A 140,136-nucleotide genomic window follows, 5' to 3' on the forward strand; every position below is an offset into this window, starting at 1 on the left:
TAGTAATATGATACATCCAACAGCCATCATCAACAGGGACGAAAAAATGAACAAAGGAAAAGCCAAAATTGCCCCGCGGCTCGTGATAAGCTCGGTGGCGTCGTCGTTCATCGTCCCATACCTGAGAATCTAGCCTGTGATAGGTACAATTCCAATCACTCACAAGTTAGGGTCTCAGGGAACGGGCCAGATTAGCAGCTGCCCCCCACCAAAAAGAAAATCAAATAAAAGAATAAAAGTCTGCAAAAATATACGTATAATAATAAAAATACGTCATAATCCGTGATAATACTTTTTTTTTTTCTTTTCGGGGGCAAGTGAAGGTAGGAAGAAAAAAAGCGGAAATTTTATTATCGAAATTTCAGTGACCCAGTCACGTAATATTCCTTTTTTTTTTTTTAACGAGAATGGGCGGGTATAGACGAAAATGTTTCATGTAGGAAGGAACCAGATGATTTGATTATTACACAGACAGTCAGACAAAAAAAAAGTTTTTCGGGAGCGGCTATACGCTGAGTAGACATAGAGGGATATATATATGTATATATAAATATATAAAAAATAAAGGAGGAAAAGAAGAAGAAAGGGGGAATACAAGATGGCGTCTGAGAGACGCCCCGAAAAACCCCCAGCGCGGCATCGATCGGGTCGCCGTCGCTGTGCGCTCGTTCAGACTCTCTTTTCTCATCGGGAGGAGACACAAGAGACGTCCATCCCCTCCAGCCTATACCCACCGCCACCACCACCACCACTACCACCCTAAAAGCCATTCCGCCCCTCCTCGGCTGGACTCCCGACAACATTGGAAGAGCAGCAGCAGCACAGCTGTCTGGTGTGCCCTTACGTGCGTTTGGTGCATCGCCGAGTATATATACACACACAGACAACCATCATCCAGCAGAGAGTTACTTCTTCCTTTCTTCTTCTTCATTTTGAACGAACGACGCCAGCGACATCCGGCGGATCAATTCTAAAACAATTATGAATATTTAATAATCATTATTAATTTATGTACCTTAGTAAATCATAACGAAGAAAAATTTCATTTAAAAAAAGGAGAAGATGAAGAGTCCCGCGAGGAAAGTTAGCAAGTTGTACAGTTCCACCGGGGCGCGCGCCATTTGTCCTCTGTCCAAAAAACGGAACCGAACGGAAAAACCAAAAAAATTTTGATTTCGTCCGGTTGATTTCCATATTTTTCGAGAGTCTATCCGGCAACGCGGCTGTGTAATACCGAACCATACAACCTACTACCTCAACCCGCAAGATCCATTCTTGGCATACTAATCACGTTTCATCGGTTTTTGATTCGACTAGATATAATAATAATAATGTCGGCGAAATCTAATCATGATTGGGGAAAACTGATGGCGTCGATCAGCTTGGACCCTTAGAATCGTACTTGTGATGTCATCAATTATGAATTTGGGGTGAATTCACACACAAGTTCGGATCTACGGGTTCGAGCGAGTCAACGTGAGTTGAAATGAATTTGCAGTTATCATAATTTAAAAAAAAAAAGAAAGAAAAAGAGACAAAAGAGAAACGGGAGGGAAGGCAGAGAGAAGGTGTCGGTTGCTATGGGGAGGGAAGCCTTGGTGCAGTCGACGGGGATAGAAAACCGCCCAGCCAATTGGGGTCGATGGCTATGCGCCCTCGTCCAATGGGAAGCGTTTGCCAATTTTTTCTCCTCCTCCATCCCGCTAGCGGTGATTGGTTCCCTCATTTTGGCCCACACACACACACACACCGCCACCACCACCACCACCACTAAAATATAAAGGAATTCGAAATGAGGTTAAGACGGAAATAAACTCTCCCAAACACACACACACACACACACACACAAGAGTCTCGGTGGTTATGTGCCATGCGCCTGCTCCACTTCTTCTACCCCTCTTTCTGCCACCCGTCCACCCTTTTGGAACACATTTTTAACTGCACTCAACTCGCCTAGAAAATCACCCAAAAAAATGTTGAATTGTCATCAGCACCTGAGTAATCTCGCTCCCCGACGACTGGAAATTTTACCCTTTCGTTATGGCCGCTGCCGTGACTTTCCCCCCTCCCCTGTCGCCCATCACAGCCGAGAGAAAGAAAAATGGATACGTAATCAGACAAAAGACCATCAGACAGCAGCCAGCAGCAAAGCCTACACACACAAAAAACTTTTTCTTTTTTTCCCATGTCTGATTGAGATTTTACATAGAGAAAAAGACTCGCCGGGTATACGCCCAAGCCTCTCTCTCTCTATCACGTCGGGTTCGGCAACAGTCGCTGTCTATAGGAAACAAAACAAAAAAAAAAGCCAAGTGGTTACGTCAGATGAGGGTGATGCAATTAAAAAAGATTTCCTTTTTGAATCAAGAAAAATCCCTCCCCCCTCTGCGTCTCCTAGTGAACTCCCCCCCCCCTCCTTTTTCCTCTTGACTAAAAAGAAAAAAAAATCGATGGAAGCATTTTCACTTGGTTGCCGAACCCTTGGCCAGAGTGCATTGGCCTCGTTGTTGTGTGTGTGTGTGTGTTGTATAAATCGATGCTGTCTGGGCCGCTCTCTGCGGCAGGTTTTCCAGTGGGTGGTGGGGTGATGGTGGTGGGTGGGCGGAGTCGGGCGGTGGCGACGGCGGCGGCGGCGGCGGGATTCAGGGTATAGTAACCCCGCCGAAAGCGCTTCGTATATACCAAGTCTGGCTGACTGTCTGGCTTTTTTTCTCTCTGCTCTGCTCTTTTCTTCAAGCAAAGAGCTCTCTGTGTGTGTGTGTTATATTCCTTTCTCCCTTCTTTTCATCCACTTCTTCTTCTGCTTCTGGATTATCATTTCTCTCTCCTTTCTTTCTTCTTTTACACGGCTAACCTCCTCCTCCCGCGGCAACTACTCCGGCTAGTGGCTCACGCTTTACACACACACACACACAGACACACTCAGACATGGGGAGACTCACGTCACGCTCTACGGATCAACTTCTATTCTTAGTTTTTTCTCGACTAGCCAGGTCGCCGCGCTATATAGTATAGTATACCCTCCTCCGGCTACACGGGGAAAATATATACACACACACAGACATACACACCAACGGGAAAAAAAACTAAAAAACTATTGAACGCCCCTTTTTATTCCGGCTAGTGACCGAGTCTTCTATTATCTAGTTGAAGCTTGAGTCTAACATTTTCCAACGATTATATTAGAAATGTGATGAGGAAAAATTGTTGGATGAAATTGATGAGGCGGATCGCTAGATGGCTGCTACTATTATTACGAAAATTCGCAAACAAGTCGCATCGGTCGCTAGATGGCCTGGTTTACTTTGGGCCAAACTGTCTGCCGCTAGATGGCAGCCTTGACAAAGGAGGGTTGCAGGGGTGGGCTAAATGAAGAGAAGGGGGAGAGCAAATAGGGGAGGAGGTCGGCTTTTTTGACATCGTCATCATCATCATCAGTTAGGGGTTGAATACCTGATGCACAGTTATGCCAATCATGAATGAGGAGGAAGAGAGGGGGTGGGTGGGTATTCACAAGGGTGGGCGCAGGTGTTTGTGCGTGGCCATTTAGGCGGTGGGGGGAAAAAATAAAAGAGGGGTGCTGATGGGTGTCAAACTACATGATGTGTCAACATTGCTTGGGCCTACCTCGATTTTTTCGAATTATTTTTCAACGAAAATGTTGAACCCTCTAAGAAAGATCAGATTTCACGTGATGGTGATTCTCCCCACAACGACAGGGTTTCTTTCTTTCTTTCTCGATTCGAAAATTCCATCGTAACATTTGACGCCATTGTGACAATCCCCTTCTCGACTTGAATCAAAAAAAGGGGGTGAATCAAAAAGATTTCTCCTGCTAAGAACAAAAGATGAAAGAGGAGCTTTACAATATGAAGGACTTTTTTTCCATCTTACAACCCTTTGGCTACGAAACTCTCCACTAAAACTCCAGTACTCCACCCTTTTGATTTGATTTTTCAAAAACATAAAAATAAAATTATGTCCTTGTGTGTTAATTTTGAGTTGACGAGCCTGAATTGAAGAAGAAGGGAGAGAGAAAAATAAAAATTAAATTTAAAAACAATTTCGATCAATTCACTTCTTTGGGAAGGAGGGTGGAGCTCACGGGTTGGAACAAAGGAGAATTCCGACAGTGACGTCACGACGAGGTCAAGTCTGGTTCTGTCTGACTCTCCCCGTCCCTGGGATAAAATAAAATAACACACAGACACACACACCTCCCGACGGCCCTCCCCCAACCATTAAACCTTCTTCTTCGATCGATTTCTCTTTAAATTTTTCTTCAACTTAAAAATTTTGTGTTTCTGGCGACATTTTTTCTTTCTTTCTTTCTTGGTCGGCGGCTCAACGGGAGAAAAAACGGCGGCGGTTTCCAAACCGGAAAGAAACCAATCCCGGGACTTTTTTTTTTCTTTTTCTTTTAATACACACCGACACACATTTTGTATGTTCTCTCTTTCTCTCTCTCACTAGGATAATTTTTCCATCAAAAATTGTTTTTTAATTTTACCTACATCATTTTCTTCTGATGGAGTTGGCACACACACACTCAAATATCACGGCCGCCATTTTTGTTTGTTTCATTTTTTTTCTTTCTTTTTTCGCTAGGAAAATTATTATCCACATCATCTTGATGGAAATCTGTTTTTTTCTCTTTCTTTTGTTAAAGTTATTCACATACACACACATTCACGGAGCACACAGAGACACACACACACACACAAATCACGTATCCACACCGGCGTGACTGGTCGGTCAGGAGGGTGGAAGAGGGAGGCTCTTTTTTTTCCCGAATGGAAACGCCAAAAGAGAGAATGAAATAAACGAAAAGAATAATCGAGAGAAAATAAGAAGCCATTGAACGACGACGTCACTTTATGATTTTCGGTTCGGGACAAGTCAAAAATAAAAAAAAAAAAGAAGAAAAAAAAATGGCGAAAAAGAATGGGGAACACGTCACTTGTCGGACTGTCCATGTGTGAACGAATTTTTCGAAAAAATGAAATAAATTCCCGAAAGGAGAAACGAATCAATAAAAAAGAAAACTGGGCTCCTAAAAACATTACACGCACGAAAAAAAGAAAAAGAGTCCCGGAATTTTAAAAAAAAAGAAATCCAGACAGACAGACGGACGGAAAGAGAAGAGAAGGAGAAAAATGTTGACGTGTTACACATGCGGCGTCTGTTGAGCAACTGGCGGGGAGAGCCGGCTCCTGGGCTCCTCGGCTCCCCTCCTTTTTTTATTTTTTCGGTCGGGAGTCGGGAGGTGGTGTCGGCATGCTTCGCCACCTAGCGACGGGTCTCGGCCCGACGAGACAGCCAAAGGGGGGCGGAGTTTCGATTGCCGGCGTGGTGACAACCAATCCCTAAGTACTGGGCAAACTCGCACACACAAAGAAGGTGGGGGAGGAATCGTGGTGGGTGAGGGGGTTCCAGTTCCACACAGACAGAAAGAAGGTGGAGGGGGGGGGGAGGGGAGGCAACCTGACGTCACCCCTTTCAAAACGAACGGGCTCTTTTTTTTTTCTCCCCCCTTTTCCCCCCGCCAATCCTAGTGCCACCTAGCGGTGGAATTATTGACTCGCAGATTTTATTTTCAAAAAAATGAAACCAACAGCTTCTTCCAGTTTTCCCGACGGCTAACCCCGTAAGACGTTTTCTTTTCCTCATAGGAAACAAGGGGTTGGTTGGTGGCGGGGGGATATAGCATTCACATTTTATTCTCTTTTGCCAGCTGCGGCTCGTTTTGCAACCGCCATCGTCGCCATTTTGGAAAGAAAAAAGTGTCTGGGCCGTGTAACGGAATCCACTTCAATTTTCCCCCAACATTATTATCATTTTTTTTAAACCGTAAAAAACGAAATACGGTCGGCCTTAATAACCAGGTAGACAGTTGATGATGGGAAGTCTTACCTAGGCCTTTTATTATATTTTACGGTGTTGCACGACCTTGAGGGTTTACCAACCTGACGCCGTTCTAGGTTTTCTCTCTAGCAGACAGCCACCAAATGGCGTGTAGACTACTGGGCCTAAACAATCTTAGAACCGAATAAACTTTTTATTTATTTCCCCCCTTCCCACATCCAGAAGCAATTATTCTGATGCATTATTTCTTTAGGCCTATGGAAAGCCAATCGGCATCCCATTGGTTGCGACCGATTTTCTGGGGTTCGCCAATTTCTTTCCACCAATCAGCAGAGGGACCCGGCATGAGAGGCCTAAGTCGAAAGAAAGGGGAACCCAAGGGGGGGTTGGAGGGGTGATGGGAGGAGTTGATTGACAGAAAACCTGTGCGCCTATGCCATCCTCCACAGGTGAGCTTGTGTCATGTAGCGTGCAACCGCATGACGTAATATTTCGATTTTATATAGGAACATCGACTAGTAAAAATTATTCGAAATTTCTAACCGGTTGCGTCATATATTGAATTGTGTATATAATATGCCTGTGCAATATTTAGGCTGCAGCAAACGTCTAGAATCAGTGAATTGCCAATTTCCTGTGCTTTGAAACCTGAATATCACGACGCCATGCCTTTTTTTTTCCATTTTATCTGATTCATTCATTATACAGTTGAATTCAGTTACATCATCGAACGTGGATAATAAACTGGAAATATTTTTCGTTCGGAATAAATTAAACATATACACACGCGTATAATCTTTTTCGCTCCGTTTTTTCACGTTTTTTAACAAATATTTTCGCTCGATTGAGACAAGAAATCTTGGAAAAAATATTTCCGTCAAATACCTGGCAATGTCGATGCAATCATGGAGGCCGGATGCCAAAGCTCTGGGCTATGGATAAAAATTCACACAAACCACACAACAATGGCAGCAGCAGCAGCAGCACTTGCTTCTAATAAAAATGAACCAAAGGTGATGTGTGTTTCAACTCAACCAAAAATACAAAAATCAAGGAATCCGAATGCGCAACAGGAAAAAACGAGACGACATTTCCAACTGAAGAGAAGACAGTGACTATTAAAGCTGTAGCGAAGCATTCGCCAAAATTAACATTCGCGGGAGAGAGAGAGAGAGAGAGAGAGGCGGTAAGCAGTATACGTCATCAAATGCCCGAGCATAAGAGAGGACTGTACCGGCCATCGCGATTGGTCCGTTTAAACATTTTTCGCGCATCCTACCGCCGCCTGGTGGAGGGATTCTTTCGGATTTCAACGGTCGTGTTTTTTTTCTTCTTCTTCTTTTTTTTTCCTTTTTATGTATTCCAGTTTTATACATCCATCGGATTTTCGGCCATATTGTGTCTAACCGTCTTCTACACATGCAAAGAGAACCGGGTACCTTGTTTTTTTGTGCAGTTATATTATAGAAACCCGTGTTTTTTTTCGAGCGAAAGGGGGGAGTATGCAAATCGAGCTCGAACGGCGCCCTCTATTGAGAAAGGAAGTGTTGCTTTTTTTTGGCCTGGGATATGTTGGCGGTTGAGGGGGAAAATCAGCAGCAAACAAGATGGATGACTTGTTTTTTTGCACGCTTTTAATAAGGAGACAGAAAAAGACGATGAAGGGAAGAAGAAAAAAATGAACAGCCCAGTCAGCAGCAGCAGCAGCACACCGCCGTATCAACAATAGTAGATGCGACTGATTCAAACGCTCCGTGAGAACAGACCGTTGCGATTGTATGTTGGATATTATACGATAGTTGATGAAAAAATACAATTATTCAACACTTCTTGACTCGATCTCTCTCTCCGATTCTCGTCTCATGATATTCAAAGATTTTTTAATCAAAGCGACAAGCCGTGAAATTGTTCCTGAAGTCCAGCATCCACAAGCTAATTTTCAACTTTCATATTGCACAATGTCATTTAAATATACAAACCTGATTAGGCTACGTACAAAAAAAACATGGCCTAATTTGAGGTTATTGTCACTTTTGAAAATCATGTCATATTTTCCATTGACCTCGCACTACTAAAGTGGCTTAACAAAAGGGTCACTGCTGGTCAGGTAAAATTTATTAAATCACTTTAGTTCGTTCTCTATTTTATTTTATTTTATTTTTTAATGTTCTGGTTATTCAAATGAACTAGACTTCTAATCGAGCTTCTAATTAAACGTCTGATAGTTTACTGTAGACTATTAATAACGAGGATACTTTTAAAAAATGTTCAATTTTAATATAATTAGTAGGAATAACTGAAGGTATTGTAGGCCTAGATTAAATTAGATAATAAAATGCACAACAAAAAATAAATAAAAACTTGGTTAAATTTTAATATTTGGATTATTTTTCGACAAATTTTGTGGCCGTCATCAGGTGAAGAAAATTTAATTTGCAGCAGATTTATTTACGCGATTTAAAAATCTTGGATCGCATGATTTACTAGCAGCACATGAGCCAACTAACATTTATAAACTAATACCTATAATGGCTATAATGGCTGTGTTTTGCAAATAATTGTCGAATTCCGTGAAATTGGATTGAAACCCTATTTCCTAATATTGCTTTTAAATTAAAAAATATTTTTACAACATCAAATGTTTAAATACAAATTTTTTAACATCACAATTATTTTCAGAAACACAAATCAATAAGGCGGGATGTCAATCAGGAGAGTTTAATATTAAAGGATTCGTTATACTAGGCCTAATTTTGCTCATGGAAGGATAGGCCTAAGCATAAATAAAATTTACATATACGCTATACTAATTTATTTATTTATTTGTTATATATTTACTTAATTTTATCTTGGAATATTTTGTAGCTCTTCAATGTAAGAAGAAATCACAACTAATAAGCAACTTTACGTTTGTAGTTACTGACTTGTTGACCAAAATTCCGACGAAATGCACTAGCTGCTCATAATGAATGAAAAGTTAAACTTAATCTTGTGCCAAACTTTGCAACTATAGCTGGCTTACGATATTTTTGCACTTTTGGATTTCTAAAATGTTCAACTGTTCAAAATTCAGATTTCCGCCGCTCCCGTACAAAAAATTCCCTCATAAATCATGTCTCACAACGTCAAATATCCACATGCGAAATTCTTTTAGTATCCTGGACAGCAAAGTTTAAATTGAAACCGTGAATTTAAGAAATTCTTCGATTTTTATGTGAAATTATTGGTGGATGATGCAGTGAATTTAGACTTGACAAGACTCGCGATTTTAGCTTCAACTGTACCTAGGCTTGGTACTTGAATTTCTCTTGGATACCAGATAGAATCTGTTTCATGCATTTGCCTAATTTAACAAAAAATATTATCTAAAAATGATTTAAACTTGAAGTCACTCGGATCCATTTATCTCTTAAGTTCACAAACTTCGAACGAGACTGCTCCCTGCTGGATGTCCAAAGAAAGCCTAATGTTCCTGTGTGTCTCCGCCCATAAGACTAAAACGAAATAAAAATGGCATTTTCGAAGAAAAAAAAATGCATAATCAATCATGTCTGATGAAAGATTACACGAACCGAAGAAATGAAGATTTTCAGGATGCAACTCGCAAGATTTTTCTTTGCAAAGTACACGAACACATTTTAAATTGTAACAAATCAGAACAAAGAAACAAATCACCAGAATGAACTTTTCGCATGAAAGAATAAAAAAAGAATAAATGTTTAGTCATGTATTCTTGACTATCCTAAGAGATTTACAATCTTTTAGGTAATCATTTCTGCGCATTGCCGATTGATGACAGGGGGCCTACATCATGCCATGCTTTAAAATGCTAAGCCCAAAAGTAGGGCTTAGCAAAAATAAAATATTACACCCAACTAATTGGCAATACATCATCTCCGTAACAATGCGACGGAAAATCTTCAAAATTCGCAAAAGTCGGCAGTGGATTTCCTATTCGTATAGTTTATCAAGAGTCTTACATGAAATAATATCATCGATCAATTTAAGTTAACGATTTAAAAATCTTCACATGCAAAAAAAAAAAATAATAATAATTAAATAAAATAAATTGTGCAAACTCATGGGAAAACTTTTAAATTTAAATTGAGAATGTAAGCGGATGTTAAAAACTTTTTGCGCAGTATTTTTCTTTTGGCACTGACAGATGACTAATATAAAAGTTGACCGCTTAACCTGTATTATAAAAAATGTCAAATGGGTTGCACAAAACAAATATAATAAATTTATGAAATATTTTTTTCTTTACTGCGCATGAAAAATTTGAAATTGTGTAGCAACAGAATTGCAAATACCCTGGGGTCATTTATATCCATGAACAATCGAATTTTTGGCATATATGTGTAGGCCTATAACAATTTTCTTTAATTTATGTGAAAGGACTCAGCCGCACGCCTAATTCACCGAGGCGTTTTTTCCACTGAAGAGTCAAGATTTCGACTGCACTGGCTCCCTATCCACTACAGGATTCTCTTTAAGGTCCTACTTCTTGTCTTCGACTGTCTGCAAGGAACTGCACCAGTCTACCTACAAGAATGCGTTGCTCTCCACGTACCCGGCCGTGCAGGTTTACGCGCGGAGGCGAGGAGTCTTCGTGTGGTGGCCTCCACTAGAACTCGGGGGAAGAAGAACGCTCCACCAAAGCCAGCCTACCAAAAGCGGTCGTTTATCTCTTATGCACCGCACTACTGGAACGAACTTCCACCAGCTATCCGGTCAACTTCTAGTCGCCAAGATTTTAAGAAACTCCTTAAGACACACTTTTTTACCTTGTCATACCCTTTTTTAACTGCCCGTCACTAAAGCACAGCTCACTTTTAAACCGTCATTTGAACGTATTGTTATTATATGAGAAAGTGCGGTATATAAATGTTAATATACATACATACATACATATACATTTAAAAACTAATCAATGATTTTTTGCGAGCAAATAATTAAATCAAATCAATTTTAGAGGGTCAAAGTATAGTATTTCGGTTTAAATCATTGACACCTAGGGTACAGGGAATGTCGAGGGTATAAAGTTGTCGAAATATTTCGAAATTCAGAATCAACAGAAAATTCCGAGAAATCAAATAAACACGTTTTATAAATGAAATAAAGAGAGTAACAAATTTAAATATATTGACTATTCCAGTGCATCTGAAATCGTAAAAGACACACAGCTGCAGGAACATGCGGCTGCTGTATTTATATTTAGATATGTGCATAAGTGCTGGGCTTGTTTCATCATCGGTGGTGTGGCAAATGATGGTCACGTCAGCCAGCACATTTGCTGTTTGAAATCTTCATCAAATAAAAGATACGTACCCTACGAGACGTTAGGCTTTTACATTATTATGCTACTTCGTGATTCGTTTCAAGTCTTCCAACTGCTCCATAACAGAGAAAACCACTTTATATTTAAAGGAAACACATGCAGTTGCAAATTTTCTGATACCACTCCACGTGAAATTGCCTACCCACGGAATGGGTGCCGATTATTCGCACTATCAACACCAGTTAGTCGAGTAGAGAATAACGACAATATTATTTAGATTACTTATTACTCGTGAAGGGGGAAATAGCTGAGGTTCAACGAAATGGGGCAAAAGATTTATTCGAATAGATGCTACTGCGTTATTTCATTGAATTTCTAATTGCGCCTTCAATATAGGTTTACTTATCTATTTTTCTGTACACCATCTGCTGGCCTATACTTTATAGGTCATCATATCACTAATTTATCAAAAATCTAGTTTCTAGGGTATCATCCATACGAAAGTACCGTAAAGAGAAGGGGAAAATGTTAAGTGGATTTCATAGGCTTATCATTTTTTAAAAATATGATAGCCTAAATAATAATCAGAATAATACGACTGCGTAAGCCTGTCGGCTGAATACATTTTTTTATTTATACGTGAATTTCAATGTATAATGTTCAAAGTAATTATATGTATGCAAGGGAAGGAACGATAAGCGGCAAAAGATAACCACCAAAACCAAAGGATCTAGCCCAGCAGAGCCAACCGAAAAATTCGTGTAGCATTAACTGAAATATAATCAGTCATATATAGTATCTGATGAACAATAAAAATTTATGAAAGATCTAAAAAACTATTAAATAATAAAAGCAATTCGGCTCGCTGAATTAACCTTTTCCTCTCAATTTCTTGATCAAACTAAAAAGAACAAAATAATCCGCTTTTAACTTAAGTAAGAAAGCTTTCAACATAATCTAAAAATTGTACAGCCAAAAAAAAATTTCAAATGGGAGGGCAAAGGAAAAGGTGAAAGCTGGCGACCAACCACCATGTCAAAATCAGTCCGGCACTGGTGGAAAAGGGCCGGCGGTATTTTATTATTCACAGCGTGAATGAGATGCTGCATAGATAATGATAAAAGACACACACACACATCTGAAGCTATCGCAAGTGAAAACCATTGATCCAACCTCGTTAAGGTACAACCAAAAAAAAAATAAAAGTTGTCGCACGTGGAGTACTGCACTTTGAAACCGAACCGAACCTTTGCCCGCATTAGCGACAGGTTTCACCCGCCACGTTATTATTTGTTAAACAAAAAAAAAAGAATCAAACTTGTTAATTTTTTGTTCCGACGGTGGAAATAATTCAAGAGGAACGAATGCGATTGGCCGGAGCCAAAATGTAGGCCCAGAAAAATGAGAAACAGGAGATAAGGACCCAAGGGTATAGGCGGAGATTCGCACAGGGCTGCGATTGGTCGAGAAGGTGGTAGGCCTATGGTAAGTCCCGCCTCTAATTGGGTGACGTCACCCAGACGGTATTAGAAGAAGAAGAAGAAGAAGCTACTGCACAGCACACACACACAACACACGCACCCAGGGGGAAATGCAATAGGTGACGTGAGTGTGCGGCTCTCTCTGGTGGCGGGACTGATTTAAGAGATGAAGACTTCCAGACGGCCTTGGAGAAAGAAAAAGAAGAAAATGAGAAACAAGGCTCACCAGCGCTCACCCAGACGTCTAGAATAGCCGCACGTTGATGGTGGTTGGGAAACGGAGAAAATCATGCATATATGCTCCTTTGTTGTCGACTCCTCACAAAAAGTGAAAAAGAAGAAGTGGGCACAAGAAGAGAATAACTGTATTTTGTATTTTGTATTTTGTATTCGGGAAAAAAAAGCGACAACACTACTAGAAGGGAAGGAGAAAAACTCTCTGATCACGATATGCAGACGAATCGTGTCTAGACTGGGTTGAAGCGGGATAAGGCAGAAATGGATGAAAAGGGTGAGACGGCCAGAAAATGATAAGTGCGTGTAAGTTAATTACTATTGGGGCGAGAAACTGGCACAGCGGATGCATCATTTAATGGACGTGTACCAATTTTTATTGACAAGGACAAATTCCCTATCCGGCCTATAGCACACGTTCCAACTGATTTTTCTGGACACCTCACAGTCTCACACAGACAGACGTGGAAATGTTTTAGTGCCAGCATTTGGTTGTTGTTGGTTCGGACAAGAAAAAAACATTGTGTTTCCGCTTGGTCAAACTCGACTGATTAAAAAACAACAAAAATGAAAAAAATAAAATAAAATAAAAAAAAGACGTTAGACGAACTAACTCCATTGGACGCACATTAAAAGAATCGCTGGGCGAACAACAATCAAACGATTCATTTTTAGACGGACGTCTACGCCACCTGTTGAGCGCCACAGGGACCACGATCAAGGACACGTTCCCTCTCGTGAACCCATCGCCTTTGTCCCTTGGTTCGTTTTTTGGTTTTTCCCGAAACGAAAATTGAACAATACATTTTAAAGGTAAAAAAAAATAATTGTCAGACTTACAGGTGACGAGAGCGAAGTGAGAATGATCAGCTGATCACACACAAATAGTCGAGTTCAAATGGAGTTAATCGGGATAATTTTTTAATCCAACATCACGCGGCGACAACGAAAAATTCCTGTCTGTCCCCCCTCCTTCCCCCTTTAATTTCGAACGCGTTTCAAATAAAATTTAAAAAATTCACTTTTTAATTGTGTGTTTTTTTGGCTGTTAATCACCCGATCGCCCGATCGCCGACTGTCGCGTTTTGCGATCGCAAACCTTGGCCGCTCGTGTCGTAACTTTTCGTTTTTGTTGTTTTTTGTTTCTTTTTTTTTCCGCCCAGGGAAAAGATTCGGGAGAGAGAAAAAAGGGAGAGAGAGAGTATCTTCCCCCCGGAGAGTCCAAACGTGAGCGCCATCTTACACGCCGACCGATGACCACTTTCGTCTGCTTGGCCTGGCGAGTTGATTCGATTATTTTTGTCCAAAAGAGAGAAAGAAAAAACGAAAAAGAAATAAACTTCTTTTTTGATTATATTGAGAGAGAGAGAGAGAGGGTAGAGCTGGGTGGATGAGGAGATATCCACCCTCTTTATCTTTTTCTTCCGTTTTATGTCGAATGTTTTCGGCGTTTGTTGTGAAGCCGGGAGACCGAAAAACACCAAGAGCCCCAGCCAGCCAGTCAGCCAGCCAGCCAGCAATTTGGCCGCGTATATAGCGTGAGCGTGAGCTGCGCTGCCCCTGTCTGACTGTGGAAATGTAGGACGCGGTTCGGATCAACTCGTGTGTTTTCTTTTCCCGTTTTTCCTTTTTTCTTTTTTCTTTCTTCTTCTTCTTCTTGAGAGTTCGACGAGTTGTGAACCCGCCTCCAGCTCGGGCATATGTAGCCCTTTGTCCCAGTGTATATTTACTGCGTGCATAGCTCTCTCTCTCACTCTGCAGTTGCTTGATATATAAATGAAAAAATACAATATCATAAAATGTATTCTGGGCCAGCCCTTCCGCCCGCCCGCGCCATTCGTCGGCTCTATTTTAAGTTTTAAAAAGAAACAAAAAATATACCCAGCTGGATCAAAATTCCCTTCTGTTATTCGGACGATAAGATTTTTATTTTAATAAAAGAAAAAAGAAAAAACTATTTGTGAAAGAAATTGCATTTCATACGGAGGCTCATCGCGATGGGTCAACAAACGCGTTTAATCCTTTATATATGGGAATAGTTATCAAGTTGACTTTGTAGGATCGATTATTGTGTGTGGACAAAGGGCGACGCGTGTTTATCTCGACCAATCACGAGATAACCAACTATTCTAATCAATCAGTCTGATACCGCTGTAGCGGTCAGGTCAGCTGTACCGGATACAGAAGAAAGAAAGAAAAAAAATGAATAGAGGTGCCACACCTGCGTTACAACCTTTTTGCTTTTATCTCTTGCATCGTGCATGTTTTTAATCTTGATTGTAATTCATTTAATTGGACCTGTCAATTTTCCGCATACAAGGCAACCGGGGGTCGACTTGATTCGATTCAAATTTAATTTGATTTTAATCTTTTGATAATAAAATTACAAGCGTCACGAAAAATCAAAAGGATTAAACAGAGAAACGCTGGGAGAGTGTGTGAGGATAGGCCTTACACGGTGGGGGGAAAGTAGTAGGCCATCAGACAGACACACAACGGGACGGGTCGGCAACCCGCGGATTATGACTCAACAGAACAAGTCAGACCGTGACTATTGTACAGCACGACGCGCCCGATGGTTCGGGTTCTTAAAGAAAACTTTGTTTCTCTCTCTTTTTTATTTTTTCCCCTTCTCTCTCTCTGTCGAAAGCGTCGAAGGTTTTCTATTTCTTTTTTCTTTTTTCTTCTTTCCACTCGAGGACAACCAGACATCGTCTAGACGGCCCCTTTTTTTTCTTTTTTAAATTTGATTTTATTATTTTTCTGCTTTTTCTTTAGTTGCCCAAGACTTTTTTTTTTATAAGGAAAAGGTGACCATTTTGGAATAGACAACAAAATGGGAGGCGATGTTTTTTCAAAGATAATTTTCTTAAATCTAACCGAGTGAACTCGATTGATTTTAATTTGTTTAAAAAAAAAGAACCAAAATTGCGTGTGACCTAGCGGTATATCTAGGTATAGTATAGTATAGTATAGTATATACAAATGGTTGGATAAACTATCCATCACGGTGTTTCCAGCATTTTGATAATGAGACAGCCGAGATGAAATTGAAGAGGTTTTGTGAATAGACAATAAGAGAATCTTGATCCCTCCCGTGGCGTATGGTGGGGGCCTTTTTCTTTTTCTTATTTTTCGCCCAAAAAAAAGAGAGATAGCGTCATAAAATATATTAACATGCATCAGACAGTCAGCGCATATAGTCGAGAGTGTCTAAAGGGAAAATAAGGTCATGGCTGTGAGTCTCGCTGGAGAGAACTGGCTGGCTGCATATGAAGTTCGTTTATCCATCAAGGTGTTAGAATCCGCCCCGACTGCTGACGACCCGCCTACTGGCCTCCGCCGAACGGCTGGAAATAGAACACGGCGGGAGTAGAGTTGCTGTGTGTGTGTGTCTAGTACTACCAGGCGTACCAGCGTTAAATAAAACACGAAACACAAAAATGAGGACTTTACTTTTAGTGGAGCTCGTCATTATGTGGACAAAAGAAGAAGAAGAAGAAAAAAAAAACTGAAATAACAATGTCGTATTTGTTGTACGCTATGATGTACAGGCGTCGACTTTTTGCAGCATGTAAGAGACGACGCCGTGAGCGGCGGGTCTTTGTCGGACGAGCCGACGCTCGTCAACCACCCACCCAATGGGCTGATAATATTCAAAAGGATAGAGAAAAAGAAAGAAAGAAACAAAAAAAAAACGTCAAAGTGCATCTTCTTTCATCGTTAAAAGCATCGGAATAAGAAAATGGGAGGAAAATGGGCAACTGCGATGGATGGCATTCCATTTGGTGGCAAAGTGGAAAAAAAGAGAGAGAATTCCAGATGAGAAAACACACACACACAGCGCATTGAAAGGTACACACGTAAACTCATTTGGGGAAAAAAAAATACTGCCGGCCACACCCCGAACTCTCTTTTGTGCGTGTTGTTGTGTACAAGATAATATACGACACGGTAGAGAGAAGAAACGATCCCTGTAATGCAGCCGCCAATGTGTCCTTTTTTCATCCCGGCAATAGCGAGGAAAATCAAGACCACAACGCCATCTAGCGGCCGGGGAAACAACAACCTGTCAAATGTTTCCAAATTCGAAAAAATAAAATAAAGCGCCTTTTTTGTTTGTTCTTTTCAGTGTAATGATGAAATGATGAAACAACAAATCAAAAAAAATTATTTTCATATTTTTTTTTAGTACTTATGCAACAAAGCTACTGGTTTCTCCATTTTTTAAGATGCGTGGGTCAACTTGAAAGACTCAAAAAAAGTACTGACAGTGGGGGCAAGGGAGTAAAGGGAGAGGCGTTTTGCATATATAATGATTTCTACCGGGGAGGGAGCAGAGAATTGATAATTATGTAACGATGTAACAGAACTGAACACACACACACACAATGCTGATAATTCAATTTCACGATGACTCTTTTGTAAGTTTGATCTCTAGAAGAAAAAAAGAAAATGAGATATTGATTTTGAAAAATGGCATTATTAGGTTTTCTGTTTCAGATAGAGTGAATAAAATTTTTTGTTTTTTTAATAGTAACACGGACTATATGTAGGTAAAATATTACTGGATGAATCACAAACGCAATACTTTTTTTTCTTAAATCTCATAGCTCTTCCCACACAAAAAAAGTTTGAACAATTTTCCTCGAAATTATTATTATTATTTTTGTTTTAAGTCACAAAACTTTTTCAAGAATTTCTCCTCTTTCTTTGACTAGCTCGCAATGATTGAATTCTTCTTCTTATTCTGAACACATTCGAATTAAACTTTTCTTGAAATGATTCGGGGATTGCATCCACCCAGAAAAAAATATGATATTTCTGGTACGGTGAACTATTTTTACCAAATATGCAGCGTTTCTGGCCTAAGCATGTGTACATATCATTAAATGATCAATAAAATTGAAAGAAAATATTGATTCCTAAAAAAACAAAACAAAAAATGTTATATAGTGTGGTGTTAAGTGTGGGATATTAGGTGGGCGGGGATTTATTCTTTCTTTCTTTTTCTTCTCTCTCTCTCTCTTGCGTAGTAAATAACTATAAACGGGCTTCCGTCGACTCCAATTCGTAAAACAATAGGTAGGCCTCTGATGAAACGACCCGCTGGGCGGTCAAGTTCGATATCCTGGAATATTTCAATTGAATTTGTTAATTTTTTAAAAATTTTCGAATTTAAAATGACGCGTCTGAACCTAGAGTCGTTGTATTCGTGCCAATTCGCACTGAATGGATGCCGGCAGGAGGCCGTGTAGTGTCCCGAATAGGCCGATCCCGAATGATTGATGACTCCGTAAAGTTGGTAGCTGCAAGGCGATGGTTTGATGCCTGGACTTGTGTAGGCAGACAAGTCCAGGTCCGTCAGCGGGAAATCGACGCTGGCGTCTAATTTGCGGAATCTCTCGCCGGGACTGAAGCGTTTCAAATCTGCCGGGACAATTGAATAATGAATGAATCAATGCAAATTGATCAAAAATTCAGGCGGGAAAAAAAAGAAAAACTTTGAAAAAGTCGCGGAGAACTTACGGAGCACAAGAATCTGAGGGAACTTGTGAATGGTGAACTTTTTGGTGCACTTGCGCCGAGTTTGACATTTGGAACACGTCTGTAAAATGGTAAAAAAGAAATAGGTGAAGTTGCTCAAGCCCAACAAATGAAAGGCGGGAATCGAAATGTCTAAATGTGTGGTCCTTACGGGCTTTTCATCTCCGTCGAGTATTTCTTCCTTGCCGAAAAGATCGAGGCAGTGCTGCAACTTGACGTTGGATTTGCTGGACGGCGGGATAGGCAGAGAGAGATCCCAAAAGGGATCAAACGTCACGCTGCAGTGACCGCAGACAGTGCACTGTAAAGTTGATTTGAGCTGGCCAACAAACAGGTCCACGATCTTCGAGTCGTCCCTCCTCACGTAACGCTTCCACGATTCCGCGGCCTTCTCCGAATCACTGTCAACACAAACAACCAAACGAACAAAAGAAAAGATGACAACTCGAAAAATTTGAACTTTCTGGCCAGTTCATATGACAAGTCGACAGGCTCCAGGAAAAGAGACCAAATTTAATACCTCAAATCATCTGAAATGTCATGTTCGAGAGGGCGGGGTTTGACGGCAATTCGGTTGACATCTTCGTGCAAACCCTCCAAAAGATATCGGAGAAATTCCTGGGCGTCTTGTTGATTGTAGCCCATGAAACGGGGAGCAAATTTTTGAATCTAAAAACAAAATCAAACATGGAATTTAGCTATATATAATTGGGGAAATCTTTTGACTTATTTGTTATACCTGGCTCTTTAGAGCAGTCGGATTAACAGCGCTGGATGAGTACGAGTCGTCATCGTCATCTTCTTTCTTCCACAATTCGGCTAAAACGATGGCGAATGCTGGGAAATTTCCAATAAAACAAAAAAACCCGGTGAAAACCAGTTGAAAGGAGAAGGAACCCGATCAAAATGCATCATCAGCCAAACGAAATTTAATACCTTTGATGAGAGCTCCGTTCATCGATGACGTGGAAGTGTTGATGTGATTGGCGTACTCGTTCGATATGACGTATTCAAGCACAGAGCGAGTGTTGCTCAGGCACTGCAGCACCGAATTCATAAAACACTGGAAAAACCGAAAAGAAAGAAAGAAAATAAAAAGGGGGAAATCAATACGGCGATTTTAAAATGTCAAACGGGTCTGGTGGCAACTGAAATTTATTCTCGAGTCTGAGCACATACCGTATTGCCAATATTTCTGAGTCCAACCAGTCCTGTACTCTCGTTAGACGTGGTGGTCTTGGCTTGGCTTGAACTGCAGGTGCGTGACCGAGGCGCCGATTTTGGTGACGACGTCTCTGACGTCTGATCGACTGAATCCGAAATCGAGTGCCTCGATCCTCTCGCTCCACTCAACTTTGCTGAGGTAACTGAAGATCGAATGGCCGGAAGATGTCCTCCATCCTGATATTAAAAAAAGAAAGAAAGAAGAAAGAAAAAATCAATAAAACGTGATCAATAAGTTAAAAATAAAAAAAAAAATCCGGGAATCGACCCCAGTGAAATAAAATAGATTTTTTTTTTTTTAGTTTGAACATACTCCTGGTACTTCGGTTACAGGGTAAGTGTACTGGTATTTCCTAAAAAGAGCCAAGAAGCTGCGCGACAGAGTCGTCGGTGAGAGAGGCGTCTCGCGGCGACCGCCGAGAAAATGGTTCAACTTGTTACTGGATTTCACTCGGGACTCCTCATCTCCACTGTGAACCCATTCCAGGGTGGAAGCGTTCAAAATTGTAACCATCGTGACAGTTTTCGCACTTAAACACACACACAGAGAATATAATAAGACGAATAAAAACAAGGAATGTTCAATCAAGAATAGAAGAGTCGATTCACACGTAGATAGATATTTAAATACGTCCAGGCAGAAGCTAAGTTCTTATTACTAGTCGATGGGATCGAGTGGGCGCTCAATTGTTTTTCTCAATCAAAAGACAATTCAGCTGACTGGCAAGAGATCCGAGCAGCCACTGACAGATTTTCGTCTCTCTACAGCTCCTTATTTTTTGAGTTATGGCTGGACTTTTGACTCCCTCCCCCCCCCACCACCACCATTCAGCTCCCAATCCATTTTGTTTCCTCCCTCCCCCCACCATCTTCCTTTCTCCTTTTCCTCGTTCGTGATGCCGCAACCCGATTACCTTGCCCCCCCGTCTAACCGTTCTCTCCCATTGGCGAATGGCCTCGTCCCGTTGGGTTCCCGACAATAGAAGGTCACCTGATCCGAATTCCGCGCACACTTCAAACTCCTTTTCTCAGCGGACTAGGCCACATTTTTTATCTTCTTCTCCATGCCAAAAAAATTGTTTTTCTTCCCCTCGCCCCTACCAGATAGCGTCGGATTGAGACAACTTTGTCTATACTCTATACGGGGTTTAAAACATTTATCTTTGGCTCAAGGTTTTTATTTTTTAAAAGGGCCGCAGGTAAAGATTAAATAAAAAACGAGACGATATCAAAGTCCGGTTTACTCCCGTGACGTGTTGAAGCATCTTCCTTTTTCGACAGTCTAATTTGGAAATTATCAAAAAAATTATCCTGTTTGAAATTGGACAATTTGAATAGAAGAAAGGTCGCAGAGTCGTGTTTTTCCTCTAATACCTCATTCCTTCGCATTGCGCAACGCTCATTATATCTGCACGATCGTGATAGAAAGGCGGGAACTTTTTACAAAAAAAAAAATTCGTTGTTTCTTTTTTATTATTATTATTTCTCGGTTTCTTCATGGTCACGGCGGCTGAAATTGGCCTTAGACATTTTTTTGTTGTAAATTCCGGATGCGTCTTTTCTGAAATAAGTGAGGGGGAACTGTTTAACAGATTTGGAAACAGGCTCGTCTTTTCCATTTTTCTTCAACATTCACTTGTGAAATCTGTCAGATGCCGGAGAATCCGGGCACGCCTCCAATCCCGGAAAATGCCAACGAGGAGGACCATTAAGAACTGATTCAACTTTGTGTCTACGTAGCTGCTCCTGCTGCTGCTGCTGCGGCTGGACGTTCTTACGTATTTTTAGCTGGCCACTTTCAGTGTCTGTGCAAGCCTTTCAAAATAAAAAAGGACGGAGACAGATGTATCTAAATGTATCGCTGGCTGGCCAAGGAAGCAGCTGCCAGCGAGGACACAACACCTCAACTGCGAACGCAAGTAATTCGATCGCCCCAAGATCAATGAGGAAGGAAGTTGAAAAGGAGGGGAGGAAACACAAAAGTTCCTGCGTCTGAATGCGGCCAGGAGGCCTTCACGTTTTTGTTGTGCTCTTCGAATCGGGTCACGACGGATGACGGGCGGGAGTTGGAAAACAAAAATCAAAAAGTCCTTGGGCGCAGTCAAACAAAAAAGTCCAGCGGTTTGGCTGACGCCAGCCAGGGGAAGGCGGTTTTAAATTTAAAATCAAACGTGACCAGCAAGGACGTGGCCGGTAGGAGCCAGTTGACTCTAAAGAAGAAAAAAAAACATTTTCGGCAGCCTATCGACCCACACGTCACGACTAGTCGACAGGAAATCATAATCATAATAACATTGACGAATTCTGACGACATCGATCGAGTGGCCATCTACCGGCTTCATTCGCTCACATTTTTTTAATTTGATGAAAATAAAATGACCTGATTGTCGTCGGACGATGAAGACGAGAGCGTTGATGGCGAAGATGATCGAAGGGCCACATCTTTAGCGATTGCCGGCGCAGTCCTGGGCGCTGGCGAGGCTCGGCTGCTCTCCCCGTTGACGATGCGGTCAGGCGTCGGGCTGTTTTGAATGCGGGCGGACGGAGCAACGGCGGCCAAACGCTGGTTGACTGGAGTGCTTCCTCCGTCACGTTCCACAGATTCGTCGCTATCTGAACCGTAGCCCGTCGTCGTCGTTCTGCTCGATTTCGAGCCGCCAATTGGCGGTGGTTTGCCGGTAAATGACGAAGAAGGCGCCGGCGATGTCCGGCTCCTGTCGGGAGTCACGTGATTGCGATTTTGATCGTAGCGTCGTCGCAAATCAGACACGGTCGGTCTGACATCTTCCTCGGCGTTTTGCTGCTCCTCTTTTTTGTCGTCCAGCGGCTGCGACGAGCGGAGGAAGCGCGACCTGAAAACGGGCGTTTCCCCCACCGATTTCGACGACTGAAAATTGCGAATGCGATCGCCGATTTTGGGTATTTCAGCGTCTCTGTCGGACGAGTATTTGCTGGTCCGTGTCGGCACCGTCGACCCATTAGCCAGGCCGCTGGTCCGTTCCGTTCGATATTTCGACAAAGTCGAGGACGGCACGAAATTGGACGAATAATCTCGCGACCTTTTGACGTTGCCATTCAGGTAATTATTATTGCTGTTGGCCGTGCTGCTGCTGGACAAGTCTCTCGTTTCCGATTGAGTTTCTCGATTGCGCGAAGAGCCGGTGGCGCCATCTTCAGAAGTGGATTTGCGCGTCGAGAAGTAAGTGCGGGCGGGCGACGTCCGTGTCGACGAACTACAAACATAAAAATAAAAAATAAAAAAAAGGAAATTCCAAAAAGGGCCAAATTAAATAGGGGCGACGATATAAATTAGTCGCTAGTCGAGTGGGGTATTTGTACAACTCCATCCTTTTCTTTTGAGTAATAATATTAAAAAAAAGGAACGTCTTGGGGGAGTAGAAGAAGAGCATTTATTCTAATTATATCCCCCAACACCCCCTTCTCTCCCAAGAAGAAGTAGGTCTCTCTAACGAACTCGGGGAGTGAATGTTTGTCCTTTTTAAATTAAGAAAGAGAATGTCGGGACGAAAGTGAAAACGTCCAGGCCAACTACGTATAAGGTCGAGAGAATTTCTCGTTTTTCACTTTAAACCGTCCGGTAATGTGATCTTTGAATTCTCGGAAGGCAGCAACACGTCGTGACCGAGGCTCAGTTTACCTGTACAGCGAAGAACTGGTTCGAGTCGACGATATGGGGGGTCTGGAGGACACGGAATAATCTCTTGTAACCGACACCGAGGGACTGGTGTATTTGTAGCTGCTGGCGACATAACTCGAAGAATAAGGTGAGCGGTCCAAGCTGGACGTCCGCCCGCTGCTGCTGCTGCTGCTGAACGTTGACGATGATCGCGAGTAAGAAGAGCTGCCGCCCCCGCTGCCATAAGATGAGCTGTAGGACGTGTATGATCCTCCGAGTCGCCGGCTCGGTGACGAAGTCGATGATGACGTCAACACTGGCATCTTTTCGATCTATCGAGAAAAATCTGCTGAATTTGGGCAAAAGAGAAAGAGAAAAAGAAAGAAACTGAGTATGCGTGGGAGAGATGTCATTTGGTCGCATTATGGGGAAAAGATCAATAAAGTTCCAATCACAAATCTTGTTCCCAATCTTGTTCCGATCCTTCTTCCTTCAGAGGGGGGGTCCCTCTGTATATGCGCACCTCTCTCGTGCTATACATGGCCAAATAGGACGCCGTGTCCCGGCGAACTAATTATAGAATCCCAATGCCCTCCATATCCAAAAACCAGACAAACGGCCAAAAGGCAACGGGACCCCGTGAGTGATAGGAAAAGCAAAAAGAAGAAACAAAAAAGGAGCAATCAATAAATTGCGATGAAAATCCACGCCCAACAAAAAAGGGCGAAATGGAAAAAGAAGAAAAAGTTGCAACCCATTTTCTGCTTTTTTCTTTCCCTTTAAATATTATATGAACGTTAGGTGCGCAACCACACCCGGACCTTTGGCCGAGGTGAGTCATACACACGCTACTACGTTGCGGCTTCTGGCCGTCCAGGGAGACGGAACATCTTTTGAACGAAACGGTCCTCATCATTACGCAAGTTGTTGTGTGTGTGTATCTCTACTCACAAGAGTGAATATTTTAAATCGAATTAGCCGACTAGTACGAATTTCGGGTGCCCAAAAACAACCCGACGACCTTGACAACTCCATGGTGGGCTGACGAGAAACCGATCAATATAAGGTCTGACACACTAGTAGCCGTTGCCGACTGACGAAAGCACAAACCCAAGAAAACGGTTTTGGCAACTCTTGTGCGTTACACTAAAACTCCCCGACATCCACAGACGTGCAAATGTCGCGGTTAAATACATTTTTAAAAAACCCCTAGCTCTCCCTGATGGCATTATCGCCAAAGAGCAACTGCCCCAACTTGCACTTACTTCAAGAAAACCAAAAGGAGTTGGGATGACGTCAGAACTCGATTTAAACGGTTAAAGTGCTCACAGACGCACTCACTTACACTCACACACACACACAGACACACACACCACACACACACACGTTGCTGCTGTTGTTGTGTCCTTTAACCGTTCACGCCGCGTCCTCCATTGCCGACCTTTTGGTCGGCATTTCGTCGTTTTGCGCCTCGATCGCTTTCACATCGACCAGATCCGGAGACGCGGATAAAGCACACTAACGTGCAGCGTCACAGATTCCTCGAGTGTGTGTGTGTGTGTGTATCGGTTGGTTTTTTTTTCTTCTTTCTTTTCGCTCTCTTTAGGCGGAAGAGAGGGCCGTGTGCGCGCGCGCGCCGAAAGTCGTTTGCTGATGGTATGTGGGTCAACGTCTCTCCACCTCCATTCCATCCAGCCGTACTCTCTCCGCTCGTCCTCCCCGTGGATTGTGCGCCCTGCAACTGTTACAAGGCAGCAAAAGTCAAGAGCCATGAGCCATCTGTCGGTCTGCCGGTTTATTACAGCACGCGGTACAAATGTACTAAATCCATTTCGGGCACAGACTCTTCATCGTCGTCGTCGTCGTCGTCGTCGTCGTCATCCATGGATGATGATGCAATGTTGGATGGCTGACTCAGGAGCTCCACCCACTGGTCCAGCTGGATGTTTGTGTCGAGCGTGGAAAGCGCTTGATCCAGCGACGGCGACGTCAAGATGAGGGCGCCGCGTTTGATGAGTTGTCGCAGTGCCAGCCATAAATCACGCTGCACTTCCGGCGGAGCAAAAAATTCAAACACGTTGTGCATCACCACCACGTCCGCGGATGAAACTAAATGCGGAAATTGGCGAATGTCACCCGTGAAGACTTCAACCCTTGACTGGAAAGGGAAAATGATTAGTTGCGAGCGATTTACTTTATCTAGATGTAACGCACCTGCATGCTGTATTTTTGAACCATAGACAGTGACAGAGCTGCAAGTTGTTGATTGATTTCCACTCCGGTGATCCTGCTGGCGTGTGAGTAGGCGAATGCACCAAACAAGACAGCCCCAAAACGAGAACCGACATCCAAAAGATGTTTTCCTGATAAATCAGGAAGGAGATTCCTGAAGGCATGGGCCAAGTTGTCTCGTGACGCAGAATGAGAAATGAACGCTGTCAAACAATAGGAAACCCAATTATGAAGAAGTCCATTTGGTAACTACAGAAAGTTAAGCCTTACTCAATGGTTTTGTATTCCTTGAACCACACGATGTGCAGTAGTTTTTGGGTAGCTTTCCTTCATCACACAAGGCATCCACTAGCCTATCATCGTAAAGGAAACCATCAACATTTAATGTTGTAGCAGGATGACAGTCTGCATTCTGAATAAAAGGAAACATCTCAATGATAGGAAATATAGCTAAAGATTTATTAACATTGTTCCTTACTTGGCCAGTTTTGGGGAAAATGATGGTTTCTGATGGTAGTTGGGCTTCCATCGGAAGAAGCTGCCTTAGATCAGTAGCAATGTTTTCAAGAAGCTCGTCAGCTTCAACTCCGTTAACAACAATTGCTGTTTCATTGCTGCCTAGGAAATACAAAACAATTTTGGGTATTCAAATTTTTCAGGAGTTATGAAGTGAATAATATTTACCTATATTCAAATTGTTGTCACCAGCAAACCAGTTCTCTTTAACCCAACTCAAAAACCCATTTATTACTGATGGATCCTTCGCTCGATGCAGAATTTCCATGAATTCTTTCTGTGCATCGGGTAATTCCATTTTCCACGTGTTGAAAAACAACTTTTAACTTAATGGCGATATCAATCTAGTAATTTTTCATTTTCCCATGCCTCACCCAATACACGTGTGCCGATACCCGATGTCCCGATTTCTAACATGCAGACGTCTGTCGCATCAGCTCAGCTGATGCCAGTATTTTCCGTCGAAATGTGTAGATAGCGCCTCGGGTGTTCAAAATGTGTAACTTAAATTTAATCAGGACGATCCCCGTTTTTCCGAATTTATTAGTTCCAAGGCAAAGTCCAAAGTGCACGAAAGAAATTGCAACAGCTACTACCTATTATTATTTCACACAAGATCCTTGTATTTGGCTCAATGAACAATGCCGACCATTGTGTAACGCATTAGGACTTTTATCGTATTACCAAATGCTCAAATTATATACTTGCGTTGCAAGCACATTTAGAGTATCAGCGACGGTAGGGTAAACAATAGTTACAAGACTACTAAGATTGCTATCAGCAATGTCAATTATCTAGTGTCAATTATCTAGTGGGCTTGATTCCAGGTATACAGGGAATAATTCCGCGTACCTTATAACTTTTAGAATAGCCTTTCCTTTGAAGCCCGTGTTGATCTTTAAAACTAGCACTATGTCTAGAATAAATAAGGAACTAACTCAACGACCGCAAGTAACGGTTTCAAACTCAGAAGAAGTTCAGAGGGAAAGAAAGTTTGCTAATGTAAGAAAAGTTAGAAACACTGTTATTTTTCGAATAACATAAATCACGAAACTGTTATTACCGTTCATGTCCCAGTGTCCGCTCCACTCGAATTTATAGAATTTAGCATTAGGTTAACTGCGTTCATTCATTTTATGCGCTGTGTAATTCAGTGATTTTCAGCGTTCCAATCGAAAAGAGACTGGGCGGCGGAACCAACTTTCAACTGGTTCTGCTGTAGATCATAATATACCGATTATTATTCCATGTGTGAAAAAATGAAACAGGATGTGACGGTGCATATCGCTGTACTAAATACTCGTCTAAAATGTTGTATACTTTTTAGTCGCACCACGTTTAGTCTAATATATATATATTTATTGAGCCTGTATGCGATTGTGCCGTATCTTTTTTTTTATTGATTTGCATGACTTCATCCAGTAATAAGATGCTGTCAGTGCGGAATATAGGCTAGTTGCTATTGTTGCGGGATCCAATATCCATAGAAATGCGATGGAATAAAATGCACCTATTTGTCTGCTGGACGCTCAAGCCCGTGGTTTTCCTAATGAAACTGGCAATAAGTCTAGAATATGTATGCAGCTAATAGCTACAGAGCCCAGCAAAAGTAACGATAAACTATCTTGCACAGCGGGAATAATGTGTGCACTAGAGGTAGAAGCAGTTTTATTTTTCAACTAGCCGCTAATCAAGAAAGCCGAAGAAAGTACCGGTATCTTCCTCGATCTTCCTTAACTTCCTATTCCAGTTTGGTTTACTCAAATTATTTCTCAGACTAAAGATGGAAAAAAGGCTGCTATCTAAAGTTATTTTTTTTTCTGTGTGTTTCGGTCATATTCTATTCTATCACTATTCTATCCACGACCAGAACGAAGGTTCTAGTATTCGAAAGGTTGCCTAGATGGGGCCCCAAGTGATTGATATTAAACTTATTAATCGGAACGTCCTATGTAGCTGCAATTCACAAGGAATCAGTATTACAATTTAAAAAAAAAAGTGGTTGAATACGGTTGAACAAAAACCATAAAAGTTCTAAGAAAATATTTCTCTATATTCATGACTCTATCATTTGGAATTATAGCAATTTTACCTCTTTTCCTTGATTATTTCGAATTGTAATTATGTTTAATTAATCCCTTTATCTGAAAGAAAACAGTATTTTCTAAAACTTGGAATTAAGTTTCTTGAAGTCATGGATCGTCAACCTTGTTGTAAATTTCATTCATCCGCGTGCCGTGAATTATCCGCATGCATCTTACGCACGTCATGTATCATTTAGTGACAATCACAACTCAAGCTGGAGTCGAACACGGTGCTGTCAAAATCAATTCATATGCATTGATGGATCTCTTTAATCCACGAATGAATCGATGTGCCGTACATTTTTTTCTGAGTTGCTTGGCTTAACTTAAAACAAAAAACAAAAAAATAAATAAATTCTCACCTATACTTTCTAACCTCTCCTTCATCTTTTATGTGATCGCTTACCCTAGCCGCTCAACTAGACGTTCTTCAATTGTGATTTTTAGACCGCACTATGATTAAAATATAAATTTGGAAGCTATACAATAAATTAGTGAATTCTAAAATAAATTTCTGAAATAAGAGAAAGGCTAAAATTGAAAATGGACTATCATTAAGCTGACCGCAACAAGTAGAATTAGGAGCGTTTAGTTTGGTCACCGAAATAGGCTATCTGCCGAATTTTATACAAAGGCATTTCTTCCATCTTTGTCGCAGAATAAAATATCGGATAGGGAGATAGGAATTGCAATTTTTGATACATGATCTCCTTGTAAGAAACGCGCACTTACGTAAAAAATTAAATATACTGAAATAAGCGAAACGAGCGAAACAGAATTTTTTATACTTTGACGTAATGTCACATAGTGGCGGTTATTTTATAATGGTTGTTTTAACTTTTTTCTACTTTTTTGGTTATTTCAGGTTTTTCTTTTTTTTTTGCATACGAACGTTAATGGCAGTTCGTGAAAACCTTGGAATGCCATAAGACAAATAGCGTGGGCTTTTGTGAATCAGAGTCGATAACACATCAATCAAATAGGTAAATGGGCAGTCATTCATTCAAGGTAATGGCGTTGAATTTGGAAGCCAAGGTTAAATTTACGGAATTGAAATATTCGATGAGCCCACGTGGACGTTAACGACACCGATGTACTTAAAATTTTATCGGCCGACCATTTCAGCTGTTGTCGAGTCCACAAGTTACAACTCATCTCGTTAAAAAACATTTACCTCCTCTCCAGGCAACATTCTCTAGCTGAGACCGACTTTCGGACCGGTCCGAAAAGGAAAGCTGAGGGCTAGATCTCTATATCCTTAATACTCTTTTTGTTTGAAAGAGGGGACCTTATTAGGTACGTCATCCGATCAAGCGAGAGTTTGTTCCTGGTCAACTAACACGGTCACGGGCTTTAAGAATTTCTGTTGCTATCGTATGACAAAGTATATTGAACATGAGATTCTCGGAATGACAAGGGCACTTAATGGGTTTATCAATTCTACTACGTTATTGTCTATGTACAAGGTCTCTCGTGCATCAAGCTTAACTAAAGATTCATTTTGAACTGAAACAATAAATTGAGGACACTCTAACAGCGACACGTCCTCGGCTAGCTATAGGCAGGTTGGAAAGTGACGAATTACTCTTGCTGGGCCAGCAGGCTCTTGTAGTCGTCCTTCTGAATACAAAGCATTTGGAGTTTTAACCGTTACGTAGGGTGGAGGTGACCAGTTAAGAAAGAAAAGGAAAACACTATCACCTTGGTCCATCCGCCGTTGCAGATACGGTAAGAGGCCACGACGGCCATGCCGGCCAAACTGAACAACGCCAAGACGATAACGCAAAGGAAAAGTCCGGCGCGCAACCAAAAATGGAGCTCGTCGTCAACAGGCAACGTCGGTTGGATCGCCTCTGTGCGATTGTTTACGGTGAGGTAATACAATTTTCCAGAATCTTTGACTGCGTTGTAGAAGTCCCAATATCCTGCCAGGAAGTACAACACGCTAGACCCTACCACCCCCAAGGACGTGACCAGGTAAGCGTAGCTGCGTAATTAAAACAATAAAACCGTCAAAACCAAACAACAAGTTGATATACTATAATGGCATTATGATGAAAAGGAGAGTAGTGTCCTCTTACTTGATCCATTTCCTGGAACCACTGGCAAAACATCCGAAAATGCCAGCGAGGAAGCCAAAAGATCCAACGGCAAGTGTGAAAATTGTGTTTCCGTTGTGTTGGATGCTCTCGTCCGCGTCGTGATAATTGACCAACAAAAATACCTGCGGGGCATATTAAATGGCGTACAACTACGGTCTGTTGAAAATTTACCGGAAGGGCGTAGGCCCGCAGGTGTTGACAACGCGGCACTATACCATTTTTGTTTTGTATACTACGTACCTGCAGAGTGATGCAACTCAGACCGGAAAAGATCTGGACAGCTGCCCCGTTGGACAGACCGTCAATGTCTTTCTTTTGTGGCCGCGTTTCCACCATATCCGTTAACGCCGCTCGGGTTGTTTGCATGGTCGACACTTGCGTTCAAATAAAATACGAATGCGCAACGAAAACGAGAGGTCCTTTCGGTAGGAAAGGCGCTGGACGACTGAAACACAATGACCCAATCACTACGGCCTAGCCCTCGTTTCTCGATGTGAAAGTTGCTGCTAGTTCTGCTTGTTGCCTTATTCTATCCGCTTTTTGTCGTGGTGCAATCCAGTTGCCACCAGTCTTGGGGGAAAGAACAAAAAAAAAAAAAAAGACACCCGTCATATAATAACGGGCTGCGTGCATACATTAACTGCCCTCGGGGGTGTCTCGTTTATTTCGTGCAGAACACGTTTCCACACTCGTTGCGCCCATTGCCTCATCAAGGACCGCATTTATATTCCAATGACGATTGAATCTAGCGAAAAAGAAATGCGAACGTACGTTACATACTAAATTCAGTACAAGTTGTTTTCACCCAATTCTAGATCTAGGTGGATATTCGATGTATTTGACATCTTTATTACACGGGGGAAAATATTGGCTTGAGCTCAAGAATTTGTTTTTCTTTTGTCTGTGTGCGTATTAAAGGTTATGTGGTAGGTATGGCATCTAAAAACACTGAGGAAACCCAACTCAAGGGGGAAGGGGTTAAATAGAATCAATTTCGACATTAACCTTCAAAATTTTGAACTGTTGATCGCTCAAGGCTTGCCAATCAGGTTGTTTGAGCTTTTGAGATACTTCTACCTGTGTAGACTCGTAGCTCCTTGACGTGGTCTTTAACCAGGTGAAATAGTCCTCGGTCCACTCGAGGCTACGAGGCCAGTCGGCGCGGAGTAGCAAGGCGTTACGGCGAACGTAAAGACGATGCAAGCGTTGACAATTGGCTGAGCTGACCAACAGGATCAATGTCGCAGTTGAAATCCTCTCGCGGATTACCTGTGGGAATTTTTTCTCATTAAAACGATTGACACTGTACATAATTCAATTGATCAAACTATTACCTACTGACAAGATAACAACGTCCATGCAAACACGCACTCATCTAAGGAGTTAGGTAAACCTACAAATACTGTCTGGAATGACTTTTAAAAAACGTGCAATCAAGTTTTTCCATGACATGCTGGGGGTTTAGTAGCACACAATAAATTATGCGTTACAAGCATTCGGTAAAAATAGACAATTAGACATGGAACGAGTTTACCAGTGTGTTAAGATTTGGACATTCCCGAACAAGAGTGATCAAGGACATGTCGATCCGATTCTGGAAGCTGTTGGACGTATGGAATCGAGGAAGCCCCAGGTGACCATAAACTTTCAGTCGATCGCGGTAGAGATCAACGATGGTCAGAATACTTGACATGGACACCTTTTATGGTGACAATATAAATCAATATACTAATCTGTTTTAATTAATAAAAATTTACCTTAGAATAACGGGAATTGTACAATACGGATGATACTGGGGCACGTTCCTGCCAGACAATTTCTCTTTTAGTTTTCCCCATTGATTTCAAGTGGACTCTTATTGCCGGATTCTTTCGATTCAAATCGCTCCAGGCTTTAGGTTCGATGCTGTAGCAAGATTCAGTGTAGGCGTTCTGAATGATGTGTAAGTGTTTCAATTTTGTAGAGCTTATGAGCCAAAGCAAATCGGAGCTTAATGTTTGCGGACTGATTCGGAGAGAATGCAGTCGAAGGAAGGCGCCTGGGTGAAGAAGACGACAAGGAACTTTGGTGCAATTGATAAGTGTCAGTGAATGGAGATTGAGGCATCTAGTGTAACAGACATCGTCCAAGAGATAGAGAGCTTCCGAACTGTCCAACAGCAGATTGGTCAATTCCAAGCTCGTGAGGCCAGGTAGAAAAGACATAAGATTTTTAAGTGCTTGCAAGAGCTGACCACCAGTACCGTAAATGGCGTTTTCCGTCCGAAACGCCATATCACAGTTGAAAGTAAACTTGAGTGTATGGATGTTGTCAAGGGAACCTGGGTACCTTTCACTGAATTGGGAGAGCATATTCATGACCTCAAAGAGATTAAAGAAATTCAACATGGGAGCAAAAATAAGGGTTCGAATATTTTTGGCTGTTTTGTACAAAAATATTTGAGCTCTGTAGTGGTCTAAAGTATATTGCCAGCCTAAATGGTAGTTAAACCGTCTTCTTGATAAAACACTAAAAAGAAATGAATTAATTAAAAAATTTTGTGCACAGTCTATATATTGATTTGTGTTGGTTTACCGATCTTCTAGCACAAAAGTGGACCAGACATATGGCAGATGAAATGCCTGATACCATCTTCTGCACACCAGAGATCCATAATAACGCTTTTCATTACTCAGATATGAAAAGATTCTTTCAATGACCAAATCAGGCAAATCTGCCCAATTGCCCAAACTTTCATCTTCCACATAGTTGTCCTCATTTTCTTCCTCACTTGCAGCTGTTTCATGATCAACATATATACCTTAAGAAAAAGAGAAATAAAATTGTGATTGATTAGTTGATTACTTAGTTTATGATGTTACCTTTGCCGCGATTATCCTGCTTCCAGACTGCACCAACCATAATAGCTGGAGATAGTACTGGGTTGGCTAATTTAGTAATTTACGGATTAATTCGAATTATTTCACCACAAGATAAACCTTGAGTCCTAATTAAAAATATAAATTCAAAAGCTTACAAATAAGATATATTGAAGGGATCAGCCTACGAGTGCAAAAAGTGACTTTATGTTTTGGTGTGTAAACAAATCTTGTTTGTTTTTCTTGTATAAAAGCTCCGTGCCATCTATAAACTTGGGGGGTAACTAAAACTCGGTGGTCGGGGCGGGGAATGGACAACCTGGTTAGTAATTGTACCGCTAGTTGTGCGTCCTTCAGAAGAGTGGTATACGTTGATATACGCGATGACGCAGTAAGAGAAGAGGAGCAGGGGAAACGAAGTTGCGGCACCATTTTTAAAGATCATCAGTGCCTGATATTTATAACTTTGTTTTCCTACAAATTTGATAATTTAATTTATTTTATAGCCGAATTTTTGTTAAAGACAAATATTTTTTTAAGTGATTTTATTGAAAAAAAGGACATTCAATAAATTAAGATGCATTAGATAAATAAAGAAGAGTTGCCAAAAAGAAAAAAAGATGAAGATAATTTTGCAAATTAAACACCTGAAATTAAAAGATAGCTTAGTTGAAGGATTCCTATTCCTACTAATTTATCTTTTTCCTTAATTTGTGTTATTAGGTTTTCCTTACACAGAACAGGAGTTGACTTAAACTCTACCTCCACAACCACGGCCTTTTTCTACACATCCATTGGCAACTCGTCTTCCTCCATTTCCACGGTGACCACCTATTGCAACCAATTAATTTAAAATTACAGAACTTCATTTCTAACCCTTTTTACCTCTACCACCAACAGGAACCAACACCGGCAACTTGGTCTCCACCATCAGCACCAACATGAGCCATTTTTCAAGACGGGCACCAATACCTCTAACACGAGCAGGAGCAGGGACCCTTCCAACACCGGCCACTTGGTCTCCAACATCAGCACCAACATGGATCATTTCAACTTCATCCTGGGCTTCACCAGCAGCACCAAGGCCACCATCAGCAGCAATATTTGCCATTTCAACGGCTACTTGGGCTTCAGCAACCGCATCAAGGCCACCATCAGCAGCAGCACGGGGCATTTCAATATGGGGGTTGGTGTAATTCATTCAAGATAATTCATGCTGCTATGTTGAGTAAAGTCTCCCGGTTGGGTCCCCAGCCATGGCTGGTAATGACACCAATCTGCAGCACCAAAACAATTAGAAAATAATTTCTAGTAAATATTGCATATTATATCTATACATACCCCATCAAACGCTCAAGCGTTTTGAATTACGATGCAGTTAACGATATACTCCCTTGATAGGCTCTTGTTGTAAGCGACAAGAAAGACTATGTGTAAAACTGCTTGCACTTCGCGATGGCAAGCTATTTTAAAGACGAAGTTATCGGCCGTTAAGCTTGTTGAGAAAGCCACTCTAACCCTTACAGTTTGCCTTGATTCTCCAACCATCGACCGAGCTTTACGTATTTCGAACTTAGATAAAACCATTTTTCTAACATTGAATGGCAATTTCAGCTAAAAACATGCAAAACAACCACATACGAATCAAGCAGCACAGACGAAACTAAGTAAAGACGAAACTAGAAGACGATATTTTTCGATCTTTTTTTCATAAAGCCAAAATGGCGATGTTAACGAGAACCGGATTAAATTAATTATTTTCTCTAGTAAATAGAGTAATTAAGTAATTGTTCTTTTATTAAAAAACCTTCCTTTGGTTCCTCTATTCTTTTTTCAATTGCACGATTAGAAATAACATACATTTTTTCGGGTTTCCGACGTACCGGCCCACGTCTTTCCGGCCCTTCCGTTCCGGCCCAATTTTTTTTTACTGATCGGCCGGAATGGGTTCCATTCCGGCCCTATTAAATGTAAACAATTCCGGTCCACTGATATTATTTGTATTAATTGCTTATTTACATTAGACATAGACAATATAAATTTTTTTTGAACGAATATTGTTGTTAAGGGCATAGGTGTAGTAAATGGATATAAAGTCGATTAGGTCGTCGTGGAGTGAATCGACAGAGTCATAATAACCTTGATCGAAATGTTTCCATAGCGCAAATAATGACGACGTGACGGAAAGCGAGTTTTTTTATAGGTTCCTAATTCGTGGTTGTCAAGAAGGAAGCAAGTAAAAGGCACTCGGTCTGCTTCAACCCAGAGGAGTTCAAGCAGTAGATATAGGTTTAGATGGGGTCTTTTCGCCATTCTTTTTAGTCTAGCATGATAGCCCTCGACAGGACTATTAGTTCTAATGGTCACATTGAAAGATGACCACATTTTGGGTTTCCAAATTGAATGCTTGATCCAAAATTTTTCGACATAATTAAAAAGAGCAATCGTAAGAGCTCCTCGGGCTTGAGATTTAAGATTGTTAAAGGAGCTTCTAATGAAACGATGGGGCAATAAATTTAAAGACATTAGTTTCCTACAAAGCCCACGTATTTTAGGGTTGGTCCAATACAATTTAGACAAACCAAGCTTCTGAATCTTCCTGAAAATCGCTTGATAAAAATGGAAGCAACAACCATGAATTTCAATTTAGAGTTTCAAAACAGAGACAGTTATTTCAAAACAGAGACAGTTATTTCAAAACAGAGACAGTTACCAGATTTACTTTGGTAGGAGTGGTAAGGAAACCTCCCACACAAGTATTATTTGAAACAATGGTTTCGACTGGGGATAGGCAATATATATCCCAACATACATCCCCATGATAGCCATTGGGGCCAGCAATTTCCAAAATTTCAAAATGGACATTTGTATTATCAAGACAGATTGTCTTTGCCTTCAAACTCTCTGAAAAAAAAGACAACATTAAAAATATAAATTGTATAGGGGAGATGACATTTTATTTACCTGCAACAGTATTTTCCTGATTTTCTGAGAATTTTCCTTGGATCAAACGGAGAACCAGACTAGACTTGCCCACTTTAGACTCACCAAAAAGCAACAGTTTTAGGAGATAGTCCTTTTTTACACAATTAGTTTGTTCAGCGCCCAACCTAATTGTTAACGTTTCCTGGATCGTCCAGAGCAGTGATGTTCGGCCTGGATAAAGCGATCTTGCTGTAATGCTATCAGCTCATCGGCGGGCTTATGACGGAGGAGGGAGTCCAAACATCCGGCGGCGGCCGATCATGCCTTTCCTTCCGGATGTGACATCACCGACAGCAGAGTGACAACGATGTACTTCTGAATTAAGTCTCTAATTTTGTTTCCGGCAAGAGTAATGATTCCTTTTAGTTCCTGCAGCGTCTCTTCTTCGATGTTCCCATAATCCATCGTCGTTAACAAATTTTTATTTTTTTTTCTTCGGGGAGAAGCGGGAAATATTTGGGAATCGCTCCTATTTGAAATAGTTTTAACGCCATCTTCATGTGCGCTTTAACTTTTGCCTCCATTTTCGTTGCTGCCTTCTCCTCCTCCACGAAAACTGAAATCAGTTTTGGAAATTTATTATTTAAATTAATTAATTAGTTATGTAATTAATTAATTAATTCCTTACCACTTCCATTGGTGCGTACTTCAAGTATGCAAGTATAACATCTAGAATGTTTTTTTGGAGTAATGTCGCATATCAGATTCGGGAAAATTTCTGCCAGTTCAAAGACTACCACTTGTGGATGGTAGTTGCCAATTTTAGATAATCCCTTTGCAATCATTTTTTGGAAATCCACAAAATTTGCTCCCGGTAGGAAACTCCTAAAAATTATTCAAATAAAAAATGATTATTTGAATAATTTGCAAAAAAGAACTTTAGTCTTACCATGTCATATATCCTTTTACACAAAGTTTGTTTATGTAATGTATTTCAAACTATTGATCCTTTCCCCTACATCGCTTTCCCTTTTCAGCAACCTCAGCTTCCCCACCAGTTAATCAATCTATCCAATCTATATCTGACTCTGCCGAGTCAGACCCATCACTCACCTTATTATCACCCATACGTATTCCTATTACCCTCCTGTCAAACCTTTCGGGGTACCTTTTCCCTTCATCCAATTTTCCCCAAGCACCGTGCAATTTGGAGACATCTCCAATTACACCGGCTACGCTACTGGTATATAACCCAGCAGCCACGACATCCTCGCAGTCAGTAGCATCAGTAGTAGCAGAGTAGTAGCATCGACAGCAGCAGCAACAATCGCAGAGCAGAAACCAGCAGCCACCGGAAGCAGAGTCCAGCCGACAGTCCGTTAGCCAGCCAAGCCGCCGGTCGTCGACCACTCCGTGGTCTCCTCCCCTTGCTGTTCGGTAGCAGCTACTCTCCCTCTATATTCTCCCTTGCTATTCTCCCTCTCTATTCTCCCTTACTAATCTCCCTCTCTATTCTCCCTTGCTATTCTCCCTCTCTATTCTCCCTCACTACTCTCCCTTTCCATCCTCCCTCTCTATTCTCCCACTCCATTCTTCCTGTCAGTGAAACGCTTGTGTAAGTGTGTGTATGTGTTCAGTGTCAATAAAAGGTGAAACCCTCTGACATACTCTCTACAGTTTATGAAATGTAATTAAGACGTTGAAATAGGTGAAGTGGCCCCTCCTCACCGTACACGGTCAAAACAGCATGGTATATGCCTTTTTCTTTACGAGAGGTAATTGAAAATGACGTTTTTACGTATTTCGTAAGAAATGCGTAAAGATTCTGTTGATTGAATTTGTCGTCATATTTTCTGTTAATCTCAACCTAACAAAGAAAACAACATTCAAATTAAAACTTATTTCAATAATACAAAATAAATTTATTTAACTTACATTGAGACGAGACTCCACAACCACAATCCGTTTCTTTATGGCGGCGTCTGTTAATGCGGCAGCAGCTACCGGTTCCGTTTTTGCTAATGTGACCATAACTTCAAGAGCCATCTGACGCCAGGATTCCAGTAATTGTTTATTGGCCACCTCTTGCGTACACATCAGCAGCAATGGCTCGATATGTAGTCTAAAGAATTTAGGTGTGTTTTCAGCCAGAACCACGACGTACTTCAGCAAACTTTGATCCTCTTGTTTCTGAATATTTTTAGCAACGATTTGGATCATTCCCGCAGTTAAATCCTGGGAATATGGGAAAATTTAATGTCTGAACATATACAAAAAGACAAAAAAAATTTACCTGAAAATGTTGTTGCACATCAACATCATTTCTATTCTGTAGTATGAAAGCTGAGCATGACTTCACAGCTTGATAGCGTATTAGATGGTTCGACCAGTCAGCCATTGATTGTTCCAAAATCTGTTTGATGACATTTAGGTATCGGGACTGTTGATTTCCAAAGATCCCAGGAAAAGATCCAAACATTTGCAAGGCACTCTCTTTGAATTTAGGGGTGTTATTGATGGCAGACAGAAAGAGAAATTCCAGAAATTCTGGCCAGAGGTTATTTCCTGCATCATCCATCAATTGTCTAGCCATTTCTGTTACTACTTCTCCAATTATCCTCCTGATTCCCTCTTCAATTTCGAATTTCAGTCCGGAAAATTAGCGGAAAATTAGCAGCCGGTACTTGTCTTCCACCATTATATAGCTTTAGTATATAGAGAGTTTAATACTGGTCTTCCTTTGTCCATTTTTATTCCATAATTCATTGGTTTTCATCAAGCCGGCATGTCCGTAAGACACATCGGAAGAATTCTTGATCGGTCGTATCAAACTGTGAATCTTTGGTTTCGCAGATATGAAACTGAAGGAGTACAAGGATTAGTAGTGCGTTCTCGTTCGGGGCGGCCACGTTTAACGACTATTGAAGAAGATATGGCCATTATCGTTGCAAGTAGGTTAATTCGGTTATCTCGTTTTTAATAGCAAAATTAATAATTATTTTTTAAGGTATTGTTAACCCCTTTGATAGAGCGGAAGAAGTGAGAGAAAATGCAGATGTTCCCCAGATTTCTCTCAGCACTTTAAGAGTGTCGGAGAATTCCGACCCATCAAGAATAAGTTTTAATGAATTGTCCTTTGCACCATGAAAAGACGAGTCGAAGCCCAACTGTTTGGTCCAGACAAGTCTGAGCGTGTCAGACCCCTTGGGCTATTGAGCGCATAATGTTTTCCCCTTACCCCTTTTTGCTGAGTTCTGTTCTTGATGTCTGAAGTGTTTGTCAGTAGCTTAATATTCGTGGAGCCAGAAAGGTTGCACAATACAGCTGTCTGAAAGATTTTAAGTTTTCAAGTTAATGTTAGGAAATATCCGACAAAGAGACCGACTGCGTGATGCTGGTATTTATGGTCGGCGTCCAGCAAAGAAAAATAACTTGACTGATGTGCGCAAGGCACAACGCCTACGATTCGCTCGTGAGCACATTCATTACACCAATGAATTTTGGAGAAAAATTATTTGGTCTGACGAAAAAACTTTTTAAACAGACGGCTATCCGCCGCAGTGGGTTCATCACCTGCCTGGTGGTCGCCATGAGCCGAGCAATCTTACTCGTAGTAGGTATAGTACTCGTAAAACCTTAAATGTTTGGGGTTGCGTTACGTATCATGGCCCCGGTGTGATACACAGGATTTATGGTAGGCTAAATATGCACACCTACATGAATATTTTAACTGATCAGTTAGTTCCATTCGCGAGAGAAACTTTCCCACTTCCAGATCACGAAGATCCCAACCAACGTGAGCTTCCTGAAAACCAGCAGCAATTTCTGTTTTTTATGCATAATGGGTAAGATTATGATTACTGTACAGCTGGTTTTTTTCAATGACAAATAGAGATTGCCATTTTTTAAGATGCCTTGCTCATACTGAAATAATTATTCGAGACTGGTTTGCGGGTGAAGCTGCCTATCGTCAATGAATAAAGAAAATTTAGTGGCCGGCTTTTAGCCCCGACTTAAATCCCATTGAAAATTTTTGGTGTTGGATGGTGAACAGAATGAGGACTATTGAAGCTGACACAGAAGAGGAATTGTGGGACTGGGTAAATCAGTGCTGGGATGAAATGGCTGACCAGAGAAATTATTGGGAGAACTTGATTGACTCAATGCCTGAAAGATTGGCCCGTGTTATTGAACTTAATGGAGATATGACCCAATATTAAAATTTGAACTGAATTTGCGCATTATTTTTTTATAACTAAGCTTCCTTGGTTGCATAACGCCCCAAACACACGCGGAAAGGGAGTGGTATTTAAGGTGGAACAATTGAAAGAAGGGGTGAAGATAGGGAAGAATGAAAAGAAAAAGAGAAAAAGGTGAAACATTCTGGAGGGGAGGGTGGACACCGTAGTATCCCTTCCGTCAAATTCAAATAAAAGCAGACAGTACGAGATGCCTGTTAAAGAAATTTTCACGGATGACTATAACAGGATGGACATGTAGTAAAAAAAACTAGCAATTTTCAAAACAATCCCTAACAAGTATTCCGAAAATAAAAAAACTTTTTTAGTAAAGGTTTTAAAAAGAGATAGAGATCAGGAAGGGACGTAAACAAGCCGTATAGATCTTATTGCAATCCATTTGCATGTCTTAGAGCGCGACATTAGTACAGACATAGGCAATCCTATGGACGTCGGGTTAAGATATCTCACTCGGCTGAAAAGATGGGCGACGTACATCCTATAGATAGAGGAGTGTTACCAGGGCCATACTCTTAGTAAAGCCCAACTTTTCTATAAAACCGGATTCATTGAAAAAAGCAAAATCAGTTTTCTTCAGCAATTTACTCGTAAATAAAGTAAACCTCTTACCACAAGATGTGTTTCTTCTTCATTGTTGCTGCTTACGCCATTTTTCATCTTTAGCTGATGCATATACTCCAACAAATAAGTATACAGAATTTCTAGAATAGAATCGTAATTCATCGCAAACTTCTGACATCCCAACTCCAAGTGTAAGAAAACATTTAATATATAGTTCTTTCAACTGAAATTTTTTAATGTATTGATGGTTGATGGCCATTTGACACAAGTGATTTTATTTTTTGAATCTGTCTCTCCTTTTCCACGATAAACCTTTTCTAACTTGAAGTCTAGTTTTTAGATCACCATAATTTTATTATCATTCGTTCTCAAATGTAATAGCATTGAACTACTAATAAAGTAATCTGGCTGTATTTTCACTCCTTTTAGGTAAATATTTTAACGGTTTTAACAGAAAATGGTTTTACAACTTTTGTTGACTTAATAATCAAAAGTGGATTGGAAGAAACTTTTTCTCAACCTGGTGAGATTATTTTTCTCTCTAATTTTCACGCGAGTAAAAAAGGCATTGTCGTTTAAACAGGACCATTCGTCGTATGGGCACCAACAAATGAAGTTTTTTCTGCAATTGATCGTGAAACTTTCAATTCAATTTTGATTGATTCCAGTCTATTGAAAGACATTCTTACTTATCATCTGACATTGTTTGGGCAGCCTTACACTCTTATTTCTGCCATAAAAGATGAGCTAGCCCGACCAACAGTACAGGGTCAGGTAGTTCGCATCAATGTGTACCGTAAAAAAGGATCTTCTTTTGCTTCAAAACGAGTAAATATTGAACTATACAAATATTTGCTGATAAAAGAATTAGTTTTAACATTGTCGTTAACTAGTCTGTAACCGTCAATGGAGCACTAGTGGTTAACACTTTTTCAGCAGGTGAAAGTATTATCTACGTCATCGACAGGGTTCTAAACCCCAAGGATTTGGATTCTAGAAATACAAAAATTAATTATTTGAGAAAAAACCCAGAATTATCGATTTTCTTAAAAATCTACGATACTCTTGGTTTCTCCGAAGACAGTTTTAAATGTAAGAAGGTTAAATAAATTAAATAAGTTTAAGTTAACAAAATGTATTAAGTGACCTGTTATTAGCTCCGATGAAAACTGTGTTTGTTCCAACCAACGCTGCCTTCCAAGCTCTTCCTGCTAGTGAACTTGAAGCGCTGTTCGACAACAAAAAAGCTTTGTTGATTCTATTGAATACGTGTACGGCTTCTGGAACTTTCTATAGTCACGGACTCGTTTCTGGACCACTTCCTGTCTTTTCTGGTGATAACATCGATATGAATATAACTCCTGGTAAATTTACTCTTACATGATTTAAAATTGTTCTTTATCTTAAGTTAAACTTTACTAGAGACGAATAAAGATTAATTTTCAAATTATTATATAGGTGGCATTGCCGTAGAAAATGCGAATATAATAAAGGCTGACATAACAACGTTGGATGCTGTAATTCACATTATTGATGCCGTTATTTCACCCAGAGTAGGAGATTCTACCATTTCAAGTGACATTGAAAATCATTTCTTTATCAAACAGCATACATTTTATTAGTTGCCTTTAACATGCTAAACTTAATGGGTGACTGAAAAAATTGGGTGATTATTATTTTTGTTTAATTTATTGTTATATTGTGAAAAAACTGGTAAATATGAAGGTATGATTCTACCCGTCTTCCGTATTTTTTTAGCTTTATTATTTGTCCCACAATTATATTAACCCAAAAAGTTTTGAATTTATAAAATTGTGATTCAAAACTGGTATGGAAATTTAGGAAAGACGATATGTCACGACGAAAATGCATGTATATTTTTCGGAAAAAAATTCCGTTCTAGGTTTCCATTTCCCCGACAAAATTTGTGTGAGGTCTTTAGTAATTTGGAATAAAAAATTTCTTGTTTATCAGATGCGATTGAAAAATTAATTCCCCAGCTTCTTTCTTTGAAAAAAAACTAAAAAAAGAAAATGGTTTGGACGTCAACTTTTTCCTCGCAACGAAGTTCGTTTGAGCATGAAAAAAGACCTCAATTTTATCACTTGAATGATGTCTGAAAATGACATCCATACGACAACAGTATAATAAGTCGAGTAAAAAAATGGTCACCATTCACGATAAAATAAAGAATATATTTGTTTCGAAGAACTTTTTTATATTATTGATTGGTTACTATATTTGAACACTAAGAAATTTTTTTAGATTAAATATAGAATTTTTTTTTTATGACATGTAAATGATATCATTTTTATATTCCCAGTCATAGATTTGGAACTTATAAATATCTTTTATGAACATTGATGTTTATTTTATGCCATAAAGATATCTATTCAGCGGAACAGTTTAATATACAATTTAAATGTATTTGGAAAAAAATGTCTTTAAAATCATTTTTACATAATTTTTCCCTTTCAAATTTATCCCATATTTATTTTTCAAAAAGTCGAGTTATTATTACTATTCATCCTATCAACACATATTTTGAAATTTCCTCGTTTGTCTTTTCTGTGATCGCAAAATATCATAGTTTTTTATCTGGAAAAATATTAATTACATTGTGCTGCAATAAATATAAATATCCTGTCTATTTCATGTATTTTCTTAAATATGTGAAAGTATGCTAAAATAGTATATGAATTGCAAATGTCAGTTTTGATATTTAGAAAATGATGTCGAATATTATATATCATTTTGACACGTGCTTCGTGAATCTCAATTAAATGTCATAAAAGTGGATGTCAATCTCACATCGTTGAGACATGCAAGGGTGATATCAATTTAATGACATAAATTCTTACATCATTATGATATCAGAAAATAAATATCTTATAATACAACATAAAAAATATATAAAATACTTATCATTTATTACATGTAAAAAAATCATGTCAATTATATGTATCGAAAACGTGACGAATGTTAAAATGACATTGGAATATGTATAGGCTCCCCTTGTTCACCTAGCTCTTTAACGTTCGATAAAAATAACTAATGTAGGGGAGACCGGGGGCTATGTGGGACACGGGGCTAAAATGTACAGGGAAATTTTTATATGTACAATTTGTCATAAAATTACGATTTACATACAGCGTATGTTAAATGATGTTTTATTTATAATACAAAGTTTTTTTTCCTGAATTTTCGATTTTTTGTCGAGTTGTATGGGAAAAAACAAAAAAAAATGGGAATCGGAAAAAAAATTTCCGACGTTTTGTTTTTCATTTTCGTAACATTCTTTTAAATATTTTTATAGAACCCAGATAGCTGTTTGATAGGTTTTTTTTCCTAGTTTAAGATAATATTAATATTTTATAAAAATTGAGTTCCTAAGTATGATATATTTTAGTTTATTTGATGTTGTTTGGGTTCGGGTTAAACGGGACATGGAAAACGGGATAAAACAGGTATTGCCAGATCAACGTTATTTCCAGAAAAACGCCCCCTGGCAACAACAACAAAGGAAAAATTATCAAAAAGACTTTTTTGATAGTATCTCCACTTCTACTTTACAAAATAAATAAAAAGACAGCAGTTCTGAAAGGGAAATGAATTTCCTTTTCAGCAGTGCATTATTTAATAAATATAATTAAGCCGTTGCAGAGAAAATTGATGTTCCATTTTTCCCCCGGCTCTGTTCCGTTTAACCCAAAATTTTTTGTTTTCCGGCATTTTTTCATGTTGGCATTTCATCATATAACTATTGAATGATTCAACGAAAAAAATTAAAAAAATAACCTAATGTTAATAAATGCCAGGGAATCACCCCTATACTTTGATTTTTTCATAATTCTTAGTTTTATTTAAATGGCAGCGAAAAGAAAAAAAAATGTCCCACATAGCCCCGGTCTCCCCTATATGGAATGTAGGTTATCAATCTCTTTACCACACTCTAAAAGTAAAAGTTTTTTATTTTTTATTTTTAGACTCACAAGAGAATTTCAAAATCACTTTTTGCCCAATTCCTCTCGAAATCTTTTTAATTTAATTAACCAGGTTGCAAAACGCAAGGTATTAACTGCCAGGGATATAGCAACACGTTTTGCAACTAAAGTAAAAATTATGCGCACTTGTTTTAGCAAAGTAGACGCACTTTCGTAATTGTGAAATCCCTACTCTTAGTATATCCCTACTTTTCTATAAAACGGGATTCATTTTAAAAAGAAAAATCAGTTTTCTTCAGCAATTTACTCGTAAATAAAGTAAACCTCTTACCACAAGATGTGTTTCTTCGTCATTGTTGCTGCTTACGCCATTTTTTCATCTTTAGCTGATGCATATAATCCAACAAATAAGTATACAGAATTTCTAGAATGGAATCGTAATTCATCGCAAACTTCTGACATCCCAACTCCAAGTGTAAGAAACCATTTAATAAATAGTTCTTTCAACTTAAAATTTTTAATGTATGGATGGTTGATGGCCATTTGACACAAGTGATTTTATTTTTTGAATCTGTCTCTCCTTTTCCACGATAAACCTTTTCTAACTTGAAGTCTAGTTTTTAGATCACCATAATTTTATTATCATTCGTTCTCAAATATAATAGCATTGAACTACTAATAAAGTAATCTGGCTGTATTTTCACTCCTTTTAGGTAAATATTTTAACGGTTTTAACAGAAAATGGTTTTACAACTTTTGTTGACTTAATAATCAAAAGTGGATTGGAAGAAACTTTTTCTCAACCTGGTGAGATTATTTTTCTCTCTAATTTTCACGCGAGTAAAAAAGGCATTGTCGTTTAAACAGGACCATTCGTCGTATGGGCACCAACAAATGAAGTTTTTTCTGCAATTGATCGTGAAACTTTCAATTCAATTTTGATTGATTCCAGTCTATTGAAAGACATTCTTACTTATCATCTGACATTGTTTGGGCAGCCTTACACTCTTATTTCTGCCATAAAAGATGAGCTAGCCCGACCAACAGTACAGGGTCAGGTAGTTCGCATCAATGTGTACCGTAAAAAAGGATCTTCTTTTGCTTCAAAACGAGTAAATATTGAACTATACAAATATTTGCTGATAAAAGAATTAGTTTTAACATTGTCGTTAACTAGTCTGTAACCGTCAATGGAGCACTAGTGGTTAACACTTTTTCAGCAGGTGAAAGTATTATCTACGTCATCGACAGGGTTCTAAACCCCAAGGATTTGGATTCTAGAAATACAAAAATTAATTATTTGAGAAAAAACCCAGAATTATCGATTTTCTTAAAAATCTACGATACTCTTGGTTTCTCCGAAGACAGTTTTAAATGTAAGAAGGTTAAATAAATTAAAAAAAGTTTAAGTTAACAAAATGTATTAAGTGACCTGTTATTAGCTCCGATGAAAACTGTGTTTGTTCCAACCAACGCTGCCTTCCAAGCTCTTCCTGCTAGTGAACTTGAAGCGCTGTTCGACAACAAAAAAGCTTTGAGAGCGTCAAATTTCGGCTTAAGCTTTTCTTATGCGCCGTTGCCTGTTTTACGAAATTGTGTCTTCTGCTATTTTGATTGTGTTCCGCGTTATTTGCAATAGCAGACAACCCAAGCAGTTAAATTTCACATGTGATCTCCATTGTCGACCAAAATGTCTAAGAATTGCAGTTCAAGTAAAAGTAACGAAACTGGGCATCAAATTAATGTAGACAGCAACTCGACGGATGTTGGAAACCGTAAGTGTCTAAAGTAATTGATAAAATGTGCAAATCTAATGAATATCTTTGCAGTTGCTAGAGGATTTGAAAGAACAGTCGTCGTTTCAAATGCATCATCGATTCGTTTCCGATTTCCCATTACAAACCAGGTGGCTATTAATGTAATACCCTGTTTTTTTGCATCATCATTGCTTTATTATGTCAACAGGTGCGTCCAGTGGGTCCAATTCCAAGAAACTCATCATGGCAGTTGATGAATGACCAAGCCATTCGTAACTCTACTACTAACCCCAACATTAACTCAACACTTCTTCTAAATAATTACAAACCTGTAAAGCTAGTGCGTGTTGTTACACCAGGGAACACATTGGTATGGACAATTTCCTTAATATAACATATTTATGTGATTCGGTACTAAGAATAGAACATTTTTTCAGAGGTTAGGACAAACGCCCAACATTAGACTAACGCAAATTAGAGTAACAAACCCCAACGTGCAGCTCAAGCAACCACAACAAAATAAGGTAGGCTAAATTATATGTCAAAAATCAAAAATTTTAAATGTTATAACTTCAGGTGTTTATTTCTTTCGCGTAATCATATGCCTCTGCTGGACCAATTGTTCTTTTCCGAGGGGAAAGTCGTGGCGATCATCGCCCAATCGTCGACATAGATGCCCCAGAAGGAATAGTAAATTATTTAGATAGCGATACTGACAAAACCCATGTGAATGAAAGTGGTCCTTCTACATCAAACAGCAGCGGTAAGACCAACGAAATGTTTCAAAATGAAACTGAAGTGCTTTCAATATTATTTCTATTTTCAGAGTCGTTGAAGGGCAAGACGAAGACAAGAAACAGATGGACAGAACCAGCTACGAAGAAAATGTTGGAAGTTTACGAGGCTTTAAAAAAAACCGGAACTGTCGAAACCTCACAAAAGGATGGCCTTGTGGACTGCGGTATAAACAACTCAAAAATTATTGTTTTTCTTTTTTTTTACATGTTCGAAATATTTTACATTGCGGAACAATTGGCCGACGACGGTTTTTCGTTTTCTGCAGCTCAATGTATGGACTAATTCAGTAAACTTCAAGGGCAATACCGCTCTCGTTTGGACTTCAAGGGGAAAAACCTCGACCCATGGGTACATCATGCTACTTTGCAACGGATTGAAGGAAACAAAGCTGAAAACAGCAGTGCTTTCGTCCGGGAAACTGGGACCAAACGAAAAGAAGAGGCTGATTATCCAACCTCTGATTTAGATGTAAACTTACACTTTCAAATTTCATTTATATTTCGTCTTTTACTTAATTATTTATAAGCAAATCATTCATTTAATGCAGGAAGAAGACGAGTGCGGGTTATCGAACTCAAAGAGACGGAAGACGCAGGTTCCAAAGAAAAATGCTTATTTTTTGAAAGAACTTATTGAGAGGGAGAAGGAAGAAGCTGAAGAAAGAAGAAATAGGTATGAAGAACAAAAGATAAGGGATGATGCTGTTGCCGAACATATGAAGACAATTGCTGAACAAAGTTCAAAGAGAACTGAGCTTCAAAAGTCCTCAACCGAAGCCTTGCGCCTACTTTCCGCTGCCCTTGTTCAGCACTTGACTCAACAGAAACCTGCTTAATTTTTCAATATGAATAATTTTTATTTAATTCCATGTCATGCTGCCATCAGAAATCAAAGTAGAGGAAATCCTGCAGTACAAACCTTTTCTGTCACCCTTTTCAATAAGACCATCAATTAATTTACTTCATTTCTTTCATTTGGCATTGTGATATATCGTAAGAAGTCAAATACACTCTTTGTTAATTTATTCAGACAGGCACGAAATAACCTGCAAGTTCATCTCTTCTAATTTCAGCTTCATTTTCCAATTCAAAACCTCTATGATCATCATCTTCTATATCTTCATCCTCCAGTGGGTGGTCCCTTAGAAATTCGGTCATGTTTACTGGCTCGAAAAATGGTTCATCAAGTACAAAGTTGTGTAAACAGCAGCAGGCAATTATTATATCCGACAGGTACTCTAAATTGTGCACATCGATAACTTTAAGTCTCCTAAGTTTCGACTTGAGAAGAGCAAAGCATCGCTCAACTACTTGGCGGCTACGTCGCTGCATATAGTTGTACACCACCTCAAACTTGATCGAAATTAACAAAAAAATTATTTTGAGAAAAATTCAGATTGCTTTTTTAATATACCTGTTCCAGTGGATGGTCTAGTCGATAAGGAATCATAACACGCGGCAGCAACGTGTAACCTCCATCAGCCAACAGAATGTAGTCTGTGTCGGCAAGCAGCATGTCAACATGTCGCCCGATAAAACTTTTCCTGAATATTCTAGAATCTTGCATTGACGATGGCCAGCCAGTGCTGGCATCCAGTATCCGTCGATTAGCGTCACATACCACTTGAAGGGAAACTCCAGGGAATCCCTTTCTATTAATGTAGCTTGTAACGTACCTTCTTCTTGGGGATTATTAGCTAATCTTACAGTACCCACCAAACTATTAGGTACACCCCCCTATTTTCAGTGCATTCTTATGGCACTACGTGTCCTAGAAAAAATGCAATAACTCTTGAACCGCTTGAGCTAGATTTTTTTCCTTTTGGCCCTGAGTAGATCTAATGATGATCTACATTTTTTCTACACATGAAGTTGTCGTAGGATTAACCCCCACGGTGCTACGGTATCGTTCAGTTTATTAGGTACACCCGTTTTCCCCCCATATGCGCCGTGTTAAATACGGCGTTTTCAAAAATTTACAACAAATACTAAAAGTAAAGCTAAAATGTTTTTCTTGGTGCCAAAAGATGCAGAATTCTTCACTCTATACGAATATAAAAAATTATTTACAATAAAATCAACTCAGAGAACCCTTCCCTATACCCTAAAGTTTTCTACTTCAAAATTTGTACTTTTTACTACACACTTGCACTGTCGCCCCCATAGGTATTAGAAATTTCGACAAATTTTGAAGTGGAAAACTTTGAGGTATAGGGAAGGGTTCTCTGAGTTGATTTTATTGTAAATCATTCTTTATATTCGTATAGAGTGAAGAATTGTGCTTCTTTTGGCACAAAGAAAAACATTTTAGCTTTACTTTTAGTATTTTTTGTAAATTTTTGAAAACGCCGTATTTAACACGGCGCATATGGGGGGAAAAGGGTGTACCTAATAAACTGAACGATACCGTAGCGCCGTGGGGGTTAATCCTACGACAACTTCATGTGTAGAAAAAATGTAGATCATCATTAGATCTACTCAGGGCCAAAAGGAAAAAAATCTAGCCCAAGCGGTTCAAGAGTTATTGCATTTTTTCTAGGACACGTAGTGCCATAAGAATGCACTGAAAATAGGGGGGTGTACCTAATAGTTTGGTGGGTACTGTATATACGTCGCGTCTATTGCACCTATATTTTTTTACAATTTTGGAACTTAACTGAAGCTCATTTAAGACTGTAAATACACAAAGTTGGTAATTACCAAGAGCAAAAGGGAACCTAAACTGCGCAGAAATATTTGCATATTCATTTCTGGCTGGCCATGTGACGAATAGTTCACTGTGTTCCACAATTACACGACAGACTTTTCTCAAAACATGATGGGCACTTCCTGTGTATAACAAAATTTAAAGAATATAACAAATTGGTTACATGTAAAAAAATATGTTTACATGTGATAAAAAAAAAATTTTTACTTTCATGACTTATGTATGTAAGAAAGTTACAAGATTGTATACCTCTACAACGGTATCCGAAACGATGGGCAATCTCACGGAATGTTTCTGGAGTGCTTAGAGACCAAATCGCTAACAGCAGTTTATGCAAAATAGGTTCTCTTCCACTGTAAAATTGCTCCTCAAGATGCTGCCCTATCAAGTCATACAGTTCCTATATATCAAGAAATAGCAATGAAATACTGTCAGTCTAAAATTACTAATTGAAAAATTATACCCGAAATCTCTGTCGATTCATACGAAAGTCCTCTGCAAATTGAACGTCTGCATACCTAAGTACCATGGCAGCAATTCACATAATGCTTCCCTCCGATGCCTTCTTCTTTCTCTCATTTGCACAAACAACCATCTCAATACTGACGATCGACTTCGAGGACTTAGACATTTCAGACATCTGTTGAAAATCACTAAACTTTCTTCCTCGTCATAATCGATGTTTAAAAAAGGTTCCTGAATGCAGGCTGCGGCAAAAACCCCTGTCAATATCCGTATTTCTTCCATTTTTCACAGCTACAAAAAAGGTAAATAACACTTGGACGGCGTCTCACAGTATGTGACAAATTGTCAATTATGCGGAACATATGAATGAACAATTTCTTATAACAGACAACGCCGGATAAGCAAAGCTTAAGCCGAATTTTGACGCACTCTTTGTTGATTCTATTGAATACGTGTACGGCTTCTGGAACTTTCTATAGTCACGGACTCGTTTCTGGACCACTTCCTGTCTTTTCTGGTGATAACATCGATATAAATATAACTCCTGGTAAATTTACTCTTACATGATTTAAAATTGTTCTTTATCTTAAGTTAAACTTTACTAGAGACGAATAAAGATTAATTTTCAAATTATTATATAGGTGGCATTGCCGTAGAAAATGCGAATATAATAAAGGCTGACATAACAACGTTGGATGCTGTAATTCACATTATTGATGCCGTTATTTCACCCAGAGTAGGAGATTCTACCATTTCAAGTGACATTGAAAATCATTTCTTTATCAAACAGCATACATTTTATTAGTTGCCTTTAACATGCTAAACTTAATGGGTGACTGAAAAAATTGGGTGATTATTATTTTTGTTTAATTTATTGTTATATTGTGAAAAAACTGGTAAATATGAAGGTATGATTCTACCCGTCTTCCGTATTTTTTTAGCTTTATTATTTGTCCCACAATTATATTAACCCAAAAAGTTTTGAATTTATAAAATTGTGATTCAAAACTTGTATGGAAATTTTAGGAAAGACGATATGTCACGACGAAAATGCATGTATATTTTTCGGAAAAAAATTCCGTTCTAGGTTTCCATTTCCCCGACAAAATTTGTGTGAGGTCTTTAGTAATTTGGAATAAAAAATTTCTTGTTTATCAGATGCGATTGAAAAATTAATTCCCCAGCTTCTTTCTTTGAAAAAAAACTAAAAAAAGAAAATGGTTTGGACGTCAACTTTTTCCTCGCAACGAAGTTCGTTTGAGCATGAAAAAAGACCTCAATTTTATCACTTGAATGATGTCTGAAAATGACATCCATACGACAACAGTATAATAAGTCGAGTAAAAAAATGGTCACCATTCACGATAAAATAAAGAATATATTTGTTTCGAAGAACTTTTTTATATTATTGATTGGTTACTATATTTGAACACTAAGAAAATTTTTTAGATTAAATATAGAATTTTTTTTTATGACATGTAAATGATATCATTTTTATATTCCCAGTCATAGATTTGGAACTTATAAATATCTTTTATGAACATTGATGTTTATTTTATGCCATAAAGATATCTATTCAGCGGAACAGTTTAATATACAATTTAAATGTATTTGGAAAAAAATGTCTTTAAAATCATTTTTACATAATTTTTCCCTTTCAAATTTATCCCATATTTATTTTTCAAAAAGTCGAGTTATTATTACTATTCATCCTATCAACACATATTTTGAAATTTCCTCGTTTGTCTTTTCTGTGATCGCAAAATATCATAGTTTTTTATCTGGAAAAATATTAATTACATTGTGCTGCAATAAATATAAATATCCTGTCTATTTCATGTATTTTCTTAAATATGTGAAAGTATGCTAAAATAGTATATGAATTGCAAATGTCAGTTTTGATATTTAGAAAATGATGTCGAATATTATATATCATTTTGACATGTGCTTCGTGAATCTCAAATAAATGTCATAAAAGTGGATTTTAATCTCACATCGTTTAGACATGCAAGGGTGATATCAATTTAATGACATAAATTCTTACATCATTATGATATCAGAAAATAAATATCTTATAATACAACATAAAAAATATATCAAATACTTATTATTTATTACATGTAAAAAATCATGTCAATTATGTATCCAAAATGTGACGAATGTTAAAATGACATTGTAATATGAATTAACATCACAATTATATCAAATTATGTGTTGAAAAAGTGACGAATGTCAAAATGACACTGGAATATGAATCTACATAAAAAGGATAACAAATGCTACCTGGGACGGTAAAAAACCATATGTGAAAATTGATTATAAAACATACGGAAACAAAATGAAATGCCTTAGATATCGTTTCAAATGGTGATATCGTTCAAATTAAATTAACTAATCCATGTAGTTTACAAATAAATGTTTTGGAAAATATTTATAACTGTTTCCATATACAGCTTGAATCACGTATAAAACCATCAGTTTGGATAAAACTAGACCAAACAGAAGCATCTCTTAATCATAAGATCAATCATTATTATAAAAATAAAGAGTGTCCATAATTTTATGATTTTTTTCAAAACCTTTAACCCTTGAAGTTTTCCGTAGTAAGATGCATTAGATAAAGAAGAAGAGATGCCGAAAAGAAAAAAAATGAAGATAATTTTGCAAAATAAACACCTGACTTTATATTTTTTCCTTACTTTGTGTTATTAGGTTATTGCAGGACAGGAGTGTTCTTAATGTCTACCTCCACCACGACGTCTTTTTCCTACACGTCCATTGACAACTCTTCCTAGATTTCCACAGTGATCACCTATGGTTAAATTAATTTAAAATTACGAGATTAGAACTTCATTTTCAACCCTATTTTACCTCCACACCACCAGGAGTGGGGACCCTTCCAACACCGGCAACTTGGTCTCCACCATCAGCACCAACATGAGCCATTTTTCAAGACGGGCACCAATACCTGTTACACGAGCAGGAGCAGGGACCCTTCCAACACCGGCAACTTGGTCTCCAACATCAGCACCAACATGTGCCATTTCAACTTCATCCTGGGCTTCACCAGCAGCACCAAGGCCCCCATCAGCACACATGTGAAATTTCAACGGCTACTTGTGCTTCGGCAACCGCATCAAGGCCACCATCAGCAGCAACACGGGGCATTTCAATATGGGAAACTGCAACTTGGGCTAAAGCAGCATTGATTCCTGCAGCAGCACCAAGACCACGATTACCAGCACGGACTCAAGAAACAAGGTCTACGGCGACTCTACCTGAGAGGTTAATAATGGAAGTATTTACATATGAAAACAATTTTAACTTTTTAGAAACCGTGTTGGGGTGGATCATTCAAGATAATTCCTGCTGCTATGTTGAGTAAATATTTTTCGGTTGGATTCCCAGCCATGGCTGGTAATGACACCAATCTGCAGCACCAAAAAAAGTTAGAAAATATATTATAGTAAATATTGCATATTATATCTATACATACCCCATCAAACGCCCAAGCGTTATGAATTACGATGCAGTTAAAGATGTACTCCCTTAATAGGCTCTTTTTGTAGGCGGCACGAAAGATCTGTGTAAAACTTCGCTTCGCGATGGTAAGTTATTTTAAAGACAATTATCGGCCGTCAAGCTTATATAGTGTATTCTTGTGTAATTTGCGATTTAAAATTTCCCTAAATAGTTTGTGTTTCTTGCCAGATCACGTCAACCTCGGGAGTAAATAACTCTCAAACCCGGCTGGTCTGAATCTTCAGACACATCTCGTGGTTCAAACTCCCAACCCGAAGCTGATAGTCAAACCTTCCCTTTTTTAAAAGGTTTTTGTTTATTATGACATCGGAACTCTGACTATATGCTTTACGTAGACTTTGAAGATGTCTGTTAATCCTTTATATGTAACGTAAAAACTTACCGTGTAAGATCTAAAGGTAATTATTTTAACTGAGTCACGATATGCTTTTATCTATCGCAGTCAAATTATTCATAATATACTTATTTTATACAGTTGGCCTATCCTTTGCCTGTCTGATATACACGCAAATGATTCATAGCTAGCCCAGAGGTGTTCAGAATTAGGAATACATTGCTATTATCTCTCTTGTGTTAAAATTTGAGATAGTTGACCACTTCCTGGGTCTCAGCAGGCGCCAACGCTACAGCTCCCGCAATCTCCTCGTCACCACTCACATCAGACTCGCCATCCTATGATAAGTCACTGCCCGACAGTACAGTGCACGAAGAAAAGCCAGAATACTTGGTTTTGCACGAGACGCAAATATTAAACAAACTACACAACAGGTGCTTGTTTTTATGGCAAAATTTGTGTTTTGACGGCAGTCTCAGCGCAGTGCAATCTAAATTGGTGAGAAGGAAGCGAAACATAACCAATAAGACAAATTTCTAATAGTGCACCCTAAACCACTTTTCATCCGAGGCATTATGAAATCTGAAATGGTTTCACTTATCCTTGGGGTAACATGTCCTTAGGGTGAAGCGGAACGATTTGGTTTCATAACTGCGAACCGCTTCAACAATGCCTTACGTTAAGCAAACCGTTAATTGTTAAACATTTAAAACCCTGTCCTATTAGGTGTTAGTCGGAGATTCTTTACCATAGTTCCATTGATTGGCCGACTACAGGAAGTAATGTGGTGGGCTGAAGTCGTCCCCCCCAACCTTCGCCACAGGCCAGCTTTCTTTCACGTTGCCCAAATCATAATTCTCACACAGTTTGAAGCTACATTGCGAATAAAAATCCATACTCGCTGTCTGTAACAACCAACGCTGTCTCTGTATAGCTTTCCGCAGTTCCGTATGTGCCTCCAATATTCACAAGTGTATTGCAAGTAGCGGTGAGGACCAGACGGATATATGGGGAAAATGCTGTTTCCTTTAAAGTTTTCAATGAGCTTTTCAATTAGGTCAACTAAAGTTTAATTTTTGCTCATTGTATTGTTTGATTACATTCCATAAACTTAGCTGTGAAGTTAAAAAAAGTGTTATCTCTACTCTACTCGATGAAACCACAACAAATATTTATCACAAGTTGAATCGTTTTCCATTAGTTTCACATAAGAATACAAGGAATTTCCACTAGAAGGAATCACAAGAGCACGGCAATAAATTTCATTATCAGTTTCAGCCATTTCAACTGTGTTGGGACGAAAAATTCTAGCTAAGTCAGCCTCATCACCTCACAGTACTACAGGTGGGAGGGAGAGTTCGGCGGTTTGATACGTAGGAGATAAAAAAATTAAATCTAATTCAAAAATCACATTATAAAAAAATTTAAATTCCACTGTTTAAAAGGGTTTTGATTATCGAAGGTTTCGAACCTACAGTTTAAGAACCAAAAAATTGGTTCCACAACTCTGTAGGTATGGAACGTTTGATTTTTTTAACGTTTTTCACCACTTCTTATCATTCAGAGGAATTTATAAGTTAATCCCTTTGGTTTTCAAAGGTATTTTATGTATTTCCCTTTTCCCTTTTTTTAAAGTTGAAACCTTATATTATCGAAGGTTTCTGATGTAATGATTTTAAGGTATTTTCTGAATATTTTTTTTAAGTTCAAACCTTCTATTATCTAAGGTTTATGATGGATTGATATTAATGCATTTTCTTTATATTTTTGATTTGTTTTTGTTAAGTTAAAACCTTCCATTATCGAAGGTGTCTGATGGAATTATATTAAGGTATTTTATGTATTTTTTCCCATTTTTAAACAAGTTAAAACCTTAAATTATCGAATGTTAATGATGGAATGATATTAAGTTATGTTCTTTATACTTAAAAAAATGTAAAACCTTCCATTTCCGAACGTTTAAATAATAATTAAATATAGTCCTGTAGCAACCATGCTTGCAGACAACTGTCAATTTTTGTTTGACAGGTGTTACATTATTCCGTTGTTAACATTTCTTCACAACATTTGTCTGTTTATTGTTTAAATTTTACATAGATCCGAAGTTGTCGTCGTCAATGTTTTCAGGAAAAGAAATCTGTGTAGTTCAGAAAACAATTCTACCCCCGTTAGTGTTGAAAAAATGGATCTTGACAACATCATCTTGAAACATGGGGGAAGCATAACTTTCAATCCAGGTAAATAATAGTTAAGGTTTGCTGAGCTGAAATATAAGCTAAATTTTTGTTTATGTTTACAGGAAAAGATACATTCTTTGTCGCGACAGACATTGTTAGTCTGTACACTAAAAGTTATAGCACAAGAATGCAACGCATCCTCTCTTCCTGGATTCACAATTGTGTCACTGCTCAAAGTTGCCTGCCGTTTCAAGAAAAGACTCATTTTTTTTAAATTCCTGATAGTAAGTTTCTACCATCAGCCAAGAAAAGTTCTCCCCGATATCCATTTGCTAGAGGTGTTGTGTTTGCTGTTTCATAATCGTCAGATGAGAGTGAATAAATAAGAATGCCTTTACATAATATTTTTGAATGTTGATGTTTATTGAAAGACTTGGCTATGACACAACATAAAATCTGATCACAAATAACCCGTCACAGTTACACAGGTCTTAGTTACAACAGAAAATTCATTGTTATTTTTTGGTCTTCTGAAGCCTGGATTTTGTAAGGTAAAATGTGTCCATTATTGAGGTTAGTGGGGTCAACAATAAGGAAAAAATTATCGTGCATCACCTTGAAAGATTGTATTTGATAGATACATTTTTTGTTTTAAGTGCTTTATACACAAATAAAAATCTTACAAGATGATACATGATGTTGATTAAGAGGGCACAAGTTTTTTTTATCTCAACATGCTTTTTTTTCAAAAGAAGCACCGATTCATTACTTCGGTAGATACTTGAGTTAATTTTGAAAGAGAACGAGCTATCAACAGTTGGTAATGGAGAAGTTGGTGGGATACACAGAAAACGAACTAGTTCTGCTGAATACGAGAGTCCATTCAACGACATGCATGATCACATTCCAACCACGGTCTAACAGGAGAGGTAGACAAACGCCATAAGAGCTTTTTGGCTCAGTAGGGTGGGAGGGTTCCATGGCATTTCGCTAGGAGCGCCACGAGCAGTGAAGGGCTAATGCAAAAAGAAAACAAGAAAATATATCGTGCACCTCAGCATCGCTCAAGCATCTAAGAATGGCGGGTACAGGATTAATACGAACATGAAAATAGTGTTATACAAAGTTTAAAAAGATTTCGATAGGCTTCAAATCTTGGTTTTATTGAACAGTTGAAAAATTAAAATAGGAATATCACAAATGAAATTGAATACAACATGAATAATACAATTGATATAAAAGTGAACATTGAAATCAGTTTTTTTGGCAGTTATTAAATTGGCATGGTTATAATTTGGACATTTTTCGTGACTGATATCTCTGACTATTTTTTTTAAAATTTCTTGTACCTTTTTCCACTTTGCCTGAAAAGGAAAGCGAATTACGATATACACGTATATCAGACTAGGGACAAGAATGTGTGGAAAAACCCACGACAAAGCACGTTGACACCATTTAAAAATAAACCAGATGCTGACAGAATAATAATTAATAATAAAGGCAAGAAGCCTGACAGCACGGTTGACAATAACTTGAGCGACCAAGCAGCCAAGCTTGCTGACTGCTGAGGTGCACGATATATTTTTTTGGTCTTTTCGCATAAGCCCTTTTCTGCGCGTGGTTCTCCTAGCGGAATGCCATGGAACCCTCCCACCCCAGTGAGCTATTCCAGCTGATGCCAGGGATAGCGCGTTTGTCTACTTCTCCTGTTAGACCGTGTTCCAACCGTAACCTTAAACTTAAACATAGATCCATTAGCCTTTGTCATTTAATGGCTTATCCACTGTTGGTGTCTGTACCAGAGGGTAAAAGGCACATTAATAAAATTATTGGTTTATTTAAGAACATATTTAAAATAGTTATATGTTTTCCTTCAAAACGCATACACCATAAAGGAATTAAAGGGCCAAAACATTTAATATAGCAAGGGTAATGAACCAAGTGGTGCATCTTTGGTATAATTCTTTGATTAAATTGTTTCTTGTAGCTGGTCAAAAGATCGCTAACCAATGAGCCTAGTTTTATTATATTAAAGTTCGAAAAACTATCTTGAAAAACTACTCTAGTTAGCTCTTGCAAATAATTAAAGTATTCCGTCGTTGCCTTATTCTATCCGCTTTTTGTCGTGGTGCAATCCAGTTGCCACCAGTCTTGGGGGAAAGAACAAAAAAAAAAAAAAAGACACCCGTCATATAATAACGGGCTGCGTGCATACATTAACTGCCCTCGGGGGTGTCTCGTTTATTTCGTGCAGAACACGTTTCCACACTCGTTGCGCCCATTGCCTCATCAAGGACCGCATTTATATTCCAATGACGATTGAATCTAGCGAAAAAGAAATGCGAACGTACGTTACATACTAAATTCAGTACAAGTTGTTTTCACCCAATTCTAGATCTAGGTGGATATTCGATGTATTTGACATCTTTATTACACGGGGGAAAATATTGGCTTGAGCTCAAGAATTGTTTTTCTTTTGTCTGTGTGCGTATTAAAGGTTATGTGGTAGGTATGGCATCTAAAAACACTGAGGAAACCCAACTCAAGGGGGAAGGGGTTAAATAGAATCAATTTCGACATTAACCTTCAAAATTTTGAACTGTTGATCGCTCAAGGCTTGCCAATCAGGTTGTTTGAGCTTTTGAGATACTTCTACCTGTGTAGACTCGTAGCTCCTTGACGTGGTCTTTAACCAGGTGAAATAGTCCTCGGTCCACTCGAGGCTACGAGGCCAGTCGGCGCGGAGTAGCAAGGCGTTACGGCGAAGGTAAAGACGATGCAAGCGTTGACAATTGGCTGAGCTGACCAACAGGATCAATGTCGCAGTTGAAATCCTCTCGCGGATTACCTGTGGGAATTTTTTCTCATTAAAACGATTGACACTGTACATAATTCAATTGATCAAACTATTACCTACTGACAAGATAACAACGTCCATGCAAACACGCACTCATCTAAGGAGTTAGGTAAACCTACAAATACTGTCTGGAATGACTTTTAAAAAACGTGCAATCAAGTTTTTCCATGACATGCTGGGGGTTTAGTAGCACACAATAAATTATGCGTTACAAGCATTCGGTAAAAATAGACAATTAGACATGGAACGAGTTTACCAGTGTGTTAAGATTTGGACATTCCCGAACAAGAGTGATCAAGGACATGTCGATCCGATTCTGGAAGCTGTTGGACGTATGGAATCGAGGAAGCCCCAGGTGACCATAAACTTTCAGTCGATCGCGGTAGAGATCAACGATGGTCAGAATACTTGACATGGACACCTTTTATGGTGACAATATAAATCAATATACTAATCTGTTTTAATTAATAAAAATTTACCTTAGAATAACGGGAATTGTACAATACGGATGATACTGGGGCACGTTCCTGCCAGACAATTTCTCTTTTAGTTTTCCCCATTGATTTCAAGTGGACTCTTATTGCCGGATTCTTTCGATTCAAATCGCTCCAGGCTTTAGGTTCGATGCTGTAGCAAGATTCAGTGTAGGCGTTCTGAATGATGTGTAAGTGTTTCAATTTTGTAGAGCTTATGAGCCAAAGCAAATCGGAGCTTAATGTTTGCGGACTGATTCGGAGAGAATGCAGTCGAAGGAAGGCGCCTGGGTGAAGAAGACGACAAGGAACTTTGGTGCAATTGATAAGTGTCAGTGAATGGAGATTGAGGCATCTAGTGTAACAGACATCGTCCAAGAGATAGAGAGCTTCCGAACTGTCCAACAGCAGATTGGTCAATTCCAAGCTCGTGAGGCCAGGTAGAAAAGACATAAGATTTTTAAGTGCTTGCAAGAGCTGACCACCAGTACCGTAAATGGCGTTTTCCGTCCGAAACGCCATATCACAGTTGAAAGTAAACTTGAGTGTATGGATGTTGTCAAGGGAACCTGGGTACCTTTCACTGAATTGGGAGAGCATATTCATGACCTCAAAGAGATTAAAGAAATTCAACATGGGAGCAAAAATAAGGGTTCGAATATTTTTGGCTGTTTTGTACAAAAATATTTGAGCTCTGTAGTGGTCTAAAGTATATTGCCAGCCTAAATGGTAGTTAAACCGTCTTCTTGATAAAACACTAAAAAGAAATGAATTAATTAAAAAATTTTGTGCACAGTCTATATATTGATTTGTGTTGGTTTACCGATCTTCTAGCACAAAAGTGGACCAGACATATGGCAGATGAAATGCCTGATACCATCTTCTGCACACCAGAGATCCATAATAACGCTTTTCATTACTCAGATATGAAAAGATTCTTTCAATGACCAAATCAGGCAAATCTGCCCAATTGCCCAAACTTTCATCTTCCACATAGTTGTCCTCATTTTCTTCCTCACTTGCAGCTGTTTCATGATCAACATATATACCTTAAGAAAAAGAGAAATAAAATTGTGATTGATTAGTTGATTACTTAGTTTATGATGTTACCTTTGCCGCGATTATCCTGCTTCCAGACTGCACCAACCATAATAGCTGGAGATAGTACTGGGTTGGCTAATTTAGTAATTTACGGATTAATTCGAATTATTTCACCACAAGATAAACCTTGAGTCCTAATTAAAAATATAAATTCAAAAGCTTACAAATAAGATATATTGAAGGGATCAGCCTACGAGTGCAAAAAGTGACTTTATGTTTTGGTGTGTAAACAAATCTTGTTTGTTTTTCTTGTATAAAAGCTCCGTGCCATCTATAAACTTGGGGGGTAACTAAAACTCGGTGGTCGGGGCGGGGAATGGACAACCTGGTTAGTAATTGTACCGCTAGTTGTGCGTCCTTCAGAAGAGTGGTATACGTTGATATACGCGATGACGCAGTAAGAGAAGAGGAGCAGGGGAAACGAAGTTGCGGCACCATTTTTAAAGATCATCAGTGCCTGATATTTATAACTTTGTTTTCCTACAAATTTGATAATTTAATTTATTTTATAGCCGAATTTTTGTTAAAGACAAATATTTTTTTAAGTGATTTTATTGAAAAAAAGGACATTCAATAAATTAAGATGCATTAGATAAATAAAGAAGAGTTGCCAAAAAGAAAAAAAGATGAAGATAATTTTGCAAATTAAACACCTGAAATTAAAAGATAGCTTAGTTGAAGGATTCCTATTCCTACTAATTTATCTTTTTCCTTAATTTGTGTTATTAGGTTTTCCTTACACAGAACAGGAGTTGACTTAAACTCTACCTCCACAACCACGGCCTTTTTCTACACATCCATTGGCAACTCGTCTTCCTCCATTTCCACGGTGACCACCTATTGCAACCAATTAATTTAAAATTACAGAACTTCATTTCTAACCCTTTTTACCTCTACCACCAACAGGAACCAACACCGGCAACTTGGTCTCCACCATCAGCACCAACATGAGCCATTTTTCAAGACGGGCACCAATACCTCTAACACGAGCAGGAGCAGGGACCCTTCCAACACCGGCCACTTGGTCTCCAACATCAGCACCAACATGGATCATTTCAACTTCATCCTGGGCTTCACCAGCAGCACCAAGGCCACCATCAGCAGCAATATTTGCCATTTCAACGGCTACTTGGGCTTCAGCAACCGCATCAAGGCCACCATCAGCAGCAGCACGGGGCATTTCAATATGGGGGTTGGTGTAATTCATTCAAGATAATTCATGCTGCTATGTTGAGTAAAGTCTCCCGGTTGGGTCCCCAGCCATGGCTGGTAATGACACCAATCTGCAGCACCAAAACAATTAGAAAATAATTTCTAGTAAATATTGCATATTATATCTATACATACCCCATCAAACGCCCAAGCGTTTTGAATTACGATGCAGTTAACGATATACTCCCTTGATAGGCTCTTGTTGTAAGCGACAAGAAAGACTATGTGTAAAACTGCTTGCACTTCGCGATGGCAAGCTATTTTAAAGACGAAGTTATCGGCCGTTAAGCTTGTTGAGAAAGCCACTCTAACCCTTACAGTTTGCCTTGATTCTCCAACCATCGACCGAGCTTTACGTATTTCGAACTTAGATAAAACCATTTTTCTAACATTGAATGGCAATTTCAGCTAAAAACATGCAAAACAACCACATACGAATCAAGCAGCACAGACGAAACTAAGTAAAGACGAAACTAGAAGACGATATTTTTCGATCTTTTTTTCATAAAGCCAAAATGGCGATGTTAACGAGAACCGGATTAAATTAATTATTTTCTCTAGTAAATAGAGTAATTAAGTAATTGTTCTTTTATTAAAAAACCTTCCTTTGGTTCCTCTATTCTTTTTTCAATTGCACGATTAGAAATAACATACATTTTTTCGGGTTTCCGACGTACCGGCCCACGTCTTTCCGGCCCTTCCGTTCCGGCCCAATTTTTTTTTACTGATCGGCCGGAATGGGTTCCATTCCGGCCCTATTAAATGTAAACAATTCCGGTCCACTGATATTATTTGTATTAATTGCTTATTTACATTAGACATAGACAATATAAATTTTTTTGAACGAATATTGTTGTTAAGGGCATAGGTGTAGTAAATGGATATAAAGTCGATTAGGTCGTCGTGGAGTGAATCGACAGAGTCATAATAACCTTGATCGAAATGTTTCCATAGCGCAAATAATGACGACGTGACGGAAAGCGAGTTTTTTTATAGGTTCCTAATTCGTGGTTGTCAAGAAGGAAGCAAGTAAAAGGCACTCGGTCTGCTTCAACCCAGAGGAGTTCAAGCAGTAGATATAGGTTTAGATGGGGTCTTTTCGCCATTCTTTTTAGTCTAGCATGATAGCCCTCGACAGGACTATTAGTTCTAATGGTCACATTGAAAGATGACCACATTTTGGGTTTCCAAATTGAATGCTTGATCCAAAATTTTTCGACATAATTAAAAAGAGCAATCGTAAGAGCTCCTCGGGCTTGAGATTTAAGATTGTTAAAGGAGCTTCTAATGAAACGATGGGGCAATAAATTTAAAGACATTAGTTTCCTACAAAGCCCACGTATTTTAGGGTTGGTCCAATACAATTTAGACAAACCAAGCTTCTGAATCTTCCTGAAAATCGCTTGATAAAAATGGAAGCAACAACCATGAATTTCAATTTAGAGTTTCAAAACAGAGACAGTTATTTCAAAACAGAGACAGTTATTTCAAAACAGAGACAGTTACCAGATTTACTTTGGTAGGAGTGGTAAGGAAACCTCCCACACAAGTATTCTTTGAAACAATGGTTTCGACTGGGGATAGGCAATATATATCCCAACATACATCCCCATGATAGCCATTGGGGCCAGCAATTTCCAAAATTTCAAAATGGACATTTGTATTATCAAGACTGATTGTCTTTGCCTTCAAACTCTCTGAAAAAAAAGACAACATTAAAAGTATAAATTGTATAGGGGAGATGACATTTTATTTACCTGCAACAGTATTTTCCTGATTTTCTGAGAATTTTCCTTGGATCAAACGGAGAACCAGACTAGACTTGCCCACTTTAGACTCACCAAAAAGCAACAGTTTTAGGAGATAGTCCTTTTTTACACAATTAGTTTGTTCAGCGCCCAACCTAATTGTCAACGTTTCCTGGATCGTCCAGAGCAGTGATGTTCGGCCTGGATAAAGCGATCTTGCTGTAATGCTATCAGCTCATCGGCGGGCTTATGACGGAGGAGGGAGTCCAAACATCCGGCGGCGGCCGATCATGCCTTTCCTTCCGGATGTGACATCACCGACAGCAGAGTGACAACGATGTACTTCTGAATTAAGTCTCTAATTTTGTTTCCGGCAAGAGTAATGATTCCTTTTAGTTCCTGCAGCGTCTCTTCTTCGATGTTCCCATAATCCATCGTCGTTAACAAATTTTTATTTTTTTTTCTTCGGGGAGAAGCGGGAAATATTTGGGAATCGCTCCTATTTGAAATAGTTTTAACGCCATCTTCATGTGCGCTTTAACTTTTGCCTCCATTTTCGTTGCTGCCTTCTCCTCCTCCACGAAAACTGAAATCAGTTTTGGAAATTTATTATTTAAATTAATTAATTAGTTATGTAATTAATTAATTAATTCCTTACCACTTCCATTGGTGCGTACTTCAAGTATGCAAGTATAACATCTAGAATGTTTTTTTGGAGTAATGTCGCATATCAGATTCGGGAAAATTTCTGCCAGTTCAAAGACTACCACTTGTGGATGGTAGTTGCCAATTTTAGATAATCCCTTTGCAATCATTTTTTGGAAATCCACAAAATTTGCTCCCGGTAGGAAACTCCTAAAAATTATTCAAATAAAAAATGATTATTTGAATAATTTGCAAAAAAGAACTTTAGTCTTACCATGTCATATATCCTTTTACACAAAGTTTGTTTATGTAATGTATTTCAAACTATTGATCCTTTCCCCTACATCGCTTTCCCTTTTCAGCAACCTCATCTTCCCCACCAGTTAATCAATCTATCCAATCTATATCTGACTCTGCCGAGTCAGTCCCATCACTCACCTTATTATCACCCATACGTATTCCTATTACCCTCCTGTCAAACCTTTCGGGGTACCTTTTCCCTTCATCCAATTTTCCCCAAGCACCGTGCAATTTGGAGACATCTCCAATTACACCGGCTACGCTACTGGTATATAACCCAGCAGCCACGACATCCTCGCAGTCAGTAGCATCAGTAGTAGCAGAGTAGTAGCATCGACAGCAGCAGCAACAACCGCAGAGCAGAAACCAGCAGCCACCGGAAGCAGAGTCCAGCCGACAGTCCGTTAGCCAGCCAAGCCGCCGGTCGTCGACCACTCCGTGGTCTCCTCCCCTTGCTGTTCGGTAGCAGCTACTCTCCCTCTATATTCTCCCTTGCTATTCTCCCTCTCTATTCTCCCTTACTAATCTCCCTCTCTATTCTCCCTTGCTATTCTCCTTCTCTATTCTCCCTCACTACTCTCCCTTTCCATCCTCCCTCTCTATTCTCCCACTCCATTCTTCCTGTCAGTGAAACGCTTGTGTAAGTGTGTGTATGTGTTCAGTGTCAATAAAAGGTGAAACCCTCTGACATACTCTCTACAGTTTATGAAATGTAATTAAGACGTTGAAATAGGTGAAGTGGCCCCTCCTCACCGTACACGGTCAAAACAGCATGGTATATGCCTTTTTCTTTACGAGAGGTAATTGAAAATGACGTTTTTACGTATTTCGTAAGAAATGCGTAAAGATTCTGTTGATTGAATTTGTCGTCATATTTTCTGTTAATCTCAACCTAACAAAGAAAACAACATTCAAATTAAAACTTATTTCAATAATACAAAATAAATTTATTTAACTTACATTGAGACGAGACTCCACAACCACAATCCGTTTCTTTATGGCGGCGTCTGTTAATGCGGCAGCAGCTACCGGTTCCGTTTTTGCTAATGTGACCATAACTTCAAGAGCCATCTGACGCCAGGATTCCAGTAATTGTTTATTGGCCACCTCTTGCGTACACATCAGCAGCAATGGCTCGATATGTAGTCTAAAGAATTTAGGTGTGTTTTCAACCAGAACCACGACGTACTTCAGCAAACTTTGATCCTCTTGTTTCTGAATACTTTCAGCAACGATTTGGATCATTCCCGCAGTTAAATCTTGGGAATATGGGAAAATTTAATGTCTGAACATATACAAAAAGACAAAAAAAATTTACCTGAAAATGTTGTTGCACATCAACATCATTTCTATTCTGTAGTATGAAAGCTGAGAATGACTTCACAGCTTGATAGCGTATTAGATGGTTCGACCAGTCAGCCATTGATTGTTCCAAAATCTGTTTGATGACATTTAGGTATCGGGACTGTTGATTTCCAAAGATCCCAGGAAAAGATCCAAACATTTGCAAGGCACTCTTTTTGAATTTAGGGGTGTTATTGATGGCAGACAGAAAGAGAAATTCCAGAAATTCTGGCCAGAGGTTATTTCCTGCATCATCCATCAATTGTCTAGCCATTTCTGTTACTACTTCTCCAATTATCCTCCTGATTCCCTCTTCAATTTCGAATTTCAGTCCGGAAAATTAGCGGAAAATTAGCAGCCGGTACTTGTCTTCCACCATTATATAGCTTTAGTATATAGAGAGTTTAATACAGGTCTTCCTTTGTCCATTTTTCGAATCCTACATACAGTGACAAATGTCAATGCACCCTGGCTGCAAAAGAAGTGTAGCATACGCTTATCATGACGAGTTCGCCCGAGGTGAGGCCAACACCAAGGCCAAAACCTTCGGTTCCACACCCTTACCGTACCTCATGATTGCATCCGGCAGGTCGCCAACTGCTTTCCTCGTCGTAGGCACTAAAAAACGTAGAAATGGTTTGTCGAAATGCGGAAGATGTTTGAGCTTACCGGACAGAGTCTGAGAGGTGAACGACAAATGAGGGGGAGGGGGAATCGGAGAGACCCAACAGCTTTCAGCGTGTGCGTTTTTCTGTCAAGGGATATGGAAACTTCAGTTACTGCAATGCGAATGACTGCATCTACAGACAATTACAGACCTACACACTTGACGTTCTAGAAATACAAGATGTCATAAAAAACAAAAAAAACAAACGTAAACAAAAAAGTCTTGGATAATTGACTGCGAATTCTCCAAAACTTTTTGTTCCCAGTCAACACTCTATAATAGATTTAAATGTACTGGAGATCAAAATATTCCAAATGAAAAATGTAATTCTTAGTGGTTGATTTAAAGCATAGGCTATTGTATGAAAGATGCATATATCACAAAATGCAGACATATGCCAAAAGCCTTAGACTGTTTGCTACAGTCAATAATCAGCCGGCCACAACATACAAGACTAGGGGAGTATTCTGTAAGTACCGTGTTCCAGGGGTAGCAAATAGGGGGTAGCTAGTGTCGGGTAGCCAGTGTCGGGTGGCCAGTGTCAGGGTAGCCAGAAGTGTCGGCCGTATGGGTAGCCAGTGTCGGGGTAGCCAGGGTCGACCCCCGGGTAGCCAGTGTCGAAGGTAGCAGGTGTAGTTTTCGCTTGTAACATAACGTGTAAAAAAAAACTCTTACAAATAACGGTCGTTCGGGAGGTTTCATCACAACAGGTGGAAAAGACTGTCTGCCACGATAGTAAGTTCCATATTTTCGATTGATGAAAAATATTTATTACGTAAGTGATTGAAAAGGCGAGAAAAGGAAGAAATTCGTGCTCTTTGTCAGTGTTCATATCATGGAGTGATAATATATAGTGATCTAGGGAAATCGATGATGAAATAGGGCGTCACTGAAGGAAATACAATAATGTGAACATTTCATAATCTACAATATATTCATTGTTTCCTATTACCAAAAAATGTGTCCTACATCACTTTTAACAGAAAATAACTATTTTGAAGGAATGACTATTTTCTGAAGGAATTTTATTCTAACGAGGATTATATATGGTTCTGAATGATGAAAGTTGTCATTTTGAATGAATTTTCTCTATTGAATAGGGTGTTACCAGACACTGTCGTATATTCGAATTATAGTGTGTTTCAAGAACTTTGGCAGTAAATTGCACGCTTCCTGTAAACAAAAAAAATTCCTTTGGCAATGATATACAGTCATCCGTGAAAGTTTCTTGAACAGGCAAATCGTACTGTCTGCTTTTATTTGCTGACGGAAGGGATACTACGGTGTCCACCGTCCCCCCAGAATGTTTCACCTTTTTCTCTTTTTCTTTTCATTCTTCCCTACCTCCACCTCTTCTTTCAATTTTCCCACCTCAAATACCACTCCCTTTTCACGTGTGTTTGGGGGTTTATGCAATTAGGTTATTAAATTTACGATTGCTCTTATTAATCGCATTATAACTTCAGTTCACAATTTTTGATTGAAGATGGCGGAAGAGATTCAATCACCTCGTCTTAGTTTAGTCGACAAAGGCAAATTCATTGGTTTTCATCAAGCCGGCATGTCCGTAAGACACATCGGAAGAATTCTTGATCGGTCGTATCAAACTGTGAATCTTTGGTTTCGCAGATATGAAACTGAAGGAGTACAAGGATTAGTAGTGCGTTCTCGTTCGGGGCGGCCACGTTTAACGACTATTGAAGAAGATATGGCCATTATCGTTGCAAGTAGGTTAATTCGGTTATCTCGTTTTTAATAGCAAAATTAATAATTATTTTTTAAGGTATTGTTAACCCCTTTGATAGAGCGGAAGAAGTGAGAGAAAATGCAGATGTTCCCCAGATTTCTCTCAGCACTTTAAGAGTGTCGGAGAATTCCGACCCATCAAGAATAAGTTTTAATGAATTGTCCTTTGCACCATGAAAAGACGAGTCGAAGCCCAACTGTTTGGTCCAGACAAGTCTGAGCGTGTCAGACCCCTTGGGCTATTGAGCGCATAATGTTTTCCCCTTACCCCTTTTTGCTGAGTTCTGTTCTTGATGTCTGAAGTGTTTGTCAGTAGCTTAATATTCGTGGAGCCAGAAAGGTTGCACAATACAGCTGTCTGAAAGATTTTAAGTTTTCAAGTTAATGTTAGGAAATATCCGACAAAGAGACCGACTGCGTGATGCTGGTATTTATGGTCGGCGTCCAGCAAAGAAAAATAACTTGACTGATGTGCGCAAGGCACAACGCCTACGATTCGCTCGTGAGCACATTCATTACACCAATGAATTTTGGAGAAAAATTATTTGGTCTGACGAAAAAACTTTTTAAACAGACGGCTATCCGCCGCAGTGGGTTCATCACCTGCCTGGTGGTCGCCATGAGCCGAGCAATCTTACTCGTAGTAGGTATAGTACTCGTAAAACCTTAAATGTTTGGGGTTGCGTTACGTATCATGGCCCCGGTGTGATACACAGGATTTATGGTAGGCTAAATATGCACACCTACATGAATATTTTAACTGATCAGTTAGTTCCATTCGCGAGAGAAACTTTCCCACTTCCAGATCACGAAGATCCCAACCAACGTGAGCTTCCTGAAAACCAGCAGCAATTTCTGTTTTTTATGCATAATGGGTAAGATTATGATTACTGTACAGCTGGTTTTTTTCAATGACAAATAGAGATTGCCATTTTTTAAGATGCCTTGCTCATACTGAAATAATTATTCGAGACTGGTTTGCGGGTGAAGCTGCCTATCGTCAATGAATAAAGAAAATTTAGTGGCCGGCTTTTAGCCCCGACTTAAATCCCATTGAAAATTTTTGGTGTTGGATGGTGAACAGAATGAGGACTATTGAAGCTGACACAGAAGAGGAATTGTGGGACTGGGTAAATCAGTGCTGGGATGAAATGGCTGACCAGAGAAATTATTGGGAGAACTTGATTGACTCAATGCCTGAAAGATTGGCCCGTGTTATTGAACTTAATGGAGATATGACCCAATATTAAAATTTGAACTGAATTTGCGCATTATTTTTTTATAACTAAGCTTCCTTGGTTGCATAACGCCCCAAACACACGCGGAAAGGGAGTGGTATTTAAGGTGGAACAATTGAAAGAAGGGGTGAAGATAGGGAAGAATGAAAAGAAAAAGAGAAAAAGGTGAAACATTCTGGAGGGGAGGGTGGACACCGTAGTATCCCTTCCGTCAAATTCAAATAAAAGCAGACAGTACGAGATGCCTGTTAAAGAAATTTTCACGGATGACTATAACAGGATGGACATGTAGTAAAAAAAACTAGCAATTTTCAAAACAATCCCTAACAAGTATTCCGAAAATAAAAAAACTTTTTTAGTAAAGGTTTTAAAAAGAGATAGAGATCAGGAAGGGACGTAAACAAGCAGTATAGATCTTATTGCAATCCATTTGCATGTCTTAGAGCGCGACATTAGTACAGACATAGGCAATCCTATGGACGTCGGGTTAAGATATCTCACTCGGCTGAAAAGATGGGCGACGTACATCCTATAGATAGAGGAGTGCTACCAGGGCCATACTCTTAGTAAAGCCCAACTTTTCTATAAAACCGGATTCATTGAAAAAAGCAAAATCAGTTTTCTTCAGCAATTTACTCGTAAATAAAGTAAACCTCTTACCACAAGATGTGTTTCTTCTTCATTGTTGCTGCTTACGCCATTTTTCATCTTTAGCTGATGCATATACTCCAACAAATAAGTATACAGAATTTCTAGAATAGAATCGTAATTCATCGCAAACTTCTGACATCCCAACTCCAAGTGTAAGAAAACATTTAATATATAGTTCTTTCAACTGAAATTTTTTAATGTATTGATGGTTGATGGCCATTTGACACAAGTGATTTTATTTTTTGAATCTGTCTCTCCTTTTCCACGATAAACCTTTTCTAACTTGAAGTCTAGTTTTTAGATCACCATAATTTTATTATCATTCGTTCTCAAATGTAATAGCATTGAACTACTAATAAAGTAATCTGGCTGTATTTTCACTCCTTTTAGGTAAATATTTTAACGGTTTTAACAGAAAATGGTTTTACAACTTTTGTTGACTTAATAATCAAAAGTGGATTGGAAGAAACTTTTTCTCAACCTCGTGAGATTATTTTTCTCTCTAATTTTCACGCGAGTAAAAAAGGCATTGTCGTTTAAACAGGACCATTCGTCGTATGGGCACCAACAAATGAAGTTTTTTCTGCAATTGATCGTGAAACTTTCAATTCAATTTTGATTGATTCCAGTCTATTGAAAGACATTCTTACTTATCATCTGACATTGTTTGGGCAGCCTTACACTCTTATTTCTGCCATAAAAGATGAGCTAGCCCGACCAACAGTACAGGGTCAGGTAGTTCGCATCAATGTGTACCGTAAAAAAGGATCTTCTTTTGCTTCAAAACGAGTAAATATTGAACTATACAAATATTTGCTGATAAAAGAATTAGTTTTAACATTGTCGTTAACTAGTCTGTAACCGTCAATGGAGCACTAGTGGTTAACACTTTTTCAGCAGGTGAAAGTATTATCTACGTCATCGACAGGGTTCTAAACCCCAAGGATTTGGATTCTAGAAATACAAAAATTAATTATTTGAGAAAAAACCCAGAATTATCGATTTTCTTAAAAATCTACGATACTCTTGGTTTCTCCGAAGACAGTTTTAAATGTAAGAAGGTTAAATAAATTAAATAAGTTTAAGTTAACAAAATGTATTAAGTGACCTGTTATTAGCTCCGATGAAAACTGTGTTTGTTCCAACCAACGCTGCCTTCCAAGCTCTTCCTGCTGGTGAACTTGAAGCGCTGTTCGACAACAAAAAAGCTTTGTTGATTCTATTGAATACGTGTACGGCTTCTGGAACTTTCTATAGTCACGGACTCGTTTCTGGACCACTTCCTGTCTTTTCTGGTGATAACATCGATATAAATATAACTCCTGGTAAATTTACTCTTACATGATTTAAAATTGTTCTTTATCTTAAGTTAAACTTTACTAGAGACGAATAAAGATTAATTTTCAAATTATTATATAGGTGGCATTGCCGTAGAAAATGCGAATATAATAAAGGCTGACATAACAACGTTGGATGCTGTAATTCACATTATTGATGCCGTTATTTCACCCAGAGTAGGAGATTCTACCATTTCAAGTGACATTGAAAATCATTTCTTTATCAAACAGCATACATTTTATTAGTTGCCTTTAACATGCTAAACTTAATGGGTGACTGAAAAAATTGGGTGATTATTATTTTTGTTTAATTTATTGTTATATTGTGAAAAAACTGGTAAATATGAAGGTATGATTCTACCCGTCTTCCGTATTTTTTTAGCTTTATTATTTGTCCCACAATTATATTAACCCAAAAAGTTTTGAATTTATAAAATTGTGATTCAAAACTGGTATGGAAATTTAGGAAAGACGATATGTCACGACGAAAATGCATGTATATTTTTCGGAAAAAAATTCCGTTCTAGGTTTCCATTTCCCCGACAAAATTTGTGTGAGGTCTTTAGTAATTTGGAATAAAAAATTTCTTGTTTATCAGATGCGATTGAAAAATTAATTCCCCAGCTTCTTTCTTTGAAAAAAAACTAAAAAAAAAAAATGGTTTGGACGTCAACTTTTTCCTCGCAACGAAGTTCGTTTGAGCATGAAAAAAGACCTCAATTTTATCACTTGAATGATGTCTGAAAATGACATCCATACGACAACAGTATAATAAGTCGAGTAAAAAAATGGTCACCATTCACGATAAAATAAAGAATATATTTGTTTCGAAGAACTTTTTTATATTATTGATTGGTTACTATATTTGAACACTAAGAAAATTTTTTAGATTAAATATAGAATTTTTTTTTTATGACATGTAAATGATATCATTTTTATATTCCCAGTCATAGATTTGGAACTTATAAATATCTTTTATGAACATTGATGTTTATTTTATGCCATAAAGATATCTATTCAGCGGAACAGTTTAATATACAATTTAAATGTATTTGGAAAAAAATGTCTTTAAAATCATTTTTACATAATTTTTCCCTTTCAAATTTATCCCATATTTATTTTTCAAAAAGTCGAGTTATTATTACTATTCATCCTATCAACACATATTTTGAAATTTCCTCGTTTGTCTTTTCTGTGATCGCAAAATATCATAGTTTTTTATCTGGAAAAATATTAATTACATTGTGCTGCAATAAATATAAATATCCTGTCTATTTCATGTATTTTCTTAAATATGTGAAAGTATGCTAAAATAGTATATGAATTGCAAATGTCAGTTTTGATATTTAGAAAATGATGTCGAATATTATATATCATTTTGACATGTGCTTCGTGAATCTCAAATAAATGTCATAAAAGTGGATTTTAATCTCACATCGTTTAGACATGCAAGGGTGATATCAATTTAATGACATAAATTCTTACATCATTATGATATCAGAAAATAAATATCTTATAATACAACATAAAAAATATATCAAATACTTATTATTTATTACATGTAAAAAAATCATGTCAATTATGTATCCAAAATGTGACGAATGTTAAAATGACATTGTAATATGAATTAACATCACAATTATATCAAATTATGTGTTGAAAAAGTGACGAATGTCAAAATGACACTGGAATATGAATCTACATAAAAAGGATAACAAATGCTACCTGGGACGGTAAAAAACCATATGTGAAAATTGATTATAAAACATACGGAAACAAAATGAAATGCCTTAGATATCGTTTCAAATGGTGATATCGTTCAAATTAAATTAACTAATCCATGTAGTTTACAAATAAATGTTTTGGAAAATATTTATAACTGTTTCCATATACAGCTTGAATCACGTATAAAACCATCAGTTTGGATAAAACTAGACCAAACAGAAGCATCTCTTAATCATAAGATCAATCATTATTATAAAAATAAAGAGTGTCCATAATTTTATGATTTTTTTCAAAACCTTTAACCCTTGAAGTTTTCCGTAGTAAGATGCATTAGATAAAGAAGAAGAGATGCCGAAAAGAAAAAAAATGAAGATAATTTTGCAAAATAAACACCTGACTTTATATTTTTTCCTTACTTTGTGTTATTAGGTTATTGCAGGACAGGAGTGTTCTTAATGTCTACCTCCACCACGACGTCTTTTTCCTACACGTCCATTGACAACTCTTCCTAGATTTCCACAGTGATCACCTATGGTTAAATTAATTTAAAATTACGAGATTAGAACTTCATTTTCAACCCTATTTTACCTCCACACCACCAGGAGTGGGGACCCTTCCAACACCGGCAACTTGGTCTCCACCATCAGCACCAACATGAGCCATTTTTCAAGACGGGCACCAATACCTGTTACACGAGCAGGAGCAGGGACCCTTCCAACACCGGCAACTTGGTCTCCAACATCAGCACCAACATGTGCCATTTCAACTTCATCCTGGGCTTCACCAGCAGCACCAAGGCCCCCATCAGCACACATGTGAAATTTCAACGGCTACTTGTGCTTCGGCAACCGCATCAAGGCCACCATCAGCAGCAACACGGGGCATTTCAATATGGGAAACTGCAACTTGGGCTAAAGCAGCATTGATTCCTGCAGCAGCACCAAGACCACGATTACCAGCACGGACTCAAGAAACAAGGTCTACGGCGACTCTACCTGAGAGGTTAATAATGGAAGTATTTACATATGAAAACAATTTTAACTTTTTAGAAACCGTGTTGGGGTGGATCATTCAAGATAATTCCTGCTGCTATGTTGAGTAAATATTTTTCGGTTGGATTCCCAGCCATGGCTGGTAATGACACCAATCTGCAGCACCAAAAAAAGTTAGAAAATATATTATAGTAAATATTGCATATTATATCTATACATACCCCATCAAACGCCCAAGCGTTATGAATTACGATGCAGTTAAAGATGTACTCCCTTAATAGGCTCTTTTTGTAGGCGGCACGAAAGATCTGTGTAAAACTTCGCTTCGCGATGGTAAGTTATTTTAAAGACAATTATCGGCCGTCAAGCTTATATAGTGTATTCTTGTGTAATTTGCGATTTAAAATTTCCCTAAATAGTTTGTGTTTCTTGCCAGATCACGTCAACCTCGGGAGTAAATAACTCTCAAACCCGGCTGGTCTGAATCTTCAGACACATCTCGTGGTTCAAACTCCCAACCCGAAGCTGATAGTCAAACCTTCCCTTTTTTAAAAGGTTTTTGTTTATTATGACATCGGAACTCTGACTATATGCTTTACGTAGACTTTGAAGATGTCTGTTAATCCTTTATATGTAACGTAAAAACTTACCGTGTAAGATCTAAAGGTAATTATTTTAACTGAGTCACGATATGCTTTTATCTATCGCAGTCAAATTATTCATAATATACTTATTTTATACAGTTGGCCTATCCTTTGCCTGTCTGATATACACGCAAATGATTCATAGCTAGCCCAGAGGTGTTCAGAATTAGGAATACATTGCTATTATCTCTCTTGTGTTAAAATTTGAGATAGTTGACCACTTCCTGGGTCTCAGCAGGCGCCAACGCTACAGCTCCCGCAATCTCCTCGTCACCACTCACATCAGACTCGCCATCCTATGATAAGTCACTGCCCGACAGTACAGTGCACGAAGAAAAGCCAGAATACTTGGTTTTGCACGAGACGCAAATATTAAACAAACTACACAACAGGTGCTTGTTTTTATGGCAAAATTTGTGTTTTGACGGCAGTCTCAGCGCAGTGCAATCTAAATTGGTGAGAAGGAAGCGAAACATAACCAATAAGACAAATTTCTAATAGTGCACCCTAAACCACTTTTCATCCGAGGCATTATGAAATCTGAAATGGTTTCACTTATCCTTGGGGTAACATGTCCTTAGGGTGAAGCGGAACGATTTGGTTTCATAACTGCGAACCGCTTCAACAATGCCTTACGTTAAGCAAACCATTAATTGTTAAACATTTAAAACCCTGTCCTATTAGGTGTTAGTCGGAGATTCTTTACCATAGTTCCATTGATTGGCCGACTACAGGAAGTAATGTGGTGGGCTGAAGTCGTCCCCCCAACCTTCGCCACAGGCCAGCTTTCTTTCACGTTGCCCAAATCATAATTCTCACACAGTTTGAAGCTACATTGCGAATAAAAATCCATACTCGCTGTCTGTAACAACCAACGCTGTCTCTGTATAGCTTTCCGCAGTTCCGTATGTGCCTCCAATATTCACAAGTGTATTGCAAGTAGCGGTGAGGACCAGACGGATATATGGGGAAAATGCTGTTTCCTTTAAAGTTTTCAATGAGCTTTTCAATTAGGTCAACTAAAGTTTAATTTTTGCTCATTGTATTGTTTGATTACATTCCATAAACTTAGCTGTGAAGTTAAAAAAAGTGTTATCTCTACTCTACTCGATGAAACCACAACAAATATTTATCACAAGTTGAATCGTTTTCCATTAGTTTCACATAAGAATACAAGGAATTTCCACTAGAAGGAATCACAAGAGCACGGCAATAAATTTCATTATCAGTTTCAGCCATTTCAACTGTGTTGGGACGAAAAATTCTAGCTAAGTCAGCCTCATCACCTCACAGTACTACAGGTGGGAGGGAGAGTTCGGCGGTTTGATACGTAGGAGATAAAAAAATTAAATCTAATTCAAAAATCACATTATAAAAAAATTTAAATTCCACTGTTTAAAAGGGTTTTGATTATCGAAGGTTTCGAACCTACAGTTTAAGAACCAAAAAATTGGTTCCACAACTCTGTAGGTATGGAACGTTTGATTTTTTTAACGTTTTTCACCACTTCTTATCATTCAGAGGAATTTATAAGTTAATCCCTTTGGTTTTCAAAGGTATTTTATGTATTTCCCTTTTCCCTTTTTTTAAAGTTGAAACCTTATATTATCGAAGGTTTCTGATGTAATGATTTTAAGGTATTTTCTGAATATTTTTTTTAAGTTCAAACCTTCTATTATCTAAGGTTTATGATGGATTGATATTAATGCATTTTCTTTATATTTTTGATTTGTTTTTGTTAAGTTAAAACCTTCCATTATCGAAGGTGTCTGATGGAATTATATTAAGGTATTTTATGTATTTTTTCCCATTTTTAAACAAGTTAAAACCTTAAATTATCGAATGTTAATGATGGAATGATATTAAGTTATGTTCTTTATACTTAAAAAAATGTAAAACCTTCTATTTCCGAACGTTTAAATAATAATTAAATATAGTCCTGTAGCAACCATGCTTGCAGACAACTGTCAATTTTTGTTTGACAGGTGTTACATTATTCCGTTGTTAACATTTCTTCACAACATTTGTCTGTTTATTGTTTAAATTTTACATAGATCCGAAGTTGTCGTCGTCAATGTTTTCAGGAAAAGAAATCTGTGTAGTTCAGAAAACAATTCTACCCCCGTTAGTGTTGAAAAAATGGATCTTGACAACATCATCTTGAAACATGGGGGAAGCATAACTTTCAATCCAGGTAAATAATAGTTAAGGTTTGCTGAGCTGAAATATAAGCTAAATTTTTGTTTATGTTTACAGGAAAAGATACATTCTTGGTCGCGACAGACATTGTTAGTCTGTACACTAAAAGTTATAGCACAAGAATGCAACGCATCCTCTCTTCCTGGATTCACAATTGTGTCACTGCTCAAAGTTGCCTGCCGTTTCAAGAAAAGACTCATTTTTTTTTAATTCCTGATAGTAAGTTTCTACCATCAGCCAAGAAAAGTTCTCCCCGATATCCATTTGCTAGAGGTGTTGTGTTTGCTGTTTCATAATCGTCAGATGAGAGTGAATAAATAAGAATGCCTTTACATAATATTTTTGAATGTTGATGTTTATTGAAAGACTTGGCTATGACACAACATAAAATCTGATCACAAATAACCCGTCACAGTTACACAGGTCTTAGTTACAACAGAAAATTCATTGTTATTTTTTGGTCTTCTGAAGCCTGGATTTTGTAAGGTAAAATGTGTCCATTATTGAGGTTAGTGGGGTCAACAATAAGGAAAAAATTATCGTGCATCACCTTGAAAGATTGTATTTGATAGATACATTTTTTGTTTTAAGTGCTTTATACACAAATAAAAATCTTACAAGATGATACATGATGTTGATTAAGAGGGCACAAGTTTTTTTTATCTCAACATGCTTTTTTTTCAAAAGAAGCACCGATTCATTACTTCGGTAGATACTTGAGTTAATTTTGAAAGAGAACGAGCTATCAACAGTTGGTAATGGAGAAGTTGGTGGGATACACAGAAAACGAACTAGTTCTGCTGAATACGAGAGTCCATTCAACGACATGCATGATCACATTCCAACCACGGTCTAACAGGAGAGGTAGACAAACGCCATAAGAGCTTTTTGGCTCAGTAGGGTGGGAGGGTTCCATGGCATTTCGCTAGGAGCGCCACGAGCAGTGAAGGGCTAATGCAAAAAGAAAACAAGAAAATATATCGTGCACCTCAGCATCGCTCAAGCATCTAAGAATGGCGGGTACAGGATTAATACGAACATGAAAATAGTGTTATACAAAGTTTAAAAAGATTTCGATAGGCTTCAAATCTTGGTTTTATTGAACAGTTGAAAAATTAAAATAGGAATATCACAAATGAAATTGAATACAACATGAATAATACAATTGATATAAAAGTGAACATTGAAATCAGTTTTTTTGGCAGTTATTAAATTGGCATGGTTATAATTTGGACATTTTTCGTGACTGATATCTCTGACTATTTTTTTTTAAATTTCTTGTACCTTTTTCCACTTTGCCTGAAAAGGAAAGCGAATTACGATATACACGTATATCAGACTAGGGACAAGAATGTGTGGAAAAACCCACGACAAAGCACGTTGACACCGTTTAAAAATAAACCAGATGCTGACAGAATAATAATTAATAATAAAGGCAAGAAGCCTGACAGCACGGTTGACAATAACTTGAGCGACCAAGCAGCCAAGCTTGCTGACTGCTGAGGTGCACGATATATTTTTTTGGTCTTTTCGCATAAGCCCTTTTCTGCGCGTGGTTCTCCTAGCGGAATGCCATGGAACCCTCCCACCCCAGTGAGCTATTCCAGCTGATGCCAGGGATAGCGCGTTTGTCTACTTCTCCTGTTAGACCGTGTTCCAACCGTAACCTTAAACTTAAACATAGATCCATTAGCCTTTGTCATTTAATGGCTTATCCACTGTTGGTGTCTGTACCAGAGGGTAAAAGGCACATTAATAAAATTATTGGTTTATTTAAGAACATATTTAAAATAGTTATATGTTTTCCTTCAAAACGCATACACCATAAAGGAATTAAAGGGCCAAAACATTTAATATAGCAAGGGTAATGAACCAAGTGGTGCATCTTTGGTATAATTCTTTGATTAAATTGTTTTTTGTAGCTGGTCAAAAGATCGCTAACCAATGAGCCTAGTTTTATTATATTAAAGTTCGAAAAACTATCTTGAAAAACTACTCTAGTTAGCTCTTGCAAATAATTAAAGTATTCCCACTTTTTTTCATTTACAGGAACTAAATATCCAATCATTAATGGCAAGTTAACAATGAGCAGCCAGCTCTGTGACGAAAATTGCAACAATTTTCTTTGTAAGGTTTTCCAATTTGATTACACTCGGTTTATCTTTGATCTCGGTATGGGCATAATTATAGTTTTGAATTAAATTATTGAGCTTGTCTAACGTTATTAATTTTAACCCGGTGAGATAAAAGCAAAACCTCGCATACAAGTCTGGGGATTACCCCCTCTAACAGATCGTGCATGACGTCAGGTGGTAATCCCCAGATCACATCAAAAACTGTAATTTATTAAAGATCGATGAATGATAAAGACCATAAAGCCATGAATAATTTTTTGAAAGTTCAACGTTTGCCATACCAGCACACTGCTCGTCGTGGTCCTTTTTCTTACGATGAACAAACTGAGTATCTGTAACATTTTTTGAATTTCAGAATCAACTGCTAGCTAGACAAGTTTTGCATTTTCTAAACCACTTTGAAAAACCAGTTTTAAACCCACCTGGTGGGTAGCCAATTGTCAGCAACAACAGCAGACAGCGTTCCAAAAATTGTTCTTTTCTTTCCCTTTACAAGCATTTCTTTGCGAACCTAAAGCTGTTTCAACTCTTAAACTATAGGCCTTAACATAATGTTCAAGCTAAAGAACGAGTTTTCGAAATAGAAAATAGAGTGCAGATAAATAAATTCGAACTTAGTGATAGTAATATTTATAAGGTAGGTTGCCCAGTGAAAAATAAACATAGACCAGTTTGTGGTTATAACTGCCAATGGGGTTGCACATCTGTACTTTATCCATGTATAACATAATCTGAAGTGCTCTCGGCTGACGCTGGAACAATGGCGATGACTTGTAATTAGATCCGTCTTCAAATCTCAATAACACGATACATAGTTATTAAAAAACTTTTTAAAATTCTTATTCAATATGATGCCTGCACAAGCAGCTCTAGCTATGAGGAACAACTGGCTTCTCCATAATTTCAGTGTATATGTCATCAATATTGAGTAACTGTTCGATTTGGTCAATCAAAGAAACGCAGACGTAGCTTTGCTGCCTTGAACTTTGCCTTGGTTGATCTCAATTGATCGATTGACCGATAGTTTTGTGGCGGCAAAAATCTTGAGGAATGCGTTGGAGGGTAATAGTTGTTGGCATAATTAGCCCAAAACTTTTCTTGAAGTACTCGATTTGACTGTACTGTGATTTCAGTCAAGCAAAGAGATCTGGAATCAGTGATAAATGAGAACATTCTTCTTTAGCCAACAGTGATTTTACACGATCCAAGGAAAAGTTTACTGCCTTCTTCACAAGGTGGTCCACAACTGTCATCGATGATGGCATTTCAACTTGGGTTTGTTTGTGTTCAGCCAGCATGTGCATCACATAACGTGCTGCATAATCCTGAATTGATACATTTGGATTTGAGAAAAGTTGCAATATGGTTATTGAGTAAGTTGTGCATTGAAACAATAAAGATAGATTTGTCTCATACCAAAAATTGGAGTTATATTTTCCAGTTTTAAGTCAATCTGATTGCTTAAACTTGCAGTATCTGAATAAGAAACTACGTTCTCTTTCTCAATAGGATTATCAGTAACAAAATTTCGATTTATATTTAAAAAATCTATGAGACCCTGTGAAATTCCATGAGATTGGAGAAGATTCCCCCATCAAAGACAAGAGCTGTTTAAAGTGCATTGTAACAATGCCATCCCCATTTCAATTAGAAAATCCTCAAAGGTAACGTCTTAAGCCTACCCATACTTATACCCAAAGTGATGGTAATAAAAGCAATCATAAACTGCCATACTTTCTTTATGGTTTTCAAATTCTTTTTAAATTTAGGTATACAGAAGCAGAGTAATCAAATCACAAATCAAACATCGATGAATGAAAGTGAACACGAGCTGTGTTATTTCTTCCCTAACGAATATTTCCTAATGAAGGTGAGTAGTATTAGGGTGATTCCTCGCAAACCAATTTTGGTCGAATGGAGATGGGCAGGAGCAGATTGATTCCCTCTCAAACCAAACATTGTCAAATGAAGATGGGCAGGAGCAAGGTGATTCCTGCGCAAACCAAACATTGTCTAACGAAGATAGGCAGTAGCAGAGTGATACTTTCAGAAATGAATCAACGTGAAATGTGCTCATGCTCATGTTAAAGTAAACTTGTGTTTTTTTTACAGTCATGTGTTGTCGTCATTTTTTTTCAGCAACAGAAAGTGAACCTTTGGAATTAACCGAACGAATTCTTGTTGGTGTTGATAAAGAAAAGGATGATGTCATGATGGAGCCTGTTAAAGAGTCCACCAAAAGTAAATTTGCAATTATACACGTGATTTGTTTATTCATGTAATGACGTAATGTTCTTTCACAGGAAAGCACAGTGTGGGAGAGCAAAGCCTTGCAGCAGCTGCCTCTTCTGTCCCTCAAAAGGAATTTATTTACACAAGTTACAAATTACCATGTTATTACGACCAGAATCTTGACTTGAAACTGAAGAATGGACTCCCCTTTAATTTCCTGGATTACAGTTCTCTTGGCAGAGCGTTGGGCAAATCTATATACAACAAAATTCTACTGCAAGCGATCCTAAAATCATTCGTTTTGTTGTTTGCAAAGTTGTATCTGAATTTCCCGACGTGCTGGGAAAAGAGGAAGAGAGCAAAGCTGATTTCCAAGTAAACACCAACTTTCCACTTACATTTATAAATACAAATTTATAAATATAAATTTACATTAATAAAATTTTAAAATTTCTCTCTTTTTTCAATAGCAACTTATATGTCAAAAGGTGTCTTCTTATTTGGCACGCAAACGGCGTGAAATTGGACTTCAAAAGAATACTAAAGGGGGTCGTCCCCCGCTAGTAAAAAATGTAAAAGCTTATGTTCATGGACTTGCACGAAGAACAACCGTAGCTGATGATAATTGTAAGTATTTGCTTTCTTTATGCTGCCATATGTAGTGCATCAGTAGTAATCAGTCTTTTTTTCTGTATTATTATTGGATCTAGTGTCTTACGACGCAAATGTGAAGAAAATGATTGATTTATTCTCTTCGTCTGATGGAGCCATTACACAAGCCATAATTACGTTGTAGAAAGTTACTTTCACTGGTAGGCGTAAACAATTCACTGACTGTGTGCTTTAAACAGTAGTTCAGGAAGTCATGAAAAATGTGTGTCCCCTGCTTCAGTTTCAGCCGTTTGTATGTTGAAAAACAAATTGACACTAAATATATTATCAGTTATTTGAACACTTTGTGCATTTGTTTTTCAGCTTAATGAAGAATTAGAAGGAATCTTGGGTGGAGGAATGCTAAAAAAGATCGCAGATAACTGGACTAATGGCGTACCAAAAATTGTTTCTGTTGCTCAAACTTCCAAGTCCAAGGCTGTCGTAAGCATCCCGAATTTTTACTCAGACTTTCTGACTTTGGTATTTAGCATTTAATTATTATTATTATTGTCAATTTTGTAATATCCTTTTTTAACATTCCAGAACAACAGTCGTGCGCTTCATTAGAGTTGTTCCCTCTCATAATCTAACACGGGAAAAGAAAGAAGAATGCAAATCTGTATTTATTGATTACAGAGAAGTAAGTTGTGGACTTGTGGTGTAATAATCGTTCTCTATGTATTGAATCATAACGTGATTTTTGTTTTCTAGGATTCAGTTGCTATGACGTCAGCAATAGAACAAATTGAAAGGCCGTGTCCCTTTTGGAAATTGTTTTCACGTAGTTGCTGGGAAATCCCCCTTCATCTACGTTGCAAGCTCGACGGAAGCCCTAATTTCTTTGCTGGCGGCTTACTACATCTTTGACTTGGAATGGTGCAAAGATGTCTTGGCAGTGATGTTCCTATTAATTGAATCTGAACTGCTGTTGGAGAGAACAACTTACCAATCAAAATCTTCAAATGCAGTTAACATTTTCAAGAATCTGCTTCACTCTACCTAAATTGAATATCTCTTTAAAAATGCTTAAATACTGTAGGTAACGTAAAGTACTTAAGTTAACTTACGTAATCTTCAGTGTTTTTTATACTAATCCGTTCAAACTCAACGTTTTTCGCTAATATGCGTATAGCACTTTATCTAGCAATCAAGTCATGTTATTTACCAAGTTCAAGTTCATTTAATGTTGTTCAAGTTGATTTATTGTTGTCACTCATAACAGTACTCACTCTATTTTTTGTCACCTACTTTATATCATTTGGCTACCAAATGAGAGTGTACTGTGTCTTATTTAAATGTTGACCAACTTAGAAAAATGACACGTTTTTTTTTATTTGGTAAAATAAATTAACAGCTTGTCATGTAATTCTTTGTTGAAGGCTAGTGTTTGTTGAAGCAGACATACTTGAGTCATTGAGTTAATCTGATCACTGATCAGGAATTATTTCAAATTCCTTGGCAGGAAAGTATCATTTACTTATAATTGTTGGAAATCATTGAAAATTATGTGCCAAATTTGGACGTCGAAACGAGAAACCAGCGAAAGTTATTTGCAGAGAAATATTTAAACTTGCAACATGCAAGTTTCTTGGAGTGATGCTGGGTTTTCAGACGAGCAACGTTTTGTGTAAGTATAGCTCTACTTTTACGATAGTTCTAACTGAATTAATGTTTAATTATTATGTTATTTTTTACAGCTTCAATGCTAGTGGTGTCATTTCACTGTATATACTGTTTCTCATCATGCCAACATACCTAACAGTGTGTGTGTATGGGGATGTTTATCGTTCAAAGGCAAGAATGAATTGAAGGAACTTGAAGGACGTTTGGATACCAGACATTACGTGGAATTATTGCAACAGAATGTCGTTCCCTTCTGCAAGGACAACCCTCTTACTCATGATTACTACCCAGTTCACACCATACAGGCAGTGAGGAAGTTTTTGAAATCCCATGGTGTGGCTGTATTAGAAGATTGGCCGAAAATATCTGGTGATATTATGCCTTTAGAAACGACGTGGCTTCATATTATTGAAAAACTTACTGAATGTAAAATTTTGGCATTCGAAAAGGCTGGCCTATGGTCACAATTGTTTCAATTGTTGAAAAATCTCTCTCTTAATGGCTACTTTGCTCGACTTATTTCTGCTATGCCCAATCGTTCGCAAGATATTATTGACAAAGATGGAGCTTGGACTTGATAGTTATATTTAAAAAGTTCGCGATTCCTCGTTAAGTCTGACGACAATAAATGTTTCTTCAAACTTGGTCCCTATTTCATTGTTTATTTAATAGGATGTATGGCCACCTTTGGCACGTATCACAGCTCTACAGCGATTTTTCATTGAAAAAATGTATTTCTGTAATATTTTCTTCGGAATGCATTCCATTCCAGGTGTTTTGCAACTTAGTCCACATTTCATCTTTAGAAGTACGACTAATTTTTCGGAGTCTGCAGTTGACGTAGTCCCAGATAGATTCTATGGGATTGAGATCCGGACTTTGCGGGGGCCAAATCATCCTCACTACATCTCCTTAAAGAAAACGAGTACCAAATGAATAGTAAATCAAATTCGTTAGAAATTTGAAATAGAGATGGAAAAGGAATAATTTAACTGCCTAACAGAATTTTCTTTCTTCGCAAGATAATTTCTACACAAGTTTGAAGATGATTTGGATCGTTATACTCTTGAAAGCGAATCCTTTGCCAATCCATTCTTCCCTCCAGGAAGGGCAAGACGTACGAGGATTGAATGATAAACTGTTTTGTCCATGATTCCTTCGATTATTTTAAACTGCGTTATGCCATTGGCATAAATGGCTCCTCAAACCATGACGCTTCCTCCACCATGTTTGATGGTGAGAGTTAGACTTTCTCTAATAAAGCGTTAATATTCTATTCTTCGAACGATAAGGTCCGTTGGTTGCTTCCAAAAATCTCAAATTTCGATTCGTCGGTGAATAATACTTGTTTCGACTCCTTCTTAGACCACTTAACGTGCTTCTTAGCGAAGCGCAGCCTTTTTATAATGTTTTTGGCACTCAGTAATAGCTTGCAACAAGCCACACGTCTAATCATTCCCCAAAAGTGAAGGGAACGATTAATTGCAAACTGACTAACAGGAACCTTCCGACCGGAATGGAAATCTTCCATGCAGGAGTGATAAATTTGCGCGCCGATTTCGTATTACGCATAACTTTAAATAACGATGGTCAGACTGGGTGATAACACTTGGCCTTCCACTTCTTGGTAAGCTTTGGTAGGTGTTGAATTTCTTGAACCGCTGAATAGTTGTACATAACTGTAGATAAAGCATGACCAGTTATAACAGCAATTGTGCGCATACTTTTTTAGGGGGCAACTGTCAGTGTAGAGTGTTACTATTCTTGACCGCTCTTCAACAGCGAGTTATTTTTTTAGGCCCATACTACCGATAATGCAATCCACTAGCTAGGACCAGCACAACACGACATTCAGTGAACGACTACTGAATTCTTTTCATTATGTGCAATAGTGCACAATGAAAAATTAAATACACAATTAAATATCGTTAAAAGCGAAAATCATTTGGGTTTGTTTTCGAAAAAGAAGAAAATCGGAAATAAGTTTGAAAATTTCCCGTATCCCCCCCGTAAAACTCAAAACTTTGAACGCGTTTTACGGGCACTTCCCCTTATTTCCACACCCTTAACCCTGTGTTAAAAATGATCAGCGTAATGAGATCTACAACCCTATACCTTTCTTTTTTCGATATTGATATTAGAAAACCTGTCTTGCTAGGGAAGAGCCAATAATTGTCATGTTCGAGGAAGTGTGGTTTGCATGAGGTGCAGAAAACGAAGAAATCAAAGTGCCGAAAAAAAGTGCCGAAAGGGGTGGCATCCCATTTTTAAGACTTCAAGATTGAGGCGGAATAGCATTTTTTTGCTTCCTGTCACGGAAATAGTGCGTGTAATGGCATCGGCGGTACAGTGAAACGACTGGCTAGACTCGCAAGTCTTCAAAAGAGAGCAAACAACCATATTACATCTCCGATGCAGTTGTTCGACTAAGCAAATGAAAATTTAGAAATTAAATGTTTCTCGTTACATCGCAAGAACTGAAGGCCAATGAGGCGGTAATTAATGAAAGAATGCAAAGTGCTATAGCGGTTACTTGCACAAGAAAGTTTCATTGCTACGTCCATATTAATTCATTTCAAGTGAATGCATTACTATTATCGGGTGATGCAGATTTTGCGAACTTTAACGTGTTGCCAAAGCCCCGTGATGAATTTGATTTTTTATAATGCAAGGTTAATGATTACATAGCCTGTATTGAACCAAATGATAAGTATTGGTATGTTACCCAGATTGTTGGTCTCGATGAAGAAAAAAGAGAACTTAGTGTTATTGTTTTGTCCCCCGGTGGAGAATTAGGTTTGGTTCGAGGATATAAACCAACAAAAAATCATTAAGTCATGCCCTTGTCACATGTTCCCATAAAAAACCAGTGTCTGAAACCAACCACTTTAAGAAATCGAATATTTAAGCTTAAAAAAGATGAATATGACCATATTTCTGCCAAATATTCTTGCCAATTAGCAAATTTTGAATAATATATATATTTTTTTAAAGAAGAGTGGTTCTTCTCATAGTAGCTCCCGTGTTGTTGTGCCTTTTCCGCGAGTTGAAGGGTGCAATTCCGCGCGCGGGGAGATAAGACGCAAAAAAGTCATTTAAAAAAAATCGCAGCTCTTAAAACAATAGCGGGTAAAGCTTGATTTTATTTTACTCGTTCATTGCAAACATTTCTATGACTGTTTAAAAAATGGGGGCCATCCGAGCTTCCAGATTTTGTCAAAATGCAACAAAACTTTTAATCATGACATTCCATTTCCTCCTATATTATGCTCTGGACTCTGGTAGCAGTATATAAAAAAAATTTTCCCCATGAATTGAACTGGCAACTTCGGACATTTACATCTATTTCGATTTTCTACTTTCAAATTTACTTAACTTGTGTGTTTAAATCCTAGATGACAGCAGCATGTGATTTTTTTTTCAAATTCCCTGAAAGAAATATCGATATACCTTATAAAATTATAAACTATCTACATCATCACTATTTCTTGTTATTAAGCTCAATTCCTTCAAAAATTTAGCTCATTTATATTAATTAAAAACTACATTGATGATTTAGCTAACAAGAAATTGTCGAATAGTCTGAGTTCTTGTCTTTCAGTGTAGCAAGGTTAAAAATGTGGTGCTGCAACTGTATCAGATTTATCCGTTTTTGCGGGTTTTTTAAGGTCCCTCAAGACTGGCATTTTCTGATGTCTTAATGCCAATATGTCGCTTACGTTAAACTTATTCCGCACATTGTTTTGGGATGAATATGCCGACACTTTGTCAGCAAGACGTAATGACATTAAAAGGCGTTTTCACAGCGGGTTGAAATTTCACATAAGAATTGGGGGGAGTTATTTACTAGATAATTTTAACGGAAGCATTAGTCAATGGAAACAAGGGATTAAATAAATTGGCATAAGGCTAGACAAACTAGAATACAAGTGTGGGCCACAAAGGTGCCATTTTTTGTCATGTTAGTTATTCTAAACCAACCAAAGAACTTTACGTCAAACGTACAGAAAAAAACGTAAGTGTGAACACACCTAAAGGTGCTTTCAAGTGCATTGCAAGTTACAAGTTTTGTAGGTGTTTCGGATTCTTGGCGGGATTTAAAATTTTCTTCGGGGGGAGGGGTGGGACTTGAATTTCACAATATTTATTATTTATCGCATTGATTTTGCAGTTTACAACCCCTGCACAGTGCAGACAGCCCTCTATGTGTCGCTTTACGTCGAAAGTTGTCGACAGTTGACATCAAGATCTATTTCGTCTGCTCAGCTAAAACTTAATGCTGATGTGAGTTTCCATGCCTTATCTCTGTGTTAGAAAGGCGGACAATGACTGGTGGGATCTCGTTTCGAAGTTTTGGCGGGATTAGTTTTTTCTTTGTTGTTTCCGATAGAGGGATTCAACGGGAACCTTTTTTTACTAGCGATTTTTTGTGGAGGTCTCTTCGAGTGTATGAAAAGGCGCAATCTAGGAGTGGTCTTGAGATTTAGGGGAGAGAGGGGGGTATATAGTCAGCTCTACTATGTGAAACAGCAAGTTAAAAAATATTTAATTTAGTTCTAAAATTCTAAAAGTAATACATGATGTTGTTCAGAGGTAGGGGAGACTGGAGTATTCCGGGACACCGGGTCAAGAGGGACAGTGAGGGTAAAAATAGAAAAACATGTTATCTAATCGGGATTGAAGTTTGGTGTGTTTTTGTAAATAACTGTAGGAGTTATTGACAAAATTTAAAAAACGGCTTTTCGATGTAAACATTTTTCGCCGCCATAAAAGGTACGGTAAAAATACAAAAAAATGTATACTATATTTACATGGAAAGAACTTTGTTCATTTCTTTATCGTTTAAAAAAATAGAATTTTAGACCCATTAGTTTAGGAAATATGGACATTTAAAAAAAGAGAGGTTATCGGGAATTTGGGACAGCAAATTTTACTGCAGTTGAGATAGGCAGGGAGCTCCGCCCTCAAATCGGGCGTTGCTAAACTATTTTTTTCATAAAATGTAAATCTCAGTTTACACGATTATTCAGAATTTTTTTTTACAGACATATAGAAATCGATATAGGGAAACATGATTTAGATTTTTTTTAAATTTTTAAAAAAATTTTAGGCTTATAAAGCAAACGTCCCACCCAACCCACCCTAGTGTTCTCACTTACCCCTCAAAATAGGCACCTCCCACAATTTTTTGAAAACTTTAGCCGTCTCCTACGGTTAAAATTAAATAAAAAATATGGGGAGGTACCTTTACATGTTAAATACATAAAAATGTAAACAAAAATAAAATAGGGTGATTAAATTGGGAGATATAGGGGGAAAACGAAAACCGTCCCGGCTTACTCCAGTCTCCCCTATCTGTATTCCCTAAAAAATCATTACTTTTGTGTAGTTAGTTTTTTAGTTAATAAAAAAAGCCCTCTAAAATTCTTTAAAAAAAAACAATTTTTTTTTCATTTTCGCAAAATTTCAAAATTTTTTAAAGAAAAGTGAGAAAGCAAAAGTGTAGACATACTTTTTATCTTTAATCCCCCCAAAAATAAAATTTCTTGCTTCAAAAATGTGTTTTATAAATCAAGTTTTCCCAAAAGTGTTTTTTGAGGGATATTTGGGACGAAAATGTGGGGTAGATTGGGACTAAAGGGGGTCTGTAATGGGCCGAGCTAAGAGATGAGAAAGTTTGCAGAAAAAAATTATTTGCCGCTATGGTTTATAAAAAAGCCGCCGCATACAGGTGGCGTTTCGTTTCACGTTTCGTAAAGAAAACAAACAACCAAACGCCATCTGTATGCGGCGGCATTTTTATGAACCAGAGCAGGAAAAAATTGTTTTTTGCGAACTTTAACAATGAATAACTTAAGAGCTATTAAGTATTTTTAAAAACGAAAATTGAGAAAAACTTTTAAATTTAGGAAAATTGATATCTTAACTAATTTTGTACAAAAGATAAAAATTTTAGGACAACTACATGACTAGATAGATGAGTTTACGGAGGGACTATCCGCCATAAGGTTCCTTGTAAATACCTTTTGGTTATTTTATAAAATTTGAGGCATAGTCCCTCACAGTATATTTAATTACAAAAACATCGTTAAAGCTAGAACATTAAAAATTGGAACCCTGATCAAGAACAAGACGGGGAACATTTATTAGCTGTAAAAAATTATTTTTATTTCTTATCACAATTCTTTTACATTTTCTAATTTTTACATTTTGTTTTCTATTTTTTTATAGTAAAAATTATTATTTCTGAGTAGGGTTTTTACAACAAATATAAATTATAGCAATAACAAAGCTCAAGAAAAAAATTTCGTGTTGCAATTTGTTCCCGGTAACCCACCTTTTTTATATATCTTGACTCCACTACTACTTAAGCTAGAGGACGGGTCACTTCGACAAATCCTATGTCGGCTACAATTTTTTTCGTTACTTTAATGAATCGAGCTTCAAAAATGAGCGAGAGTCTATTAAATTATCCCTATGCGGGAAATATTCAATTCCGGTTATATTTTAATTAGAAATTTACGTAGGTGTTCGTTGGTTGTCGCTGCCTAGCGGTGATTGTCGGTTGACCACTCTGTGATTCTCTGGGTTTTTTTGGTTAGGTATGATTAGGTGCGTCTGCTATCTGTGATTCTCTGGTGATTCTCTGGATTCTGTTTGTTTTCTTTCTAAAAACCATGGAAGAGTTTAGAATTCTTAGCGCTAGGTGGAGACAACCAACGAACACCCTCCCGTCCTCTCAAAATTAAAGCGCAAATATCTTTTAATTTAATATCTTCACAAGAAATGTGCATTGGTGACTTAGAATAGCTTTTTAAATCTCTATCGATTGACCCTTCTTCAAAAATTATGATCAAAAATCCACCCGACAAGCTATAACACGGCGAGATAGGACGAGAGTCCCGTCCTCTAGCTTAAGTAGTCCATGCTCTAATACACGGGCATAGCGACACTAGAACGTATTACCACTAGAACTTGGAGAATCCGACACTAGAACGCGACACTAGAACTGCAACTTTTTTTTAACGCGTCACTAGAACGCAACACTAGAACTTCAAAATTTCAGGGCCCACACTAGAACGACGTCAACATATCCGCTATTTTGTATCTTTACCACTAGATGGTGAATAAGTTTTCATCTCTAGCGCGCGAAGCATAGGTTTATAAGTAAAAGAAAAGAAGAAAAGACAATCGAAAATGAAATAAAAATGAAAAAAAACAGGATGTGGGACAGTTTTTGATATTTCTCCTGTGGGGTCGTTCACATACTACGTAGTAGGCTTAGGGGGGGGGGGGGTCAGACAAATTACTTCAAAATACTACGGGGGGAGGAGGGGAGTCCGGGGATTTGATACGTAGTAGAAACAAATTTTCAAAAATTTTCCAATTTAAAAAAAAAATTTGTTTTTCCTAAGCTGCCAACGCTGTCGTTGTTTATTTTTGGTGAAAGCTCCTCTGAGCCATGAGCCATGAGCTCCTCCTGAGTCCTGAGCAGTCTGTTATGGTATTATTTTTTTTTATTTGCATCGTTAATTTTCAATTGGTCACTGTCAAAAATGATACAAAGAATGCTTACTTTTTTAATACAGAAATAATTGAGTTTCGAAATATTTTTCTAGCCTATATTTTTTAGGGGGGGTCGAGACAACTACTACGTAGTTTCAAGGGGGGGGGGTCAGCCCGAACACTTCAATCCACTACAAGGAGGGGGGGAAGGGGTAAAAATCTGCCAAAATCCCACTACGTAGTATGTGAACGGCCCCTGTAATGTCTGCCAAGGGTTAGCCAATTTAATGCCCAGAGCGCCATAATCGTAATATTTAAAAAAAAGAAAAACCTGTTTTGATAACATCCAACTCTTTGCGCGATTTATGTACCTCGCAAACCTCAGACACGGGAGAAACCTTCAACACCTTCTCCAATAAATTCTGGTGCGGACGAGAGAAAGATTGTCTGCACGTTCTAATATATGGCATCTGTTCTCTGAGGATCGAATAAAGCTGTCGGCACGACGATGGAATTGAGTGGTGATAAAATAGTAGCTAGGGTCTCTCAACAGTCAACAGCAATGCATATCTTCCGTCTGCTCTTCTTCTTCTTCGGCGAAACAAATAGAGAAGAAGGGGGCATATCCAATATATTAACTAACTTTATTCTATCCTGCTATTGAAATGTTCACAGGTGTGTTCTCCCTCGCAGACTCCTTCGCGGAGTTGATTCGATTGCTTTGGCCACTCTACGTCTTGTCTTATATTCTAAATAATAAAAAAAGGGACAGACACATAGCGACACGGACGCGCTTGTACAGCTCCTGTAATTGTTTATCACCCCTATTGTATCAAACGAAGCATCCCGGTTATTGCGGAAGCCCTCCGTTTTCATCCATCTGATGGTTAATTGTTTGTCGTCAATTGTTTTTTCTTCCTGTTAAAGCCAGCAGTTGCCATTGAATTGCTGGATCGGATTTTCCCTTTTACTTTTCATCCTTGTCGTCTCATGTATACTTACTTATATATTATAAGTTTAAGACGATTCGAATCGACTGTCAATTCAATCGAATCAATCATACCGCAGTCTTGAACTTTCGGTAATTTCAAATAAATATTTACGGTGAATGTTCTGCTGTGCCGTTTCAAAATCGAAATTTCAATGTGGACAATATAGTCAAGAATGTGTATTAAACATTTCAATGTAATATTAAAAATGTCGACTCTAGATATTTATTGTTATCCCCCCCCCCATAGTTTGTATAGGCATGTGAATATAAGAAAAAGAAGAGTCAGAGGAGACGGCCAAGTTCCTGATTTGGGTCTAAGCCAATCCACGGTTGATTTTTTCCCCTTTTTGAAAACGATACGACGGAGGGGCTGATGCCGGACGAGTACAGTACCTACCGGCGAAGTTGGTACTGCGTACCAACTTCGCCCGTTTTTACATGGCGTCTTATGGCACTACGCGACTTAAGTTTTTATTTTTTTATTAGCAACCTAGTTGCTGTAGTGTTAAGATTTTTGGGGAGGGGGGTCACTATATAACTGTTAACATGATAAAAAATACGCCCCCTCCCTTTATGTACATTTCCCTACCCCCTGGAACTGGCGCCATGCGTAACCGCTTCGCCGAGCGAAAGTTTGGGCAGTTGCCGTGCTTTTCTTATGGCGCTACCAAAAAAAGGGCCCTGTTTTTAAAAAATCATAAAAAAATAACCGCTATACTTACGCACTTCTAGCTTTTACTAAAAGATGAAGACTAAGTTTATCTACATATTAAGTTATTCAATTAATTTTTTGTTAAAGTGTAGGGGTGTAAAAAAAAGGAAAAAGAAAAAAACGGCAAAATTTTCTCCGAATGATGAGTCTCTCTAGTGGTAGGCATAGCAACTTCTTGTTCAGAGACGAGAAATTTTGCTGTTTTTTTCTTTTTCTTTTTTTTACACCCCTAAACTTTAACAAATATTTGGTTGCGTTCTAGTGACGCGTTAAAAAAAGTTGCAGTTCTAGTGTCGCGTTCTAGTTTCCCGAAGGGACTTAGGGTGAGGCAGTTTGGGGTTGGAGGGAAAAAACTGGAAACGAGTGAAATTCGTTCGCCTGCTAAGCTCAATAGATGGATTTTGAGTTTTCTTAAGGTACGTTTATATTTAACCATAAATGTTACGTATGAAAGACTAATTTTAACGTCGTAGGCATTAAGGCAACTTCTAATTAGATGAATATTACATGATGTCCGAAGTTTTAGACATTTTGTAACTGGAGGTGCTAGATAACCTGCTGGCCTATCCTGCCACACCTCTTTCAACTCTGTTGATAGAGAACAAGGAACTGTTCTTGGTCTGGAATGAGTTGAAGAAATTATTGTGAAAAAAGCTACCTTATAAGTTATAACAGTGTGATCTCTTGAATCGTGAGAAACAACTAAATGTTCAACCAAGTACGAATCTGTATTTTCCCTCCCTATATTTTTCTATTAATTGTCACCATTCTAGTTTGTGTAAAAGAAAATTGATCATGTCATTCATTCTGCTGCTATTTATGCTGAAAACTGGGGTGTCCCTAAACTATGGACTTGGACAGTCCAAAATGGACTACTAAAATATGGACTTCGATCGAAAACTATGGACTTCACCAGATGGCGCTGCCCGTCAAAGTCCATATTTTAGAACTTGAACCGTGAACGCCACTAAACTATGGACTATTCCTGAAAAGTATGGACTTTATTCAAATACAAGTGGAGTTTTTGGTTAAGCAAGCTGTCCGCTAACAGCTGTATAATTATCATTCCTGTAGTTGTATGAAATTCATGTAGTTGTACGAAATTAGGCAAAAATAAACATATTTCCACCCTTTTTTTATTTAGTTAAGCCATTATTTCGTAGCATGTTATTAAGTCTGCTAGCATAAAACGTATTAAATTAAATTACAAAGAAAACTATAAAGAAATAAAAATTTTCTTTTATAAATATAAGATCTAACCTGCTACAACATGCGGACATATAATTTATAACGGGAAAAGTTGGCGAAATTCTGTAAAATGTATGAATATTGTATTCTAAAATATTTAAAAATCTATTATATCTAAATTTCCGTGTTTAATTTGGGAAAGTTCATATTAGCATATTAGCACATATTAGGTGGTAGGCCAATAAGTGCATTTTTTTGCACCAAAATCCATACCTAAATACTGGAAACGCAATAAAGTGAAGTCCATAGTTTTAGGACAAAGTCCATATTTTCGGACAGGCAGCGCCATCTGGTGAAGTCCATAGTTTTCGATCGAAGTCCATATTTTAGTAGTCCATTTTGGACTGTCCAAGTCCATAGTTTAGGGACACCCTGAAAACTGTTAGGGAATCTATGGAAGTTTCACCTCTATGTTAAAAAAACAACATGTTAGAGCCTCAATGAAGTTTTTACCACGGTCTAACAGGAGAGGTAGACTAACGCCATGGCAGCAGACTAATCAAGGGACTTAGAAGGTTCCTTAAAATGCCGCTTGGATCGCGGCGTAGCTTGGCCACCAGCTGTTGTGTGTTGCACAGTCTCCCTCTCCCCCCTCCTTCTATATATTCGGGGAATCCCACCCCAAGCCGCCAGCGGCAATTGGCGGCAATGGCAGCATTGAAGAGTTGTGACCAAGCTACGCCCGCGATCTAAGCGGCATTTTGAGGAAGCTTCTAAGTCCCTTGATTATTCCGGCTGATCAGAGGGATAGGGCGTTAGTCTACCTCTCCTGTTAGACCGTGTTTTTACTTTGAAGTAAAGTTGTCTGTGCTTCCAAGTTCCAACCAGATTGAGACTAAATTGACTTAAGTTCTGAGGTAACAGACTTGAAGGATTTGTAGGAACTGTTACTGCTGCTGTTAGAAATATCCAAAATTCAAGGTAAATTTGCAAACCAATAAGACAAAAACCATTTGCTGGGTCTTTGGAATGGATTCTTTGTGATAGGAGGGTAAAAGTGCGTTGGGATTCAGGACAGCAGTTTATTTATCGCATCGGCGACGAAGACGCTTACGATTTGCGGGTAAGTTCACTTTCAACACATTATTTCTTCATCCTGATTACGTTTTGTTTGTTCCGTTGCCCAGCATCTTTTATCCAGTTAACGTTTGAACTTGTTTCTAATTTGTTTTATTATTTGAGTGTAGTTCTATCAGCACCTTTGTATTTTTCATTTAAGGTTTTGGACAATTCAACCGTCGGGGTAAAACACCCTGGGGTCGAATGTCGAGGGTGTGGCCAGAAAGACATTGCCGGTTTGAGGTGGCAGTGCTTGATTGTCCTACGCCTTCCGATTTGTGTACCTTTTGCTTCGCGAACGGAACACACGATCAACGACACGTCAATTTTATAGGCGCTATCATCACCCGTCATCTGATCCGTATAATTATTTATTTTATTTTTTAATAATATAATAAATTGGTTCTAATTGATGCTCGCGTCACAGAATCGTCGTCCGTTTGAATTCTGACCAGCCAAGGATCCCATTGACAGGAATTTTCTCTGGTGCACTAGTGAGAAGAGGTGCAGATTGGAAATACGGTGACGAGGTGAGTCTGTAATTCTTGTTAGTAAATATTACCATGAAACTAATTCAATCCCGAAACAAAATTTTCTCTCTTTCATTTCAGGATGGATGGAAAGATAAAGAGGCAAACCCACCAATCGGTAAAGTGGTGCCGACACCCACCGGCCGTGAGATGACGTCGGGCAAAGTTTGGGTCCAGTGGCCGTGTGAATTAGATAAATCCTACTCCTACCGTGTGGGTTTGAATGGCAAAATGGACCTAAGAATTGCCAAAGCTGGTATCGGCGGACATTATCAGCCTGACACACTACCCGTTCTCAAGATCTCCAAGTCGAGGGCGGACGAGAAACCAAAAGACGTTGTCGCAGATCCTCCATTCGTCATTGGAGACAGGGTCAAACTTGCAGTTGGATTGAAGCAGCTCAGAGAAATGTCAGTGAACTGCGAATTAGATTGGAACAATGGTGAAATGGAAAAGGTAAAGCACTTAGCTTTTGAAGATGCTATGTGTGTCAATCGTTGGAAGGAACGCGTATAATGTTTAATTCTATATTTCAGGTGGTTGATGATAATGGGACGTTTGAGGAATTGAGAATGGAGACCTCGAGCCAAGTTAAAACCGTAAAGGTGGTATCTTCGAAGAGGAAAAAAATGGTATTAGGCTTCCCGTAAAAGCATTGCGCAGATCAATTCGTGGCTACCAGTTGGCGCCGTGGTACAAGTCATTAACAAATCATATTCAGATGGCATGGACATGGCATACGACGGGGTACGGAACAGTTTTTTTTTTATTTCTATCCAATTTAATTTAAATTAAATAATTTTAAAAAATGAATAGATGGCGGGCGATTTTGGACGCGTTAAGCAAGTAAATCTCAATGGGAAGACGGTGCATATGGAATTCTTTACATCCCATGGAAATGATACAAGAACAATTCCTATTAGTCAACTACATGACAAATTTGTTGATGTGTCGGTGATCGAAAAAGTGGAATCTATTAGAAAATATTTGGCCAAGTTACTGTTGTCGAAGGTGGAAAAAGAATCCGAAGAATCCATCCTCTCCATTCAATTCCTGCTGAAAAATTACCCAGATGTAATCGATTGTCAAAGTCCTTATAATGGAAGAAATTCTACTGCACTAAGCGTCGCCTGCCAGAAAGGAAATGTGGAGATGGTCCAATTGTTGTTGACGCATATAAGGCGTCGTTGGACATAGCCGATCAAGAAGAAGTTGAAAAAACGGATGGCAACAAGCCCATTCACCACGCTGCTTTGGCATGTCGATGTTAGACCTCCCTACTGTATCCCCCAGCTCGTCCCGGATAGTAGCCACCCCGAGATAATGTCCCCCCAGATATGAGTCCCCCCTTGATTGTATCCCCCCCTAAGATGTCCCCCCCATGAAATGTGGAGGGGGGGTTACTATCGTGTGGAAGTCACAATAGTAGCCCCCCCCCCCCCATAGTTCGTTCACGCAAAGGGGGGGGACAGAATCCGAGCCGTAAAGAACACTATCCCCCCCCCAAAAAAAATCGTCTTGTGATTTGTGTTCCACGGCCTAGCCTGCTATAAATAATCATTCGGCGACTTCCCGTTTTTTAACTGTGCCTGCTGCCCCACCTCTACTCCATCACACGCTCTGGACTGTACAAGAAAAGTTAAAGTGATAATTAAAAGGAAATTTTTCCCAAATCGCCTAGTTTTTCATCGATATTTCAGCTGTTTGTTTACAATTGTTCCATGTAAGGAAAAGTAAACATGTTAATGTAAATTGAGGTAGGGTTATACACGTCATGTATTCCAAACTTCATTGCGAATTCAATCCCGATCAGGCGATTGAATGGATCAAGATCCTGGGAGATTGCGACACAATTGAATAGGGACTGGAAGGACATTTGCGCTTTTCGAATAACATTTTCTTTTTTTTTAAATATCACGGTTGGTTTTCTATGTGCTTGGTAGAAAGTGGAGATCGAATGAACAAGTTGGAAATTATATTGGAAGAAAAATTGCGTTGGTTAAAGAATTTCGATCGGAAAGTAAAAAGAAATTGAGAGAAATGATTGTCGATGTCCGCAGCGGTTTCACGGCACCACGGTGCAAAAAAGAAAACATCTCAGACAAAAAACCTTCATTTCTTTATTCTTACACATTATGAAAAAATATATTACGTGTGAGTGGCTGAATTAATTGAACACGCGCCCATGAAAAACATTTTTCAAATTAAAATTTTCAAATTATTTGTCAAAGTGACGCAACGCTGCCTAAAAAGAAAACAGATTTTTCGTTTATCGTTTCTGCTATCGTCTGGCTGAATATTTTGACACGAAATGTTCCTTTTTCCTTGCCATTTTCACGTTGTTCTTTGTGTTGCCATAATTTTTGTTGTGTCGTAAGTCAGTCATATGTGTCAAAAATTCAAACCATTTTGACTAGGATTTTCCTAGCTACATTTGTGTAGGTGCTTACAACCTTCTGGGTAAGCATAATCAAATTTGACATAGAATTCTAGATGGCCATAATCATTCAACATGTTTACTTTCAGAAAGCGGCCACTACTTTGACAGAATCACAGTGATCAGTGGAGGAAATTTTTTTACGTGTTGCAACCAGGTAAGCAGCACCATCAGCTTCCATTAATAATGAATAAAGGTGAACAAGGCAATTTTAACCAAACATTTTATTTTTCGAATAGCAATTTCTAAGTTCATGATCGCAATTTCTAAGTTCATGATCGCAATGGTTACTGGTTTATAATACAAACTTCTGAATTTCATGAGAAAAAATCTTTCATTGGAGAAACACAGGAACAAATTGGGGATTGCTCAAGTGACTGGTAGTTATTCGATTATATGCACCTTACGTCGATGTTGAAATGGAACATTGTCTATTGCGGTGGTGAGCGGTTTCTGGCGACACATCTGCTCTCATGGCCTGCAATTTCATGCTGTAAGCGGCCATCTTCCATTGAAGCCAGCAATTTCTGGATGGCCTGTTGAAGTTCGTCAGGAGTAACTGCAGAAATTCGCGTGTCATAGGGAGATACACTTGCAGTGATAGAACGAAAGGAACCAGGAGTGGCCGATCGTGATGAACTAAAATTTGGACTGACTGTACGCGTGAAGAAACGGAGAGGTGGGGTACGGAATTTTGTTGGTGTTGTGCTCTCAGAGCTGTTTGTATATGAAGGAGTGTTTGAACGTGAAGGAGACGAAGACTTTGAACGTGAACTAAGAGTGTCTGAAGATGCTGTTAAACGACCTTGGCGAAATTTTTTCACAGGAGGCGATTGGTCATACCCCGGACTTTTTGGAGGCGATTGGTCATCCACTGGACTTCCGGCAGGCGATTGCTGATGCACTGGACTCACTGGACTTGTTGGAGGCGATCGGTCATACACCGGACTTCTTGGAGGCCATTGTTCATGCACTGGAGTTCCTGCAGGCGATTGGTCTTGCACTGGACTCACTGGACGTGTTGGAGGCGATTGGTCATACACCGGACTTCTTGGAGGCCATTGTTCATGCACTGGACTTCCTGCAGGCGATTGGTCTTGCACTGGACTCACTGGACGTGTTGGAGGCGATTGGTCATACACCGGACTTCTTGGAGGCCATTGTTCATGCACTGGACTTCCTGCAGGCGATTGGTCTTGCACTGGACTCACTGGAGGTGTTTGGTTTCGTCGTCTATTTCTGGCCATAGCACGACGGAGTCTGTCCAAGTCTCGTGGTGGGCTTAACTCATCAGCATCCAAACGATCCCGCCTTTCAACCCTTGGTTGATTGTGACGTCCACCCGCGGGAAGTCGTTGTCGACGGCGGTTATCACGTTCCTGTACGAAGTCTTCATCATCACTGGTCTCATTCATTCCTTCTCTGTGTTCTCCCTCATCTCTTGCGCCATGTTGCTAATTTATATAAAACACCTTATTTATACATTTCATTTAATAAACAGGTTGATATGAAGCGTACCCTAATTTGAAATGCTGGTCTCGACCGTTCCAGGAAATCCCGCAATGAAATATTTCCCGCTGCAAATTGTCTGGCATTTTCGGCGATCCTCCTATCACGGGATCTTTGTTTCGCAGATGTTTGTCTTCCAACCTGAAGTCCTCTAGCAGCCGCCTGGTAGTCACGCCGTTTCGACTCCTCCTCGTCCTTTAATTCATCTATGAAAATATTTAGATTAAGATGCGAAAGTGTTTGAATTTCTTCAATAACAAAAATGTTACCAACGAAGTCATATGGGTTGAGATGGGCATGAATACATTTTGCGTTAAACCATCGATGCCAAGCTTCGGCCAAGTTACTAGTCCGGTTAGATCTTCCATAGCAGGAAAACCGTTCGGGACCAATCGTTCCCAGCCAATAGCTGGTCCAATAGGCATAGAGTTGATTCATTGCTCGTTGAACCTCCGGGGTCTCTTGCTGCAAACGCCTTCGATGAGTACGTCTGATATTTCTGTTGGATTTTGAAATTAAAGTAATTGCAAAGGATTAAAGAAATGAAAAATTAACAAGTGGTTGTCCGCTCTTTAATGAATAGGAGGGACAAGAGTCAGCACCCCATTAAAAGAATTAAATTAAATTACCTCAAATCCTTCGTAGATCCTGTCTTCTGGAAGGAGAGCGAGACCAATAATCTCTTGTATGATATGGGCTACTACACCGCCCGCCCTATAAAATCTGTTCAACCCCAGTTGCGCTGCTTTTCGAATAATGGCCTGCGCGTAGTGGAACCAGCATCCTCTCGCTTCCACTCCATCGAAAACCTCAGGTACTGATTCCATTAAGGCCAGTTCATAGTCAGAAATGACCTGGTTGATTGTGATGGGTACGTCAGGGAAGCGATCCTCAAACGTCCGTGCAATCAAACGTAGAACGGCCAAGTAAAGGTTTTTTGTTTTCCTCGTCATTAATGCGAATGCAAATGGATAGTACTGCCAAAGGAAGACGAATTAAATTTAATAAAAAGATAATTAGAAATTGTCTATTTACCCTTTGACGACCGTTTACCAGGACCACTACATGGATTGTAAGAAGTTGATAAAATAATGTAGGGACGGTATGAAAAGTTCCATCAAGAATGATTAATGTTGCTTCTCCTAGAAAGCGGAGGAAAAACAGGGACAAAAATACAAGTCCGACACCTGGCACCTCATCTTCATGGTCAGAATAAACAGAGCCATGAAAAAACTGCTCGCCGTTGATCGATCTTCTACAATGGTTAAAAACAAATTATAACTTTAAACACAGAACAATATGCGTAATTGGTTTACGTATAATCTGGACGGTTTTCCATAGAAGCCAACATTTCGTCAACAGAATTTGGAGTTGGGGGTTGCCGAGCTCTCTTAGCTAGCTGGATTCGTTTCTCCACGGCTGCATTACATGCAATTACCGCATCGGGATGTCTCCTGCGGGCTTCCTCCACTATTTGTTTTGGCCCCAATCGCCGAAACTGTGGGTCACCAGCTATTAATTCACATTCCCGCACTGCCAACGCCCTATTTTGTTCTTCCACTTCGTTTTCATGGTTGTGTTCTCCGCGTTGCATGAAGATCCCATCCCGCATATAAATTTTGCAAGGGCAGCCTTGCTTGCGTCTATTACATTCCAGTCGAAGGACATCGCCTCTGTTTAATCACAGTGAAGTTAATAACTAGGTATATTTGATGCAATGCGAAAACTTACCTTTGCTCTTTTTTGTAGAAGAAGAAGCCACATTCGGTGTTGTATCGCACTGTATTTCTCCGCGTGCCAGGGTCCACCGAAACTTGAACCACTCGATGTTCCTCTGCCATCGTCACTCTCAAAAACACAAACGGGAACTAACTATTCACGGCGATGGAAATTAGAACTAGGTGGAATCGTCGCAACTGAAGATCTAAATAAGACAACTCCACTGCACGGAATCCTTTCTCCGACTGAATTTCGTACTGGCCTTGTGGTGCTCCAAAGTCTGTCGTCCCAAAGGGAATTCTATCCTCTCTTGCCCCATCCTACCCTCCTCTTACGCTTCTCTTACCCCTCTCTTACCCCTCATACTTAATTGTATGTTGAACCACTAGCTTTCAAAGAACCAATGACCTTCATAGAAAAGTGATTCCAGAAAATTATCGGATTGTATTTCATCTTGTTACAAATTTTTAGTATAGCATCAATACAACATCATCTCACAAACCGCAACTCAATTGTAGTATTTATGTCTCATTGTCTCCAGTCTCTGTTCTCAGAATTAACAAAATTTTAGTAATCCAAGATAAGAACGCAATTCAGGTGGCGGAATGGTTTCTGCAAAGAAACAATGATGTTACACAGGGAATCGAGATTTTGTCAAATAAGCTCACCTAAAACATGTTGTTGGCCGAATGACGACCTTGGCAATCTCAAACTTTTGATTACCTGGTTGCAACACGTAAAAAAATTTCCTCCACTGATCACTGTGATTCTGTCAAAGTAGTGGCCGCTTTCTGAAAGTAAACATGTTGAATGATTATGGCCATCTAGAATTCTATGTCAAATTTGATTATGCTTACCCAGAAGGTTGTAAGCACCTACACAAATGTAGCTAGGAAAATCCTAGTCAAAATGGTTTGAATTTTTGACACATATGACTGACTTACGACACAACAAAAATTATGGCAACACAAAGAACAACGTGAAAATGGCAAGGAAAAAGGAACATTTCGTGTCAAAATATTCAGCCAGACGATAGCAGAAACGATAAACGAAAAATCTGTTTTCTTTTTAGGCAGCGTTGCGTCACTTTGACAAATAATTTGAAAATTTTAATTTGAAAAATGTTTTTCATGGGCGCGTGTTCAATTAATTCAGCCACTCACACGTAATATATTTGTTCATAATGTGTAAGAATAAAGAAATGAAGGTTTTTTGTCTGAGATGTTTTCTTTTTTGCACCGTGGCGCCGTGAAACCGCTGCGGACATCGACAATCATTTCTCTCAATTTCTTTTTACTTTCCGATCGAAATTCTTTAACCAACGCAATTTTTCTTCCAAGATAATTTCCAACTTGTTCATTCGATCTCCACTTTCTACCAAGCACATAGAAAACCAACCGTGATATTTAAAAAAAAAAGAAAATGTTATTCGAAAAGCGCAAATGTCCTTCCAGTCCCTATTCAATTGTGTCGCAATATCCCAGGATCTTGATCCATTCAATCGCCTGATCGGGATTGAATTCGCAATGAAGTTTGGAATACATGACGTGTATAACCCTACCTCAATTTACATTAACATGTTTACTTTTCCTTACATGGAACAATTGTAAACAAACAGCTGAAATATCGATGAAAAACTAGGCGATTTGGGAAAAATTTCCTTTTAATTATCACTTTAACTTTTCTTGTACAGTCCAGAGCGTGTGATGGAGTAGAGGTGGGGCAGCAGGCACAGTTAAAAAACGGGAAGTCGCCGAATGATTATTTATAGCAGGCTAGGCCGTGGAACACAAATCACAAGACGATTTTTTTTGGGGGGGGGATAGTGTCCTTTACGGCTCGGATTCTGTCCCCCCCTTTGCGTGAACGAACTATGGGGGGGGGGGGGGCTACTATCGTGACTTCCACACGATAGTAACCCCACCTCCACATTTCATGGGGGGGGACATCTTAGGGGGGGATACAATCAAGGGGGGACTCATATCTGGGGGGACATTATCTCGGGGTGGCTACTATCCGGGACGAGCTGGGGGATACAGTAGGGAGGTCTAACATCGCATTACCCGCTGCTTTGAGGTAATGTGTGACGAAATTTTAATTAAAATTAGACTGCGATAGACATTTTTTTGTATTACCAGTATGCAAGATATACTTTTATTTTCCCCATTTTGACACTAAAAAATAGAAATCATCCGAAAGTACTGCTACTGTTGCTGCAAAACGGGGCTTCATCTAACGAAATCAATGGGAATAAAAGAACTCCGCTTCACTTGGCAGCCATTAATGGACACGTCGATTGTGTTCGAATGTTACTGCTAGACTTGGAATGTGATCTAGAACTTGAAGTAATTATTTCAGTTTTTGATCGGACTCATTCTAGTAAATTTAATGATTTTTATCTACAGGATTTTGATAGAAAAACAGACTTCCGACTAGCCGTTGAGTCGTCTGTTCAATCTGTGGAATTGTTTAATTTGTTTCACGCCACGGGCAAGTGGAATAATACTTTTGCGGAGAGATGGTTCCTACACTTGGCCTCAGAAAATAATAATTTTGGTTAAGAAACAACCTTTATACCAATTGGTGCTATCGTAGGTACAACCGATTGTGTTTATGGAAATCTTTTTATTTTAATAACTAAGAGCAATAAAGGTTCTATTGAGTTGTCCGGAAGGAAAGAAATTGGCCCTATATTTTAGTAAACATGACGACGAGGCGCTGCTATATGATGCCTAGTAGCTTTGTTCATAATCAGGTGAGTTTGGTCTCGTATTCTATCAACCAAAGAAAATTATCAAACTCCTTTTGAATAAGAACTTAAAATCGTCATTCAAATGTTTATCGCTAGATCGTCAAATTGTTGGTGTCTGAGGTGGATGAAGACGAAAACGGGAAACCGTGGGCAATTGATACACCAAACAAGGAAGGAAAAACACCGTTGATGAGAGTCGTTGAGAAGTGTAACTACGAACTGATTGAGGTCCTGATCAGAGATGGTGCAAACCTCCAAATCACTGACGATGACGGTGACTCCATTTCATTACGCTGCGCTTTTGTACCGAGGCCTCTCGAATGGCCAAATCAGGAAACTGCCCCAGAAATCTTCAAGGTAAACATTGATCAGCAACGTAGTATGAGTTATCTGTGACAATGATGTATATTTCTAACACTCAATTACGTTTTCATCCCGGTTTACATTTCATTAGCTCTACAATGAATTGAAAAGGAAACATCCTGGCGAGAATCTACCTCCCATCGCTGCCATCATCGACTACCTCGTCATTAACGGAGGAATTCCCCATAATTTGACGTTACCTGAAATTAAAAATCTCATTGGCGACGACTTTCTCTACGAGGAAATAACCGGAGATGCAGCAGCCAACACCAACATAAATGATGACGATTATGTTGACATCGAAGGGTCCGATTCGGAAACAACTGACGTGTCATTCATGGGCGAAATAATGAATAATCAACGCGAGCCTATTAATGACCAACCGACTGCTGAAAGTTCCATCGACAATCCGGTCCCTGGCAATTCGCGGCCCTTTAAAGTAGTAACGTGCACAATTGAAAAAAAAACAGAAAAGAAAAGAAGATGGATCAGCTGAAGAAAACATTTTTTGGATCATAATTGACGAAAATGGAAGAAGATACAGTCAACAAAAAGTTGCGGGAATTTTTCAATGCACAGCCAACGTTGAGTCTTTGACCAAATCAAACGGGTTAAAGAAGTGCAGAGGAACAATTTTCGTGAAAGACCTGAACGTAACACTGGGGGAATTGGAAAAAGACAAAGAAAAGAAATTCACGTTCGAAGTCCGAAATCCGCACGAAGAGCACGTGACCAGCAAGAGAAAACCAAGCGAAATAGAATCGGACACTCCATCAACGAGTAGCAAAAGAAAAAAGAAGACGTCATATTAGAAAAATTAGATTAAGACATCTTGATTTTCTTTACCTCTTAAATGGGGCCTATAACTAACTCCCATTATCTGTTTTTTGTTGTACCTTCTGTGAAAGAAATTCGATGATGACTGAAAGCGACAGAGATGTATGTTATATCTTCTGTCCATCACACAGAAAGAATTGCAAGAAAACATTGAAACAACTCTTGGATTTTTCTAATAATTTTCAATAAGAATAAATATGTTTGGTGGTCTGGTAGATTACCTATTTTGAAATTTTGATTTTGTAAGTGTTAACTCATGAAGTGTGCTGTCTCTCCGAGATTTCAGATTTGCATGACATCTTCTCATGGGAAGGGAGAAGGATTCCTCCTTCCCAAGTCCTTTAGCTTCACTGCAGGTTCCATGTTGGTGTTGATTGACCTACAGAAAACACGAAAATCCAAAAATTGTTTGGTTTCTAAACTTATTTTCTGGTCAGTAATCTGTGACACTAAGACTGTTATAGTCATGTAGACAATGATAGACAGTCAGAGTATAGCCTAGTTGGAACAAAGCTTCTGTGCTGGTTTCAAAAATTCAATCACTTGCTATGACGTCACTAGAAATGCAAATATAGTTTCAAAACGATCGATTTCGATTACAAACAAGTAAACAACTTGCAATCAAAGCAATCAAATCGTTTTGAATAAACGTGCATTCAATATCAACAGCCAAAAACGCGGCTTCGAAAACACCTTTACTACACAACCACATTTTACGAAAAAAAAAGCCCTTCGGGAACCTCTCCAAGGAGCCTCGGCGCATTGGTAGCAGTGTCGAATTCTTAAAATTAATTTTTATTAATTTTTGCCGATTTTTTAAAGAAAAATGCCAGAGAAAAAGGAGAGAACAAAGGGGTCCGACGGTTTTCCCTCTTCTATTCTTCCCTCAGGGCAGGATACGCTCCACGCGACGTGAGAAGAAAAATCAAAATTTATTAAAAAATCGGCAGAAATCAGCGTTTCATTAAAAAATTTGAAACTTTGTCCAAATGTAGACGACTATGTTGTCTACCGTTTGTGCAAGTTTCAAGTAAAAATTGATTAATTTCAATTTTTTATGATTTTTAACTAGCATACACTTAAGCTTGGAAACATATGGCGAGCGCGCCGATGTTTCCAAACTTTATGTCTAGCACTTTGGGGATAAACTTCAATTTACTAAAATCAGAAAAAAATCATGGTGAAAGGAAATTCTTTCCTCACCAAGATGATTTTTTTAAATTTGCTTTGCGATAACTCAAACGTGAGTTATCGCGAAAAAAAGGGAGACACTTTGTGTCATCGGACTTAGAAAATTTTCAAACCGTTTATAGCTCATAGTTCACCCAATTGTCCACCAGGCAGCGCTGATCATAGCCGACCACTGGCTTCAGCCGAGATAGCCGATTCCAACCATAAGTTCCTCCACCATACTAATACACTTCAATCATGGTCTTTACTTGAAAAAAGGGGATTTTCGGGTCATTTGAGGCAACCACGATGTATAATGAGAGGTGGGCGAACCCGAGAGGAAAGAACTGTGCCAACTTTCGGTACTTGTTCTTACTTCTGCCGCTAGGTTCTCTAGTGTTAGTGGCCCTGAAATCTGGCGCCAAGTTTAACCATTGTGGATAAAGCATCTTGGTTAAAGGGAGTTTTAGTTTAGAAACAATAAAATTAAGACCATGCTAGTTTGTAATAACGTAACATCAGTTACAATTTATTGATTTCAATAAAATAAATTTTAAAAAATAAGTAGTGTTGTCGTTATTATTGGTCATTGGTAGAAAATAGTTAAAATTGGGGAATCTAACAAACGTACTCGTCATAGAGGGGAATAGTAATTGGGAGCATGATATACCTGGTCGTTACTTCTTTTCATTTTCTTTCCCCATAAAATGAATTGCCTTTCTTCTTTGGGTGGTTTAAAATTAAATACCTTTGCATATTTTTCTTTTGCTGATTTGTATCCCGTAAAACATCCAACAACGAAACACTTAACCATTTCGCAACACGATTTATCAAAAACACATCACCCTAAGTCAAAGAACGAAATTATAAAATGAAACAATGAAATGGAATCTACTATCAACAATGGCAGACGCTTACTTCTGAGAATTCGCGCCAAATCTCAGGGCCACTAACACTAGAGAACCTAGCGGCAGAAGTGTAAACAATTTCAGAAAGTTGGCACAGTTTTAAGAGGGGGCGCCCTACTGAGTTTGCCCACCTCTCATTATACATCGTGAGGCAACCCTGCAGTGCCTGCACGTCTTTCTGCCATTTCCAAAGTTACAGCACTGAAAATGTTGTGGTTGTGCACTCTTCTTTCTTCTCCTGTGCTCCTGCCTACTGCTTAGTGCCCTAGTCTGAAATTTTCACTGGATTAATTTGTTTTAAAATTAGGTTTTTAGTTTCCCTTCACTGCTGCAACTAGCCTAGGATTCTTTCTATATCTTTAACATAATGGGAATATCCGGGCTTTTACCTTTTTTGAAAAAATCATCTGTAAATTGCCATGTCCGCCAATTCAGAGGCAAAACTGTGGCAATTGATGGTTATTGTTGGCTACATAAAGGAGCTTTTTCATGTGCCGACAAATTAGTGAAAGGAGAAAAAACGGATGCGTAATACGATTTAGATTCATTTAAAATCTTGATTATGCATTGAAAGTATCTGTTTTACAGGTATGTCACTTACTGTATGAAATTTATAAATATGCTTTTGTCACATGACATCAAACCAATCTTAGTTTTTGATGGACAACCATTGCCTTCAAAATTGGGAACAGAATTAAAACGAAGAGAGTATAAACAGTATTAATCTTGTGAAAATAATTTTTTTTAATAAGTTGTATTGTTTTGTTATTCAGAAATCGTGAAAGAAACAAAATTCAAGCCAGAGAATATCTTCGCCTAGGAAACAATTCAAAGGCCAGAGAATGTTTTCAAAAATGTGTTGACGTGACATCTACAATGGCTTTGGAATTAATTAAAGTTTGCAGAGCAAGAAATATTGATTGTATTGTTGCTCCATATGAAGCAGATGCTCAGTTGGCATTTTTAGCAATTCAAGGTAAATTTTGCTTTCTCAACGTTAACAATGCAATTTTCAGTCAACAAATTCTCACCTGCAGGTATAGCCCATTTGATTATCACTGAAGATTCAGACTTGCTAGCATTTGGTTGTCCTCGAATATTGTTCAAAATGGACCAAGCTGGAACTGGTGTACTCATCGAAAAAGATAAACTCTTTCTGTCTCTTGGAGGACAGGCTGAGTTCTTCAATGATGAAAAGTAAAGTATTTGTTAATTAAATAACTTGTTCAACTAAATGTTGATTTTGCTCACTGTAGAATTTTTATTAATTAGATTCAGAAGGATGTGCATTCTATCTGGATGTGATTATTTACCTTCGTTAAAAGGTATCGGATTGGCGAGAGCGTTCAAATTCTTCAGTGGGAGTACAGACAGCGATTTAAATTCAGTACTTTATTTATTTTTTCTCGAACATGTGACAGGTGGTAATAAACTTTTTCTTGTATCAACAGCTCCTTTGCAAAGTCCCTGCCTGCTTGAATATGCCTACTCTCGAAATCACTTTGGAATACCGAGAAAATTTCGTCAAGGCTGAACAGACATTTCTATATCAACTAATATATGAACCGAGGCAACGGAAGCTACTTCCTCTCACTACTTATCCACCAAATTTAGACCCTGAGAGTTTACCGTTTGCTGGACGCTACATGACAGATGACGTCGCTTTCCAACTAGCAATAGGTAAGTGTAATAATTAAATAAATTGTAAGTAAAGATTTGTATAATTATATATTAATTTTAATAGGTAATCTGGATGCCGAAACTCTAGAAAGACTTGACAACTATGATCTGGACATGGTAGTCTCAAAACGAAATCAATGCTTACTCACGAAACACCCTAGCATCTGGTCTAAGAATTTCGTTGCCCAGCAGTATAGTTCATCTTCATCTGAGGTTGTAAGTGCAAAACCCTCCATGACATTTGTGTGCAAGCAAACTACTGCCAAAATAGAATTTAGTATACCAAAAGCAGCCGAACAAGTCGAAGGTATAAGCGACAACGAGCTGGCAAGCCAATATACCAAGAAGGAATCGCCGTCCTCACCTATTTTAACTCGTAAACGTAAACGAACCAATGAAAACATTTCTCCGTCTCAAAGTCAAGCCAGACGTTCGATCGAATCATCTCTTCGAACAGAAGCATCCGTGAATAATGAAAGTGAAAAATGCAATGGTCTTGCATCATTATTGGATCCCTTTGCAGAACCTATTATGACGAAAACGGTTTCCGAGAATGTGACACCTTTGAGGAAAAGCAACCCATTCGTCAAGTTAAAAACTTCGTCAAAAGATGTCAAAACTTCACCACAAACTTCTCCAATTTCTTCCACGTTCAAGACACTCCAAACTTTCAGTCAATTGAGGAAGTTTGATCCCAATGGCCAGGAGATAGTTACAAGTGCCTATTTCCATGCAGAGAACGTCACATCTACTGAAAAACCAAAAAGTAATATTCTTAGTTGTGGCAACCACGTGATGCCAATAAATGTAAGCGAAATCTCTTCCCAGTCGCCGAAACCTTATGCGGGAAAGAAAGACACATGTTCACCCTCTATGGTAATAATTCAAAAACATCTTTTATCCCTTTTAACTTTTAATTTGCAATATTTATTTGTTAACAGAATTCATCAATCAATACCGAGGAATCTGTCACTATCACCAAGAAGATCCCACTCAGTGGGTTTCGAGTTTCCGGGCTTAGTCGACAGAAAAATAAGGACCCTTCAAAAACAATTGTAACAAATGGAATGAGGCAACTTGATTTGCGGAGTATGTTTGCTCCGAAACCGTGATTTGGCGGGCTCGCTACAATCGAGATTTTCCATTCCCAGGAAGAGCATTCTATTTTAATTTAATAAATCGATTTTGTACAGTGCCCATGCAACTCAGTTTACTCGAACGATTTTTTGGTTAATAAATTCATAACTTTCTTTATAATTTAAGTTTACCTATATTCCTAACTATTTATGTAAAAAACAAGTTCTTCACAGTGCATGGGCAGTAAAAAACAACGGAAAGGTGTCAATTCGTTAGTATTCCCATCATAGGGAATATTGGAGAACCTAGTGATCACATGATAAAAATGGTTTTCAACTGTAGGCTACATTTTGAAATCGAGGATATTTTATGTTACCTAACGAAAAAAGTAGTTGAATAGAGAGAATGGCTGGCCGCTTTAAGGAGCCAGAGCTGTTTTATGGCATAAAGCACCAAACCTTCAAGATTATCCAATTCATTTCCAGGACGAACATCGTTTGTAAATTGTTGCTCCAATCGAGGCGATCCAACCACGACAATGCGCAAGTTTTTCATAGCCATGATTTCGTTCAACCAGTGAGCAGGGTCCACGGATAGCTCGTCGTACAATTCGTCATCGTAAATATCCATAATCTACGTATTCATAAATATATATCATCATATGCACCTACAGAACTATATATACTAGAACGTCGTTATACTTACTCTAGCATTTAGCCCTTTGAATTGGTCTTTAAGTTGATTAACCTGCTGCGTTAGCTGGCTGTTGTCGCGTAACCATAGCAATAAAATGTTCTTTCTTGTACTACCAGTAGTTATTACTGAAGATCTGGTTAAATGAATAGCTGGAAACTTTCGATGGTTACGCATTTGAGATCGTCTTCTGATTCCATAGATCAATGCTCCCACAAATCCAGCAACCAAGACAAGGCTAATTATTACAGCAGATAAAATTGTTGTCGAGTGATTCCCAACACTATCTCTGTCAAAGAAATGATCTAATAATTTTTTTTTTTTTCCAATTTTACAGTGATGTTTTGACCTATGTACAATGATTACCCTAAAACTGATCCTCTTGGTAACCACTGCGTATTAGTCGAAGGGGAAGAATGAGCAAGCTCAATCACGTCGCTGTGAACAGTACAGTGGTCCTTGACTTTCCATATATTACCGTAATTGCAGCGCTGTATGATAAAATAGAGTCACATAATGTATCAATGGTTTATTTATTTACAAATTTATTTATTACCTGATCAAGAGGCCTCACGAAAGCGCAATATTTGCCGACCGTTAAATTGTCAAAAATGCATTCTGGTTTCGACTAATTTATTTCTCGATTAGATTTTAAAAATTTCGAAAAGTATAGTGAATACCTGGTTGGCATAACAAACTGAAGAACGCCCAACGGAAATGGATAATGAGGCTGAATCACACTCCGATAATAAAACCTCGTATAAGTTGAAATCGTACTCCACATCAGCCGGAAGAAACTGGACGATAATGCTAGAACTAGACATGACGACAACGATGATTAAATCACCATCAACCCTACAATTTATATTTGTTCTAGGCACAATAGTGACAGTTCTCTATACTCATTCAACTGTTTGGTGCATTATTGGTGTGCTGCAGTGCATTTAATGGTTCCCTTACAATCGTTTGTCGGGTAGTTGGACGATAAGTAAAAACCCGTAAAAACCTTCACTTAATAGTGCCACGACTAGGAGAAAACACCAGAATATGTTTTTTTTTTTAATATTTACTATGTTGGCAAAGGATGGATGATGAATTGTGTAGTCCAGTTTTGAACAGCCATAGGACGGCGTGTGGTTCGTGTGACGAAATAAACGCTAATTGGCTGGAAACTTATTGTGTTGTTGAACCAGGGAACAATCGTCAGTCGATAAAAGCCGCTATAGACGTAGCGCAAACTAACGAGGAAATACTACAAACAATTACGGAAATAAGTAGGCAATAGAAAATGCGAGATTTAAAAGTTATCTTACGTTTTCTGCGGTAATATCATAAGCGGTATGAGATATAAGGTAAGCATCATCTGTACAGGAAATTTTGTCCGTCGAATGGTTCCAATCGGCAAACAAGTATATCTTGTAAGAAGTAAATAATTCGTCGCTATTTTTAATAAGAGAAACATTGACGGTAGCTGTTACTTCGTCATAATCTAAATTAAGTGGACTGACGTTTTTGTTCTTTTCACACACTCGCTGTAAACTTGGAAGTTTTGCTTTAACGGAAGCTATTATGAATAATAACACGTAGCACAAAAATGTCCTGTACATTGCGGAACTACATGATCCCGAAGAGCACTGATTACAACAAACTAAACACAACGACCATTAGCCACACAATGCAATATCGGTAAGAGATGATCTTAAGAATTCCTATCATTATTTTCGATACACTGGCCTCGTTAAGGCTGTCATCAGAAGTTTTAAGAAAAAAAAATCGAGATGCTGCTTGGAATTGGAAGTGAAAACCTTCAGCGACGAACAGGCATCAACAGGCAACCACCGTGTAGCGCTTGCGTAGTTACAAGTAAGGTCCATAGCAAAGCGCTCGTGACTAGCCAATCAAATGAGTTAACTTTTTATTCTTTCCATGAGATTCTACTTTTATTTTAACCGAGGCTTTTTCTTTGTCAAGGGTTTGGATGAAGAGCATGGGCTAGAATAACACGGCCTCAATCCATACAATATTAAGGAAGCACGAACGGTTTAGTTTTGATATTTTTTGGCACGGATTTTTATGCGAATTAAAGAAAAATTTACTGTAATGAATTAATACTAAAATCATGGCAAAAAAGAAATATAAAAAATGAGAAAACAAATTTCTCATATTTTCAAGAAATACAAGGAACAAGCAAACAAGGAAAGAAAAGACTGGCTACCGCTACTTATATCTTTTTGGTGAAGAGAACGGATACAGGTTATGGCGCGCTAATCAATTCTTTTCATCAACGTTTGGTATGCAGTTTGCGTAAGACAACAGCGTAACGCAAGTTACTAAATTATTCATCAAAGGCTCATTAAATCTCACGAAAGTTTTAATGACAGAGGGCAAGCGGCTTCCTCCGTTAAACAATATCCTACATTAAAACTTTTTAAAAATAAATATGAGCATGATAGTAAAATAGTGCATAAGTCAAGTAAAACTATAAACTACAAAGCAAGAAATAAGTGAAATCTAACTCACTCTATTGAAACTTATTATAGGTACATATAACTGGTATGAAGTAAATCTGTGAAATTTTCCTTTTTAGGTAGCTCATATAAGGATGATAGCTGATAATTTCGTTGGCACTATTTTGGTGGGCGCATCGTTTGGGTATTTTCCTGCGGGATCAAGTTGGATAAATATTGGCTGTAGCATTGCCGACTAGATGGACTAGTTCAAGCCTAGAGGATCACATTCCATAAGTGACACAGCCCTCAGGCAATAGGCTCTCGAATGAATACTAGCGCCACCTCCACGACTATAATTGCTTCATTGAGCGTTTATCAATAGTCTTATCCACGAAAGTGACGTTATTGACAGGAAATATGTTCTGGGCCTGTGACACGACGGCCTGTGCGGGCGGGCTGTGTGTGATGTGTGAATAAAAAATACTTCCTTGTACGAACCCTTGCTGTTCGACATTTTTTTTTTACATTTGTTACAATTGTCCGCCCCGCCTTATCTGGCTTTGTCTGACCAACTGACGAAGGTCAGATGACGTCCGATTTTGTCTGACGTCATCTGACCTACGTCAATTGGTCAGACAATATGTAGTAGACATCAACTTAACTCAAATGCTGCGTCGCCGTAATGGCAACAAATAGGAGCCAGTGGCCAGTCAAAAGTTGGTTGAGGGTCGAGTTAAATTTAAATTTAAGCAAGGGCAGAGCTGAGGTCACACGCCAGGAAAGAAATAACGCGTGTTCTAAGTCTAATGTTATAAGGGTATCCAGGTTATCTGCTTCTAGTTGATACAGAGGTGTCGCTGTCGCTGGCTGATTTCTGGCTGATTTCACTGGAAAGCACACACAACCGTCAGAGCGCTCCTAATGGTGTAACGGTATGTAACACTTACGGGTCATTCCGCCGAGTTTCGAATTTTTCCGTCGCAAAAAATTAGATTTGCTTGATTTTTGTATCAAAGGATTTTTTTTTTATCGTGAACGGGAAGCCTTCAATTAAATGTTAAAGTTTTGCGCTTATTCACAAATTTTATGCGCGTTTTTTCATTTAAATTACTGCGCAGGTCATTTAAATTAATTTTAAAATCATGAAATTTTTTACAAATTTGGATACGATCTGAAAGACCAGATTTGATCAGCTGACTATTTAAAAAAAATCTTTGAACTGAGATTGCTACATGAAGACAAAATGTTTTTCAGTTACAAATACATCAATAGAAGGAAAAAAAATTCTATTTTTTATCGTTATTTTTTCATAATTTTAAAAGTATTCGTATTTACGAATACTTTTACACATACACTAGTGTCAATGGAGGTTTCATAAACAATTTTAAAAAAAGTGGGCTTTTGCTTCCGATTTTTGAATACGGAAGCTTTTACACACTTTAAAATTAAATGACTATACTTAGAAATAATTAAAAAAAAAAAAAAAAAAAACGAAAGCTCGTGAAAAATTGGTTTAGAAACTTATATTTAAATGTCTTAGAAAATGAAATGATTGGGACAAAAATGATAAATAAAAAAAAACGCAGGTAAAAAGTCCTCTACGGCAAAATGAAAAAAATCGACTTTTATTTTGTGGTATCTCGGAAACTACCGGTCAAAAATCACTGAAATTTTTGAAAAAATCAGTGACTTACCCGCGTCCAAGAGCTGGCAGATCGGCGTATATTGACCTTATTTTAAATTGTACTTGAAACGATAAAACAAAAATAAGAATAATGAATACGAATATGTGTTGTGAACCGTGTTTTTAGGGGAGTGGCTGGATTCCAGGATAAGAGATAACAGATGAATAAGACGACATAAGGCAACGTAGAGTCAACAACGTAGAATCGTCGTTGGGATGATGAAAGGAAAAGACGGGGGCAGTAAGGGACACGACCGTGAAGGTGACGGTCGAAGAAGGTGAGCGGAGGCAAAAGCGGAAGCTGGAGCAAGTGCAAAGAGAAGAAAAGAAAGGATTGGGATCCGAGGAGAAAGAGGCAGCGGATAACATTTGGTGTCAGAAGTGGGATGGTGGGCCTCAGAACGGCCGAGGGATATCCCGACTTCCCGGTTTGAACATGACGCTGGGGTTTCGTCGACAATTATTGTCAGAGTATTGAATTGAAAAATAGTGATTAATGTTTTTACTTTGTGTGAATACTGATTATTGTACTACATCTAAAGTGGTGAGACAGAGCAAAACTCAGATCTACAAGTGATACTGTTTGACTACCCCACATCAAACATGCTGGACGAGCCAACAATCCCCCACCTTCCTCCAGGACAGTTAACGACGAAAGCGAAAGACTGGCAAAAGATATGTTCGCTCACTTATATTTATTCGAAACGAGGAGGAGTACCAACAGAGTTAGAGGGAGTTTAAGCGTCAATACAACAGCGAAAGCTATAGCCTGTACCATAGATTTGAATACCAGGCTAAACTCATCTAACAAGTGAGCCAGAAGGCACATTTATTATTCATGCGTCTTCAATTATCTATTTACCTTATGGCCTTTATTGCCTATTGTAGTATTTTATTTGTAGAAACGCCACTGTTCTTATTGTAATTTTGTAATGATTTCATTCCTAGAAATGTTGTAGTAATTAAAGAATTTCCATTTGAGAAATTCGCTATTCCATTTTTGTTTTTTCTCACAAATTTTCCACAATTAAGAATTTGGTCCATATTTAATAGGTTTTATGCAGGAATAATTCCAAATTCTTTGTGGACCAATTCTTATTCTTCTATTCTGATGTTTGGGTAAGCTTGAAGGAGGTTGTTGTCAGTATTACGTAACTTACGTTGATTGAATTCCACATCCGCTTGACGTTATATAACGACGATATAACAACGAGGCTCCATTTCACACGGTAGAAAGTTACATCTTGTCCCTCCTTCCAATCTTCGTGTTTTAGTTATGAATTATTTAAATTTGTTCGTTTTCCCTATCTCTATACATAGGGGAGCTGTAAACGACGCGCGCGCCCCCCTCTGGGAGAAGTGTAAGGTGCGATGGCCCCCGTGTTAAAAGATAGGGGAAACGAACAAATTTAAATAATTCATAACTAAAACACGAAGATTGGAAGGAGGGAAATTGTTACAGAGATAAGTAAACATAAAGATGGGCTATCGAATGGCACAAGTCGCGATCAGCTTCGCCGTTCGAGAATGGAGATATTAGCCATTAAAGTTTTTTTCTTTAAATGAAGATTGCGTAACCTTGCTAATGACTAATCAGACTCGGACACAAACCAAAAAATCGCATTTTTTTCTCCTTTTTTTGGTTTTTGTCCGATCTCAATTGCTCTATCCGCCGCCGTTTTATTCACGTTTTAGTGAAAATTCCGCACTACGATTCCGCAAAAAACCGGAAATTTGGAACGACAATTCACGCTCAACCACTGATCCAAAAAATTTGAAAATTTCGCAGTGTTATGTAACCATGACTTACAACACACAGTATTTTTTTAATCAAAATCGGTGAGGTACCGCGACAAAAAAAATTGAAATACCATGGAATGGCCCTTGCGTTTCCATGATGTACATTTGATTGGTAGGCCTATATCATGAGATTTAAATCATTGGAGAAAAGAACGGAAATCAAAATTGGTATATAAAGAAATTTATTGTTTTTTAACTGTACCTGGTGGGTCTGTAAAAACCATTCAGTATGAGGATATTTAACTCTGGTAATAATTTCAATACGTAGTTGATTTTTTTATTTCTCTGAGTTACGCATTAATTGATATGGTCTTTCAGATTCGTGAGAAAATTATGTTTCAATGAATGTAATTATAGATTATCGCTGTTCGGAGTAACTTTCCGAACGCCTGAGATACTGCTGTCATCCAAGTTGCCACCAATCATCTGGCAAATAGTCCCAAACTGTTGCTCAATTGGATGGATGACCTTCTAGTTAGTCCGGATTTGAATCTTGTCTCTTCTAACAAAAGCGTATGCAAAAAACGGTAGAAGAAGTGGTGGGGTATTTGAAGAAGTCAAGCCATCGTACGATTCGTGCGTCAGAAACCTCTGTTTAATTTTGTTAATAGCAATTTTATCTTCCTTGCAGTTCTGGCATCAATTTGACTAGATCTTAAATTTATTGTCGCCATTCAAATAGTTTCGGGGAATAATAAGGCATTTTGTCAGGTAAGCGATTGCTTAGGTGTTCTTTGACACTACTGACATTGTGCAAGATTAACCATTAAATGGTATACGTTCCATGAATATCACTCTACTTTCTCCATTGACGAAGCCTTCCGTTTTCATTGCAGCATGCATTTGAATGGCTGCTGTTACAGTCGACTGGAACCATTCTATATTGCCGCCTTTACGTATTGTTTTTCAATATTGTTAGTTATATAACGTGTTTTCCAGCTCCTAACGGCAGTGAGCAATTCGCCAGTTTGTACTGCAAATAAATTTACGGCGAAATCTCCCGTAACTCGTTTCCCATTTGTATGTAAATTTCGTTCTAGGACGAGCTTATTGCGTGGTGGGCTTGTCTGCATGTTAGATGCCAATTTCCTAACTTTCGTGTGAAATAATAGGCCACAGAAGCCTGGGCATGAAAAAATCATGCAATGGGTAATAATAACTTCTGTCCAGCGAGATTCTTGTGATTTATCGTAATTATTTATTTTGTCCATCAGGAAAACCTCTTCTTTTCCGCCGTTGAACGCGTTTATGACCATACTAGGTTTCCGTATTTTTAGGGGAACGCTTTTCATTTCTTTCTGGAGTTCAGCAACAGCATTAAATTGCCGTCTTAATTCTATTATTATGTGGAAATATATATGATATTAACTTACTTGTTTATTTTTCTTGCCACTTATCGGATATCACATCATATTTCAGACGCAAGTTGGAATTTACCATACACTCCCAAAGGTTTGGGGCCGTGAAGTGATCAAGACAAACATAGGATTTTTGAAAAAGCTCGTAACCATCATTAAAACCGTTTTATCCTTTTTACTACTGCTTCCGAACTCTCGCATCCAAGTGTTAGTAACCATGTTTAAAAGCTGAAACGCACCTATTGGCTGTTGCCGTAAAGTCACGAGCCACTTCTTCCGTTTTATCCGTTTATCCGTTCTTTGGTGGTATAAATTGCAGAGATAAGGAGAGGAGAACGGATCGTATTGCAGCTGCCAGAAGGGATGCCCGTCGAGCAGAAAGAGTGTGGAGAAGTCGTCACTTGGCCGTCGACAAGTCAATTATCTATTTTTTTTGTTCTCTCCCACCTCATTCAGGATGCAAAGACTAATAGCTAACGACAACGAGCTGACTATGGCAATGACCAGCTCTTCAAACGGATGGATGAATGCCTTCTGAATATAACAGATCTGAAATTTCCAAAGCATGATACACCAAGTTTGTATTTCATGTCAAAGATATCTAATGTCAGGACGGTTTTGGATGCTTCAGCTGACACACTACGGGTACCTAAGGAAGGAAATGGGGATATCAACCAAACCTGCATAACTCATTCGGAACTTCTCGCAAGTCTCGGAGAACTATGTTATCTCGATGGTGAAAAAAATGTCCTGCGAAGTCCTGCTCATTGGCTCCAGTTCCTACGTCCCTTCTAAAGATTTCCTTTGACTTACCTGCTTCTCCTCTTGCTTCAATCTTACACTTGTCTCTAACCACTGGTATTTTTCCAGGCGCATTGAAAAAGGCTCATGTATCTCAACTGCTCAAGAAGCCGGAAAACTGACACTATCCTTGTATACTCTAGATCAGCCAGAACTCAGCCGAAATACGTTCGCATTGAAGTTGGAGAAGAAAGCATCAAGCCATCATTATCCATCCGTAACATTGAATTTACCCTCGACTCAAACTTCACTCTGGAGAATCCTGTAAAGAACATCTGCAAGCCCATTTCTATATTCAGAGAATTGGGAGGAATTCATCCTTCTCTCGTTAGCTATTTATATTTATAGTTAGGTTGTAAAGGCCAAATAAAAGGAAATGAAAAATAAAATAAAAATAAAGTCTAATTGTGCAGCAGTCGATTTTTATTAAATATATGCTAAAAGGAAAGAAACTGGGTTTTCCTTCCATAGGTTCCATAAAAAGGGCTGTTGATCGTGAACTGTTGGAGTTAATAGAAGCGAGTAATCGACCGATTGAGGCATTTCCACCCACTCCAACATTTCCAGCCATTCCAGATATTCATGAACCACCTATGATTCCAGTAGGCATGTAAGGGATATCATAATGTAACACAATTCTGTAAAATATTAAGACTACGTTTATTTACAGAGATACGGAAGTAACTAATTATACTTCCGACGCTGTTCCCCCGATAGCATCATCTCTTCCGTTCCTTGTTTACGATATGCCAGGGAATTCATCGGTAACTAACAATTATACTTCTAATAATTCCCTGGAATTGCTAGTCAACCGTGATGAAATTGTGAAAGAACTTGCACTGCTATATGGAAGAAAGTAACTTTCTCTTAGTTGCCTAGGAGAAGTAGCCAAACTTAAAAAAAACATGAGGCACGAAATACCAACCTCTGCAGTTACTATTGTTTTAAAAACAAATAACACTCCTATACGAAGCAAGCATTTCTATCACTTCTCATTGAAAAAAAGGTCTTCCGGCCAAATAAAAAAAAAGATAAATCATGAATCAAGAGTCATAAAAATCCAAATCAACATCGATGGAACTCCTATTTTAAAAACTCCTTGGACTTATGGCCCATTCTAGTTAGAGTAACAAATTCACTTGATGACCTGCCATTAGTTGTCAACCTTTTTTGGGCAAGGGAAAGCCAACAAACCTCGAATATTATCTTAAACCATTTCTAGAAGAACTGATACTTTAAAAACTGAAGGCCTTAAATTTGAAGACATTTGTTATTCAATTGAGGTATCTTCCTACGTGTGTGATGCTCCTGCTAGAGCATTTCTTAAAGTTATCACTGGTCATACTGGATATTTTGGGTGTGAGCGATGCGATCAGAAAGGCGTTAAGGACCTTGTCTATGGTTGCACTACATTTCCCCAATTGACTGATTGTGTTTTTAGAACTGACGCCTCTTTCCGAGCCAAATGACAACGACAACATCATAGAGGTTCAAGCCCATTACTAGATTTGAAAATTGACATGACATTTTGTATTTCTCTGGACTATATGCACCTGGTTCTTCTTGGAGTTTTTAAGCGGCTTCTCACAATTTGGACAGGGCACTGGAGTAAGAAGCATTTTAAGCATAAACTAGAAACGTGGGAAAGAAAAGAAATGGAGAAAAGGCTTCATCGGATTCTTTGATCCTACCCCCAAGAATTCCATCGTTTGATCACATCGTTTTAACACACCAAGACCTTAAAAGCGGTTGCTTGTGAATAATTGCGAGAACTTCTTCTCTATATTGGACCAGAAATTTTTAAAGGGATTTTGTCAGATGAAAAGTACAACCATTTCCTGTCAGAATTCTATTCTCTCCAACGATGTGCAAAACGTTTTCACATGTAGCAAGAAAATGTTTGCATAATTTTGCATTTCAATTTGGGAATATTTACGGAAGTAATCATCTGGTGTTCAATGTGGACTCCCTCACACATTTGGTAGACGATTGCGAGACTCACGGTCTGATTCGTTTTCTGCTTTCACTTTCAAAAATTTTCTTGGGATGTTGAAGTCACTGATAAGATCCCCGAATAAAGTACTGGCACAGATGGTAAGAAGAATTTCAGAACTATAAAACATATCAGAAATGAATCAGACTATTACAACCTCAATATTCAACCCTGAAAATCCTGCGGCCTGTGTAAATACACTGAGAAAACATTTGAAACCCAACACCAGAAAGGACTCGTACTATCTTTGTGAAATTGGGACGGCTGTGAAAATTGTTGGTTTGTCCAATACTCATGTGTCATTCCGATGTTTCACAAATGCAAGAAATCTTTACAAAGGACAATGAATTAAAAAAATATCGACCTATTTCGGTCGGATAGCTTGGAAGCCATAAAAATAACCTGGCAATAAGTGAATTGAAACTTGTTGCTAAATGATCGGTTACACCATGATGAGTAGAGGGTTGCTGCGTCTTACCACCTATTCGTCAAGCATTACCATCAGGTACTACAATATTTTTATTATCTAGTATTGGTCCAAAATAATCTGAGACACAATTTATTTCTGATGAGATCACAATCTAATTGTCTGTATAACGTTGGTTTGTCTGTATAGGACTTGCAATACTCAGTGTTCTGTCGAAAATGTTTTTCATGATTCGAGCGTAGCTAGTAAATTTCATATATTGTTTTGTTTGATCGAAATTCATATTTCGCTCGTGAAAGTCGGACTGACATTGGTTTGTGTCAGGTTGGTGGACCCTCGTGTGCCGCGGGTTTTTGTTTTTGTGGTGAAATTTTCCTATAGTTGGATTCTTCATGTAAAACTGTATAGGGTATTTTTTGTGATGAATGGTTTGTTTGTTAATGTTTAATTTGTGTTTCTTTAGAAATGACGAAGCCGGCTGTCGTTTGTAATTTGTTTTTATGTTATGTATGAGGAATTGGGAGACCCTCGCTACGTTTCAAATAATCTTTTTTTCGTTCATGTTTATAGTTAAATCGATTCGCAATTTCATATTGCAACCCATAGGTTAATTCCCATTGAAATTGATTCCGTTGTAAAAAGAGCATTTTTAAAGAAAGAGTTAGGAAGTTGTACCGCCGTAAAAACAACCTGGGCTGTACGTTCCCCAGTCCTTCGCGTAGCAACATCTAGTGAAATTTAAAATCATAATCTAACCCGCCGTAGTGTTTTGTACTAGCACTCTTAATCTATTTTAATTTTTACCTGTTTTAGCCGTCGCGAGCCTCTAATTATGTGCATTATTGCAATATTGATTAATCTAATTTGAAACTCAAACATTATAGAAAGCGTGGTTGGCCACATTTAAGTTTCAGTAAGCAGTAATTCTAAACATTGAAAAATGGTTGCAATTTTAAACAAAGTTACTAGTTCAGCATCGACAAATTCAGCAGTTGCCAATTTAGTCAAGAACAGAGTAAAACGATATGTATCCCGAGTTAACTATGAAGAACTCTCGTCAAAGTCATCATCCTCGCCAAAAAAGATAGCAAAAAAAGATGCAGCCAGCACAGAAGTTGGAAAACCCGATTTATCGTGCGGTATGTTTTTTGTATTTACTTACTTGAGACGTAAATCTATAACTTTGCATTTATTATCTTTAGTGACATCTCGTAGAAGTAACAGAATTGGAAATATAACCAAAGTGATTTAATCGTATCCAACACAGACAGCAAAGCAAGGATGTATATAATAGATTTCTTATGTCATTTTTTGTCAATGTGTTCCATATTCTAGCATTCTTTTGATTAATATATGTCTTTCTTGTTACTTGTTTTTCCAGCTCAAAAGACCAAACCTTCCCCCGAAGACTAGGGAAGCAGAATCAAAAAGAAGGAAAAAGGCAGGAAAAGGAGAAGGTACAAACGCAACAACAAGATCCAAAATAACACCAAGTACAAGAAGACAAAATTGACGAATCAGAAAAAGACCAAGATGAAGGGTTAGAAAAAAAAGATGAAGAGTCAGAAAAAGAAAAAGTTGACGAGTTAGAAAAAGACAAAGATGAAGAATAAGAAAAAGACCAAGATGAAAAGTCAGAAAAAGACCAAGGATAAGACTACAACGGAGACACAGAAAACATTGAGCAACTTGATGCGGTGCAAAGTTTAAATAGTTCTAAGAAAAATGACAGGGGAGACGATTCCGGTGATTTTATGCGAGTGGATGTCAAAGACGACGAGCTATTGAATTTTGAAACTGTAGAACCAACATTGATGGAACGATGGTTATTGAACCAACTACTGAACAAGACGGAACAGTTGTTCAACGTTTAAGTTGGAAAGAGTTAGCAGGTAGCTATAATAATTTTTTCCTCCCTGTCATTTTTTTAAGTATCATAATCATAAGTATCATGAGAAAGTTGATAGCAGTGCAATGCGGGGGCGTCAATGCTTTCGTCAACACAAATTGCATCGCCCCTCCAACTTTCGTCAAATACGAAATTGATATTGAAGAAGATGAAAATGGTGCTGCATGTTTGCAAATTGCCATAGATGCTGCCGAAGTCCTGGAGAATAATCATTACTTGGAATGTTCAGGATGGTCTTGTGAGGATTGATTGGAAAAATCGAAAAATGGAAAAATTGCTTACATGGTAGGTCACTAACATTAAACATTAATTCCTAATTCAAAATTTCACACAATAGCATGAAAAAACAAACACGGATGAATGTATGTATTAATTAATACATATTTTAAGATAGTTTATTTTTCTTTTTACTTCTCATTTCGACCAGCCATTGTTCTTTAAAGCGAAGATTGTTTAATGAACAACATGGAACTAGGCGTGGCCTTCAATTGATGTAGCTTTTCCGCAGTTCCTAGACGAATATTCTTTGCGTAGTTTATTTTATTGGCTATTGGCTTGGCTTGGCTTTTTTTTGTGCAGTAGTTCATGACTGCGGTATGTTGGCGGACGACGGAGACTCAGAATCAACTTAAAATTTAAAAAAATATATAATCTGAGAGTTTTAGTTACAATCTAGCTTTGCATCGTCAAGACACAATTATGTTTAACAGTTTACCTTGTTCTTCACGAACACTGGCTGCTTCTGTAGCTGCTTTTCTTTTTCATCAAGTAGTTGTTCTGAATAAAAGGTTCACCGAATAAAACGGAAACAGACGTATCATTTTCGAGCGGTTTCTCGTTACCATCGTCTTGTTCGTAGCCAGGTATTCTGTTACTAGAGACCTGAGTTACTTTGTCTGTCCGTTTTGGAACGGCTGCTTGTCCCGTTCTATCAACTGGCTCAACGAGTAAAAGTGGATTGACTTCTTTGGTTCAATGAGAGGGCTGTTATTTTGCTGTTGGCAAGGATGCCGAAGAACATAGTGCTCAGATGTTGGTAGTTTTTCACCCTGTAGCACATGTCGGATTTGTCTGATCCTTGTCTGGATTTTGTACCTTTACTGATTTTTTAATAAGAACTGTTTGTTTCTATTAGATAATAAGAGGTACACTTACAATAAATATAGTGTCAACTCGTCTGTAGAAAAGAAGGCTAGTCCAGTTCGCCCCATAATAGCTGGATCCATTGAGGCATAATTCAATTCCGAATCTTGTTGTATTTTGTATAATCAGACAATACCGAGAAACGTACGGATCCTTTACAGAAGATGTTATGTTGTTGAATAGTAGGATGGGGAATGCTTCAACAACTCATCTTATTTTAGGTGCCAGGGAAGGCAAACCCCAGAAACAAAACACCGTTTCTTGACTTTTTGGCTGACGTGGCCACCAGTATTTTTTTATTTTTCGAATCGTCCACGTATTGGCTCGATTATGCGGGAATAGCGAAGAGGATTTTCATTAAACTGACAGCTGATCGTAGCGTTGGATGACGGTTTTGACCTGCTCATTTTGGACAAACCTTCCAGATGTAGGAGATTTTACGCTAGTCAATCCACCTTATCCAAACCATCACTAGATCTTGAGTCTACCACACATGGAAATCTTTTGTCAATATTTTTCAGATGAAACAGAGACAGATGAATCAATAGGGCTTTTCATCGTGCCACTGGACAGTTCAAGCTCTGGGTCGGATTCCATTTCCTGACTGGATGGACTTCCGGATAAATATCCTCTTGAACGTCCATTTCTTTATTTATCTATATCTATAACTTCGACTATAGCACCGGTTTTATTATAGAGATATTCTACTCCCAAAAGCTCTCCGATGTAATTAGCCGACGGCTGAAAATTTCGATCTATAGGCTGCCCCAAAACACTAGTGGTAAGTCTATTAAGCCTGTTTTGAAGCTTGAAGTCATAGCATCGTAGCTTTGACACTGAATCAGTGAGAGCCCCTGAAGATCTTGCTGCATTCCAGCGACAAATTACATCAAGAAAGAAAGCAGGGTTGTAGAAGTGATGGTTGCCCAACTTGTATCTTTTTTTAACATGGGGCTCTGAAGACAGTTTTCTCGTGTGGATATGTGTAGCTCCGCCTCTAACTTCTCCCCTTTTTTTTATAACATGAGGGCATTGACATCTATGAGTTAAAAAAGAAACTGCGTTGTTACGTTAACCGAACGTTAACCCCCCGCGTTAACGTAACATCATAAGGTTAAAAAAGCATGGTGGACATGGCAGCCACTGCTGATCCATTAAAGAGAAAAGAAAACTATTACTGTTTTATCTGTGGGAATGTTTTCGATAAAGAAAATGAGAAACAAGTAAAAATGTTTTCAGTTACAAAGAGTAGGATTGTTTCATGGCAGCAAGTGATTGAGAAAAGAGGATTGAAGATTGGATCCAAGTTGTGTTCGAAACATTTTGACAAGGAAGATATATTGGATGGGAAATATTTGTCTGGTCCTTTGTCTGGGCCATTTTATAACTACAAAGTTACTAAACTAACTAACTGCTTCTGCTTTTCCCAAATATCACCTAAGTAAGATTGGTAGTTAACAAGTTTTTATCGTGTTGCTCACTAATCTTGTATTCTAATTTTTTAGGTTGCTTATCCTCTTCAACTTCTTTCCGATGTCAGAAAACTAAACAAAAAGTGAAATCAGTGAATGGAAAAGGTATTGACTTTTAATTCATCAACAACTAACGATAACTTTCTATTTCCTGAACTTTACAACAGATCTTCTAGACAATAAAGCTAGTTGAAGACCACTTTCAATTATAAGGCCTATTGTTAATGCTCAACACCAAAGTGGTAACTAAATAGTTAAAAAAAATGTATGGAATGTTAACTATTTTATCAATGCATTATTATCTTGTTATAGGATGTGTTTCTGCTCATGGAAAACAGGAAAAAAGGTGTAATACGATTGTAGCAGTGAAGAAAGGAAGCACATTTGAAAAACCTATTGTTAATAATCCCATTCCAATATTTGTTGAAGATTTTGATTATGAGATGTGTGAACTGTCTTTGTTAAACAAGGATACTTCCACTTGTAGTCAACCGACAGAAGTATCTTTGGAAACGAATCTGCATTTAGAAGAGGTTGGAGATCAGCAACTCGATTTACAAGATGTTGGAGCTTTTCAGCTGGATATACAAGATGTTGGAGCTCCTCAAATGGATTTACGAGATGTCACAGCACCTCAATCGGATTTACGATTTATGAAAATGTACCGAAACGATGACGGAGGAGAAAGACCAAGAAATATGAAGTAAATAATGAGAAATCCTTTTTTTTGTTCGTATTAGATTGCAACAGTATTTTCAATTTTCTTGGCTAGTCCTGGCTAGTGAATGAATATGTCAAGAAACGATGCGCAGCGATAATGGCATGTGGACAATTTTTGCTTATAACATCGTCGTTATTCACGTTTTGTCCGACATTTAAAAAAAGGCTTTGTAGAAGAAAACGGATAAAACGCGTATAGGACCCGACGGTCTTTCGCGTTCACTAACCTAAGAGCCGAGGCGCGCTCAAACCGACTGAGTACGTGCGCTTCTGGGCTCTCAAAGCCGAGGCGCGCTCAAACCGTCCGAGGCGCGCTCAAGCTGACCGATTCAGTGCGCGCCTTTGGCTCTCAGAGCCGACGCGCGCTCAAACTAACCGAGGCGCGCTGAAACTGACCGAGTCATTGCGCGCCTGGGCTCTCAGAGCCGGGGTAAGTTAGAGCGTAAGAACGGTCTGGAAAAATATTCTTGAATACAGTTAACAAATTCTCCGTCAGAAAAAAACGCTATTTTTTCCATAAACTATTACGGGTATTTTGAATTCGTGACGAAATAATCACATTAAAAATGAAATGCTTTGATGACGGCGGCTTAATTCATGAATAGCGACACTTAGGCCTTTTGTTTGACCACTTCTCATAAAGATAAATAATTTATTTTACGAAATAGTGAAAGCTCTTGTATGTGTGAAGGTTCTTAAGTATAGATCATAATTTTAACGAATGTATATTCCTAGAAATCCATGGATCAAAGGAAAACATGCGCATCAAACGAAAGCTTCAAACCGAAATTGTTCATGGTACCTCGATAATGCTTAAGGCTACTTGACGGATGATGACCAATGAGAGGGCGTAATAAGCCTACCACGTGATCAAGCACCTGCAACGAACCGAACGGAACCAAACCAAACCAAACCGACTCAGTGGACAGTCTGCTACAGAGTTTTTCGAAATAACTTAGTTTGCAATGGATGAAATGGATATTGATATAGATATAGAAAATGCTGATTTGGATTACAATTTTGATATGGAAGAACAGGTAGCAGAGGAATCTTCAGAACAGGAGGATGACACAGCAAACACAGAATTAGAGAAAGTTTTGTTGATTTCAGAAACTGCAATCGCAAATAAAATCCTGCAAACGAAAAATTCGATGCAAACTAAAGCTTTCAAAAGACTGGAATTTGTAAAGGTAAATAAGTATAACTAAAATTTCAAACTGATCTGATTAACATCATTTCTCATTTAGGCTACCTACCCAAGGCCTGGTCAGCGTATCAAGAAAAGTAAACAACCAATAACATCAGTACACAACCATACAAAAAACAACAGGTTTCAACAGATAAATATGAAGGCGAGAAAGGATTTAGATATTTTTATACAATTACAGTGTTTAACAAATATTGTTTCAAATATTTAACATATCCAGCTCAATTCTCTAACAGAAGAATTCAAAGGGGAGTATATCTTGCTGGCAGCGACCCCAAACGATACTGTTTGGTCTTCAACAATTAGAGCTTACGGATCCATAGCCTCAGAATTCATGAAAACTAGACTTGGCATATGCCTGACTGATCAATGGCACCACCTGTTTGATGATGAACAAAAAGGTAATCATTAAAAAAAATCATCAAATCCCTCTGATTAACCTATATTTGACTTAATGTCTCATTCCATTTCAAGTCCAGCTATTTATCCTACATGTGGCATGGCCAATACTACTGCCATAATCAGTCCAGCCATCACTCCCACACCGAGTTCGTCAAGTCAGAGTACGCCAATCCAAAAACGAGGCCGTTCGAGTGTGGTAACGACGCCTCCCATTTCAAGTCCAGCTATTTATCCTACAATTGGCATGGCCAATACTACTGCCATAATCAGTCCAGCCATCACTCCTACACCGAGTTCGTCAAGTCAGAGTACCTCAATCCAATAACGAGGCCGTTCGAGTGTGGTAACGACGTCTCCAATTTCAAGTCCAGCTATTTATCCTACAAGTAGCATGGCGAATTCTCCTGCCACTATTAGTCAAGCCATCACTCCTACACCGAGTTCATCAAGTCAGAGTACGTCGATCCAAAAACGAGCCCGTTCGAGTGTTGTAAAGACTCCATCAATTACAAGTCCCGTTACGCATCCTGCAAGTGGCATGGCGATTACTCCTGCCCCTTTAAATACAACCAGTCCTTCATCGAGTGTGTCAAGTCAGAATCCAACCATTTTGAATGTGATTGCGAATCCTGCCATTTTCAGTCCAGATATTCGCCCCACAATTCTAAGTTCAGCTATCCCGCCTTCAACTCAGCAGAAACTCAAGGAGAAAGTAGTCAAAACTCCACTCAAGGGGATTGTAGTCAAAAATCCAGAAGGAATGTTTTTGCAAATGAGTGATGGAAAGGTATCGGAATTATTTTGATTTTAAAGTGAAAATTAAAATTAATATCAATCTTATTTTTTAGAGGATTGCTATCTCTACTAGTTTGAAAGAGCCATTAAAGTAGTTTAAAACAAGATTCCTAGATCTTTTGGGAGCCGATTCCTCCTCCTTCCACAGAATCGTTTTTTTCCTACTTTTTTTAAATTCCATAATGAATTTTGATCAGATTTTGATTCAGAAATGTGAACAATAAGCTAGGGAAATCAACTGCTAAAAATGGATCTGTCAAATCAGACGACGAAAGTGCACCTTAAAAGTCTCTACGAGAAAACAAAAGACGGTTGTATTCCGTGATCCCATGTAAAAGCAGGCTTGTAAAAGGGTTGTCCTAGGCCAACCCTTTTACCTTGTTCTCAGAGCAAAAGGGTTGGCCTAGGTGACGGAGACCAAGTTGGTTTGACTAGAAAGAGGGGCAGCAACGCGAAATTTATTTAAGGTTACCTTTATGCAATAAAAAAAATTAATTTCGAAAGAAATTTTTATTGGAATATTTTATCATTATTTGTAAAAGTATTAGAGACATCTGCAGTAAAAAAAATGTATGAGTTTCTTTCTAAATTCTAAATAATGTTAAATAATTAAGATATGAAACAAAAGAAACTTAGAAAAGCACAGGAATAGAAGAATATTCAAGAAATAAAAACAAAATTACAAACTACTCATTTCGGCAGTGTTATAAGCAATTATATCTGCCTAGAAATATAAAAATAATTTTAATTAATTTGTTACCACTTAATTATAATTATTGTACCGTCTCTTCTTCAGTTTTCTTAAAAAGGGGCTTATTGTGTGACATCTGAATAGCGCAAGGATTGTTGTAAATTTTGCATTTTTTTCCCACTTCTTCACAAAAGACGAATTAGTTGTTGCAACTACTGCAAGCTCAACAAATGTTGTGTCGCCTTTCCTTTGATTGTGAGTAATTGGTCCACACTGACCACAAAAGACAGCTAGATTGGCAAAAAATACTTTCTGACTTAGAATGTTTCAAATGTCAATTAGTTTTTGCATTATTTTAATTTAGGTTTTAAATCACCTGGTTGGATCTGAGGATGTTATTTGATTGTGCAGGAAATAACAATGTTGGAACGGAAGTTGTTGTTAACGACTGCAGATGACGTAGCTGTAAATGAATTTACTGCTACAGCTTGGGAAGCCTGTATCGTTGAAGACTAATTAGAATATTATTTTAATTACTAATTGTGATAATTGAAATAGTGGAACTGGTGGAACTATGGAACTATGGAACTGGTGCACTAGTTTGTGTTGGTGGAATTAGAACCCACACATCAGCCAGAGGAGAATATTTCCCTTTTCGTTCCATTATGTAGCAAAGATTTTAGCGCTTTTTTATAGATCCAACATAATATCCGTTCACAGAATAGATGTCACTTTCTTGAAACTGATAATCGCTTTCTTTGTTGACAAACTTGATCCCGACTTCTTTACACTTTCCATATCTAATTTCCTTGCAAATTTGACACGAACATTTAAAGGGATATCGAGCTTAAATAACTGGTATTCTTCTTTCACAACAGCTTCAGCCAACCTATGAAAAATTATTTGTTAAATTTAATAAATTGACACAAAATGTAAAAATTACTGTATGTTTCGAGTAACATTTGGTGCATTCGTCTCTAACTGATGGTCAATTAGAATTGCGGAAAATTCTTCTTCCTCGATGACAACTTCAGCAGTCACCAATCTTGTGTAAAATAAAATATTTGTTAATTCAAAACAAATATAAAATGACGAAAGTATATTACGGTTCGCTATAACATTTATTAGAAAAAAAAATGTTAAGGACTGATTCATAAAAAGATCCAAAGTCTGATGAGGAGGAGGAGGAGGCAATATTTGTTCTTTCAAATGAAATAGCAAATATCAAATAAAATTACGGTTGGTTGTGTCAAACATCATCTATAACTTGATCAATATCAGCTTTTTGAGAATGCAAAGAAAAATCCGGTTCGACGTAGTTAAAAAAAGATTCACTATTCAAAAATTGATTATTATTAGATTTTGAACATTCTAAATAACAATAAGTGTGGTAAAATGAACAAAAAATTTGAAACAATACCTGTCCATACGTGAAGGTGAATGATGTTCAACTGATTGATTGCAGTTATGAGTAAAAGGTACATTATGGAAACGATTTCAATATTCCTCCAACAAAACATCATTTTCAAGATTCACGAAACAATAATCACAAATTATTTCTTCGTTAAAATACGTATTTTTCAAATGTCACGTTCGGTTAATTTTTTTTGTTTGAAGGCAGTATTGCAACTCAAAAATCAGCAAGACAACAATTCTTCGCATATTTCTACGCTTGCCGACAAAATAAAATCTTCCGAAACTAACTCATTTTGTAAAAGACGAGAAGATATTTAGTTATAGTTATATCGTGAAATAACTGCAATATTTGTTCCAGTAATGAAAATTTATGATTCTTCGTTTCCTCCACCATTGCTGATGCTTTGAGATAGAACCATTTTTGGCAATCAACAGGCACCATCTAATCACAGAATGTCAAAAATTAAGAATTGGAAATAGCAAAGATTAATTAAAAATCATTTCATTTGTGATAACAAAATTACATACATTTCGGTAAATGTATGTAAATTTTTGTAAAAAAATTTTAACCTCCCACTTTTCCAATAGAAATTCAGACATTTCTTTTAAATGCGAGGAAGGAACATCACAAATCAATTGTAATTGACCGACAAAGCAACCAATTGCAGTGAAATTAGTGGAATCTAAAAACTGTCTTTGTTAATTAAATCGATACATTTTCATGTGTTTTCATGAAACAATTTGTTATCTTTCTCCAAATTTTCTATAATTACCATCTAATTTAAATTGCCACTTTACAAGTCATTAATCGTCTTTCATCATATATGGAATCAAAACACGCAAGATTTATTATGCATCATTTGATTCCATATATGATGAAAGACGATTAATGACTTGTAAAGTGGCAATTTAAATTAGATGGTAATTATAGAAAATTTGGAGAAAGATAACAAATTGTTTCATGAAAACACATGAAAATGTATCGATTTAATTAACAAAGACAGTTTTTAGATTCCACTAATTTCACTGCAATTGGTTGCTTTGTCGGTCAATTACAATTGATTTGTGATGTTCCTTCCTCGCATTTAAAAGAAATGTCTGAATTTCTATTGGAAAAGTGGGAGGTTAAAATTTTTTTACAAAAATTTACATACATTTACCGAAATGTATGTAATTTTGTTATCACAAATGAAATGATTTTTAATTAATCTTTGCTATTTCCAATTCTTAATTTTTGACATTCTGTGATTAGATGGTGCCTGTTGATTGCCAAAAATGGTTCTATCTCAAAGCATCAGCAATGGTGGAGGAAACGAAGAATCATAAATTTTCATTACTGGAACAAATATTGCAGTTATTTCACGATATAACTATAACTAAATATCTTCTCGTCTTTTACAAAATGAGTTAGTTTCGGAAGATTTTATTTTGTCGGCAAGCGTAGAAATATGCGAAGAATTGTTGTCTTGCTGATTTTTGAGTTGCAATACTGCCTTCAAACAAAAAAAATTAACCGAACGTGACATTTGAAAAATACGTATTTTAACGAAGAAATAATTTGTGATTATTGTTTCGTGAATCTTGAAAATGATGTTTTGTTGGAGGAATATTGAAATCGTTTCCATAATGTACCTTTTACTCATAACTGCAATCAATCAGTTGAACATCATTCACCTTCACGTATGGACAGATATTGTTTCAAATTTTTTGTTCATTTTACCACACTTATTGTTATTTAGAATGTTCAAAATCTAATAATAATCAATTTTTGAATAGTGAATCTTTTTTTAACTACGTCGAACCGGATTTTTCTTTGCATTCTCAAAAAGCTGATATTGATCAAGTTATAGATGATGTTTGACACAACCAACCGTAATTTTATTTGATATTTGCTATTTCATTTGAAAGAACAAATATTGCCTCCTCCTCCTCCTCATCAGACTTTGGATCTTTTTATGAATCAGTCCTTAACATTTTTTTTTCTAATAAATGTTATAGCGAACCGTAATATACTTTCGTCATTTTATATTTGTTTTGAATTAACAAATATTTTATTTTACACAAGATTGGTGACTGCTGAAGTTGTCATCGAGGAAGAAGAATTTTCCGCAATTCTAATTGACCATCAGTTAGAGACGAATGCACCAAATGTTACTCGAAACATACAGTAATTTTTACATTTTGTGTCAATTTATTAAATTTAACAAATAATTTTTCATAGGTTGGCTGAAGCTGTTGTGAAAGAAGAATACCAGTTATTTAAGCTCGATATCCCTTTAAATGTTCGTGTCAAATTTGCAAGGAAATTAGATATGGAAAGTGTAAAGAAGTCGGGATCAAGTTTGTCAACAAAGAAAGCGATTATCAGTTTCAAGAAAGTGACATCTATTCTGTGAACGGATATTATGTTGGATCTATAAAAAAGCGCTAAAATCTTTGCTACATAATGGAACGAAAAGGGAAATATTCTCCTCTGGCTGATGTGTGGGTTCTAATTCCACCAACACAAACTAGTGCACCAGTTCCATAGTTCCATAGTTCCACCAGTTCCACTATTTCAATTATCACAATTAGTAATTAAAATAATATTCTAATTAGTCTTCAACGATACAGGCTTCCCAAGCTGTAGCAGTAAATTCATTTACAGCTACGTCATCTGCAGTCGTTAACAACAACTTCCGTTCCAACATTGTTATTTCCTGCACAATCAAATAACATCCTCAGATCCAACCAGGTGATTTAAAACCTAAATTAAAATAATGCAAAAACTAATTGACATTTGAAACATTCTAAGTCAGAAAGTATTTTTTGCCAATCTAGCTGTCTTTTGTGGTCAGTGTGGACCAATTACTCACAATCAAAGGAAAGGCGACACAACATTTGTTGAGCTTGCAGTAGTTGCAACAACTAATTCGTCTTTTGTGAAGAAGTGGGAAAAAAATGCAAAATTTACAACAATCCTTGCGCTATTCAGATGTCACACAATAAGCCCCTTTTTAAGAAAACTGAAGAAGAGACGGTACAATAATTATAATTAAGTGGTAACAAATTAATTAAAATTATTTTTATATTTCTAGGCAGATAGAATTGCTTATAACACTGCCGAAATGAGTAGTTTGTAATTTTGTTTTTATTTCTTGAATATTCTTCTATTCCTGTGCTTTTCTAAGTTTCTTTTGTTTCATATCTTAATTATTTAACATTATTTAGAATTTAGAAAGAAACTCATACATTTTTTTTACTGCAGATGTCTCTAATACTTTTACAAATAATGATAAAATATTCCAATAAAAATTTCTTTCGAAATTAATTTTTTTTATTGCATAAAGGTAACCTTAAATAAATTTCGCGTTGCTGCCCCTCTTTCTAGTCAAACCAACTTGGTCTCCGTCACCTAGGCCAACCCTTTTGCTCTGAGAACAAGGTAAAAGGGTTGGCCTAGGACAACCCTTTTACAAGCCTGCTTTTACATGGGATCACGGAATACAACCGTCTTTTGTTTTCTCGTAGAGACTTTTAAGGTGCATTTTCGTCGTCTGATTTGACAGATCCATTTTTTAGCAGTTGATTTCCCTAGCTTATTGTTCACATTTCTGAATCAAAATCTGATCAAAATTCATTATGGAATTTAAAAAAAGTAGGAAAAAAACGATTCTGTGGAAGGAGGAGGAATCGGCTCCCAAAAGATCTAGGAATCTTGTTTTAAACTACTTTAATGGCTCTTTCAAACTAGTAGAGATAGCAATCCTCTAAAAAATAAGATTGATATTAATTTTAATTTTCACTTTAAAATCAAAATAATTCCGATACCTTTCCATCACTCATTTGCAAAAACATTCCTTCTGGATTTTTGACTACAATCCCCTTGAGTGGAGTTTTGACTACTTTCTCCTTGAGTTTCTGCTGAGTTGAAGGCGGGATAGCTGAACTTAGAATTGTGGGGCGAATATCTGGACTGAAAATGGCAGGATTCGCAATCACATTCAAAATGGTTGGATTCTGACTTGACACACTCGATGAAGGACTGGTTGTATTTAAAGGGGCAGGAGTAATCGCCATGCCACTTGCAGGATGCGTAACGGGACTTGTAATTGATGGAGTCTTTACAACACTCGAACGGGCTCGTTTTTGGATCGACGTACTCTGACTTGATGAACTCGGTGTAGGAGTGATGGCTTGACTAATAGTGGCAGGAGAATTCGCCATGCTACTTGTAGGATAAATAGCTGGACTTGAAATTGGAGACGTCGTTACCACACTCGAACGGCCTCGTTATTGGATTGAGGTACTCTGACTTGACGAACTCGGTGTAGGAGTGATGGCTGGACTGATTATGGCAGTAGTATTGGCCATGCCAATTGTAGGATAAATAGCTGGACTTGAAATGGGAGGCGTCGTTACCACACTCGAACGGCCTCGTTTTTGGATTGGCGTACTCTGACTTGACGAACTCGGTGTGGGAGTGATGGCTGGACTGATTATGGCAGTAGTATTGGCCATGCCACATGTAGGATAAATAGCTGGACTTGAAATGGAATGAGACATTAAGTCAAATATAGGTTAATCAGAGGGATTTGATGATTTTTTTTAATGATTACCTTTTTGTTCATCATCAAACAGGTGGTGCCATTGATCAGTCAGGCATATGCCAAGTCTAGTTTTCATGAATTCTGAGGCTATGGATCCGTAAGCTCTAATTGTTGAAGACCAAACAGTATCGTTTGGGGTCGCTGCCAGCAAGATATACTCCCCTTTGAATTCTTCTGTTAGAGAATTGAGCTGGATATGTTAAATATTTGAAACAATATTTGTTAAACACTGTAATTGTATAAAAATATCTAAATCCTTTCTCGCCTTCATATTTATCTGTTGAAACCTGTTGTTTTTTGTACGGTTGTGTACTGATGTTATTGGTTGTTTACTTTTCTTGATACGCTGACCAGGCCTTGGGTAGGTAGCCTAAATGAGAAATGATGTTAATCAGATCAGTTTGAAATTTTAGTTATACTTATTTACCTTTACAAATTCCAGTCTTTTGAAAGCTTTAGTTTGCATCGAATTTTTCGTTTGCAGGATTTTATTTGCGATTGCAGTTTCTGAAATCAACAAAACTTTCTCTAATTCTGTGTTTGCTGTGTCATCCTCCTGTTCTGAAGATTCCTCTGCTACCTGTTCTTCCATATCAAAATTGTAATCCAAATCAGCATTTTCTATATCTATATCAATATCCATTTCATCCATTGCAAACTAAGTTATTTCGAAAAACTCTGTAGCAGACTGTCCACTGAGTCGGTTTGGTTTGGTTTGGTTCCGTTCGGTTCGTTGCAGGTGCTTGATCACGTGGTAGGCTTATTACGCCCTCTCATTGGTCATCATCCGTCAAGTAGCCTTAAGCATTATCGAGGTACCATGAACAATTTCGGTTTGAAGCTTTCGTTTGATGCGCATGTTTTCCTTTGATCCATGGATTTCTAGGAATATACATTCGTTAAAATTATGATCTATGCTTAAGAACCTTCACACATACAAGAGCTTTCACTATTTCGTAAAATAAATTATTTATCTTTATGAGAAGTGGTCAAAGAAAAGGCCTAAGTGTCGCTATTCATGAATTAAGCCGCCGTCATCAAAGCATTTCATTTTTAATGTGATTATTTCGTCACGAATTCAAAATACCCGTAATAGTTTATGGAAAAAATAGCGTTTTTTTCTGACGGAGAATTTGTTAACTGTATTCAAGAATATTTTTCCAGACCGTTCTTACGCTCTAACTTACCCCGGCTCTGAGAGCCCAGGCGCGCAATGACTCGGTCAGTTTCAGCGCGCCTCGGTTAGTTTGAGCGCGCGTCGGCTCTGAGAGCCCAAGGCGCGCACTGAATCGGTCAGCTTGAGCGCGCCTCGGACGGTTTGAGCGCGCCTCGGCTTTGAGAGCCCAGAAGCGCACGTACTCAGTCGGTTTGAGCGCGCCTCGGCTCTTAGGTTAGTGAACGCGAAAGACCGTCGGGTCCTATACGCGTTTTATCCGTTTTCTTCTACAAAGCCTTTTTTTAAATGTCGGACAAAACGTGAATAACGACGATGTTATAAGCAAAAATTGTCCACATGCCATTATCGCTGCGCATCGTTTCTTGACATATTCATTCACTAGCCAGGACTAGCCAAGAAAATTGAAAATACTGTTGCAATCTAATACGAACAAAAAAAAGGATTTCTCATTATTTACTTCATATTTCTTGGTCTTTCTCCTCCGTCATCGTTTCGGTACATTTTCAAATTACTATTGTAATATGAAGAAAAATTCGATCGCTTTATTCTACAACTATAATAGAATAATGGTTAAACAAATCAAAAGTGTCTCCATCCCATATATGAACTCTATGATCGTATCGTATGAACGTTTAAAGCAGCTGCGTGTCACAAATATGTTGTCGTCAGGTAAGTAAGGGAATCAATCACGTATTTGACCCCCGTTTTCTCTTAAGAGAACAACAGGCGCACGGCACACAATTCAGCATTGAGAGTCTAAGACCCAGGCAGGGACTTTTATGCGTTTTTGTAATTCGGCAGCAAGAAGACACGAGCCCCGATGATGACAGATTAACGTACATAATAGAGGAAATAATCTGAGTATGATTGGGTGTTGTGGCTGCGCAGCTATAGACTTATTCGAATGGTTTTTTTGTTTTGTTAAGTCGAATGCTTTTGCTAGAAATACAATCCACAGCAGTTGACGAAAGTTGCCAATTGATTGATTATTTAGTTTGATATCCTATTTTAAAATAAATTAAAAAGACAATTGTCTCTTCCTTTTTTAGTGAGATTTCTCTCGTCTGCCGTCGTCGTTCTGAGATGTAAGTCACACTACAATAAAAGAGGAAACGAATCAAAAATTTCTTTTTTTACGAGGCCATTACCAGAGTTCTTTTGTTATGAACCATTGTCGTAGGCGGAAGACGATATTGACAACGACGATAGAGTATCTCTCTTTCTTCTATAAAGAGAAAGGAGTGAGGGAGGAACCAATTTTTGAATTTGATCCTATTGGGCAATGACATCCATTCGGATGATTTAGAAGGCCATCATTGGCATCACAGCAGTGTAGACGTTCCGACGCTCAAACTTCTTCTTCCTTCCTCTTTTCCAACAACATTCGTCGATGGTTTTGTTTAAAAATACGTAAACAATCACAAAAATACGAATACAAATACACTGACAAGAAAGCGGATTAATGAATGAATTCAAAAATTAACATCAGCAGATAACTTTATTTTAACGTTCTTTTTCTCAAATTTTACAAAAAAGTTTGATTTGTGTATAAAGAGAAACAACGCCTATTCTTTTTCAGATTCGTCGCCGTCTTCCGCTTCACTGTATGCATCACTTTCATCATCGGTCAGTTCTTGGAGAGCTTCTAATAAATATTCCTCTTGTTCGATTCTTTCGAGAAAGTCGTCCGGCTCAATCTGCAGATCCTCCGAAAAGTTAAGGTTGAGAACGTCTGTGAATGCATGCACAGCTTTATCGATTACTTCCGAGATACGTGCAATTTCTGTCTTGGCCAAGACCGACCGGCTATAGTCAAGAAGGGTAACAGGCCTAATCTCTGTGGAAATAAAGTGCTGTAATATAGTTAGGAGGGTTCACATAATAAGAAAGTTTACTAGTGTAGTTTGTAATATCGTTCTCAAGATCTTTGCATAGCGAGATGAGTGACCGGATGAATTCCCCCATTTCTTTTTTAGTTTGGACAATGGCTTCACTATAACGGAGCGAAAGCATCCAACTGTCGATGAGGTCATAGTCTTCTCCTACAGACACTGCAATGAACAATTGTAGTAATTAATGGATTTAAAAAAAATGAACATGATATAGAATCAAACATTGTTTAGTGTCATGCCACGGGAAGATTCCTGTATCCAAATTCTGCTGAGACACTTGTATTCACTTTTTGCCTAATATATCAACGATTGTATCAACTCTTTTCTTTTTTTTACATTATTTTTCTGTTTGCAGTACGAGCTTTCCGTGTTACTGGGATGGTCTACCGAATTTAAAATTGGTTTCCTTTTGTGAGATTTGTGACAATCTTGAAAATTCTAAAAAGGAATATGGATAATACGTGTTTCTCATCAGTCTCATCCTGGGTTTCTGTGTGCTTCATTTTTTGTTGCCAATGTTGATTCTGTGTTTGAATCAACATCATTATTTAACTTGGGTTGTTGTGCAAAATTATTTGATTCCTTTACTAAATTGTGTTGTCCACAATTATTCTAAAATGAATTAATTTTATTTTACAGTCACAAGGAACTAAAGACTAAACTTGGTTGGAATCCATGGATAGCAGCACTTAAACTTTGGATCATGTTGCCACACCACACGTTTTTGGGATGAAAAAACGCAAACGGAAAATGAGTTGGTCGATCCAATGTATTAGAACGTTAGTCTATTGGTTGCCTGCCAGTAAACCTGAAATACACAGGCACAATCAGGAAATCCGGACAAGAGTCACACAAGATAGACGCCAAGCCAGCGTTGCGACAAGATTCAAATCTGTATCGAGAAGAGGATCCCGTCGTGGGTTCCAACAACAAGATAAGAGCACACATAAATTACATGCACACGCA

At 38.1% G+C, this 140,136-nt stretch overlaps 11 protein-coding genes and 8 long non-coding RNA genes across 32 annotated transcripts; 11 read left to right on the plus strand and 8 right to left on the minus strand.

Annotated features, from left to right (window-relative positions):
• Nucleotides 1-13,353: 13,353 nt before the first annotated feature.
• On the plus strand, nt 13,354-14,665 carry LOC124209303. The gene is made up of 2 exons (XR_006880864.1): nt 13,354-13,674; nt 14,025-14,665. It is a non-coding gene; the product is annotated as an uncharacterized LOC124209303 (long non-coding RNA).
• A 3,036-nt stretch (nt 14,666-17,701) lies between these two features.
• On the minus strand, nt 17,702-24,673 carry LOC124209174 (ubiquitin carboxyl-terminal hydrolase 2-like). Of its 3 annotated transcripts, none has more exons than XM_046607085.1 (11): nt 24,535-24,673; nt 23,291-23,615; nt 22,013-22,865; nt 19,588-19,809; nt 19,345-19,471; nt 19,148-19,245; nt 18,929-19,077; nt 18,560-18,809; nt 18,391-18,469; nt 18,060-18,291; nt 17,702-17,992 (listed from the first exon to the last, which is right to left on the minus strand). In XM_046607085.1, the coding sequence occupies exons 2-11, from the start codon at nt 23,590-23,592 to the stop codon at nt 17,905-17,907; spliced, it is 2,400 nt and encodes a 799-aa protein (XP_046463041.1). In that variant the 5' UTR covers nt 23,593-23,615; nt 24,535-24,673; the 3' UTR covers nt 17,702-17,904. The 3 variants fall into 3 exon arrangements, with proteins under 3 accessions (XP_046463041.1, XP_046463033.1, XP_046463051.1); XM_046607077.1 differs by having other exon boundaries at nt 19,588-19,814; nt 22,015-22,865; nt 23,291-23,618; nt 24,535-24,671; XM_046607095.1 differs by having other exon boundaries at nt 23,291-23,618; nt 24,535-24,671.
• Nucleotides 24,674-24,830: 157 nt separating this feature from the next.
• LOC124209223 lies at nt 24,831-26,444 on the minus strand. Its single transcript, XM_046607142.1, has 6 exons — nt 26,186-26,444; nt 25,980-26,119; nt 25,772-25,913; nt 25,484-25,704; nt 25,072-25,427; nt 24,831-25,010 (listed from the first exon to the last, which is right to left on the minus strand). The coding sequence occupies exons 1-6, from the start codon at nt 26,313-26,315 to the stop codon at nt 24,935-24,937; spliced, it is 1,065 nt and encodes a 354-aa protein (XP_046463098.1). The 5' UTR covers nt 26,316-26,444; the 3' UTR covers nt 24,831-24,934.
• Nucleotides 26,445-29,471: 3,027 nt separating this feature from the next.
• Nucleotides 29,472-33,352, minus strand: LOC124209198 (F-box/LRR-repeat protein 21-like). Of its 4 annotated transcripts, none has more exons than XM_046607115.1 (9): nt 33,250-33,352; nt 33,065-33,189; nt 32,778-33,003; nt 31,961-32,711; nt 31,738-31,902; nt 30,444-31,472; nt 30,183-30,325; nt 29,803-30,088; nt 29,472-29,718 (listed from the first exon to the last, which is right to left on the minus strand). In XM_046607115.1, exons 2-6 carry the CDS (start codon nt 33,102-33,104, stop codon nt 31,182-31,184), a joined length of 1,473 nt encoding a protein of 490 aa, XP_046463071.1. In that variant the 5' UTR covers nt 33,105-33,189; nt 33,250-33,352; the 3' UTR covers nt 29,472-29,718; nt 29,803-30,088; nt 30,183-30,325; nt 30,444-31,181. The 4 variants fall into 4 exon arrangements, with proteins under 4 accessions (XP_046463071.1, XP_046463070.1, XP_046463077.1 ...); XM_046607114.1 differs by having other exon boundaries at nt 29,472-29,721; XM_046607121.1 differs by having other exon boundaries at nt 29,472-29,721; nt 33,065-33,130; nt 33,220-33,305.
• Nucleotides 33,353-33,411: 59 nt separating this feature from the next.
• On the plus strand, nt 33,412-37,649 carry LOC124209276. Of its 3 annotated transcripts, none has more exons than XR_006880856.1 (3): nt 33,430-33,884; nt 33,962-34,247; nt 36,202-37,649. It is a non-coding gene; the product is annotated as an uncharacterized LOC124209276 (long non-coding RNA). The 3 variants fall into 3 exon arrangements; XR_006880857.1 differs by having other exon boundaries at nt 33,455-33,884; nt 37,024-37,625; XR_006880855.1 differs by lacking the exon at nt 36,202-37,649 and having other exon boundaries at nt 33,412-33,884; nt 33,962-34,413.
• Nucleotides 37,650-41,050: 3,401 nt separating this feature from the next.
• LOC124202473 (transforming growth factor-beta-induced protein ig-h3-like) lies at nt 41,051-42,539 on the plus strand. Its single transcript, XM_046598820.1, has 6 exons — nt 41,051-41,074; nt 41,236-41,329; nt 41,390-41,634; nt 41,700-41,898; nt 41,964-42,170; nt 42,265-42,539. Exons 1-6 carry the CDS (start codon nt 41,051-41,053, stop codon nt 42,426-42,428), a joined length of 933 nt encoding a protein of 310 aa, XP_046454776.1. The 3' UTR covers nt 42,429-42,539.
• A 2,482-nt stretch (nt 42,540-45,021) lies between these two features.
• On the plus strand, nt 45,022-47,995 carry LOC124209253. The gene is made up of 12 exons (XM_046607171.1): nt 45,022-45,225; nt 45,464-45,557; nt 45,618-45,862; nt 45,928-46,126; nt 46,193-46,525; nt 46,580-46,656; nt 46,716-46,877; nt 46,945-47,031; nt 47,105-47,270; nt 47,334-47,468; nt 47,571-47,773; nt 47,853-47,995. Exons 5-11 carry the CDS (start codon nt 46,441-46,443, stop codon nt 47,585-47,587), a joined length of 729 nt encoding a protein of 242 aa, XP_046463127.1. The 5' UTR covers nt 45,022-45,225; nt 45,464-45,557; nt 45,618-45,862; nt 45,928-46,126; nt 46,193-46,440; the 3' UTR covers nt 47,588-47,773; nt 47,853-47,995.
• A 335-nt stretch (nt 47,996-48,330) lies between these two features.
• On the minus strand, nt 48,331-49,082 carry LOC124209261 (protein ALP1-like). The gene is made up of 2 exons (XM_046607201.1): nt 48,719-49,082; nt 48,331-48,657 (listed from the first exon to the last, which is right to left on the minus strand). The coding sequence occupies exons 1-2, from the start codon at nt 48,869-48,871 to the stop codon at nt 48,331-48,333; spliced, it is 480 nt and encodes a 159-aa protein (XP_046463157.1). The 5' UTR covers nt 48,872-49,082.
• Nucleotides 49,083-49,887: 805 nt separating this feature from the next.
• LOC124202483 lies at nt 49,888-50,809 on the minus strand. The gene is made up of 4 exons (XM_046598826.1): nt 50,475-50,809; nt 50,261-50,411; nt 50,005-50,133; nt 49,888-49,931 (listed from the first exon to the last, which is right to left on the minus strand). The coding sequence occupies exons 1-4, from the start codon at nt 50,538-50,540 to the stop codon at nt 49,888-49,890; spliced, it is 390 nt and encodes a 129-aa protein (XP_046454782.1). The 5' UTR covers nt 50,541-50,809.
• Nucleotides 50,810-50,906: 97 nt separating this feature from the next.
• Nucleotides 50,907-51,392, plus strand: LOC124209290. Its single transcript, XR_006880860.1, has 2 exons — nt 50,907-51,023; nt 51,118-51,392. It is a non-coding gene; the product is annotated as an uncharacterized LOC124209290 (long non-coding RNA).
• Nucleotides 51,393-53,875: 2,483 nt separating this feature from the next.
• Nucleotides 53,876-56,845, plus strand: LOC124209296. Its single transcript, XR_006880863.1, has 5 exons — nt 53,876-54,084; nt 54,188-54,417; nt 54,495-54,787; nt 56,451-56,590; nt 56,653-56,845. It is a non-coding gene; the product is annotated as an uncharacterized LOC124209296 (long non-coding RNA).
• Nucleotides 56,846-58,905: 2,060 nt separating this feature from the next.
• LOC124204890 (F-box/LRR-repeat protein 21-like) lies at nt 58,906-61,258 on the minus strand. 3 transcript variants are annotated; one of them, XM_046602129.1, is made up of 6 exons: nt 61,156-61,258; nt 60,971-61,095; nt 60,684-60,909; nt 59,867-60,617; nt 59,644-59,808; nt 58,906-59,378 (listed from the first exon to the last, which is right to left on the minus strand). In XM_046602129.1, exons 2-6 carry the CDS (start codon nt 61,008-61,010, stop codon nt 59,088-59,090), a joined length of 1,473 nt encoding a protein of 490 aa, XP_046458085.1. In that variant the 5' UTR covers nt 61,011-61,095; nt 61,156-61,258; the 3' UTR covers nt 58,906-59,087. The 3 variants fall into 3 exon arrangements, 2 of the variants coding, with proteins under 2 accessions (XP_046458085.1, XP_046458095.1); XM_046602139.1 differs by having other exon boundaries at nt 60,971-61,036; nt 61,126-61,198; XR_006879157.1 differs by having other exon boundaries at nt 59,249-59,378; nt 59,444-59,808.
• Nucleotides 61,259-61,345: 87 nt separating this feature from the next.
• LOC124204918 lies at nt 61,346-65,437 on the plus strand. 2 transcript variants are annotated; one of them, XR_006879164.1, is made up of 3 exons: nt 61,361-61,790; nt 61,868-62,153; nt 64,107-65,437. It is a non-coding gene; the product is annotated as an uncharacterized LOC124204918 (long non-coding RNA). The 2 variants fall into 2 exon arrangements; XR_006879163.1 differs by lacking the exon at nt 64,107-65,437 and having other exon boundaries at nt 61,346-61,790; nt 61,868-62,319.
• A 3,921-nt stretch (nt 65,438-69,358) lies between these two features.
• On the plus strand, nt 69,359-72,206 carry LOC124202516 (transforming growth factor-beta-induced protein ig-h3-like). The gene is made up of 6 exons (XM_046598842.1): nt 69,359-69,498; nt 69,708-69,835; nt 71,057-71,301; nt 71,367-71,565; nt 71,631-71,837; nt 71,932-72,206. The coding sequence occupies exons 1-6, from the start codon at nt 69,359-69,361 to the stop codon at nt 72,093-72,095; spliced, it is 1,083 nt and encodes a 360-aa protein (XP_046454798.1). The 3' UTR covers nt 72,096-72,206.
• A 2,484-nt stretch (nt 72,207-74,690) lies between these two features.
• On the plus strand, nt 74,691-75,399 carry LOC124204924. Its single transcript, XR_006879165.1, has 3 exons — nt 74,691-74,899; nt 75,003-75,232; nt 75,310-75,399. It is a non-coding gene; the product is annotated as an uncharacterized LOC124204924 (long non-coding RNA).
• Nucleotides 75,400-94,802: 19,403 nt separating this feature from the next.
• Nucleotides 94,803-97,114, plus strand: LOC124203311. Of its 2 annotated transcripts, XR_006878510.1 has the most exons (6): nt 94,803-95,431; nt 95,498-95,573; nt 95,730-95,930; nt 95,997-96,099; nt 96,181-96,846; nt 96,916-97,114. It is a non-coding gene; the product is annotated as an uncharacterized LOC124203311 (long non-coding RNA). The 2 variants fall into 2 exon arrangements; XR_006878509.1 differs by having other exon boundaries at nt 94,803-95,573.
• A 5,132-nt stretch (nt 97,115-102,246) lies between these two features.
• On the minus strand, nt 102,247-102,780 carry LOC124209752. The gene is made up of 3 exons (XR_006881053.1): nt 102,622-102,780; nt 102,433-102,555; nt 102,247-102,376 (listed from the first exon to the last, which is right to left on the minus strand). It is a non-coding gene; the product is annotated as an uncharacterized LOC124209752 (long non-coding RNA).
• A 5,158-nt stretch (nt 102,781-107,938) lies between these two features.
• On the plus strand, nt 107,939-110,731 carry LOC124203770 (exonuclease 1-like). 2 transcript variants are annotated; one of them, XM_046600604.1, is made up of 8 exons: nt 107,939-108,322; nt 108,383-108,502; nt 108,568-108,770; nt 108,832-108,991; nt 109,067-109,181; nt 109,246-109,474; nt 109,539-110,350; nt 110,416-110,731. In XM_046600604.1, exons 1-8 carry the CDS (start codon nt 108,162-108,164, stop codon nt 110,584-110,586), a joined length of 1,971 nt encoding a protein of 656 aa, XP_046456560.1. In that variant the 5' UTR covers nt 107,939-108,161; the 3' UTR covers nt 110,587-110,731. The 2 variants fall into 2 exon arrangements, with proteins under 2 accessions (XP_046456560.1, XP_046456570.1); XM_046600614.1 differs by having other exon boundaries at nt 108,271-108,382; nt 108,448-108,502.
• On the minus strand, nt 110,385-113,315 carry LOC124203778. Of its 2 annotated transcripts, XM_046600633.1 has the most exons (9): nt 112,753-112,879; nt 112,558-112,684; nt 112,315-112,496; nt 111,925-112,060; nt 111,801-111,872; nt 111,611-111,735; nt 111,257-111,533; nt 110,928-111,184; nt 110,385-110,856 (listed from the first exon to the last, which is right to left on the minus strand). In XM_046600633.1, exons 3-9 carry the CDS (start codon nt 112,365-112,367, stop codon nt 110,751-110,753), a joined length of 1,026 nt encoding a protein of 341 aa, XP_046456589.1. In that variant the 5' UTR covers nt 112,368-112,496; nt 112,558-112,684; nt 112,753-112,879; the 3' UTR covers nt 110,385-110,750. The 2 variants fall into 2 exon arrangements, with proteins under 2 accessions (XP_046456589.1, XP_046456583.1); XM_046600627.1 differs by having other exon boundaries at nt 112,558-113,315.
• Between the last annotated feature and the right edge of the window lie 26,821 nt (nt 113,316-140,136).

The sequence above is a fragment of the Daphnia pulex genome, chromosome 2, assembly GCF_021134715.1.
Source record: "Daphnia pulex isolate KAP4 chromosome 2, ASM2113471v1".
In the NCBI taxonomy this organism is placed as follows: Eukaryota; Metazoa; Arthropoda; class Branchiopoda; order Diplostraca; family Daphniidae; genus Daphnia; species Daphnia pulex.

Coding starts and splice junctions, on each gene's coding strand:
- LOC124203770 (XM_046600604.1), top strand. CDS start 108,162: ATGGGAATATCCGGGCTTTTACCTTTTTTGAAAAAATCATCTGTAAAT. Junction 108,323..108,382: donor AAAGGAGAAAAAACGGATGC/GTAATACGATTT, acceptor TCTGTTTTACAG/GTATGTCACTTACTGTATGA. Junction 108,771..108,831: donor GGCATTTTTAGCAATTCAAG/GTAAATTTTGCT, acceptor TCTCACCTGCAG/GTATAGCCCATTTGATTATC.
- LOC124209174 (XM_046607077.1), bottom strand. CDS start 23,592: ATGCCAGTGTTGACGTCATCATCGACTTCGTCACCGAGCCGGCGACTC. Junction 22,866..23,290: donor ACCAGTTCTTCGCTGTACAG/GTAAACTGAGCC, acceptor TTATGTTTGTAG/TTCGTCGACACGGACGTCGC. Junction 19,246..19,344: donor GAACGGAGCTCTCATCAAAG/GTATTAAATTTC, acceptor GAAATTTCCCAG/CATTCGCCATCGTTTTAGCC.
- LOC124209198 (XM_046607115.1), bottom strand. CDS start 33,104: ATGGTTGGTGCAGTCTGGAAGCAGGATAATCGCGGCAAAG. Junction 33,004..33,064: donor GCAGGATAATCGCGGCAAAG/GTAACATCATAA, acceptor CTTTTTCTTAAG/GTATATATGTTGATCATGAA. Junction 32,712..32,777: donor ACTTTTGTGCTAGAAGATCG/GTAAACCAACAC, acceptor ATTTCTTTTTAG/TGTTTTATCAAGAAGACGGT.
- LOC124202516 (XM_046598842.1), top strand. CDS start 69,359: ATGCACACCTACATGAATATTTTAACTGATCAGTTAGTTCCATTCGCG. Junction 69,499..69,707: donor CTGTTTTTTATGCATAATGG/GTAAGATTATGA, acceptor GATGGTGAACAG/AATGAGGACTATTGAAGCTG. Junction 71,566..71,630: donor CTCCGAAGACAGTTTTAAAT/GTAAGAAGGTTA, acceptor ACCTGTTATTAG/CTCCGATGAAAACTGTGTTT.
- LOC124209261 (XM_046607201.1), bottom strand. CDS start 48,871: ATGCAAGATTCTAGAATATTCAGGAAAAGTTTTATCGGGCGACATGTT. Junction 48,658..48,718: donor TAGACCATCCACTGGAACAG/GTATATTAAAAA, acceptor ATTTCGATCAAG/TTTGAGGTGGTGTACAACTA.
- LOC124202483 (XM_046598826.1), bottom strand. CDS start 50,540: ATGGTACTTAGGTATGCAGACGTTCAATTTGCAGAGGACTTTCGTATG. Junction 50,412..50,474: donor TGAATCGACAGAGATTTCGG/GTATAATTTTTC, acceptor CTTGATATATAG/GAACTGTATGACTTGATAGG. Junction 50,134..50,260: donor TTTCGGATACCGTTGTAGAG/GTATACAATCTT, acceptor TGTTATACACAG/GAAGTGCCCATCATGTTTTG.
- LOC124209253 (XM_046607171.1), top strand. CDS start 46,441: ATGTCTAAGAATTGCAGTTCAAGTAAAAGTAACGAAACTGGGCATCAA. Junction 46,526..46,579: donor CTCGACGGATGTTGGAAACC/GTAAGTGTCTAA, acceptor ATATCTTTGCAG/TTGCTAGAGGATTTGAAAGA. Junction 47,032..47,104: donor AGCAACCACAACAAAATAAG/GTAGGCTAAATT, acceptor TCTTTCGCGTAA/TCATATGCCTCTGCTGGACC.
- LOC124209223 (XM_046607142.1), bottom strand. CDS start 26,315: ATGGAATTACCCGATGCACAGAAAGAATTCATGGAAATTCTGCATCGA. Junction 25,914..25,979: donor TTTTCCCCAAAACTGGCCAA/GTAAGGAACAAT, acceptor CCTTTTATTCAG/AATGCAGACTGTCATCCTGC. Junction 25,011..25,071: donor GTACATTTGTACCGCGTGCT/GTAATAAACCGG, acceptor GCCTTGTAACAG/TTGCAGGGCGCACAATCCAC.
- LOC124204890 (XM_046602129.1), bottom strand. CDS start 61,010: ATGGTTGGTGCAGTCTGGAAGCAGGATAATCGCGGCAAAG. Junction 60,618..60,683: donor ACTTTTGTGCTAGAAGATCG/GTAAACCAACAC, acceptor ATTTCTTTTTAG/TGTTTTATCAAGAAGACGGT. Junction 59,809..59,866: donor ACAATTCCCGTTATTCTAAG/GTAAATTTTTAT, acceptor TCACCATAAAAG/GTGTCCATGTCAAGTATTCT.
- LOC124203778 (XM_046600627.1), bottom strand. CDS start 112,851: ATGTACAGGACATTTTTGTGCTACGTGTTATTATTCATAATAGCTTCC. Junction 111,736..111,800: donor TCGTGAGGCCTCTTGATCAG/GTAATAAATAAA, acceptor TTTATCATACAG/CGCTGCAATTACGGTAATAT. Junction 111,534..111,610: donor CCAAGAGGATCAGTTTTAGG/GTAATCATTGTA, acceptor TTTCTTTGACAG/AGATAGTGTTGGGAATCACT.
- LOC124202473 (XM_046598820.1), top strand. CDS start 41,051: ATGGTTGATGGCCATTTGACACAA. Junction 41,635..41,699: donor CTTCTTTTGCTTCAAAACGA/GTAAATATTGAA, acceptor GTCGTTAACTAG/TCTGTAACCGTCAATGGAGC. Junction 41,899..41,963: donor CTCCGAAGACAGTTTTAAAT/GTAAGAAGGTTA, acceptor ACCTGTTATTAG/CTCCGATGAAAACTGTGTTT.